Source organism: Leptodactylus fuscus, chromosome 4 (assembly GCF_031893055.1).
Source record: "Leptodactylus fuscus isolate aLepFus1 chromosome 4, aLepFus1.hap2, whole genome shotgun sequence".
Taxonomy (NCBI): Eukaryota; Metazoa; Chordata; class Amphibia; order Anura; family Leptodactylidae; genus Leptodactylus; species Leptodactylus fuscus.
Genome location: NC_134268.1, coordinates 43,451,170 through 43,595,348, shown reverse-complemented (window position 1 = coordinate 43,595,348; position 144,179 = coordinate 43,451,170). Strand labels below are relative to the sequence as shown.

At 42.0% G+C, this 144,179-nt stretch overlaps 1 protein-coding gene across 1 annotated transcript; it reads right to left on the bottom strand.

Moving 5' to 3' along the window:
- Positions 1-47,125: 47,125 nt before the first annotated feature.
- Positions 47,126-121,465, bottom strand: ZNF704 (zinc finger protein 704). Its single transcript, XM_075272120.1, has 8 exons — positions 121,202-121,465; positions 98,500-98,747; positions 73,323-73,426; positions 71,161-71,390; positions 68,082-68,182; positions 66,548-66,812; positions 48,502-48,593; positions 47,126-47,290 (listed from the first exon to the last, which is right to left on the bottom strand). Exons 1-8 carry the CDS (start codon positions 121,463-121,465, stop codon positions 47,179-47,181), a joined length of 1,416 nt encoding a protein of 471 aa, XP_075128221.1. The 3' UTR covers positions 47,126-47,178.
- Between the last annotated feature and the right edge of the window lie 22,714 nt (positions 121,466-144,179).

Below are 144,179 nucleotides of genomic sequence, written 5' to 3'. Positions count from 1 at the left end.
AAACGTATCACATTTTTTCTGCAACAATTTCACAGAAAGTCTGCAAAGTTTTGCGGACTTTCTGCTTCTATTATAGCTACATGGAAAACGCCAATGTTTCTGTTGGTATACCTGATATTCTGTGACTTACAAAAAATGGCAGCTTTTTTGAAATTGCAGTATTTCCGCTATGGATATTTTTCTCCAATGTGTGAATGGGATTAGCCAGAATCTCATCCACTTTGCTGTTACTGTAAAACGCTGTGTTTTTTGCAGAGGTCATTCTGTTGCGGCCAAATTGTAGTGTTTGCACTACGTGGGGTCCTGGCCTTAAAAATACCCCAGGACTTCTCTTGACATCTCTTTTAGTAAATATGTGTATTCTCCATAAAATAACAATTCTGGGACATCATTTCTCATAATTCTGCATTATGCAATTCCTCTGTTATTCCTCCTACAAATTAATGAATAAATTGACAACTGTCAAAGGGGCGTTTCCCTACACTGACTGATATTGTCAGCACATGATGACACAATTAGAGATGAGCGAGTACTGTTTGGATCAGCTGATCCGAATAGCACACTCGAATAGAAATGAATGGAAGCTCCTGGTACTTCCACTTTGACGCCGGCCGGTCGCTTAACCCCCCTCGTGCCGGCTACGTCCATTCATTTCAATGCGTGCGTGCTGTTCGGATCGGCTGATCCGAACAGTACTCGCTCATCTCTAGACACAATGTCAGACTGCATAGGGACACAACTGGTAGCACCCACTGTCAATTTACTCAAAGGAATAACAGAGGAGCACAATGCAGATTTTGTACGAAAAGATGCTCTAGGATTGTTATTCTATGAATTGTATACTGGTTCACTAAAACAGATATGTCAGGAGAAATTGCAGGTCATCTTTAAGGTCAAATCCTCGCTGTGTAATTTGTATTCCGCTGGCTCCCTCTAGTTGTCTCTGCAAGCAACCAGAATTATATAATGTAGTGAGACAGACATGTTATGAAATTACATGGCACAGAATTTCTGACCTAACATGGTAGGCCTTAAATTGAAAGGGGTTATGCCAGTATAGACAACTCGTCTGCTTTCTCCCACAAACAGCGCCACACATGTTCATGGGTTGTGTCAGGTATTACAACTCCATTTACTTCAATTTGCTTTACTCCAAAGTAGCTAAGCTGTGATATAAATACAACCATGAACAGGTGTGGTGCCATTTTTCTTATTTTGGTACAACCCTTATAATAAAGATATGGTACATTTGTCTGGAGTCTCTGTGTAGGGAAGGTGTACTTACTTTTGCTATGGGAGGCTTTAAAGAGGACCTTTCATCAGATTGGGCACAGGCAGTTCTATATACTGCTGGAAAGCTGACAGTGCGCTGAATTCAGCGCACTGTCGGCTTTCCCAATCTGTGCCCCGGGTAAAGCGCTATCGGTCCCGGTACTGTAGCGCTTTACAGTCAGAAGGGCGTTTCTGACACTTAGCCAGGAATGTCCTTCTGCCCAGCAGTGCCTATCGCGCTGTACAGTGTGAGCGGGGAGGAACGCCCCCTCCCCTCCTGATAGTACTCGTCTATGGATGAGCACTGTGAGCAGAGGGAGGGGGCGTTCCTCCCCGCTCACACTGTACAGCACGATAGGCGCTGCTGTGGAGAAGGGCGTCCCTGGCTAAGTGTCAGAAACGCCCTTCTGACTGTAAAGCGCTACAGTACCGGGACCGATAGCTCTTTACCCGGGGCACAGATTGGGAAAGCCGACAGTGCGCTGAATTCAGCGCACTGTCAGCTTTCCAGCAGTATATAGAACTGCCTGTGCCCAATCTGATGAAAGGTCCTCTTTAATTTTTTTATATGTTTCCTATAATAGCTAGTATCAATTGCTGCTATTATATTTAATGGTGGCGTTAAAAAAAAAAAAAAATTACTAGAAAATTTGGGATTCCCTTTTGCAATATACATACCGAAGCTCGGACACAATGCATTCCTGAACAGACTGAGTAGAGGTTAAATACTGCTCTTCTAGCTGATGTACGGCAGCCTGTAGTGACAGGCACTCCGATCTCTTCTCTGACAATTGAGCTTCCACGGCTTCCTGTTGCTTTATTTGTTCCTGAAGCTGACATAACATTATGGAAATGTCAAATACAAGACAAGAAAAACTGGGATGGTTTTGACATATTTAGACCAGGCGGTTTCTATTGTGTTTGAATGACAGCCTAAATATGGAAAATCAAGGGAAAGCCCAAGAGGCCAGACATGACTATATGTTATCTATAGGCTATGTGAGAAGGGGACAGGCAGAGTGCTGGAGTCACAGTATATATCAGCCCCAGGTGTCTGACCTATGTGTGGTCCAGGGCCGGTCTTAAATAAGCCTCAGTCACAGGTGTAGGTCCTAGGCTTATTACCGGGCCATAAGAGGCTGCAGAGCCTGCACGTCAGAACAGATCTTGGAAGTGAGAGGAGGTGCCTGGGTCTGTCCTGACACACTGAGAGTCTATTTTTGTTTATTCATGTGGTTGATGCTAAGCCACTTGTACAGTTAGTGCTATATTGTTTAGTTAGGGCTCAAACGAGCAGGGTTTTGTTGACATTCTTTTGCCTAAAGTTAAAGCTGTATTTTATTTTGCTCTTTTTGTGCCTGAAGTGATGGTTTATTTATTTTTCTGTTTTTTTTTAAATAATCCTGTTTGCTACAGATTTTGTGTCCCTGTCTCTGACTGGTTGGGTGCGTACCTTTGCTGCTACCGAGCTACATTCCCCACAGCTAGTATTCCAAAGCATCATATAGTTATCCAGCTCTAGTGGTAAAACTGCACCCATACTGTGGCTTGTAGATTTGCAGAGTGCTGCGGGAGTCCGGAAGTCTATGTGCTCTGCCTCTCCTGCTGGTGATGAGACGCCGGGTTCCATGTTGCAGAAGCTGCTTTTTTTGTTGCAGATTTTGATGTGTTTTTTTTTTTTTTTTCTTTTATCCAAAGGCAGAAGTGGACTAATCAGAATGTAGAAGTATAAGAGCTTCCTTTTATATTTCACATTTCTTTTGTAGCTACTCCTGGGTTTAGCTCAAAAACCGCAGCAAGATCTGCAACAAAAATAGCAGCTTTTCCGCAATGTGGGGCCTCAGGCTTAGACTGGGTTCACACCAGCGTTGGCTCTCCATATGGGAATTCTATTCCTCTCTCCGAGCCGAAACCATGCAGACGCCATTATAATCTATGGGGTCCGTGGGTTTCCGAGGGTAACCACTTTTTAAAGTGGTTTAGGTTTCCGTTCAGGGGGTCCCCAAGCGGACCCCCTGAACAGAAAGCCAAATGCAGAGGTGAACCTAGCCTTAGGCTAGTTACAGACGACTGTGTGTATTTTACAGTCAGCAAATTAGTAATTAGTGTTCAGTTTTTGCGGACAGAGTGTTTTCAGTGTGTGTTTGGTGCTTCTTCAGCATCAGTGAAGTATGTCTGCAAATATGGGCAGTGTGCCATCAGCGTGTGAATTTGGTTTGTGGATCCACCAACAAAAAACCCGGGAGCCATCTAATAATATAATAATGTAGCTTGTCTGCGAAAACGGACGCACACTGATAACACACTGAGTATGTTTTTAGTCTCTCATCGGCTTCAATGGACGAGTCCGTTCAGCAAACACTGAACAAAATAGGACCTGTTCTATAGTATGCGGCACAGACTTTCAGCCCGCACGCTGATTAGTGGAAATCGCGGTTGTGTGTATGTGCCCATAGAAATGAATGGGTCAGTGTGCTATCTGGGAAAACCAAGGATAGCACACTGATCTTTCCCACGGTCATCTGCAAGGGGCCTTAAGCCGTGAATTAAAAGTATGGGCTGCACACGGGGAACATGGGGATGTCCCTGTGCACGGGCCATGTTTCCGCGGCTCCTTTTATTAAATGAATAGGAGCCACAGAATAGGAATAGGACCTGTCCTATTTGATGCGGCCCGGACAGTCAGCCCACACACAAGACTGTGAAAATCATGGTCGTGTGTATGGGCCCATAGAAAAGAATGGGTCAGTGTGCTATCTGTGAAATACACAGATAGCACACTGACCCACACCACGATCATCTGCAAGAGGCCATAGGCTAAGGCTCCAAGTTGTAGAAAACCTGTTTTGCTGTAGATTTTGCTGTGTTTTTTTTGTAGGAGTGGGTTTAACAGAAAGGAAAAGTATAGTTTCCTATATATTGTATTTCCTACTCTTTTCAAGCCACTCTTGACTTTGTCTCAAAAAACAGCAAAATCTCTCCACAGCATTTTCTACAGACAGTATGCAGAGTTTTCCTCTGTAGACTTTCTGCCTCTATTACACCCATACAGAAGCCACCATAGATATAATTGACATACTGCGATTTTCAAAAAGTGAGCGTTTTTGAAAATGCAGCTTTTCATCGCAGATTATTTTCTGCAAAGTGTGTATAGGATTAGCTAGAATGCCATCCACTTTACAGGTACTGTAAAACGCTGTGGTTTTTGCTGAAGCGTTTCCTTTTTCCTTGAAGCATTTACACTACGTGGTGCCCCAATCTTAAAGAGATCCCACAACTTCTCTTGACGTCTCTTATTGTACATATGTGTGTTCTCTGTAAAATAACTATTCAACTCATATATATATATATATATATATATATATATATATATATATATATATCACATCACCAAAAGGAGAGCAACACTATGTACATATGCACAATGGGTGTAAGCCTTCAGTTAGAGGCAAGATGACCAAAGTAAAGAAGAGGCAGAACTCCGAAACAAATGCCAAAAAATAGACCATATTAGCTTGGTGACGCAACATTTCGGGTTTGGGTTGAAAGACAATTTTTTTTACATTAATTTTGGAGTGCTGCCTCTTTTTTACATTATCAGGAAATGGTGACACCAACATTTCTCAGTAGTGCAGCTTAGACTACAATCACATCTGCCCTGGAGTCTCCAATAGTAATTGAGGTCCACGTGTAACACAAGGCTCCACGTGATAGCTATTTTCGAAGTCCGCCTATCCATTGTTCTGGTCCCCGATGGACCACATAAGTGGAGAGCCCGCACTAGTGTGAACCTAGCGTTAGGCTTTGGGCCAGTAACTACCATTGATCCTATTTCACAGGCAGCATACTTACTGCAGAGACTTCTGCAATGCTAAATCTTTTGCAGTATGAATATCTGCACGATCCGATACGCTAAAAATACAACAGCAGATATGTGTGCAAAAATCTGCAGTATGTGAATATACCCTAAAGGCCATATTTTCATGTTCATATGGAAGTTCCCATCTAATGTAATTCAATAGATGAGCAGCTGGTAAAAGCCTCTGGCGCTACTTAAAAAAAACAACAAAACCCAACCACAGTTAGTGGGACGGGTGAGGATTTGCCGCCTGCAGATAACCAGAGAATCTAAAACTGACCTAAACTAAAATTAGAGTCGTGGCGGTCCACGTCGTATTAAAAATAATGGGTATACATTTCTTGGGGCCTTCCAGCTCCGTCTAAGTGCTGAGAATTGTCCTGCCCTGACCTAGAATAGATCATTGTGCTATTGTAAGGGGGCAGACATTATTACTTGTGTTTGCAGGAGGCGGAGGTCTCGGTCTTTCTCCTTCACACTGTGAATGGCGCTGTGCAGTTGATGAAGAATGCTCTTCTGTTCCTCCTCTTTATGTGCGAGATCTTGTACAGAAACATCTGCCAGCTTCTTTAGTTGGGTCACATCCTCCACCAAGACGCTTTTCTCCCTCATGTTGGCATCTCAAAGAAAAAAGACAAAGCTGAAATGAATTTACCTGACACTTGTAGACCTCGAATATCACAACATGACCCTGTGCATGTTGTAGAACCTTATTGTGGGAGAAGAACACTTTTACCTCAATCCACTTACACAACAGTGCCGACCTGCATGTTCAAGGCCGACCATGTATATCAGTACAAATATCAATATCTTCTAACAAAGCGGTCCCTTATACATAGGCCAAACAGCCATCTGGGATGCAACTAATGGTAGAAGCTTTCATGGACATCTCCGACCACTAAATTGAGGACTTTGCTGACTGACGAATAGAAAACTGTTCGTGATTTATGATTATTTCCTAGAAACAAAGGAGGACGAGAAGGAGAAAAAGATTGGATGGAACATAGAGGGCCTTTGTAATGACCTATAATGTCTCAAACTGCCCTTTGACATTCACAATCATTTCCATTATTTTGTTTTCAATGATAAACGGAGTCCAAATTTGAGATTAGACTCTCTAGAAGACATACAGGGGATAGCTGTTGGCTGACCCCCTCTTTATATACACATGCATGGCCAGACATTCCCTATGAACAAAAGGATCAGGTAGTTCATATACAATTGCCCAATCTTTATCTACTCGCCTAGGAGTTAGCTAACGGTTGTCTTTCCCGAAGGGGCACGGCATCACAAGTTTGCCACATTTTTCTGGGGTAAACTATGCCAACTAATAGGAGGTGTAACAGACTAGACAGTCTAAGAGTATGACATTTATTAAACAACATTAGACAATTTGATAAATCTCACACAGTTTAAGACTTATGCTTGGTTCACATCTGCATTGGTATTCTGTCCGGGGGAGTCCGCATAATGACCCCCTGAACGGAATACCAAACGCAACTGCAAGCAGTGTACCAGTGAAAGCACACGGACCCCATAGACTATAATGGAGTCCGTGTGCTTGCCGCCAGATCTCCGCAGGGATGATGCAGACAGGAAAGTAGTTCACAATCTACTTTCCTGTCTGCATGATTCATGAGGGCAGCACACGGCAAGCACACAAATCCCATCATAGTCTATGGAGTCCGTGTGCTTTCACTGCACAGCGCTTGCAGTTGCATTCGGTATTCCGTTCTGGAGGGTCCCATGTGGACTCTCCCGGACGGAATACCAACGCAGATGTGAACCAAGCATAAGTCTAGTCTAAGTCGGCACAGTTTAACTTTTAGACAGTATTGATAAATCTGCCCCAATGACATTTACTTTTGTCGGTGTAGAGGGACAAGAAAGCCGTTTCCTTGGCTTAGCTTCAACGGAAAGACTGGATTGGGAATTAGATTGAACGTGCCTGATTCTTCTTTCCCAAACATGATCTGTTAGAGTAGTAGTGTTGGGAAGCCACCATATACATAAGGTTTTTGGCTGATCCCCGAAATGATCAGAGTAGGCCATCTTTGCTGTTACATTCATACGTTATGGCTCTATGTTATGTCTAATGCCGCTGGAAGATTAATATTACACACTGGATTTATAGGAAAGCCACACACAGATAAGGTTAGGACATGGGTTTACAGGGTATTCTCCCATAGGGGGAAACTATTTTTGCACACATTTTCCTAGGGAGTCTGACAGTTATATAGGTTAGGGTAACCCCTTGTGAATCACTGGATCTCCACCATTAGAATGAGCCTTATTCATAAAGCATATTGGGGCTAATAGAGATTGGATTATGATTCATGTGGCATTAGAAATAAATGTTTACTTTAATAAAGAGTCCATTGTCTCACATGACTATGAATGAAAAGCTTTTTATGACCTCTTGTATCAAAGCTCCATTATTGGGCAGTATAATAATGTCCCCACTGTCCGGTGTGCGCCCCTCCTTGTTTAGATAATTCTGTCATTTATTATGTGTCTGTTGCCATCAATTCGACAAAAAATTCCTCTTCTACAAATTGAGGTACTAAAAGGAATGTCTATTTATTTATTAAAACCAAATAATGAAATATATAAATTTTTTGTCTAATCTGTTTTTATTTCCAGATTGTAGATTTTTTAAAATTCTGTTCTCTATATATAATTATGGGAGCGGCCATCTTGGCGGAGGTTCTCCCTGCGCTTGCACTACCTTCAGGAATTCCGTTCCCTTCTCGACTTGAAAAACGCGGAGAGAATAGAGTTGCAAGCAGCTATTACAGGTTTTATAAAATAAGGGAGTACCAAAAGGAAAAAACGGGTGAAGTAAGGGTGTATATGCAATACTAGACTATAGGAGCAAATGTAGCAATGCAAGAACATCATCTATGTATAGAAAACTAAAAATCTGTAGTAGTCTGCTCTATACAAATCCATAGTTCTCGCCCGATTTGGGTGAAATTTGGCACGTCCCCTCTCCACCCACAGGAGCAGAATACTGCGCACATTACATCTCACTAGTAGAGATGAGCGAACACTGTTTGGATCAGCCGATCCGAACAGCACGCACCCATAGAAATGAATGGAAGCACCTGTGACGCCGGCCGGCCGCCGGCTAAGTCAGCATCACAGGTGCTTCCATTAATTTCTATGGGTGTGTGCTGTTCGGATCGGCTGATCTGAACAGTGTTCGCTCATCTCTACTCACTAGCATCCCCCCGTCATGAGATTGGGGCCCCCGAAGTTAGGCCCTATACATATAATGGGGAAATGTGAAAGTGAAAGTGCTGAGGGGAAAACAACAGTAGTGACTGACAGGGACGGATAATTGCGATGGCGCCAAAGAGGGGCCGCAGCACCACACACAACACACAAACATTTCACAAACACCATATAAACATCACACAGACAGCACACATACACCAACCCACAAGCACAACACCACACAAATGTCACACCACACAAACACCAGAGCACTCTAGACACACACACAACACAAACACCACCCAGCAAATATCACAACACCACCACATAAATACCACATGCACACCGCGCACACACACGCATGCAAACATACTCAGATGAATGCACACTATGCACACAGACGAACCTAGCACATGTGTACTCACACACAACTACCGCACGCATGGACACTTGCACTGCACACACACAAACACATGGATCACATGCTACATTGTCAGGGTCTGGGGTTGCTAGGTGGGGTGACATAGACACACAAGTCCAGTTTCTTTAGGCCAAAACAAAGGCAGGGTTTATTTTCACTCAAAGTAGTGCAGCAACAAAAGGAAAAAAATACAAAAATAAATACCTGCCCGACTAGGCTCTAACTAAACATAGAATAGGTTACCTCACCTACAATAACAGAAATCCAAAAGCCAGTAGAATCATTCAGGACACAGCTCCAAAAATATAACCTCTCTGCTCTCCAGCCAAGCTCTACCAAAGTCTGCTGCTGGAGCTGGCTTCTTAAGCCTCCTTTACGAGGAGACTCTCAACAGCTGAATCACTGCCGGAACATCCCCAAAGTGTGGACTGGAGGGGGGTGGAATAACAGGTCCCACTACCAACCCACCTGTCATTCCTAAAAATCCAGCCCAGTAACCGGAACTTTGAAATAACCCTCAGCAGACAGAATTATCTGCTGAGAACAAGTCTTTCTGGAGTTTTCTCATCTCACCCACCTTAGTAGTCTGGGTGAGATGTACACTCCCTCCATTACCTGGCCGGCCATCGGCTTACAGCACATACACGCATACATATACACGGACCACACGCACATACATACACATGGATCACACACGTGCGCACACACATACACGCAAGCACTGACAAAACACTTCTGGTATCCTTAGTGGCTGCTTGCATACTACAGTATTTTCCATGGGCCTCCGGTCCATGGATTTGACAGTTCCATAGACTTCTTTGTGCACAAAGCTGTGAATTTTGCAGTCTCCATAGAAGTTTATGGAGCTGTAGAATCCATGGCCTGGAGACCTCTGAAAAATCCTGTAGTGTACAAGCAGCCTTACCGAGCAGTAATATTGGTCAGGTAAAAACTGCCTGATAGTAAGATTGTCATTATTGCTTATTATACAGGGAGCTCTCATCACTGAAACTGCTGAGGTAAAGTGAAAGGGAGTGTTCACACCTGCGCCCGGTCTCCGCTTCAGTCAATCCGGCGGGTTTCCATCTCCTGCCCCGAGAAACTGGACAGGGGACGGAAACCCGGCAGTTTTCAAACCCATTCACTTGAAATTTTTTTTAACCAGACACAAAGTTGGACATGCAGGACTTTTTGTCCGGTTAAAAAAAACCAAAACGGTCCAAAATACCTTCATCCAGGATCCAGGAACTGATTAAAAGCTACAGGAAGCGACTAGAGGCAAAAGGAGGATCTACTAAATATTAATGTCACTTTTCTGTTGAGGTGCCCATACTTTTGCACCGGTCAAATTTTGGTTTAATGCATATTGCACATTTTCTGTTAGTACAATAAACCTCATTTCAATCCTGAAATATTACTGTGTCCATCAGTTATTAGATATATCAGACTGAAATGGCTGTTGCAAATACCAAAATATTTAGAACTAAAAATGACTAAGATTAATAGGGGTGCCCAAAGTTTTTCATAGGACTGTAATCCTATAACTTAGAGATTCAGTGTCTCTCATCGGGCAATATAAAACATATCCGGCAACTCTGGAGAGATCAAAAGTCTCCTAATGATATAGATACTGGCAGGGCCTCAAACGGGTATAGTAATTTGGGCAGAATAGATATTTTGATACCTGAAAGGATATGGATACCCAAGTCAACCACAAAATTTTACATGGTTTCCTATAAATGGAATACAGGCTTTGTCCTTCCATTTGGCCTGTGTCAGCAAGTCATAAAGCTGGTCATAAATATTAGCTATTGGAGGAATGCTCATTCCTCGGACAGCTATCTTGTCTGACTACCCTGTGTAATGAACTGGAAGAGGGGCGAAAACCTCTAACAGACCAAAAGGATGTGCCATCAGGGAAGGGTTGGTAGGCCTCCCATACACATTAGATGGTTGGCCAGTTCTATTGAAATCAGTAGGTTCAGCCAATGTTCATATAATGTACATGGCCAGCGTAACCCATTAACTGCCTATTTTTTTTTTTTTTCAATAATACAGGAACTGCACTATGAAAATGACCTTGTGTGCACAAGGCAATGCATGCATGTGATCAGTTTAGGTTTCCTATCACAGGCGACATCCTGCTGGAGCATGTGCATGTCCTGTTTCTATTCCTCAATAACAGATGGCTTTCATAAGGAGACACTGTCATACTTTGCACTATATACTGCAGAGATTCCTTATCTTGACTGCTAACCCATTAATTGCCATGATCCCCAATTGGGGATTGGATTGGATCCAATCAGGGACAGACTGATATTCTGCTAAATTTACAGGGAGTGGACTGCTGAGGACTGGGGTAAAGTCATTTTCTCTGATGAATCCCCTTTTCGATTGTTTGGGACATATTGGAACATAGCTTATTTGGAGAAGACGAGGTGAGCGCTACCACCAGTCTTGTCTCATGCCAACTGTAAAGCATCCTGAAACCATTCATGTGTGGGGTTGCTTCTCAGCCAAAGGAATCGGCTCTCTCACAGTCTTGCCTAAAAACACAGCCATGAATAAAGAATGGGACCAGAATGTCCTCCAAGATCAACTTCTCCCAACCGTCCAAGAGCAGTTTGGCGATCAACAATGCCTTTTCCAGCATGATGGAGCACCTTGCCATAAAGCAAAGGTGATAACTAAATGGCTCAGCGAACAAAACATAGAGATTTTGGGTCCATGGCCTGGAAACTGTCCAGATCTTAATCCCATTGAGAACTTGTGGTCAATCATCAAGAGACGGGTGGACAAACAAAAACCTACAAATTCTGACAAAATGCAAGCATTGATTGTGTAAGAATGGACTGCTATCAGTCAGGATTTGGTCCAAAAGTTGATTGAGAGCATGGCAGGGAGAATTGCAGAGGTCCTGAAGAAGAAGGGTCAACACTGCAAATATTGACTTGCTGCATTAACTCATTCTAAGGGTGCATTCACACTACGTAACGCCAGCGTGTATCACAGCCGTACACGCCGGCGTTACAGCAGGGCTGCCGAACACTTCCCATTCATTTCTATGGGAGCCGGCATGCGAGCGCTCCCCATAGAAATGAATGGGCTGCTTCTTTCACTGCGAGCAGTCCCATTGAAGTGAATGGGAAGTGCCGGCGTATACGGCAAGCTCTGCTCATGCCGAGCCGTACACGCCGGCACTTCCCATTCACTTCAATGGGACTGCTCGCAGTGAAAGAAGCAGCCCATTCATTTCTATGGGGAGCGCTCGCATGCCGGCTCCCATAGAAATGAATGGAGCTGCTTTATACGCCGCTTATTCTGAACGTGTTTTACGTTCAGAATAAGCTTCAGTATACGTAGTGTGAATGCCCCCTAACTGTCAATATAAGCTTTGGTTACTCATAATATGATTGCAATTATATTTCTGTATGTGATAAAAACATCTGACAGACACACATAAAAACCAGAGGGCAGCAGATCATGTGAAAATATAAGATTTGTGTCATTCTCAAAACTTTTGGCCATGACTGTAGTATTATCTGCTGGGTATTCAAAAGGTTGGGTCCCCAAGTACAAAACCAATGTTAACTGTAGCTCCCTGCTCTCTCCCATAGAGGGGGTTTTAAGCAGAAGACCCCCCTTGATGGAAACCATACAATACTGTGCAAAGGTTTTAGTCAGGTGAGACAAGTAAGAATTAGTGTTAAAATTTTATTTTTGTCAATTAACAAAATGAAGGGAAGAAAAGAGGAAACTAAATCTCATCAATATTTAGTGTAACCTTTGCCCTTTGCCTTTCATCAGCTCTTCTCAGTACTTGCAGACAGTTTTTGAAGGAACTCGGCAGGGAGGTTGTTCCAAATATTTTGGAGAATTAAGCACAGATCTTCTGTGGATGTAGTTTAAAACCCCTTCACTTGAATGGGTTTGTAAAGGTGACCAACCATGTCAGCAAGCAGCCTGTCCACAGGAAACCATTTTTTTTAGCCGGACATAAAGTCGGACACCGCCTGTGTCGGCCTGCAGCCTGTCCGTAGAGAAACCGTTTTTTTTTTTGCCAGACACAAAGTTGGACATGCAGGACTTTGGGGGTTTCCCCACGGACAGGCGGTCACCTTTACAAACCCATTCAATGAATGGGTTAAAAAAACTGACTGCCAGATTTCCATCCCCTGTCCAGTTTCGCCGGGGCTGAAGACGGAAACCTGACGGAATGCACGAAGCGGACACAAGTGTGAATCGCCCCTCTCTCTCCCAACACATCCACTTGGTGCAGGTGTCTTGAATGGAGAGAGAAGGCCGAGTTGCTGCCAGACACCTCTGGTAGCGTCTTATCTAAGAAGATTCAACATTCCCAACCCTTCCCCAAAAAGGGGTCCGAGGCTCCCATACAAGAAAGATGGTTGGCCATTCCAACCTGAAATAAAATGCACTCAGTAGACTTTTACCTCTTGTGTATGGGACCTTTACAGAACTGTCTTAGGGTTTATAGCCGGTGTCTGGTGTGGACAGATCTGGATTCACATTACATCGAAGACCTAGGTCAAGGCTTTGCATGAGACGTAAGCTAAACACACTTCCACTGCTAGTGTATAATCATTTACTGTGTGTTTACACTGCAGTGTGGATTTTCCCAAGAGCTTTTCATGAAGTTCGTTGAAGCTGCTGTTCACATACGTCACTGCTATTACATGGTTCAATAACTCAGCCCTGTAGTGTCACATTACAGTAGCAGCCTCACATATGTCCCTGCAGTGATGTGCCGCCAGCCACCTGTAATGGTAGGCACTGCTCAACGGTGAGGACTGGATTAAAGTGTTAAGTGCTGGTTTGATGTACTTGGGGAATATGTCTTTTTTTTTTAGCCATACCACACCTGTCCTTCTGTATCCATCACGTAACTACTACTTTAAAGAGGTGAAGAGTTTCAAAGATTAAGTCAAAGTCTGTAATGGGGTCCCCAATTAACTTGTGATATACAAAATAATGGTATCTTGTATTGTAGAGAGGGCTTTGGCCCCCTGAGGCTCCAGGGCCTGGTAGCAATTGCTACCTCTGCACATTCTTTAGCTACACCCGGGGTAAGGAGAATCTGTCCTCTCGCCTGACATGTGTTTTCAGTAAATACTTGTATTCCCAACAAAATAATAATTCTGGTGCAACGTTTTTACATTTTCCCCCCGTTCTTCTGTTATTCTTCTTAGCCTCTGAATGACACAGAACATACATGGAGAGGGCTCACGATAACTCATCAGTATATGATTGCTGGAACCCTGCACGGATCAGCTGGTCTTGGCTGTCTCCAAGCGCCAGAAACTACAGATGTAGATTCAAGTAAGTAATAGACACAGAGCTGCAGCACCATCCACAGAATAGTGGTGGAGCCAGGGTACTGCACTTTACTTACTTGAATAGGAGCAGAGCTGCTTTTGGTTGAATTCGTCTCTATAGCTTGAAGTAGCCAGAGCCAACCAGTTCCAGCTGGTGTGGGGTCCATGTGTTGAACCCCCACTGGTCAGATACTGATGACCTATACTGTGGCTACATCACCATGAAAAACTGTGGGAGGCCCAGAAAAAACTTTAAGGATAAGGCCCTATGTTAAAAAAAAGTTTTGAAAGTAAAATGTAGCATGTCAATTTTAGCTGCAGTAACACAAGCAATTTCCCTATAGACTTAAAGGGTTGGGAAAAAATACTGTATTTCCAGGGAAGGTGAAAAAAAAAAAAAAGAAAAAAAAAAAAACCCTACTCAACTGTCCTCATTGCACCAGTTTCTCCCACAGCTGTCCCGCTGCACCCCGGGGCTTTTTCCACAAAGTTCTCACCACATGTGACTGTTGAGGCCTATCAGCAGGCAAAAGAAAGGATGTAGGACACATAAATGTCCTGTGATGTCCCGGGCCTTTTCCTTAGGCCGAAGAAGAAGCCCCAGGGTGCCGCTGAACCGGACAACAGCCTGGCAGAGCCGGGCACAGGTGAGTTTTTATTTTTATTTTTTTACCTTTTTCCAAACTCCAGTAAAAAACTGTATTTCCTGGACAACCTCTTTAATACGAAAAAAAGAAAAAACAGAGCAAAGAACAGCTGCGTTTCACTATGCGAGGCCTTAGCTTAAGGGTGCTAAAAGCATACAGATACCTCTACCAATATGACCAATAATCAAGTATTCTAGTAGTATTCCTTTCATTGATCTATGATGCAACTGGACAATCCCTTTTCAGAGTGCAGCGGGTCCCCAGATAAACTGTGCACCCCACTGTGGTCACTACAGAGGGAATGAATTATTACACAGTCCCCTATCCAATGAGTCCATGCAAGGGCCCAATCACATCTCGTTTTTCGTGTATGTTTAGTGTGTATAACAGAACGGCTCCTGACATAGAAACTAAACATGTCTCAAGCTCTGTCTGTATATGGCAAATAAAAGGTGGTATAGTAAACTACACTTTGCCAAGTCAAGTAAAAAAATGTATACATTAAACATATACGTTTCTTTTACAATGAGGGCCTATGTGTTACAGATGCCACTGTATGGCCTCTGTCAGACTCCTAGGTCCCTGGAAATACTCAGTGATGTAACTGTTCTTATTTGGACAGTATGTCACTGGAGTGGGTAGGTATACAGAGAGGACTGAAGCCCCGTAGCACTGCTGCCCAATATATATATATATATATATATATATATATATATATATATGGGCGTAACTACCATAGAGGCAGCGGAGGCGGCTGACACAAGGCCCGGGCAATTAGAGGGCCCGGTGACAGCCGCTACCGCTGCGTTTTTTTGTTTTTTTTTAAATAGGCCGTTACGGACCCTATTCACTTGCCGAACCTGGCTGGGCCGGGATCGGTAAGTGACACTGCGGGCCCCACAAATACTATCATTATACTCGGGGGTCTTTGCAGACCCCCGAGTATAATGATCGGCCTATCGGGAGAGGTAAGGGAACATAACAAACAGTGTTACTTACCTCTCCACGATCCTGCCAGGCCTCCTTTCTGACGTCACATGAACCCGGCCTGCGTCCCGGGTCATGTGACATCTGACGTCATTTCATAAGGACGCCAGCAGAGAAGACAGCGTAGGAGCCGGGGACAGGTAAGGAACAGTAATTTTTTATGTTTTTATTCCCCCGGGTCTCCGATTATTATAGTGGGTGTCCACTATGGGCTATAATACTGTGTGCAGGGGCCAGTAAGGGACATAATACTGTGTGCAGGGGCCAGTAAGGGACATAATACTGTGTGCAAGGGCCACTATGGGGGATAATACTGTGTGCAGGGGCCAGTAAGGGACATAATACTGTGTGCAAGGGCCACTATGGGACATAATACTGTCTGCAGGGGCCACTATGGGGGATAATAGGATAATACTGTGTGCAGGGGCCACTATGGGGGATAATACTGTGTGCAGGGGCCAGTAAGGGACATAATACTGTGTGCAGGGGCCACTATGGGACATAATACTGTCTGCAGGGGCCACTATGGGGGATAATAGGATAATACTGTGTGCAGGGGCCACTATGGGGGATAATACTGTGTGCAGGGGCCAGTAAGGGACATAATACTGTGTGCAGGGGCCACTAAGGGACATAATACTGCGTACAAGGGCCACTAAGGGACATAATACTGTGTACAAGGGCCACTAAGGGACATAATACTGTGTGGAGTGGCCACTAAGGGACATAATACTGTGTGCAGGGGCCACAATACTGTGTGCAGGGGCCACTATGGGACATAATACTGTGTGCAGGGGCCACAATACTGTGTGCAGGGCTTACTAAGGGACATAGTAGAATGCGGAGGAGGGGTCGGTTGAGGACGTCGGTATCGGTTGGGGGGGGGGCATGTCAAAAGTTCGCCACGGGGCCCCGCCATTCCTAGTTACGCCACTGTATATATATATATATATATATATATATATATATGTATATATATTGTCAGGGGCTGGGGTTGCTAGGTGTGGTGGCATAGACACACGGGTCTAGTTTCTTCAGTCCAAAACAAAAGTAGAGTTTATTTTCACTCAAAAAGGTAGTGCAGCAATAACAGGAAATAGTACAAAAATAAAATAAATACTTGCTTGGCTAGGCTCTAACTAAACATGGAATAGGTTACCTCACCTAGGATAACAGAAATCCAAAAAAGCCAGTAGAATCATTCAGGACACAGCCTCTCTGTCAGCTCTCCAGCCAAACTCTGCCAAAGTGTTGCTGCTGGAGCTGGGACTGGAGGGGCGTGGAATGACAGGTCCCACTACCAATCCTACCTGCCATTCCTAAAAATCCAGCCCAGTACTGAGCATTTACCAAAATGCTCAGCAGACGAAAGTTGTCTGCTGAGAACAAACATTCTTGGAGTTTTCTCATCTCACCCACCTGAGTAGTCTGGGTGCGATGTACACCCCCTCCATTACCTGACCAGCCATCGGCTTACAATATATATATATGGGAGAACATACAAACTCCTTGCAGATGTTGTTCCTGGCGGGATTCAAACCCAGGACTCCAGCGCTGCAAAGGCTGCAGTGCTAACCACTGAGCTACCATGTTGCCCTATATTTTATATATTTTACCAGTTGAGTTGCTGGGGATCCAGACCTAATTCTTGGGTCCAGAACGGAGCACAGACAGTAGGCCATGATGGGGTGACATCCAAGGGGAAGCAGAGCTAGCTTTAAGGCGGTGGTATAAGCCAGGAGCCTTTTAATAGAAGACCCACAATGTATGTATAACATGTGCTCTTCACCTCACCTCCATAATATGTACCTGTAAAGCTATTCCTCCGATATTTGTGGACCTGTTATTTTTTCATAACAATATCTATAGTCAGAATAATATTATATTATATAACATTTTTGATGCATCTTTACCTCCAGATATGTAAGTGGGTTTAGGGCTTTGTGTATCCTGTATAGACAACACAACAAACTGATAAAGCAATATAACTGAGCAAAAACACAAAGTTTCCCTGCAGAGATGTGTCCTTATCACACCACATTGTGCTGAGTCTGGAGAACCACTCACTACCACAGCGGCTGAGACAGGGCAGGTGGCCTGTGGCCCCCAGACATTTGGTGTCTCATTTCCATTATGTTTCGGGCACACCCTCTATTTAAGAAGGAGACAGAGGAGGAGAGACAAAGAAAACCCAATTTACATATTGAGAATACCTGAGACATCCTGCAGGTGCCTTCTCTGAGCCTCCACCTCTCCTTTCAACGCACCTATAGAGGCCTCTTTCATACTCAGCTCCACCTGCATGCTGTTAATATGAGACTGCAAGTCCTAAGGGGAAAATACAGTAAACGGTTATTCAGAAGGGGTGCGGGCACACAATGCATGGCACTTCATGTGAGCGCAAACTGCCAGTGCACTAGGGTGCCTGCAGCTTCCATCTAAACTATGAGTCTCCACCTTCTTATATAGCAGTTTATATCTACGCTATTAGTCTGTAGCTTCTTATATACTAGTTTATATCTAAACTAATAGTCTACAGCATCTTATATGCTTGTTTGCATCTAAAGTATTAGCCAATAGATCTCCAGCTGAGGCAAGACTACAACTTCAAGCAGATGCAGACTATCAGGACACGCTGGGAGTTGTAGTTTTGCACCAATTCGAGAGCCACAGGTTGGATACCACTAATCTCTACAGTATAATATATTCAGACTAGGTACAATATGAGCAAAGATTCAGAATGGAGCGAGTAAACCTTGGAGTTTCTGAAGGAAGTGGGCACTGGGATTTGTCGATGGGTAAACTTGCCATAGACACAAGATTTTCGTCTGCTGACCCCACTGAATTTGATGGAATTTTCTGAGATCTGGCAGATAGTTATCTCAAATCTCAAATCTCTTTAACAGTAGAGCAAGGTTGGATTATGGAAGGACCAGACAATAATCTTATGTGCATAGGGGGTCTCCTAAATCTCTCCAAGAGAGGTTAAGGAAAGTAAAGATTACACCTGATGTAAACCTTTCCTAACCCTGCTTAGTGGCACATAGTATCATAGATAAGACATGCAAATGCAAAAAGAGGGTACCAGACTGCCATGGCAGCATCCAACAGTGCCCGTAGGTAGGTTGTCAGTGTGGGCAAATGTAACAGGTGTCACCAGGAGGCCCTAACCTAAACATTACTGACACTATCATATCATGTCCATGTTTCTGCTTTTATAGGCTGCGTCCCCATCCATTAGTCTGATGAATGTTTTTCCAGCTCTACATTGTGTTTCCCCTCCTGCACAGAAATACATTGCTCTCCACTACTGGCCCTGGTTGTGAATGTGTGCCTTAGGGTCATTACATGAAGGATTACAGGGCTCCGAGCTCTTCAACTGTTTTTCATTAACAAACTACCCCAAAATCTCCTAAATATACAACCTGACAGGCACTACGTATAGATAAGTAATGACTGCATTGTACTGGGTGTATGGCAATATGCAATCTGCCATAAGCTTTTATAGCAATATGGTAAATGTATTCATGTAGAACTATTCCAAAGGAGGGGGATTTATGGGACAATAAGGTAAAAGAAGGGCAACATCACTTTGGGATAAGGACACCATAGGTTTATGGTGCACACAGATGGAGCAATGTATTAGCATTCTCTACTACTCTGGAAACCTTTCGTTACAGAGGAGAGAATGATCCCCCCCCCCATAACCTACAACAAGCCATTTATGGTCACATTGCACTAGTGTAACTCGTGTTTCATTCTGTGGGATATTAGGCCTACACATCTACAAGAAGCGTTCCTAGTTTATATACTGCTGTCTAAGCTCCAGGACAGAATTCGGCACAGTCAGCTCTGTATTCTGTACATTGAGATGTCAAATATTCTACCAGAGACTATTAATCCCCCTATAGTGAACTGTACGTAATGAAACATATAAATATACAATATATGAGGATATCTACTAGATGTGCTAATAACAGTGAACTAGTGGGTACTATTAATAAGTCTAATTATAATATATAAGTTACATATATGCAAACAGTGATCTATAAATGTGCAGATAACAAGGAACCTGAGGACAAACAATCATTCCTCCCTGCATACCTTGCATTGATCTGCATCTGAGTAAAAGTACTGATTGATGCTTACTAAAAAAAAAAAGTCAGAAAAAAATACAAAATAAAATGAATTATTTTTATGTTATACAATTATTAATATGAAGCAGCTTTTTCCTACCACTTCTATATACCCATTGGAAAAAAATTTTGGGGAGGGGAATGCTCTTTTCAGACCCCAGAGTATAATAATCAGAGATAAACGCATCTGCACACAGTTCCACGCACCAGAGCATAAGTTTTGCACGTCTGCACACAGTACCACATGTCGTCGGATTAGATACGCGCGTCTACACACAGTTCCACACTCCAGAGGATTAGATACGCGCATCTGCATACAGTTGTACACGCCATAGGATTAGATACACGTGTCTACACACAGTCCCACACACCAGAGCATAAGATATGCACATCTGCACACAGTACCACATGCCGCAGGATTAGATATGTGTGTCTACACACAGTTCCCCACGCCGTAGGATTAGATACGCGCCTCTTCACACAATACCACACAGGGGAGGATTAGATACGTGTGTCTGCGCACACAGTACCACACTTTGGAGGATTAGATACATGCCTCTGCACACAGTACCACAAGTCAGAGAATTAGATGTGCGTCTCAGCACACAGTACCACACGGGGGAGGATTAGATACGCTCATCTGCACATAGTACCACATGCCAGAGGATTAGATACGCGCATCTGCACACAGTACCACACAGGAGAGGATTAGATACGCACATCTGCACACAGTACCACATGCCAGAGGATTAGATACACACATCTGCACACAGTACCACACGCCAGAGGATTAGATACGCGCGTCTACACACAGTTCCACACGCAATAGGATTAGATACACGCCTCTTCACACAATACCACACAGGGGAGGATTAGATACGTGTGCCTAAATACAGTACCACACTTTGGAGGATTAGATACATGCCTCTGCACACAGTACCACAAGCCAGAGAATTAGATACGCGTCTCAGCACACAGTACCACACAGGGAGGATTAGATACGTGCGTCTGCACACAGTACCCCACGCCAGAAGATTAGATATACGCGTCTGCACACAGTAACACATGCCGTAGGATTAGATACGCGCATCTACACACAGTTCCACATGCCGCAGGATTAGATACGTGCCTCTTAACACAATACCACACAGGTGAGGATCAGATACGCGTGTCTGCACACAGTACCACAAGCCAGAGAATTAGATACGTGTCTAAGCACACAGTACAACACGGGGAGGATTAGAGATGCGCATCTGCACAAAGTACCACATGCCTCAGGATTAGATATGTGCCTCTTCACACAATACCACACAGGGGAGGATTAGATACGTGTGTCTGCACACAGTACCACACTTTGGAGGATTAGATATATGCCTCTGCACACAGTACCACAAGCCAGAGAATTAGATACGTGTCTCAGCACTCAGTACCACACGCCAGAGGATTAGATACGCGCATCTGCACACAGTACCACATGCCGTAGGATTAGATACACGCGTCTACACACAGTTACACACGCCGTAGGGTTAGATACGCGCCTTTTCACACAATACCACACAAGGGAGGATTAGATACGCACATCTGCACACAGTTCCACACACCAGAGGATTAGATAAGCACGTCTGCACACAGTACTACATGCCGTAGGATTACATACACGCATCTGCTTACAGTTTCACATGCCAGACGATGAGATACGCACGTCTTCACACAGTTGTACACGCTATAGGATTAGATACATGCGTCTGCATACAGTACCACATGCTGTAGGATTAGATACGCGTGTCTACACACAGTTCCACACGCCGTAGGATTAGATACGCGCCTCTTCACACAGTACCACACTTTGGAGGATTAGATACATGCCTCTGCACACAGTACCACATGCCAGATAATTAGATACGCGTCTCAGCACACAGTACCACACTGGGGAGGATTAGATACGCGCATCTGCACAAAGTACCTCACGCCAGAGGATTAGATACACCTGTCTGCACATGGTACCACAACGCCAGAAGATTAGATACGCGCATCTGCACATAGTACCACATGCCGTAAGATTAGATATGCACGTCTGCACACAGTTTCACTTACCGGAGGATTAGATACGTGCCTCTTCACACAATGCCACACAGGGGAGGATTAGATACACACATCTGCACACAGTACCACACGGGGAAGGATTAGATACAGCTTTACTCCAGGTATCCATAACAACTGATCATAGGTTTTTCACTGACATCCAAAATGAGATACACACAATCACATGATGCTTCTGGACATACACACAAACCACATACAAAATACACCAGTGCAAAATTGAACAATTCTTATGGGGCCACTACACAAACATAAAATGTAATATACCCGTGCGAAGCCGGGTCCTCCCTCTAGTATATATATACAGTCCTATGAAAAAGTTTGGGCACCCCTATTAATCTTAATCATTTTTAGTTCTAAATATTTTGGTGTTTATAACAGCCATTTCAGTTTGATATATCTAATAACTGATGGACACAGTAATATTTCAGGATTGAAATGAGGTTTATTGCACTAACAGAAAATGTGCAATATGCATTAAACCAAAATTTGACCGGTGCAAAAGTATGGGCACCTCAACAGAAAAGTGACATTAATATTTAGTAGATCCTCCTTTTGCAAAGATAACAGCCTCTAGTCGCTTCCTGTAGCTTTTAATCAGTTCCTGGATCCTGGATAAAGGTATTTTGGACAAACAATTCAAGTTCAGTTAAGTTAGATGGTCGCCGAGCATGGACAGCCCGCTTCAAATCATCCCACAGATGTTCAATGATATTCAGGTCTGGGGACTGGGATGGCCATTCCAGAACATTGTAATTGTTCCTCTGCATGAATGCCTGAGGATTTGGAGCGGTGTTTTGGATCATTGTCTTGCTGAAATATCCATCCCCGGCGTAACTTCAACTTCGTCACTGATTCTTGAACATTATTCTCAAGAATCTGCTGATACTGAGTGGAATCCATGCGACTCTCAACTTTAACAAGATTCCCGGTGCCGGCATTGGCCACACAGCCCCAAAGCATGATGGAACCTCCACCAAATTTTACAGTGGGTAGCATGTGTTTTTCTTGGAATGCTGTTTCTTTTTGGACGCCATGCATAACGCCTTTTTTTATAACCAAACAACTCAATTTTTGTTTCCAAAATGAAGCTGCCTTGTCCAAATGTGCTTTTTCATACCTCAGGCAACTCTATTTGTGGCGTGCGTGCAGAAACGGCTTCTTTCTCATCACTCTCCCATACAGCTTCTATTTGTGCAAAGTGCGCTGTATAGTTGACCGATGCACAGTGACACCATCTGCAGCAAGATGATGCTGCAGCTCTTTGGAGGTGGTCTGTGGATTGTCCTTGACTGTTCTCACCATTCTTCTTCTCTGCCTTTCTGATATTTTTCTTGGCCTGCCACTTCTGGGCTTAACAAGAACTGTCCCTGTGGTCTTCCATTTCCTTACTATGTTCCTCACAGTGGAAACTGACAGGTTAAATCTCTGAGACAACTTTTTGTGTCCTTCCCCTGAATAACTATGTTGAACAATCTTTGTTTTCAGATCATTTGAGAGTTGTTTTGAGTAGCCCATGATGCCACTCTTCAGAGGAGATTCAAATAGGAGATCAACTTGCAATTGGCCACCTTAAATACCTTTTCTTATGATTGGATACATCTGGCTATGAAGTTCAAAGCTCACTGAGGTTACAAAACCAATTTTGTGCTTCAGTAAGTCAGTAAAAAGTAGTTAGGGGAATTCAAATCAATAAAATGATAAGGGTGCCCATATTTTTGCACCGGTCAAATTTTGGTTTAATGCATATTGCACATTTTCTGTTAGTACAATAAACCTCACTTCAATCCTGAAATATTACTGTGTCCATCAGTTATTAGATATATCAAACTGAAATGGCTGTTGCAAACACCAAAATATTTAGAACAAAAAATGATTAAGATTAATAAGGGTGCCCAAACTTTTTCATAGGACTGTATATATATATATATATATATATATTAGTGGTTATACTAGCCTATGATCTATTCTCCCATTTTGTGTATTTTATTTGCTCATCTAAAATCTATTGCAGTTGAACCATTTTTAAGAGCTCTTTCAATAGACGGCTATTCCTCCCAACACCACCATACACATGCACGCTCATTTTGGCTCAGCGAACATGTACTCTCAGTAGGGAAAGCAGAATAGGTTGCTACCAGACACATCTGTAACCAAATGATTGGACATGTTGACATTTAACTGCACAATCCTTCTCTCCCCTGAGAAGGGAAGAATTGGGAGACCGCAATGTGCATTAGATGGTTGGAGCGTGTTGCCAAAATCAGTTGGTTAGACCGGTATTAATGTAATGTATAAGACTTGCCCGAATCAATGTTTTTCTTCTACCAGCTGTTGGTTTGGACAATCCCATCAGAATATCCAGAATCGTAGTCGACAAGAGGATCACCTGGGGGGTGTCACTGCGGGGACCTCCAATAATAGCAACAACACCTGAGCCCAAAGACCAATGTGCAGTACTCGGAGACATCACAAATATAATCTTACTATACGTTATGTATCTATCTGCACCCTGGACCTCTTAGGTGACAAGCCCTCTATGGCTAAGCATGGAATACTATATCACTATATCTGATCTTTCTGTCTCCATCCTAAAAAGTAGGAAGACGTCCATTGGTAAGATCTGCGAGTATTTTGATACGAGGTATAAAAACCATCAGTGACATTATGGGTGAAATGGGACATCCCATGTCCATAGTCGTAGAGAATAAAATGTCAGCCAAGAATCAGTAGGCTGGTCCTTAAGTGCAGGATGTTTGCTCTCCATTTAAGTGACCCCAGAGGATTCCCTCACATGAGAGTGCAGTGTACCAAGAGGCATTAAACCCTCCATTAGACACACTTAGACCCGTCATAGAGCAAAACAGATTAGATTTCAAGCCATGGAGAAATATTCTGGAAATGAGCGCCACACGGAGGACAGTCCTGGTTAGCAAAGAACTCCACTGATTTATGGGTTGGACAAGATACTGTAACCTTAGGGAATAGGTAATGTAAGCGGATGAGTTTTAGCTCTCCCTCACATTGATAAGTTCCGTACACATTGGAAAAGAGTGCAGCTTTTATTTTACATTTTAGGGCAAGTTGGAAAATAAAAATCACAATGATGCTTGGTTCACTCCTGCGTTCAGGTTTCTACTCTCCGTGTCCGCTTGGGGACCCGAAATGCGGAAACCCAATCCACTTAAAAAGCATAGACTATAATGTAGTCCGCCAGGTTTACGCCAGAAAGATGCAGAGCGAAAAGTCTTGTTTGCATTTTCTAAGCGTCTGTTCACATCTGCGTAAGTATTCCGTCCGGACAGAGTCCGCATGGAGACCCCCTGGACAGAATGCAATTGCAAGAGCTGTGCTGTAAAAGCACACGGACCCCATAGACCATAATGGGGTCCTTGTGCTTGCCGCGCATTGCCCGCACAAATGATTTGTGAATGTGAACTGACCCTATGTGGATTCGGGGATGGAATCCCCATATGGAATCTGGGCGCAGGTGTTATCCCAGCCTGATTGAATCGGCCATTTCTTTTACCTTTCTAGCAGTGTAGGACTGTAGTGCCGCAGTAACGCTCTAGCTCGCAGGATGATAAATTATTATGATCCTGTAAATTCAGGAGGAGCCACAGTGGGGCCATGGAATAGGACCAATACAAGGACCATATTCCTCAGCTATGTGAGGGGAAACTTAGGGTACACTCCGATGGTGAATTCTGGCGCTGATTTTGAGGCAGATCCCACCCTGATTCTGCCATCAATTGTGGATCGAAGTAGGAACCTGAAAACAGAAGTATTTTCATCGATCTTGCTGCAGATGATTCATCACAGAGTCTATGGCACAAGACACCTCACTGATTAAGCTCATTAATCTGAGACGAAAGTCCGCATAAAATTCTCCTTTATTTTCATCTGTGTGAACATCCCCCTATAATGCTACACTTGCAGGGTTTTCCTCCCACGTGATGCATTTTTGTTTGATCCCTGTGAAAGGAGTTTGTTTGAGACTTACATATAGATGAGCTATCCTTAGTATAGGTGTCTTAAGATTACTTAAGATACTTAAGATTCCCAGTGATCGTCTGTTTGAAGAGAACTCTTCCCTGTGCCAATAATGTCGTGCTCATTGGTCACATAGTACAGCCGCAGATCAGTCCCGTTCAAGTGAATGGGGCTGAACCGCATTGCCAAGCACAGCCGCTACTATATGAACAGCGCTGTGCTTAGTGTTCCCTCATCAACCAGCTGATCTGTGGGGGTCCCAAGAATCAGATTCCCCACTGATCACATACTTATGATCAGTCCTATCAATATGTAAGTTCCAAAAAAATATATAGAGAAAAAAATCCAAACCTGAATTAGTAAAAACACATGTATAAATTTAGATGGTTTTGCTGATTTGACAATATTACATAATATTTTTTTTATTTATGCAGCAGCAACATATTACCTGCACTTTACAAGTCTTAGGGTATATGTGCAGACAAAATTATACATTACATTAATACATACTGGACCTGCATTCATTTCTTCTGATAATTTCTGCTACAACCTGTCCTCTACATTTGGCATTTTAGCAAGATACGTTTCCGTTGCGTTTTTGTTGCAGATTTTGCTGCAGTTTCTCAAGCCAAAAACAAGGGTGGCTTGAAAAGGAATAAGAACTAGGAAGCACTCATACTTTTATCTTATGTTATATCCACTCCTGGCTTTGGCTCAAAAAAACGCAGCAAAATCTGCAACAAAAAAGTAAATTTTCTGCAACATGTGGTCTTAGCCTAAGCTGGTTATAGACATCAGATAACTGTCAGCAACCATTCAGTCATCTTTCCTAAATGCTGTTGTCAATAGTAAGGCTAGGTTCACAATTGCGTTCGGGTTTCCATTCAGGGGGTCCACTTGGGGACGGAAACCTAATCTGCATAAAATAGTGGTTGCCCACGGAAACACTTGGACCCCATAGATTATAACGGGGTCCAGTGGGTGTCTGCCCGTCTTCCGCTCGAAAAGGGAGAAAAATGCCGAGAGAACAGCGCTTTTCTATCCACATTTTTCAAGGAGAATGGGGAACGGAATCCCCAGGCAAACAGAAGGCGTAGAAGTTAGATTTCTTTGTCACTGTTTGTGAAAAAAAATATCCTGTCATGTTGTGCTTTTTGGTCTGTAGTATGCAGTCTATATTAAGGGTGCATTCACACGGAGGGAAATGGCGCTGAATTTGGTGTGGAATCTGTGTCAGATTCAGCGCTGAAAAAAAGCCTCCCATTTGGGAATCTGATGCGGATTCCACACCAAATTCAGCGCCATTTTCCTCCATGTGACTGCACCCTAACAGTGGATAATTTGCATTTATGTTTTTTCCTACTGAAAAAAATGGACGTTACCATGAAGTTATTTCACCTTGTGAACACTCAGACTATAACAAAAGCCGGACCTCAGTGACCTATGTTTACTGACTGTTGGTAATATGAGGGAGTAATAAAATTAAAATAAATACCTACTTTTACTTCTGCAATCGTCTGCTCGGCTTCTGCCGCAAGTCCCGGCTGGTTGCTTGTGGCTTCTCGTGCCTTATTCCTTGTGAAATTTTGTTAAGTAATTTGGTTTACTGTTTGTCAATACAAACATATTTCTCCACATTAAATTAAGGGCCTATTTACATGACCACTTCTCAACTGTAAGGCAGAAACACAGCTTTTTTGTAGCAGATTTTGTTGCGGCTTTTTGAGCCAAAACCAGGAATTGCTACAAGAGGAATGGGAGATATATATAAAATACTCATACTTCCACCTTTTGCTTAATCCACTCCTGTATTTGGCTCAAAAAAACGAAACAAAAAAAGCTGCGTTTCTGCAATGTGGGCTTCTGACTCGGTTCATGTGTGTGCTGGATTTACCAAACTCAGGATAAGCTCACACAGGGTTTTTTGGTCAGGATTTTGAGGCTGTATCCACCTCAAAATCCTGACCAAAAAGACAGCTCCCATTGAAATCAATGGGAGCCAGTCAGGTGCTCATTCTTCAGGCCGTTTCGCCTCGCGATTCGGCCTGAAGACACTCCCTCCTCCCGACTAGGCCCATTCATTGGACCTAATCCGGAGCAGAGTGCACGGCTGGATGCCGGTGCACTGCACCGGCATTCAGTCGTGGCTACACATTTTTTGGTCTGGGACCTGAGGCGGCCTCCGCCTCAGGTTCCGGACCAAAAAAAAAAAAATAATAATAATAAATTTTATTTATATAGCGCCAACATATTCCACAGCGCTGTACAATTTGTAGGGTTCAAATACAGACAGATACATTCCAAAGAAAGTCATTTCACACAATGGGACTGAGGGCCCTGCTCACAAGAGCTTACAATCTATGAGGTAGAGGGGGTGACACAAGAGGTAGCAGGGGCGGTATTGCTTATGCAGAGGTCAGACACTTATGTAATAGAGGTTACTGTTATTACACAAACATAAGACTTTATGAGCCGTCACCAGTCGTGTCCTTTAACATGTGGATGGAGCTTGGACCTATAAAGTTAGCCTGAAATGGCATCATATCATGTGGGGTAATGTGGGAGCGGGAACAGAAGAGGGTTAAGGGTTTACGTTAGACATTGTGATAGGCTTGTCTGAAAAGATGTGTCTTTAGTTTGCGTTTGAAACTGTAGAAATTGGTAGTTAATCTGATTGTCTGGGATAGAGCATTCCAGAGAAGTGGTGCAGCTCGGGAGAAGTCTTGTATACGAGCGTGGGAGGTTCTGATAATAGAGGATGTAAGTGTTAGGTCATTGAGTGAGCGGAGAGCACGGGTTGGGCGGTAGACAGAGATGAGGGAGGAAATGTATGGAGGTGCGGCATTATGGAGAGCCTTGTGCGTGAACTTACCCTTAGAGTCTGCTGGGAGAACCATAATCTGGCAGGCATGTGAATAAAGTTTAAAGACTAAGACTTGGTTGTGTGAATAAACCCTAAGGTCCCACATAGCTAAGTTCAGCTAAAAAAATGCAGTGGAAAAAGTAATAGTAATAATAGCGTTTTTGCTATTTTTTGGTGTGTTTTATGTTCCCCTATAAGATACACAGGGAAAATGCTCACAATTCTGCAGCTAAAATTAACATGCAACTTTTCCACAGCTCTTTTATCCAGAATGTGTGGATGAGAATAATGAAATCCCTTTCACTTCGCTGGTACTGTAAAACGCAACCTTTCTTCTGCTGCATTTCTGCAAAGTGGGGCCTTATCCTAAGGCCAGGACCCCACATGACGCAAACTCTGTGTTTTACAGTCCCTGCAATACTAGCGAATCTTATCCACACATTGCGGAAAAATATGCACAGTGGACATGAAGCGATTTCCAAAAACCACTGTGGTTTTGAAAATGGCAGCATGTCAATTAGACCTACGCAAACACCACTGGTTTCCCTATAGGTATAATGGAAGCAGAAAGGCAAGAAAGGAAACCTCTGCGGACTTTATATGAAAAGATCTGCAGAAAAAATGTGATGTCTTTCCGTCACTGACTTTTTTGCAGCATTCTTTTGGCTGTGGTTTGCTACGTGGGGCCTTAGTCTAAAGGTGTATTTAGAAGTGAGAGACTTTATGAAATAACAGACATTTGTAATGCGATTTTCTAACACCGGAGACTCAAAGCGCAGGCAGAGTTGCATAGTTGTCTGCTGTACAGGAGCTCATCCCCAACACTCGTACGGGTCATTTGTTTTATGGGAAGCCATTGTACCTATCCATATCTTTTTGGAGTGTGGGAGGAAATGGAAACTCACACAAACATAGGGAGAACATACAAACTCCTAACAGCTAAACAAATCCTCTAAATAATATCCGTGACCTCTGCCCAATTTAGTAAACCTTAAGAAATCCATAAATGACAGCAGCCACCTCGCCTGCCCCAATGTGGTTAGGAACTAGTTTATTTAGCTTTTTATTTTTCTTACATTAGCACAGTGGAGCGATGAAGCTTCAGAGCGGTATCATGGTGACTAGATGACATTTCCTATTTTCGTGCATCCAAAGGGATGTTGTAACTAGGGACATGTCTGCATAATACACACATGGGAATTACAGCTAGTTAGAACAATGTAGTAAATTATTTAAGAAAACAACAATAGCGCCACCTGGTGACAAGATATGGAAATGAGAGAATGCAGTGAATTACACACATTGCACAAGTAAGGGCTCGTTCACATCTGCGCCCGGCACTCCGTTCTGCAGGTTTCCGTTTCCTGCAAAAAAACAGGGCAGGAGACAGAAACCTGCCGGCATGTTTCAAACCCATTCATTACCTCACCTAGAATAACAGAATCCCAAAAAGCCAGTAGAATCATTCAGGACACAGCTCCACAAATATGACCTCTCTCTTTGGCTTTCCAGCCAAGCTCTGCCCTAAGTGTTGCTGCTGGAGCTGGCTTCTTAAGCCTCCTTGACGAGGAGACTCTCTGCAGCTGAGTCGCTGCCGGAACATCCCCAAAGTGTGGACTGGAGGGGGGTGGAATGACAGGTCCCACTACCAACCTACCTGTCATTCCTAAAAATCCAGCCCAATACTGAACATTTACCGCTCAGCAGACAAAAGTTATCTGCTGAGAACAAACATTCCTGGAGTTTTCTCATCTCACCCACCTGAGTAGTCTGGGTGAGATGTACACCCCCTCCAGTACCTGACCAGCCATCGGCTTACAACCTATACAGAAAAAATTTCTGTAGGAATAATTGACATGCTGCTATTTACAAGAATGCAAACTTTTTTTTTTTTAAATCACAGCATTTCTACTGCAGATTTTTTTTCTGCAATTTGTGAATGGGGTTAGTCAGAATGCCATTCACTTTGCAGGTAATGTAAAATGCAGAGTTTTGAGTTTTGGCAATGCAGGGCCCCGGCCTTAGTGGGCTTTAGACACATTACTTCTGGTTTCTTGTTAAATAAAATTCAATACTTGGCAATGTGTATTGAAATCTTCTGTAACTGTGGAACTAGACAGGCAGAAAGGATATAAGAAAGTTGTCTCCAGTTCCAGAAGGTACACTTGTTTCTGAAGATTCTTGATGTACTCGGTCTCGATTAATAAAGATGATTCCAAATCTCTGTTAAAAAATTAGGTAAATATCACAATTTTGACTAATAGAGATTCTTTAGTTTGCACCCAATTACCAATAGAGATTCATGAACCTAATGCATAGTGAAAGTGGAGCAGTTGCCATAGCAACTAATAACATTCATTTCCAAAAGGCCTCTAAGATAAAACGAAAGGAATCTGACCGGTTTCTATGGGCAACTGCTCCACATATCATCTGCATTCGTTTCGGTAAATCTCCTCCGCAGAGTCTATTAGTAAGCGAAACTGGAGCAAAACAGGTAGTAACTCACAATACAAATCCTGGAATCCACATCTGTGTATCCCAGAACTAACCTGGATCTAGAAGTTTCCATAGCAGATTTCGCACTTTTATTAGTAAGGGATTTCCTCAGTGTTTCTGGGGTGAAAAGAGAAATATCAGGCATGAATTAGACGCAATGACATTGATAAGGTCAAAGCCATGTTTATGACTAATTGTCCAATAATCCCGGGTAACTGTCGTTGTCCTAATAGATTAGGCTGAGTGCCAGGCGGTAAAGAAGTCACACCACTCTAGATGTTGGTATTAGTTCCTCTCTCAGCTAAGGAATGTATGCTGACGCACCTTTATTAAAACAACTTGGGGTTACATAGTAGCAGAGAAAGAAAGAGAGATAACAACAACGTAAGTTTTCATATTCATTCCTGATTGGTATGGGACAGCTACTCCCAGTCCTGCGTGGTAACCTTGGGGAGCCGTCTTCTGGCAGCAAGCCAAGCATTTGTTTTTCTTGCACCCATCCTGAATGCAGGCGCCATCTTATCATATAACATTATAGCAGTTTCAAGCATAAGCAACTATATCTAGCATTCAGCTTTTAAGGATAACAATGTTTTTCATACATTACATGATTGTAACCTTCACAACATCACTTCATGGCTGCTATCATGTATCATGTATCTCACTTTTTAGGCAGTTCCCTTTTTCTAGACATTTTTCAAAGATAGGTAAAAAAAAAAAAAGTGTCTCAGATGCACATTAAATTTGGTACTTCGTTTTTTTTTGGCCATTTGACGTCACTGTCAGTGAATGGGGGTTTCACAAGAACGTTATTTTGACGGTCTATTGTCATGGACCGTCAAAATAGAGGTCATGATCTATCTAGCCTTACACTTACAGAGAGGGTCGGCATTCATATAAGTGAACAGACAAACCCAGCAAGTCATATTCTCCATTCACTGCAGCCATGTGACCGGGTTTATGGATCCCCATTCTAGAGATCGATGTGGGTCCCTGAGGTGCAATGCAAATCTCACAAATGTAGTTTATAGATGTGACACAATACACCTCTAGAACCTCGTATCCCTCTACCCATAAAGAACATATGCAGATATGCAGACTTGGCTGAACCAAGTGTGCAAAAAGGGGGGGAGCTGGGAGGAATAGTAGTTGACGAAATATGTTGACCAAGTAATTATGGCTATGTATTGCCACATATATAAGGACTGTGTGTGCTTTAGCCTTAAAGGGGTTGGCCACATGCTAGTACTGCAGTTTAGCTCCCATTGAAGTTAATAGGAGCCTGACTGCAGTACCAGCATTGGCCACTATAAAGGGCATTAAGCTAATTGCTGCTGCAGCGTATAGTATGGGACACAGCTGATCCGTGAGCTGGCCGCCTGTCACCCCCCACTGATTACATACTGTATTTACGTCTATCCTAACGATAGGCCACAAACTAAAAACTATAAAGTAGACTATATACATTAGATACATGGCATATGCCATGAGTAAGGGACAATTTTTGTCTCGAAATGTGTAGGCTTTTTGAACACTGTACCCGTTTGGTTTTGTAACTGTGTTTATTTTAATCTTTGCATGATAAAAATATCAGCACCAGCATGTAAAAATAAAACTTGTAATCGCTATCTTGGAGTTACACAAGTCTCTTGTCCTGGACTTCCTTTCCTGCATCGGCCTTTGCTTCATATGGTTTTCGGTGAGCTGGTTTTTTTTGGATTCAAGTGATATACAGTCCATGGTCATGTGATATATGATCTATGATCATGTGACAGACACAAAGGTGCACAGATCATTATAGTCACAGCACAGTAATCAGACATCTGCCTGGTAACGAGCTGTGCACCTGTGTGTCCATCACATGACCATGGACTGATTTTTATCCACTTGACGTTAGAAGTATATTGGAAAATTCAATAACTTTTCATTATACTAACAATATTAGTCTGAACCCCTTTAATTAGTTCCTCTACTCAAAAATGGCTGACCACAGCGCTATATTAAACATTGAGTGTATTCATGGACATTTATTTCAATGAGGAGGCGATGTACAAGCAAACTCTACATGTGGCAGAAAAACAAAATCAAATTTTTGAATTTGCCCCCAAACCAGAGACTCTCCTAATAATAGCAGTCCAGCTTCAGAAGTGCCTCCATAACTGCTCCATCTATTACTATGCCCCATATGGTCAGGGCTACACAACTCCCATCACATAACAAATGACTTACTAAATAGAATCTACTGGGGAAGATTGGCAAATACTAATAAAAGTAGAGGGGGAGGAGTTACATATTACTTGGCTACCAATCAGGTTGCTGCTTGCATTTGCCATGAGAAATGAGAGCTCCAGTCTGATTGGTCTCCTCCAGTCTCCCCTTACTCCTCTACATCTCCCGCAGTTTCCTGTCAGTCAGTCATGTGCAGGACGTGTGGGGGCGCTCTGCATACACTCACCAGCCATTCCAGCCCTAGTAGCAGCAGCAGCAGCAGCAGGCAGGCACTCAGCTGTCAGTGGAGGCAAAGCTGACCCGGCCGTCACCATAGCAACGTATACAAACGCCTTCATCATAGCTGGAGTCTGCATTACGGGCGGCCATGTTAGATAAGGGCAAACAAAACCCTTAGCGGCTGAGAATAAGACAGTGAGCGGGGTGCTTACTAAAATGATGATAAAGTTACCTCAAGTATTTATACAGGGTTTTCCTATATGTCGGCTTCACATGACAGTAAATTAAAATTCATTTAGTGACGTCATCGATATTACACTACTAGACACCTGTGCGCTTGGAAGCCATTTTGTTGGAGTCCTTTCCAATAGAACTTGCTATTTTTACCCTCAGTCCATTATCCTGAGACAGTGCCAGTATAAAAAGGAGATTGGTTTTTATTTTTTTTCCTACTTCACTTACTTTGGCCACCTGAATCAATTAGATTTATTTTTCTAATAGTCGTATCCTGTGTGTGGACTGAGTTGTACAATTTGTCACCAATTTGGGTACTTATAATCAATTCCAGAAATAACTAGTGTAGATGATGAGAGCATGTGGAGGAGTTCTAGATTTTCTGTGACCAGAAATACCAATATTTGTCTCTAGAGGGCAGCACAGTCATTAATAATATCAGCCAAGTATTGGCCTATCACTACTGCAAACACAAAAGGAAAATAACAGTGTCCCCAGTGATCAATATTGATGGTCTACACTATAAAGAACCCCTGATATTCCCTAACTAGTTGGTTTTCTTCTGTTTTTAGTTTTTTTTTAGTTTTTGCATATTCCATTACTCCATAGCATTGACCGTGTCCTGTATGTGGGTACCAACAGTAAAATAATTACAGTGTGTGGGTCACTACAGATATGTAATGCTTTGTTTCACCTGTGGTGGCGCTGCTGGGAAGCTGACCACTTGTTCTCAGGTTTCCACCAGGTTTATGGTACCCTAAGGGCTCATTGACACGGAGCAAGAGGGAGCGGATTTTGGCGCTGAATCCACGTCAGAATACGCCCCCTCAAAATAGAGGTCTATGTAGACCGCTAGCTTACTCTTTTCTGTGAGTGGCATGTTGCCGCTCACGGAAAAAAGAAGCGAGCCGCCCTTTCTTCAGGCAAATTCCGCAGCTGATTCATCCCCAGCGTCCGCCTTGCGGCAGCTCCCTCCGGTCTAGGCCCATTCATTTGGGCCTACTCTGGAGCGGGAAGCCGCGACTGTCGGAAGCTGTTGGCTTCCTGCGTCAAAATCAGGACCAAAATACGCCTAAGGGCTCGTTCACATCTGCGTTGCCCTCTCCGTTGTGCAGGTTTCCGTTTCCTGCATAAAACAGAGCAGGATAAGGAAACCTGCAGGAGTCTTTCATTTGAAAGGGTGAGAAAGCTGTCCGGCCGTGAGAGTCGGACATGCAGTACTCTGTGTCCGGATTAAAAAATCCGGTTTTGCGGCGGAGAGCATAAAACACTCACCGCCGCTCACGGCCGGACCCGGTCTGTGCTTTGCGTCTTCTGGCATGCAGAAGACGGAAAGCTCAGAACGGAAGGCTGAATGCAGGAGTGAACCTAGCGTAACCGTGCCCCGTGTGAACTAGCCCTATGAGATTTTTGTCTGCGGACCCTTGTAACAAAAACGCAATATGTTTGGAAATTTTACAGAACAAACCGGTGTAATAACAACAGCATAAAGTTTATTAAAAACACAGACACATAAATTACATGTCAACCATTTTTTGCATTAACAATTTTTCCCCAAGAGACCCCCCAAGACGTATCCCTTTATAATGACTAATAACATGGTTTATGAAACGCTACATGAAGAATACTAAAATGAACTGAAAATATAGACAGGTTTATATAATGCCATAGAAATATTTGTAGTATTTTAGAATATCATCATTTTATATTAATACAACACAATCTACATGGAAAGAACATTTTATATTTACTCCGGCCTTCTGTTTTCCAGAATTTCATGGAACAATGAACCTGTTTCTACTCTATCACACCATGGATTCCTGGGAAATAGTCACCTATCTGTCATTCATAATCCCATGGTTTTCTAGGCTCTCAACCTTTTCAAGGTATGGGTGGAATTTACATTTCCCAAAATGCAGGAATTGTGGCCACCACTTGGCTACCTGTTATGCAGGGAAACCCTATAAAGATTGTTTTTACTTAAAGTGTAGGAAAACAGAGGACCGGATATGAGAACCCTACTGGGGAGGCCAGAAACCAGTCCCCAACATGTGAAGGGGCCTGGAGCTTGTTTGCCTCGGTATTTGTGTGGCAGTTACTTAAAGGGGTTGTGAAGGATTTTAAAAACATGGCTACTTTCTTCTCAGGAAGTGACATCACGTTCATTGGTCACATGGCCATGCTGCAGCTTGGTGCCATTTATTTCAATGGCACTGAACTGTAGATTTATCACGTGACCAACCAATGAGATCAGTTCCTTCAACATCTTGCACAACCCCATCGATGCTATCCGTGCAGTCAAAGGAATCAGCTCTGCAAACATGGACGTGGAGCCAACCTTTCCAGTACGAGGCTACATGAACATGCTTGAGTGCTCCAATTCGTTCTCTAAGACCTGCTCTATAAATGTCAGAAAGGAGCAGAGGAACACAAGTTGGACTATCCTCGGGTTTCACACTCGTGTACATGTGGCCTATGGCTGGTTTCATACACCCGTATTATCACCCCATGTTAGCATCTGTATTGCGGTTGCAGCACCCTGAGCTCCTGGTTCTTGTAAACCAAACTTACTACACTAATATGGATGCTAAAATGTGGCCATGTTACCCCTGAATGCTAAAAACAGGCCTACAGCATGGAGGAATGACTGGGTAACAATCTGAGCCAAAGATAAGACCAAAGGCAGATTTAAGACGACCTCATATTGCTTTTCTGGGCTACCTGCACTTGCACATTACATTGCTGCCATTTTACTATCAATTAGAATTTTCAAATGAATTGCTTCATAAAACTGTAAAAATGGAATAGTTACCCATAGCAACCAAATTCCAGTTTTTTATTTTTATAAAAATCCTTTGGAAAGGGAAAACCATTGTTCACTGTGCGCCTACTGTGTAATAAGACCCTTCTACAGACTTGAGAGGACATCTTGAAGACCTTTACTACATACCTGCTACACAACTTAGGATAGGTCATCAATTAAAGATCTGTAGTCTGACACACGGAGTGGCACTTCCACTTCACAGACCATGTAATGTTACTTTCATCAGTCACATGGCCGCATTGCAGCTCAGTCCCATTCAAGTGAATGGAGAGAGCTGCAATAACCAAGGACAGCTGCTGCACAAATGAACAGCCTATATGATGTGGCCTGGACTGTCGGCCTGCACATGGGACTGTGAAAATCACGGTCGTGTGTACAAGCCTATAGAAAAGAAAGGGTCAGTGTGCTATCCATAAAATAAACAGATAGTACACTGACCCACACCATGGTCGTCTGCAAGTGGCCTTAGGCCCCGTTCACATGGTGCGTGTATGGCGGATTTTGGTCCTGATTCTGATGCAGGAAGCCGCGTCAGAATAGGGCCAAAATCCGCCTACCATGACTGTCGCGGCTTCCAACAGTCGCGGCTTCCCGCTCCGAAGTAGGCCCAAATGAATGGGCCTAGTCCGGAGGGTGTTGGCACGAGGAAGACGCCACGGCTCAATGAGTCGCAGAACCCGTCTGAAGAAAGGGCAGCTCGCTTCTTTTTTCAGTGAGTGGCAATATGCCGCTCACGGAAAAAAGTAAGCTAGTGGTCTACATAGGCCACCGTTGTGAGGGGGCGGATTATGACATGGATTACGCGCCAAAATCCGCCTCCTCTTGCCCCATGTGAACGGGGCCTTAAAAACAGAATTTTGATAAATCCCCCACAATGTGTATTCAGACTTCAGTATCAGAGCAGAGAATATAGTAACAGTAGGAACACATAGAAGGATTGTATGCATAGAGGTTATTGACAATAAACCAGATAAACGTTTGATACTGTAATGAACGGCATACATAATAACAGTACAAAAATAAATATACATACACATCTTACTAATGTATAAAATGCCCGTACATTATTTATTTCATCTCTTATGCGATTCCAGTAATAATAATAAGAACAAGAATAATAGGAATAATAATTGCAGGTTATTAAATCATGTTCAAGTGTGAAATAATATGTAATTAATATATGAAATGTTTGGATCTTATTAAAAAGAGCACAATAAATTATTTATGGACAAGTCCGGGTCTCAGGGGTGACACTCTGGTAGATCTAGAGGGTCCCCCGCTCCCGAAGATATTTTAAAATTCAATTAAAAGATTTAATGACAAAAGTCAATTGCGAGCTCCCCCGGAGTCTTCACATTGGAGCCGGTGACTTTGGCAGATGACATTGGAACGTCTGAGTGACTGACCCAAAAGACAGCGTTGTTCCCCCAGCAAAATGGAAGTCATATAAAAAGCAGCACCGGATCCAAAATTTACAAGATAGAAACAAATTCTTCAATATTTAAGAACAATGGTGTAAAATAATGAATATTTTTTTGTTTTTAGATTTTTTTTTTTATGAAAAAAGTTCTGGTTGCAGTAAAAACTCACTTGCATTGCCTTACAAAGAAAATGATCAAATGATAACCAAAAACTTTGTATATGAATAAAATCCATCTACTGAGATTATTGGCCGATCACTTTTCATAGCTACATACGTTATCGTCACTAGGGCTAGGTTCACATCTGTGCTGGAGTCTTCCACCGCTGATTTTCGCCAGCGGTTTTATACTATGGGGTCCGCAGGTGTCGACGCTTAACCCCTCTTTAAGTGGACAGGCTCTCTATCTTTTGAGTCACATTCGGACCCGAACAATGGAGAGAATAACGCTAGTGTGAACCTAACATCAGGCCGTGTTCACTTTTCCATTGTACTGTTCACTTAAGAACAAAACAGAGACAGCGATATCTTGTCGGAAATGGATTCATTATATGATGAACGCAAATGGATTATGATGGACCCCACTGACTATAATGGGGTTTGTCTAGTATTCATCATTTTGCCAGATAAAAAAAAGTTCTGCATTTTTGATAAAATCTGCAATGGAGGCTCCTAATGGAACCGCTGACATAAATGTGAACATAACCTGTCACTAGATTTGGGGCCTCTACATCATGTCCCTATGTTGCTGGGGGATAGGGCCGCAAACCTGGTGACCCCAGTCCCATCCTCTCCCGCTTTAGTCTGCTGGAGCTTAGTCATCATCTCTAGTATCTCCCAGCATATGTTTCCTACACAACTGAAGCAAAGGACAGTATATGTGTCTTTACTACACAGGCTCAACGAATTAAAGTGCACATTCACTGGCATCAATAGTCAGGACTAGAGATGAGCGAACACTGTTCGGATCAGCCGATCCAAACAGCGCGCACCCATAGAAATGAATGGAAGCACCTGTGACGCTGACTTTGCCGGCGTCCGGCGTCACAGGTGCTTCCATTCATTTCTATGGGTGCGTGCTGTTCGGATCGGCTGATCCGAACAGTGTTCGCTCATCTCTAGTCAGGACTCTTCTCCAGCAGACTAAAATTTCTGAAACTTCACAAATGAGTGGCGAATGGGACTGACATCAACAGATTTGGGACCCTGAATCCCAGCAAAATCAGGATGTACTGCTTGCTTCGAGGCCCCAAATCTGGTGATAGGTTCTCTTTAATAAGCCATAAGTAGGTGAAGTTTTTCAACAGCTACAAAGCCACAAGTTGCAACAAAATCATCTGCACCTATTTCTCAGTGGAAAACAAATCACAGTCGTATACAACTTGCAGTGCTGTTGTGCTTGCAATGTCTCATGCCAGTTGTGACCATAAATCCAACAGTGTTGGATTTTTTGTGACAATATTGTTGTGATTGCAGGTCACAACGTACAACATTGTAATCTTCATGTCAAGGAACACTTTTAGTTATGTCGCCCTGTCTGCAATCTGTGGCTCTCCAACTGTGGATAACCAAAAGCTGTAGACCCCTGACTTACATAGTCCTCCAAAAGTTTCCCCCGAAAACTAAATAATGATTATTATACAACTGGACATCTCCTTTCCAAAAGCAAGACATCCCAGCAGAAGTATAAGGCGCCAAGTCAAGCTCTTCACTTTGACTAATAGATTAGGGTGCTGTGCATTCTACCATTAAATGGCATTCTACCATTAAAATCAAATTTTTCTTGTTCAGACGTAGGAATAGCTTTAAGAAAGGCTATTCTTCTCCTACCTGTAGATGCCTTCTCCGCGCCGCCGTCCAGTAGAAATCCCAGTTTTCGTCTGTATGTAAATGAGTTCTCTCGCAGCACTGGGGGTGGGCCCAATGCTGCGAGAGAACTCTCCAGCGCCGCCTCCATCCTCTTCCGGAATTCTTCCGGAGCTGGGTTCAAGCTTCTAGGCCTCAGGCAGAGCAGATTGCGCATGCCCACAGGCTACAAGAAAAATGGCTGCTTACTTACCGTGTAGGTGGCCATTTTTCTTGTGGCCGTGGGCATGTGCATTCGGCTCTGCCCGAGGCCTAGAAGTTTGAACCAGCTCCGGAAGAAGATGGAGGCGTCGCTGAAGAGTTCTCTCGCAGCATTGGGCCCACCCCCAGTGCTGCGAGGGAACTCATTTACATACAGACGAAAACCAGGATTTCTACTGGACGGCGGCGCGGAGAAGGCATCTACAGGTAGAAGAATAGCCTTTCTTAAAGCTATTTCTACGTGTGAACGAGAAAAAATTAGATTTTAATGGTAGAATCCCTTTAAACCAATTCTAGAGTGGCCACTACGTACTGTCAGACTATGGAGGAACTACACAACGTATATGGTAGTATGGCAGTGTTCAAAGGATTTCATATACCTTAGTGCAAATGGAATTATATGTAATATACAATATAAAGGATAATAACATGTAAGCATTTACATTTAAGGTGGATTTATGGGGTGTTTTATAATAAGAATCCACACATAGCATTAATTTCACATACAATATACGACTATAATGTAAAGGGATAGATATAATGTATATATAAGTACTGTGCACTCATTCTAGACCTTCCCAGATCCTCAGTCCTACTCTGGTCTATAAACAGTTATATATTAAATACTGCTAGTAAGGGTCATTTTGGTAAAAAGTTATCAAAATCATCAGATTTGATCCAAAGACTCAAAATTTCCCGCAGTAACTTTACATTCAGTTTGGCCTATTTTGTAGTGATTGTATTGTAGTACTTGGCGCACAAGACAGAGGTAGGTCACAGGTAGAATATTAGAAAATGGAATGTTTCTTGGTTATGGTTTATAAGAAATATATTTTCTGCAAGAAGTAGGAAGACAAAAAAGTTAGAGTCTCTGCATCTAAGTCTGATTTTGGCCTCATGGACATGGCACAGCCATATGTACAGAGCCTGTAGAGGAGCACACAATGTGTTAGCAGAGCTGTAAGCGCTCCCTTTCCTGCTGTTTGCTGCTTCCATTTGGCAGTGTATTCTCTGTAATGCCACATGTGATGGCGCATACGACAATTTTATATTATCACTTATCGGTACACAGAGGTACAGTCATGGCCTGTAAATGTTTAGAGAGGGTTGTATAACGAATCCATACAGCACTGACAGCGATACACTCTCCCATCTCAGATACTGGAAAGTGTACTACAAAGGAATCTATTAGTCTCAGGTTATACTTGCAGGGTGCTTTTATTTTAAGGTAAAATTATGGTGATAAATATATGTGAAACTAAAAAACCAATGACAACTTCAGATAGTTTTCAACTATCAGTGATAGAGAAAAGCACAAAAAATTCCTTAAGTGTTCATACACCTAAAAACCTTCCTGTTGTTTCATGAAAAATGTCATTACAAGCTGTTATGTGTGTCCGCATAAAAGTAACACTATATCTGGTCATTAACTGTGGGTTTTAGCAGTTTTCCCCTTTACACATTGTGTCTGGAGTTTGCAGTTCATTCTGAGCTGGAGTGTGAAAACAGCCAAACACTGCACACAGTGAGTAGAGGAGAACCTGCTCTATAACTGCCTTACTCTCACTTAGAAACAGCACTAGGACCACAGACATCTATAGAAATGACTTACTATACTGATCTGAATTATCTGCTTTAGCTTCTAGAGCCACACTGAGGGTGTGGGCACACATTGTTTTTTGGCGCTGATTTTGACACTGAATCCGCCTCAAAATCAGCCTCCAAAAAAGCCTCCAATAGAGTTCTACTGGGAGGCTTTTTTTGGAGGCTGATTTTTTGGTGGATTCAGCGTTTAAATCAGCGCCAAAAAACTCAGTGTACATTAACCCTAAGGGGGCGTTCATACTTGAGCTGCTGTCCAGCCACTGTGATTCCACCAAAATTGTAGAAAAACAGCTTGCATAAAAGATGTCTCTCTTGTCTTATCTCCCTCGGTTCCTGCTCACTCCTTACCCCTCTCATCTCCATAGACTTGTAAATTGCCGAGTCATCTAACTTATGTGACTTTCAGTTTGTTGTGAGACAGAGCAGTGATTTTCAGAGTGAAAGTCAGTTTAGCAGAGGGAGGGGAGCAGGAAAACAGCATGATAAAAGCTGAAAGAGGAATCTCTCTCTGATAAGATATACTACAAAGTGTCTTATAAGCGCCTGTACTATACATTTATGCAAAGTTTGTTTAAACCTCTGTTTGGCCGAGCATGCATGTGTTCTGAATGGACAAAGAGAAGTAAGTCATTGGCACACTCATGTAACTCCATTTTCCCCTGACATTAAAAGGATTAGATACGTTTAAATTCAACCCCCCAATAATCAAAAATTTTGACCTCCAATAATCTGATGTGTATGGTCTCTTGTATACGGACATATTATGGGCTTGTGCTGTATGGATTCATACTATATAAATGCCATATAAATCTGTAGGATCATACTGAATCTTTTCTATTCTTCTTATTTCATATGGAAGCATATAGAGTTTTTTTCTTACATATTTATACAGAATCTATGAGAAAAAAATCTGGCATATTCCATTATATCGCCTATTAAGAAGGTATCTCCCCTAGAACTTGTGTATGTAAAAATATGCCGTATGTAGAGTTTGCTGCTGTACAGGCCAGGTGTATATAGCTTTGGCATGTGCATGAGACCTAACACTTTAAAGTATACAATTTACAACTTGACAACTGATGTCGATGTGTAAAATATCTCTTTGTAAGCGATGTATATATCATTAAAAACTTTATCGGAGCTCATACGATAAAGATTGGAAACCTTCACCAACAAAACCTGATGAGAATCCAGTTCCATTGTTAGTACCAAACATATGGCTTCTGCAAACCTGACTGCAGCCATAGCGCCCCCTACATGCTGGAGAGGAGGACTCACTTGCTGCCACACTCTCTAACTATCTCTTTAGGGGGAAAAGAGGCTGCATTACCCTTTGGCAACTTTCCTTCAAATTTGTTGATAGAGATGGGCGAACCTCTCAAGATTCATTGGGTCAATAAGTTTGGTACGTACTACACTTTAAGTTGTCTTTATACATAGTGTAGATCACTCCTAGGGCTCTCTATCTATCCAATTTGTAGCTGCCTAGGTTATGTCAAAGTGAAAAGTGACATTATTGGGGTCTCTTCAGACCCCACAGTGTAATAGGTGGAGGTGTAAAAAATAAAAAAAATCATTCATACTCTCCTTCCGTTACGTCTTTGGGTCTTCTCGCGCTGTCCGGCGCTCTTCTGTGACATCATCTGCTGTGACGGGTATGGCCTATGATTGGGCCAGTAACAGTCACATGGGCACATCAACCATCATGAGGTCAATCATAAACCTCAGCACTAATCCTGGACCAATGACGTCACAGAACAGAGTTGAATGTCACCAGGAGAGCACTGGAGCCTAAAAGAGGTAACGGGAGATGAGTATGAATGGGTTTTAATTTTTTCCACCTCCCTTGGGCCTCCACCTATTTTACTCTGAAGTCTGAAGAGACCCCATAGTACATTGTGGCGGCCATTTTAGTTAATCCAAGACAAATTTCCATTTGTTCAGTTTCATATAAAAAAGAACAAGTTGGAATATTTGGGTTGAACCTTTTCGCCCATCTCTATTTGTTGGCTAATGCTGTCTTGTCTGTGAGAGAAGAAGCCTTGCATAAGTTAACACCACCCATGAGGTCCCTTTCTCCTTGGGTCCCATAGCAGCTAGAGGATCTGCTTCTATGCAGTTACTATAATATATATTATACTTGAGATTCAAAGGATATGCAACAGTACAAGAACTAGTACTGAGACAAAGTAAATGGCTATTCTGGTCCTTAATTCTTGCTCACACGTCTTTGCTCTTGTTCTATAACTTCTACTTAAGAAATGTAATCTAATGTATAACCTATAATCACCCACCGATACACTATGAGCAATACATGGAGGTGACGTATGGTGTCGTACTTTAGTTAAAAATGCAGGAATTTCTGTAGTAACATAAATATCAAGTTTTTAAAGATTACAGTAATAGAAGACCCCTGGGAACCTAATAAGTAAAAATTCTCCAATATTCTTAAATTGGTTTATCATGTCACATGTGGGATTAACTAGTCATTTGCATAGTTAAATTAAATGTATTAATCCTTTCATTTAATTAGCATTTTCATTAATTTTTACTTTCAAGGTTACGGCGGTGACGGGGTTAATAGCATGCCGCAAAGAGCACAAACACACAGTTACTCACAGCTACCCGGCAGATGTTCGCTTTGATCAGTGGAGCACATTGATTAATGAATTGATTCATCTCTCATTGCTGTGGGCTACGTGAATTTCCAGGAATTAAAGGAGAGTGTGGAAAGTAAGATTAGAGGCAAAGATCCGCTTGCCCATGAAGCTATATTAAGAAAATAACTGAAAGTAATGAGTTGCTGTAGTATAGAAAGAGTCACAAAGTGCAAAAAACAATACGATATAATATAATGCGCAATACAATAATAAGTGCAGGAAATTGTATAGGCAAAAATTCTAATTCTCTAATGGTTGCCACAGGGAATGGGTCTTATCGAGCCCTGGATGTATCATTAACTATACAAGTGATGGGCTATTAGTATTGGTATGTGCTACCAATAACCCCTAGGAAACATACCATAGTAGCCTTCAAATATGGGTAACTTCTGCTGGACATGTATTATGTTACAGTCTGGGCCTCCCAGAGAATCCTCTAGTACTCCAACACTGGTGCTACCATAACCTCTGGTCCCTGAAAGCAACATGGCCACTATAGGTGCCCTATAGCTCTCCAACACACAAAACGTAACAGGCAAAGCAAAGGTTTGGTCACAATTAGACACTGAACACCAAATCTCCACCTGTACTGCTTATCACTCCGCCATGTTATTGCCCGCCGCATACCCTTTAAATGATACACGTGGGCATATTGAGCACTCAGGCCATATATTTTAAGCAAATCGGCTTAAAATATTGCTTACGGCTCGTTCACATCTGCGCCTGATCTCCGTCTGTCGGGTTTCCGTCTTCTGCAGACAAAAGACAGAAACCCGACAGACAGTCCGGCCGTGAGCGCCGGTGAGCGTTTTATGCTCTCCATGGCAAAACTGATTTTTTATACCTGACACAAAGTCCTGCATGTCCGACTTTGTGTTCGGTTAAAAAAAAAACGGTTTCGCCGCGGAGAACACAAAACACTCACAGGCGCTCACGGCCGGATGCTCTCCAAACCCATTCAAATAAATAGGTTGTAAAAATGCCTGCAGGTTTCCGTCTCCTGTCCAGTTTGGGGCAGGAAACGGAAATCTGCATAACGGAGACCCCGGGCGCAGATGTGAACCCGCCCTATGCAGAAAGTAATTGTTTAGACTTGTGACATATTAAAGATTAGGGGTCATGTATGACTAAAAAACAGATAGAAAGCAAATATCTCCTTACAATAACCCCTGAGTAAATTGAAGTCAACTTCAGAAGCTGCAACTCTAATATCTGATTCATATGAACGGGCTCAGCAGAAAACCCTATTCAGATGTATGGAACGGATTTTCAGTATCAGAAATTTAGATTAATAGTGCGTCTATGTGTGTATCGTATTCTGTGCGTAGATCAGCAAGTGAAGGCGATGAAGACATGAACAATAATTACAATAGTCCACATCAAATACTCATCAAAGGAACAGCTTACGGGATTTACACAGATCCACACACAACACGAATACGCTTTATAGGTACGTTCACCGACAATAAGAAATATTAACATCCACTGACTGGTTTTTAGACTTAATGGCTTCCTATGGAGTCTGTGTTGTATGTGTCGGCTGATACCATTTGGGTTTCCGATTAGAGGATCATTAATAGTTGGGATGAATAAAAGGGGAATGGTACACTATTTATAAAGTATTAGGTATGAAATAGTTAATATCATTTCTCGCAGTACAAAATGAACGTGGACATGTTACATACACATAAAGAAGGAAGATATGGAAGGACAGACCCAATTGAGAGACATGAGGCAGTTTACATGTCATAGATCAGTCTTGGCACTATTAGATATTAGTCTATTGGTTCAGCCATGAAGATCACCACCTTCATTGTGGGTAGGTTATATGTCCACTGTAAAAACCTAAAATTGTAGAAAACGCCACTGTGATACAAAGTGCAGTAGGCCCGGACCACTCATGGGCACAAGGCCTTGTGTATCCGCTTCACTGAAAGTGTCTCTTGTCTAACATGGATAACAGTCCGTACTATCAGCATGACTAGATCATAGAAAACAGTCCATAGGAAGAGAAGAAAAGAGCACTTATGGAAGAATGGTGGTCACTATGTAAGTACATGGGCATGTCAAGTACCATCAGGGTCAACATTTACATGACGAAATGGCACTGCCCAAGGATATGAAAAATACCCACATATCAATGCACTACGTTGTATAGTCTGGACATGCTTCATCGTCTTTAACTAAAGCCAGAGGCCCGAAGGTCTTCAGTCTTTTTGCACAAGACCAGCCATTGTGTTGCATGTCCTCTCATCGTCATATTTATAGATTTTTTTTAATTTTTTTTTTAACATAACTAGTGATTTAGCGGAAAGGAAAGAGTTATGTTGTTTTGTATAAAAAGTCTTCAGTAACTTTTTTGCTAGAAATGTGTGAAGGAATTCATGTATATTTGTAGAAAACGGGAGAAGTGCAGAGCCCATAAATCATCATGCAATCTTAGACTGTGCATCCCCCGTATTATCAATATGTCACCTCTATAAGAGCCCATATCTTCCCTGATGATGCAGGGACTCTGGTTGGGCTTAATCTAGACCATGTACATTACGCCGTGAGCGCAGTTCATTCTGCTGCGGGTGAGATCGGAGCTGCCTTCAGTCAGGAAACCTCTGACAAGCTTTTTTCCAGCGGCAGGCTGTGCACCACTTGTCTCTGTTCTCCATTCCGTAAACTTTGCGGCATTTCTTGCCTTCACCACGTGGCTTTCTGATAAGGAATTTAGAGAACATGTTTTATTTTTAAGTGTGCATCAATGGGCGCACAGAAATTATGAGAACATTGGCCTAAGGTTTTGAGTTTGTATGTTCTCCCCATGTCTGAGTGGGTTTCCTCCCACATGCCAAAAATATGCCAATAGGTAAATTGGTTCCCCTATAAACAACCGCCTTTATAGCAACCACTATCTCCCCTACTCCACAATGCTCCCAGCCAGTGGCGTAACTAGGAATGGAGGGGCCCCGTGGCGAACTTTTGACATGCCCCCCCGACCAATGCGCCCCCCCCTACATTCATGCGCTCACTATTATACCCCATATTGGCCCCTGCACACCACATTATTATGCCCCATTGTGGACACCCATGAACAATTATTATACTCTGGAGTCTTTTTAGACCCCAGAGTATAATCGGAGACTCAGGAGGGATACAAACATAAAAAACACTGTTACTTACCTATCCCCGGCTCCGCTGCACTTCCTGCTGATGGCGGCCATCTTCAATGATGTCCAGGACATCACGTGACCCAGGGGGCCTGTGTTGCACACATAAGGACACAGGTCCCGGTCATGTAATGTAAGGGAGGTCACAGAAGTAAGCCCGAAGGCTGCTTGGAGCCCGTTAGAGGTAAGTAACAATGTTTTTTATGTTCTCTTACCTCTCCCAGGCCTCCAATCATTATACTCGGGGGTCTGAAAAGACCACAGAGTATAATAATAGTGTTGGTAGGGGCCCAAGGCGTCACCTACCCATCCCAGCCCCTGCCAGGATCGGTAAGTAAATAGGGCCTGTTACCAGCTGGAGTAACTCCAGCCAGCCATGGCCTATAAGAAAAAAAATCCTGCAGCGGTAGCGGCTGTTGTCGGGCCCCTAATGCCCCAGGCCCTGTGGCAGCCGCTACCCCTGCTACCCCGGTAGTTACGCCACTGCTCCCAGCACTTAAAAATTACCAGGAGCCACATTGTCCCGGAAAGTCGGAACTTCAGAGATCTAAAATTAGCTGGCCATCAATATTAGAAAGATGGATAACCCCTTCAAACAATGAACATCAGTAGACTGTTGAGGACCAGTAAACTTTGTTTGTTTTTTTCTTAAACTATTTATATTTTTTGTGATTTTATTGTGACCCAATTCAGTTTATTTTTATAGAAAAATATAAACAGTGTAAAAATGTAATAAGTTTTCATGAGCTTATTTCTCACCTTCCTACCATACCAGCTTTAGGAGGTGAAGATCTCACTGTATGAACTGATGGTATGTATTCGTCAGAGTTATTATTGCAAGGAAGACAGACCTGAAAAACATGACAAATGACACCGTCGCATTAATACCATTAGCACATTAGATAAGACTTCAATTATTTTGTAAGAAGGAGGATTGTTATTTTTAACAAGAAAAGTTGGCAGCCGTACGTTCGAGGTGGCAGTATTGAAAGTTGTTGAGATTCACTCATGAAATAGCAAGGCTATCTGGAATAGTAATACAATAATATATAAGCGGTAATGGCACTGCAGTGACTAGTCTACTTCTTGGCCTAACCAACATCCACTTTTTCATTGTGGATTTTGGAGAGATTCTGTGCTGAGATCCACATCAGAAACATCTCTATCAAAGTCCTATTGTTTTCAATGTGATTCGGTGACTAAAGTGTCCTGCCGTATCTTGATTTTCAGTCCAGAAATCACGCTAAAAATCAAATCCTATAGAGCTAAAATCCTGTGCCTAAAAATGTGTAAAAAAAAATTGTGTAATTTTTTGACGTATCTTCCGCACCAGTTTTTATTTGGCCAACAAAAACTCAGTGTGAATACAAAAAAAGAAATGTCAATTTCTTACACATTCATCTGAGAATTCTTATTATCAAATTGATTCCACTTCTTATTTTCTCAAGCAGTCTAAAGTAGGCTATATTCATTAAATATACCGTGTATCGGCTGAACCTGCCAATGGATTAGGCAAGACGTGTATGGGGGGTCGCCCGAGTCTTCCATGATGACAGTGATAAAGGTTGGCTAGTTGGATTTCATCTGCTAGATCCTTTTGTTCTCCGGAAGACAAGTTACCATTGGAAGTGTCCGACAGTGGACAGGGTGTTAGGTCAGGGCAACAAAGTGAGAACGCGGTGCAGAATTTCTACAAGGACATTCTATCACGTGTGCTGCAGAAGGGTTGGGGCCTCACATAATATAACCACTGCGTTTTACACTACCTTGAAAGTCGGATTCCAGCTAATCCCATCTACACGTTGCAGAAAAAAAATTGCAACAGAAATGTTCCGATTTCAAAAACAATTGCATTGTTGCAAATCACAGCACATCAATTATACCTATGGAAACCCTGACGTATTCCATATCGTTATAATAGGGACAGAAAGTCAGAAGATGTAAACTCTGCAGACTTTCTATGAAAAACGCTACGGGGTTGATGCGATCCCGCTTCGTTTTTTTGGCTATGGCTCGCTTACATGGGGCTTTAGCTTTATATAGGGAGATTTTTAGTGGAGCTCACTTGCATGTTTCTCTTGACTGCAAAGATTGAAATCAGCGGGTAAACTCACAGCAATAATTGATATTGATATGCCAGGCGTTTAATAACCGCAGTACAAGTCACTTTGCATTGCGAGTTTTAGTAACAGCATGTGAGTAAGGTTTATTAAATCTCGTTCACAATGCTGCTTTTGTAGATCACCGTGGTTTAGCCACCGGCGAGTATGCATTGGCTAACCCGCTGTGATCACATACTGGGTAGCTCTGTCCAATGTCTTGTAATAAATATTATTTGACAACCTGAAACAATAAAGCGTAAAAAAAAAAATTTGCAAAAAATCAGACGGATACTTTTTCATGGCGAAAATCCTTATTTTGGGGATAGTCTCACAGATCTGCCAGACTGGTATCATTAGATGTTAGGCCATATATCTTTTTTTAATTGGCAAATTCTTTGTTTTAGCTGGCGTACATGGGGCTCAACAGCTGTGAACACTTGTAGATAAACTAAAGGGATTAATGTAGTATAATGAAATGGTAATAATGACAGCCGCATTGTCTTCTCCACAAAGTCACCAATTATATTCATGAAATATCCAAACAATTAACAATTCAGAGACTCAACCAAGTGACTGGTTAATAAGTAGTGTGCTGCGCAGATGTGCGTCTACTGCCACGTCTAATATTATAATGGCCTACAATGGCTTTACAAGACTGTCGACAAAAGGCCTGTACCATTACATTACGACCCAATGAAAGACAGCACAAGACCCTGCACTCAATACTTTATATAAAGCACTTCAATGCCACAGTTAAATGTATTAGTCATGGCTTATTTAAAATACCGTATTTTCCAGACTATAAGGCGCACATAAAATACTTTGATTTCCTCAGAAATCGAAAGTGCGCCTTATAGTCCGGTGCGCCTTATATAAGGCTTGAAGCGGCGGCACGCGAGGAGTTAAGCGGCGGCACGCAAGGAGTCAAGCGGCGGCCGCCGGCAAAGTCTGCATGCCGCTTCCATACATTGCAATGGGAGCGCGCTATTCAAATAGTATTCGTTCATCTCTAACTATTTGAATAGCGCGCTCTCATTGTAATGTATGGAAGCGGCATGCAGACTTTGCCGGCGGCCGCTGCTTAAAGAGATTCTACTAGAGATGAGCGAGTACTGTTCAGATCAGCCGATCCGAACAGTACTCGCTCAACTCTAGATTCTACCATTAAAAGAACCTCTTCCCCCTAACCACGTCGGAATAGCCTTAAAAGACTATTCGTCTCTTACCTTTCCCATAGCCAGCGCCGCCTTCTCCCTGAGCTGTGTTCGCGCCTTCCGTGTCGTCTTCTTTGGGCCTCATGGATGACGCATGTGCAGTCGGCTCTGGCTGCGAGAGCCTGTTAGAGCCGACTGCGCATGCGTCATCCATGAGGCCCAAAGAAGACAGAGACGGAGCTGCGGAAGAAGGCGGCGCTGGCTATGGTAAAAAGGTAAGGAGATTATTCCGACGTGATCAAGAAGGAAGTTCTTTAACTCCTCGTGTGCCGAGCGCTTCCATTCATTTCAATGGAAGCGTACCATTGAAATGAATAGAAGCGGCTGGCACGCGGGGGGTTAAGCGGCCGCCGGCAAAGTTTGCCGGCCGCCGCTTTCAATCATATAAGGCGCACCGGACAGCGCTGCGCCTTGTAGTCCGGTGCGCCTTATATATGGACCTAGGCAGGACTATAAGGCGCTCATGGGTAATGCGCCTTATAGTCCGGTGCGCCTTATAGTCCGCAAAATACGGTATTTTTGCGTTGGATTCTCTGAATAATTTTTTGCTGAAATATCTATTCTGTCCTAAATGTAACAGCCGGACTCACTCAATTTCTAACAAACCATTACACAGATTCACCTCCTTATATCTCTTTCTTCGCCACTGTCTACCGCCATAACCGTCCTCTCCGTTCTGCCAATGACCTTAGACTTTTTTCCTCTCTTAGGCTGAGGCCCCACATTACGGAAACGCAGCTTTTTTTGTTGCAGATTTTGCTGCGTTTTTTTGAGCCAGAGTGGGTTGAACAGAAGAGAGCACTATGAGGGCCCCTTCAAACGGCGTAAGCGCTCGGCTCATTCTGAGCCGTACACGCAAGCGCTTCTAAACACTTCCCATTCACTTCAATGGGAGCGTGCGTAAAGCCGGCTTTACGAGTGCTCCCATTGAAGTGAATGGGAAGTGTTTAGAAGCGCGTGTACTGCTCGGAATGAGCCGAGCATTTACGCCGTGTGAAGGGGCCCTAAGAGCTTTCTATATATTTTGCATTCCTTTTGTAGTCTTTCCTAGGTTTGGCTCAAAAAACTGCAGCAAAACCTGCAACAAAAAAAGCTGCGTTTCTGCTATGTGGGGCCTCAGCCTAAGTTGAACATCCCAGTCCCGTTTCCAAGGCTTATCTGGAGCTGCACCGATACTCTGGCATGCTTTACCCAGACAATCAGATCACGGTTATATGCACAATGACTGAGATACAAAACAGCAAACGGAAAACTTCCATTTTTCACGGCCGTCTTGTCTCTTTGAGGCAACCATTTTTCATAGAGTACTTGTTTATTTTGCTGTATGATGGGATCCATGAAAACGGATGAAAATACGACATGGTCAATTTTTTTTTGACAGTCCAAGAGAACATCAAAATAATGGTAATGAGAATAGCGCCATTCGTTGAGAGTGAAAGTCATGCTGCCGTGCAACGTCTGTTAAAAAACCAAACGTTGCATGGCCAGTTTTCACCGTCATGTTAATGTAGCCTAATACCCAACTACGGCAGCTTCCAAAATACTATAAAATCCCATGTGTTTAGGCTGCTTGTCACATGATCTGATCACAGTGTACTACATCTCCGCACACTACACTAACATTTCTTATCCTAACCTATATTTCGTAGTCTATTCCTCAGATCCTGTTCCCTCCTTCTAGAAGCTACCCTGCACTCCATGCACTTAGTATCTGTATATTCATTGCTCATAAAGCTTCAGTTATATGATGGCTGGACCATTGTACCAAACAAGTCCTCTGACCTCTTGTAAGATTGTAAGCTCCCGCGAGCAGGGCCCTCACTCCTATGTTTAATTCTTTGTCACATTGTAAATACTGTATGTTTATGGACCTTCATGTGTAAAGTGCTGCGGAATATGTTGGCGCTACATAAATATATTTTTTTTATTGAAGTCATATGATGACCATGTTGTAAAATATTACTTTAACTTTTTGCAGTTGTGTTATTTAGGCTGGGGCTACACCGTCACTTTGACACCATGATTTACGGTTGCAATGCCACACTTTTTGAATTGCAACTAATCATAGTGAATGTGATCATGTTGAAATCTATCAGGTTTGAACTTCCACAAATGTGGGGACCTTGTTGCAACGCTACCATATTCACTATCTGTGGTTGACATTTAGCAGTGTGACATTGTGTATGGTATACAGGCGTTTGAATTTAAGAAAGAGAAAATGAGGGTGGGGGAGGGTCACTTCAAACACTTATATCTTGGGCATTATAAAACTTAGAAACTTGTTTCTGGTATTGTATGCAAGAGAAGATTCTCATTCTCATTCACACTATCGCTGGGGTTAGTAGTGTCCATTGCTATTGCCCGTTACAAAATTTAGCAATGGACATAAGCTGAACAGTCACAAATCAGTTAAAATTTCCATTGATTTAATTCCATTCACTATATTTGACACATGTCCATTTTTTTTTGCATACAAAAATTCCGACATACAGGACTTTTGTGACCCTGAAAAAAAACTGCTTCATGGCGGACGTCAAGTGTCCATTATTATTATTTTTTTCTGTGCATGCTCAGAAAGCAGAAACCAAAAAAAGCAAAAAACAGACAGTATAAAAACATCAAATGGATCAGTTAAAAAAAACCGGACACATGAACATCAGTTGGTGTCTGTTAATGTCTGTTATGATAGGTGTCCGCCTTTTTTTTTTATCGGACAGTATCAGAACGGACATCCAACAGTAATGTGAATCCACCCTAATGTACAGTGTTATTTCCAGAGATCATTAGCTGAAAACACAGTAAGGAATGGGATATTTATCAACATCTGCTGAGAATCTTCTTTTCCAGACGACACCAGAGGTAAGGTTCTACTGTATGTTTTATAATACCGGAGATATATCTGTTCAAAGTGACCCTCCCCTACCGTCATTTTCTCCACATTTCACACAAGACTATAAACAGCTATCAATAGAGAAATGAGGAGAAAAAAATGCCTGATTTCAAGGGGGCCAAAGTTTGTAAATAAAGTATATTATAAAATATATTAATGACAGAAATACTGCCAGAAAATCAAATGTTGTTTGAAAGTTTACAAAGTCTTTAAAGAGGACCTTTCACCATCTGGGGCACACGTGGTTTAATACGATGCTAGAAAGCCAACAGTGCACTGAATTCAGCGTACTGTCGGCTTTCATGTTCTGTGCCCTCGGTGAAGAGTTATCGGTGCTGGTACCATAGCTCTTCACTGTCAGAAAGGCGTTTCTGACAGTCAGGAACGTTCTTCCTCACAGAAGCGTCTATAGCGCTGTACTGTGAGAGCGGGGAGGAAAGCCTCCACTTCCCCGATAGTACTCGTCTGTAGACAAGTACTGGGGGGGGGGGGGGGCGTTCCTGAGGTGTCATCGCTGGGCAGTAAGCCATGCCCGCTCTCACAGTACAGCGCTATAGATGCTGCTGTGAGGAAGAACATTCCTGACTGTCAGAAACTCCCTTCTGACAGTGAAGAGCTATGGTACCGGGACCGATAACTCTTCACCTGGGGCACAGATCGGAAAAGCCGACAGTGCACTGAATTCAGCGCACTGTCGGCTTTCTACCAGCATATTAAACGTGCTAAATGTGCCCCAAATGGTGAAAGAGAAGAAGAAAAATACGGCACCGAGCCGACCCTAGTGTAGTAAATTCAGCACAAGTATGAGTAAAGGTAAGCAAATAGAAAGCAGCTCACCTTATGGGGTTGTGTAGGACACAACAACCCCAACAATTAACCCCTTCCCGACATGCGCCGTAATAGTACGGCGCGTGTCGGGTCTGTAACTATGGCGACCGCCCGGGAGCTGGGCGGCCGTCATAGCCGCCGGGTGTCTACTGCTTTAAGCAGTAGACAACCGGCTCTAATGCCTCCGATCGGTCCCCGGACCGATAGGAGGCATTAACCCCTCCGGCGCTGCTGTCAAAGGCGCCGGAGGCGCCATTTTCCCGGCGGCGCATGGGCGCCGCCATTTTGGCAGGGATTGCCGGCTCCTGGAGCATGCTCCAGGGCCGACGTCATGTTGCCATGACAGCCGAGAGCCTTGTTAAAGGCTCCCAGCCGGTCTGCAAATTCTCTCTTTTGCAGGCTGGTGTATACAGCCTGCAAAAGAGATGATGCTTTTTTGCAATGCATTGCAATGCATTAGCATTGTAATGCATTGCATTAGTGATCAGACCCCCTGGGGTTCAACACCCCTAGGGGGTCTAATAAATGCAAAAAAAAAATAAAAAAAAAGTAAAAAAAAAATATATAAAAAAATATAAAAAGTATTAAAAGTTCAAATCACCCCCCTTTCCCTAGAACAAATATAAAAGTAGTTAAAAACTGTGAAACATATACATGTTAGGTATCCCCGCGTCCGAAATCGCCCGCTCTACAAATCTATAAAAATATTTTTCCTGTTCGGTAAACGCCGTAGCAGGAAAAATAGTCAAAAGTGCCAATCCGACGTTTTTTCACTGTTTTAATTCTGATAAAAATTTGAATAAAAAGTGATCAAAGCAAGAACATTTCCCAAAAATGGTAGAACTAAAAAGTACACCCGACCCTGCAAAAAAAGATGCCCTATGCATCCCCGTACACCTATGTATAAAAAAGTTACGGCCGTCGGAATATAGCGACTTTTAGAAAAAAAAATTTTTAACACCGTTTTGGAATTTTTTTTAGGGGTCAAAATGTAAATAAAACCATATAAATTTGGTATCCCTGGAACCGTACCGAAACACAGAATATAGGGGACATGTCATTTTGGCTGCACAGTGAACGCCGTAAAACCAAAGCCCGTAAGAAAGTCGCAGAAATGCATTTTTTCATCAAATCCACCCCATTCTGAATTTTTTTCCTGCTTCCCAGTACATTATATAGAATAATTAATGGTGGCATCATGAAGAAAAAATTGTCCCGCAAAAATTAAGACCTCATATGACTCTGGGAGCGGAGAAATAAAAAAGTTATGGGGTTTAGAAGGAGGGGAGTCAAAAACGAAAATCAAAAAATGCCATCGGCGGGAAGGGGTTAAAAAGATGTTAGAAACCGAGAGGGAAGCAGCTGGAAGAAACGTCACTGGGACGTAGAGGCATCAACAGACTGGGACCAAAATCTTCAGAAGGTTTGGCAAGGAGAAGCGCTCACCCAATTGGATAACGATATGTTTATTAAGGTACGACGCGTTTCAGGCACTTAGGCCCTTTATCAAGTGCAGTAGGCCCTTTATCTATTAAATAGAGCCTGAACTCGGAACCACTAAGACTCCCAGCTGCTCTGGGAAGGTGATTTATTGCACTTGATAAAGGGCCTAAGTGCCTGAAACACGTCGTGCCTTAATAAACATATCGTTATCCAATTGGGTGAGCGCTTCTCCTTGCCAAACCTTGTGAAGATTTTGGTCCCAGTCTGTTGATGCCAAATGGTGAAAGGTCCTCTTTAACATTGACTTTTGAAGATGCCAACTTAATTCTAAATTCATAGGTAATCTGGGTTGTTAAATGGCAAAAATTAATTCCCAAGTGGGTGTTTACACATCAGATTTTCACGCTGAATTTGTCAAGCTGAACATTTCTGCTTCAGGAACTGGACAAAAACCGACTGATTTCAGTGTATATTTTGATGCAGAATTTGGACAGCAGTGCTACTGTATCTTGCCTATTTTGCAGAACCAAATTCATATTCCATGAGTGGAATTTCTTGCGGAATTTGTCAAATTCTGCGTCAAATTCCACATCAAATTTTCTGCCTCCCATTCATATCATTGGGAGTTTTTAGGAGGACTCTGTCTGAAGAACGGGCAGGCAACTGATTTTTTTCTGGCAGCTGAAAAAAATCAGCCACTGCCTCCCAATGAAATTAATGGGAAGCTGATTTTAGGTAATATTTGAGGTGAATTCTGTCTCAAATTCAGCATTAAGTTTGTAGGTGCGAACACCCCCTAAATAGTATTAATATTAGAGATGAGCGAACACTAAAATGTTCGAGGTTCGAAATTCGATTCGAACAGCCACTCACTGTTCGAGTGTTCGAATGGGTTTCGAACCCCATTATAGTCTATGGGGAACATAAACTCGTTAAGGGGGAAACCCAAATTCGTGTCTGGAGGGTCACCAAGTCCACTATGACACCCCAGGAAATGATACCAACACCCTGGAATGACACTGGGACAGCAGGGGAAGCATGTCTGGGGGCATAAAAGTCACTTTATTTCATGGAAATCCCTGTCAGTTTGCAATTTTCGCAAGCTAACTTTTCCCCATAGAAATGCATTGGCCAGTGCTGATTGGCCAGAGTACGGAACTCGACCAATCAGCGCTGGCTCTGCTGGAGGAGGCAGAGTCTAAGATCGCTCCACACCAGTCTCCATTCAGGTCCGACCTTAGACTCCGCCTCCTCCGGCAGAGCCAGCGCTGATTGGCCGAAGGCTGGCCAATGCATTCCTATGCGAATGTAGAGACTTAGCAGTGCTGAGTCAGTTTTGCTCAACTACACATCTGATGCACACTCGGCACTGCTACATCAGATGTAGCAATCTGATGTAGCAGAGCCGAGGGTGCACTAGAACCCCTGTGCAAACTCAGTTCACGCTAATAGAATGCATTGGCCAGCGCTGATTGGCCAATGCATTCTATTAGTCCGATGAAGTAGAGCTGAATGTGTGTGCTAAGCACACACATTCAGCTCTACTTCATCGGGCTAATAGAATGCATTGGCCAGCGCTGATTGGCCAGAGTACGGAACTCGACCAATCAGCGCTGGCTCTGCTGGAGGAGGCGGAGTCTAAGATCGCTCCACACCAGTCTCCATTTAGGTCCGACCTTAGACTCCGCCTCCTCCAGCAGAGCCAGCGCTGATTGGCCGAATTCCGTACTCTGGCCAATCAGTGCTGGCCAATGCATTCTATTGGCGTGATGAAGCAGTGCTGAATGTGTATGTTTAGCTCAACTACACCGGTGGAGTAGTTGAGCTAAGCACACAGATTCAGCTCTGCTTCAATCAGCGCTGGCCAATGCATTCTATTAGCTTGATGAAGCAGAGTGTGCACAAGGGTTCAAGCGCACCCTCGGCTCTGATGTAGCAGAGCCGAGGGTGCACAAGGGTTCAAGCGCACCCTCGGCTCTGATGTAGCAGAGCCGAGGCTGCACAAGGGTTCAAGCGCACCCTCGGCTCTGATGTAGCAGAGCCGAGGGTGCACAAGGGTTCAAGTGCACCCTCGGCTCTGATGTAGCAGAGCCGAGGCTGCACAAGGGTTCAAGCGCACCCTCGGCTCTGATGTAGCAGAGCTGAGGGTGCACAAGGGTTCAAGTGCACCCTCGGCTCTGCTACATCAGAGCCGAGGGTGCGCTTGAACCCTTGTGCACACTCTGCTTCATCAAGCTAATAGAATGCATTGGCCAGCGCTGATTGGCCAATGCATTCTATTAGCCCGATGAAGTAGAGCTGAATGTTTGTGCTAAGCACACACATTCAGCACTGCTTCATCACGCCAATACAATGCATTAGCCAGTGCTGATTGGCCAGAGTACGGAATTCGGCCAATCAGCGCTGGCTCTGCTGGAGGAGGCGGAGTCTAATGTCGGACCTGAATGGAGACTGTTGTGGAGCGATCTTAGACTCCGCCTCCTCCAGCAGAGCCAGCGCTGATTGGTCGAGTTCCGTACTCTGGCCAATCAGCGCTGGCCAATGCATTCTATTAGCCCGATGAAGTAGAGCTGAATGTGTGTGCTTAGCACACACATTCAGCTCTACTTCATCGGACTAATAGAATGCATTGGCCAATCAGCGCTGGCCAATGCATTCTATTAGCGTGAACTGAGTTTGCACAGGGGTTCTAGTGCACCCTCGGCTCTGCTACATCAGATTGCTACATCTGATGTAGCAGTGCCGAGTGTGCATCAGATGTGTAGTTGAGCAGAACTGGCTCAGCACTGCTAAGTCTCTGCATTCGCATAGGAATGCATTGGCCAGCCTTCGGCCAATCAGCGCTGGCTCTGCCGGAGAAGGCGGAGTCTAAGGTCGGACCTGAATGGAGACTGGTGTGGAGCGATCTTAGACTCCGCCTCCTCCAGCAGAGCCAGCGCTGATTGGACAAATTCCGTACTCTGGCCAATCAGCACTGGCTAATGCATTGTATTGGCGTGATGAAGCAGTGCTGAATGTGTGTGCTTAGCACACACATTCAGCTCTACTTCATCGGGCTAATAGAATGCATTGGCCAATCAGCGCTGGCCAATGCATTCTATTAGCTTGATGAAGCAGAGTGTGCACAAGGGTTCAAGCGCACCCTCGGCTCTGATGTAGCAGAGCCGAGGGTGCACAAGGGTTCAAGCGCACCCTCGGCTCTGATGTAGCAGAGCCGAGGGTGCACAAGGGTTCAAGTGCAGCCTCGGCTCTGCTACATCAGAGCCGAGGGTGCGCTTGAACCCTTGTGCACACTCTGCTTCATCAAGCTAATAGAATGCATTGGCCAGCGCTGATTGAAGCAGAGCTGAATCTGTGTGCTTAGCTCAACTACTCCACCGGTGTAGAATGCATTGGCCAGCACTGATTGGCCAGAGTACGGAATTCGGCCAATCAGCGCTGGCCAATGCATCCCTATGGGAAAAAGTTTATCTCACAAAAATCACAATTACACACCCGATAGAGCCCCAAAAAGTTATTTTTAATAACATTCCCCCCTAAATAAAGGTTATCCCTAGCTATCCCTGCCTGTACAGCTATCCCTGTCTCATAGTCACAAAGTTCACATTCTCATATGACCCGGATTTGAAATCCACTATTCGTCTAAAATGGAGGTCACCTGATTTCGGCAGCCAATGACTTTTTCCAATTTTTTTCAATGCCCCTGGTGTCGTAGTTCCTGTCCCACCTCCCCTGCGCTGTTATTGGTGCAAAAAAGGCGCCAGGGAAGGTGGGAGGGGAACCAAATTTTGGCGCACTTTACCACGCGGTGTTCGATTCGATTCGAACATGGCGAACACCCTGATATCCGATCGAACATGTGTTCGATAGAACACTGTTCGCTCATCTCTAATTAATATCAATTTTCACAACAGCTGAAAGGGTTTAAGAATATTTTTACAGGGGTCATTCACATCACATTTTGATCATCAGCTTACACATGTTAAAGGGGCTCTATCAGCAAAATCATGCTGATCGAGCCCCACATATGCGTGAATAGCCTTTAAAAAGGCTATTCAGGCACCGTAAATGTTATATTAAACTACCCCCCAGTTTTAAAATAATAACCTAAAAAAGAATGTTATCTACTTACGGATCGTGCACGCTGGGCGGGCATTCAGGGTGCGCCGCCTTCTTCATCCACGCCTCTTCTTCCTCGGATCCCATCCTCCTCCGGCGCTCGCAAACTGACGCTGATATAAAAAAATGGCCTGTGCGCATGCGCAGTAGCATGTGGCTTCTACTACGGCTACTGCGCAGGCGCCCAGGCCATTTTTTTTATATCAGTGTCCGCTTGCAAGCGCCGGAGGAGGACGGGACCAGAGGACGTCGGAGGAAGAAGAGGCGTAGATGAAGAAGACGGCGCACCCTGAATGCCCGCCCAGCGTGCACGATGCGTAAGTAGATCACATTCTTTTTTAGGGTTTTATTTTAAAATGGGGGGGGGTAGTTTAATATAACATTTACGGTGCCTGAATAGCCTTTTTAAAGGCTATTCACGCATATGTGGGGCTCTATCAGCATGATTTTGCTGATAGAGCCCCTTTAAAAACTAGAAGCGTGTGAGAAGGGTTGGAAACATCTGCTTACATACGTTACATAAAAACATATCTATTACAGACAAACTGAAGCTGATCCTTTTTTTTTAACATTGACTCTATGTAAATGGATGGTCATCCGTTTCCATCCGTTTTCAGCTATTTTTAGCATTACACTTTTTGTATCCAGAAAACTGATCAGTTAAACTAAAGATCAAAATGTGAAAAATGTGAACAACCCCTATATATAAATCAATTTTAGTTTTATTTCTTCAGTAACTTAGTACTTAAAAGGGACCCTTGTAATCTCAACACACAGCAAATAGCCCTTGATCTTCGGCTGGAAATTCTACAAGAATATCTAATGGAATTCCTCAAAATTCTTTGCTTGATCTGGAAAGCCCAGTAATCGATCCACTTCATTACAATGGGATACCAGACTACTGTACGACAGTGGATAATCACATATGTTTCAGCTGTACGCTATATATATTGTGGCTAAGGATGAAAGTATTCTGCTTTACATGAATATTTATATCCCTCATTAAAGGTATCTTGAAACAGCAGACTGGATATATGGAAGTTACTGACACTGAGTCGTCTTGATCCTGACATGATCATGAAATGGATCATATATATTGGGTGGAACCACAGCAGGTCTACCTTCATGCACCATTCTTTCCATTTAAGGACAGTACATAACTGGAATATGGGTCCTTTTATGTGGACAGATTTTTTTGCCCATAATGAGTGACAATCAATAAAATAGGTTAATTGGTGCTCATTGACATGCAGTAATATAATCGATCATCCCCATACAGTTTGCAAAATTCTACCTGTGCTGGAATCATTCAGGTGGCACCTACTGAAGGATGCAGAGTTGGAGATGGTGGTGAAAGGTCCTCTTTAACTCCTTTCCTGCTATGCACCATACTATTACATTATGCTGAACGTCTAGTTAACACTCAGCACCATCATAGTAAGGCGCTTTTATTCCGCAGGCACAGGAGCTGTCATTATACAGTAGAGACCTGGAATTAGCTGCTGGAGTCTGACAATACTCCGTCTTTGGTGGCTTAACCCCACAGATGCCATGAACAAAAGCAATCACGACATCTGGAAAGATCCCCCCTCCATCCCTTGGACCCCCTACAATGACTGTAGTGTTCAAGGGGTTGTCATGACAGGCTGGTGGCAACATAAGGAGTCAATGTGCTTTGTATTGCAGTACATTGTACTGGAGTTTATTTGATCCCAGGTTCAAGTCCACTTGATCTTATAAATAAGGAAATATAGATAATAAAAAGTCCCCCAAAAACTTTTTAAAGCATAACTAAGTTTTTGGATAACTTTTGATTTTCTGGCAGTATTCATGTCATAAATAAATTTTGTAACAATAAACTTTATTAACAAATTGTATCTCCTTTCTGTGAAATCCTGCATTTTTTTCACTCATTCTTTTCTCTCTAAGCTGTTTCTGCCTCTCACTGAATGTTTCTGTCTATGGAGTATGGGGCTGTGTAAGGCCTCGTTCACATCTGCGTTGGTAATCTGTTCAGGGGAGTCCGCATGGGAAGCCCCCCGAACGAAATACCGAACGCATTGGCAAGCGGTGTGCAGTGAAAGCACTTGGACCCCATAGACTATAATGGGGTCCGTGTGCTTTTCGCATGGTCTCCGCACGGAATACGCGGACAGAAAAGTACTTCACGATCTACTTTCCAGCCCGCATGACTCGTGCGGAAAGCACACAGACCCCATTATAATCTATGGGGTCCATGTGCTTTCACTGCACACCACTTGGCAATGACTTCGGTAGTCCATTAGAGGGGTCCCCATGCGATCTCCCCGAACAAATTACCAACGCAGATGTGAAAGAGGCCTAACGTAGAGAAAATGAAGGTGGGGGAGGGTCACTTCACATAGTTATATCTTGGATGTACGAACTTTTGGTGTTATATGAAAGAATAGAAATCTATAATATAAGTATTAATGCATGTGTTTCAGACTCAGGAAAAAATGATGGGGTAAAATGTAACCCAGTATCTATAAATTGTATACCTCTGCTTCCATCCAACACAGCCGTGCTATAGATAAACTTTTATCTAACTTTCTAAAACCATACAAGAGGCAAAAATGAAAAAAAATATTAGCTGAAATTATCATTAGATGACCTTTATTTTCTCTCCTGCTAGTTCCAAAGCTCCTGACCTTCAGACGTGCTTCTTCATGGACTTGTAGTTCTCAATGATCTTCAGCTTCAAAATGAAGAGAGACCATACGGTCCTCCCTAGACCTTGAAGCCCTTTCCTTGTGATGAAGTGATGGGCCCTTTCCTTGAAGTGATGAACTCGCCTGTCCTGAATTTAGTGCAAAGTGGTTAAGAATGTCTCTGAAGACTCAATCATGTTTGGTACATCTTCATACAGGCCAATGCTAAACTGTCTCCATATTGGAAAACTGTTGTAAAACTAAAATGTAAAACCCTACAAGAAACAATAACTGAAGAAATAAATGACATCATAAGTGGCCACACATTTACTATGTTTTACAGTACCAAAATTTGAACACTCCTTTTTCTACTTTGTAGATTTATAGTGAAGAAATGAAAACTATGAGGGAACACAACGAATGAAGTAGAAAACAAAAAATAGTTAAACTAACTAGAATATGTTTTATATTTTAGTTTCTTCAGAGTACCTACCTTTTGCTGTATGATAGCTTTGTGTATTTTGGCATTCTCTCAGTCAGCTTCATGAGGTAGTCACCTGGAATGGCTTTCAGTTAACAGTTATACCTTGTAAGGAGCTTATTGCGAAATTTCTTTTTTGAGACCATAAATTGTCTTGTAAATCCACCTTTAACTTTCAACACTGTCTGAATCCTTCTGAGCGTCGATCATATTAAAACATGTCTCAACTAAAATCTGATCCCAGGTCTCTTCTACATGTTCCCAATGTTGGGGCATACTAGTCGACTCACTTGGGTACAAAAATAGCTGTTTCTTCAACTCTATCCACAACTGTTCGAATAGGTTAAGGCCTGTGGTCTTTTGCCTGTCAGTGTAATATTCCACAGGCAACCTCATTGACTAGCATGGCCACCACAACTTTCTCCAGCATATGCCAATCCATCTGGTTGTGCTTTTTGGGGCCATCATTTGTTTCTCAACAGGACAATGAAACCAAAGTCAACTCCAGGGTATTTAATGGATATTTGACCAATAAAGAGAGTGAAAGTGCTGCTTCAATTGTCATGGCCTTCAAAATCACCCAACCTAAACCCAATTGAGATGGTTTAGGCTGACTTGGACCAAAGAGTGAAAAAGCACCAAACAAGTGTTCAGCACTTCTATAAATTCCGTCTATTGGAAAACTATTCCAGGTGACTGTCTCATGAAGCTGACGTGAAAATCTGTCATCAAAGCAAAAGGGAGATTCTCAGAAAATTCTAAAATATGAAACATATACTGGTTTGTTTATCACTTTTTTTTTTTATTTACAGTGCCTCGCAGAAGTATTCAGCCCCTCTTGAACTTTTCAACCTTTTGTCACATTTCAGGCTTCAAACATGAAGATATCAAATTTTATTTTTTGGGGAAGAATCAACAACAAGTAGGACACAATTGTGAAGTGGAACGAAATTTATTTGTTATTTTAAACTTTTTTAACAAATAAAAAACTGAAAAGTGTGGCGGGAAAAATTATTCGGCCCCTTTACTTTCAGTGCAGCAAACTCACTCGGTTCAGTTCAGTGAGGATCTCTGAATGATCCAATGTTGTCCTAAATGACTGATGATGATAAATAGAATCCGCCTGTGTGTAACCAAGTCTCTGTATAAATGCACCTGCTCTGTGATAGTCTCAGGGTTCTGTTTAAAGCGCAGAGAGCATCATGAAGACCAAGGAACACGCCAGGCAGGTTCGAGATACTGTTGTGGAGAAGTTTAAAGCTGGATTTGGATAGAAAAAGATTTCCAAAGCTTTAAACATCCCAAGGAGCACTGTGCCAGCAATCATATTGAAATGGAACGAGTATCAGACCACTGCAAATCTACCAAGACCCGGCCATCCCTCTAAACTTTCATCTCAAACAAGGAGAAGACTGCTCAAAGATGCAGCCAAGAGGCCCATGATCACTCTGGATGAACTGCAGAGATCTACAGCTGAGGTGAGAGAGTCTGTCCATAGGACAACAATCAGTCATACACTGCACAAATCTGGCCTTTATGGAAGAGTGGCAAGAAGAAAGCCATTTCTCAAAGATATCCATAAAAAGTCTTGTTTAAAGTTTTCCACAAGTCACCTGGGAGACTCCAAACATGTGGAAGAAGGTGCTTTGGCCAGATGAAACCAAAATCAAACTTTTTGGCCACAATGCAAAACGATATGTTTGGCATAAAAGCAAGACAGCTCATCACCCTGAACACACCGTCCCCACTGTCAAACATGGTGGTGGCAGCATCATGGTTTGGGCCTGCTTTTCTTCAGCAGGGACAGGGAAGATGGTTAAAATTGATGGGAAGATGGATGGAGCCAAATACAGGACCATTCTGGAAGAAAACCTGTTGAAGTCTGTAAAAGACCTAAGACTGGGACACAGATTTATTTTCCAACAAGACAATGATCCAAAACATAAAGAAAAATCTACAATGGAATGGTTCACAAATAAACGTATCCAGGTGTTAGAATGGCCAAGTCACAGTCCAGACCTGAATCCAATCGAGAATCTGTGGAAAGAGCTGAAAACTGCTGTTCACAAACGCTCTCCATCCAACCTCACTGAGCTCCAGCTGTTTTGCAAGGAAGAATGGGCAAGAACTTCAGTCTCTCGATGTGCAAAACTAAACCCCAAGCGACATGCAGCTGTAATCGCAGCAACAGGTAGCGCTACAAAGTATTAACGCAAGGGGGCAGAATAATTTTGAACGCCCCACTTTTTAGTTTTTTATTTGTTAAAAAAGTTTAAAATATCCAATAAATTTCGTTTCACTTCACAATTGTGTCCCACTAGTTGTTGATTCTTCCCCCCAAAATGAAAATTTGATATCTTTATGTTTGAAGCCTGAAATGTGGCAAAAGGTTGAAAAGTTCAAGGGGGACCAAATATTTTCACAAGGCACTGTACTACCTAATTTTATGTGTTCCTTTACAGTTTTCATGTCTTCAATATAAGAACAATGTAGAAAAAAATCAAGAAAAATCATGGAATGATAAGGTGCGTTAAAACTTTTGACTGGTATTGTACCTCCAGGATCCCTCTCTTAAAGGTATGCAGCCTTCATAGAAGATGCCAATTATTCCAGAAAATTACAAACTAAATCTTATTCACATATCATGTGGATGGATGAGTGGAGGCTTAGAACTTCTAAAGATGTCTATACACCTTTAATAGCTGTCAACCAAACAAGTATTTGGCTAACAGTTGTTTATTCTGATTACAGTCTGATGTACAATTGACTTGGCCGAGTGTGCGGGTGTTTTCAATGGGGTGAGCAGAGTAAACTGCTACCAGGTACCTCTGGTGGCGGTTTATCTGCCCCGAGAACAAAAGGATCTGATGCTGAAATTCAACATACCCTATCCTTTTTTCAGGAGGTCTCCACACGATAGACAGCCAGTCCTGCTAAAATGGGTAGGTTTGCTCCAATAGTGACTGACAGACTTGTAGCTGTAATAAGGTAACCAGATCATGTAGTACATTACAACTAACCAATTTCTCATTCATATCAATGCTATTCCTGTGGTTTACCTGGTAAGCATGATCAGCCTGCACTAGGTATACGGTATTGGGCGCTGATCTGCTTAGACGGCTATTCAGTTTGGTCTCTGTCTTGTTATATAGAGAGTCACAACTTCCAGTACTTGGAAAAAGGATTGTAGAGGGAGGCGATGCAAAAGATGGAGACACAGATGAGAGGCTGCAGAGTCCTTCAGTACCACAATCATTGTTCAGCCTGACCTCTGTATAGTAAAAGTCTTCTTCTCCATCACAGTCATCCGATTCTCCAGTACGTCTGTGGATAGAAATATGTATACATATATATTTCTCAGAAAGTTTGTTTTCAAGTGTGTAATCGGAGAAGAGCCAACATAGATAGGTTATGAACTGAAAATCCCTTAAAAAAGTACCTGCTCCATATCAGGGGTAGGTTTTTTTTTTAGATGTTTCCCTATATAAAGTTACTTTTTTATTGTGTTAACCCCAAAACTACAATATATTAATGGTAGTTATCTATCACGAATAGGAAATGAAGCACACCTTGTTAACATATTCATTTATGACCAATTCTGCATAAGAAAGACCACTAAAGCTAGTTTCACATGGCCAAGTCCAGGTTGGGAAACTTAGTCCATGTATGGGGCTTTATTTACCGGCTGAACTAGCATGCTGAATTCAGGCCTGGTTCACATCTGCGTTCGGGTTTCAGTTCGGGGAGTCCACTTGGGAACCTCCCGTACGGAAACCTATCCACATAAAAGATGAGCAGCCTTCGGGGCAGTGGCCATTACACATACAGAATTTCCTGGCCAGAACTTGGTCAAATGAAACTGGTCTTAGATTTACCAATAAAATGCTGCATTTCACAGTACCAGCAAACTGAATGAGATTTAATTTAATATCATCAACACACTGTGAAAAAAAAAAAACATTTTTGGAAAAAAAAAATGTTTGTAATTTATTTATTTATTTATTTTAAAAAATGGAGAATATTAATTTTATCTGTGGAATCATAAGCACTTTCCCTATAGATTTAAGAAAAAAAAAAACTGAGAAAAACGCAGCAAAAACTGAATAAAAAAAGGTTTCAGAAAAAATAACGCGTTTTCACTGCAGCAATATTTAGCTGCCTTTCATTATACTTTTACCTAAAAGTGATTTTGGCGGTCAGAAGGCGCAGAGGTGTGCACTAGGTATGTACTAGAAATCAAAGATTGGGTATAGGATGAAGACACTCTTCTTTGCACAAACTAAGTATATTATGAGTAATTAGTATTAGTAATGAGTATTGAGCAAGGATTTCTGTGTGTGTATACCATAAGCATATTATGACTAACAGAAGGTGGTCTGAAGGATGTGATTTTCATAAATCTTAAATACTGGTAAATTGTAGTGGCCTACTCTATAGCTAACAGATCTGCTTTCAGTGCTCTTAGTGGCCCCAGTTTTTATAGAGATCACAGCATATGATTTACAGTAATGACATCTTTGGATTTATCGTTCCTCCACGTGTCACTTTCCTTGTTATAGTTGCCGCAATACAAAGAAAATCTGGGTGAATTACCCAAGATGAATGGTCCTGATGTGCTTCTTGATTCCCGCTGCAGTGCTCAGTATTTTCCCGCATTTCTTCCAAAGACACTTGAACATCACTTTCATTGAGTTCTATAGATACAAAGAGCATCGGGCAATGGATTATCTCAACATTAAACCATACATATATGACATACAGTAAATGGGCTTCCATCTCCAAATAATCAAAAAGAAAATACAAACTATGCCATCTCTTGCTAGCTGCCCCTATTAACAGTTGTTCCCCGGGTGTAAAATTGCTCTTAAAGGCAGACTACATGTAAAAAAAATCCAAGTGGAGCTGGGTTCACACCAGCGTCCGGTCTCCATTCTCAGAAGGCAGAAACTTAACAGACTATGTCCGTCCGTCAGCGCCGGTGAGTGTTTTGTGCTCTCCGCGGCAAAACCGTTTTTTTAAAACCGAACACAAAGTCCTGCATGTCCGACTTTGTGTCCGTTTAAAAAAAAATGGTTTCGCCGCGGAGAGCACAAAACACTCACAGGCACTCACGGCCGGACACTTTTCAAACCCATTCATTCATTTGAATGGGTTTGAAAATTGCCTGCAGGTTTCCGTTTCCTGGCCAATTTCGGGCAGGAAACGGAAACCTGTGTAACGGAGGCCGGGACGCAGATGTGAATGATCCCTAACACTTACCATATGTTTGTAATACATATATAACCCATTCTTACTGGGAGAAGGGACCTTTCTCCACTGGTTTATCCTGTTCCATGAATGGTCCCAGTAAGCGGGTTTAGCAATTTTTAAAACATAGTTCACACACAAGTTTATTATAGATATATCCATGTCCCCTACACATAGCATTACATATAATGGATTGTATTGACTTGACTGGCTATGTGGTGTTGTCATAGGATGCTGCCATTTTTTCTGGTCCACCAAATGTCAGACCGGCTACAGCTTTACCAACCACATATAACGTCTAGGAGCAATATACAGGTAGATAAGCTGTGAGAGTGGGAAAACAATATCATCACAAGAAATATTCACCAAGAGGTTTATGGGCTAAGTACCAAGAACATCTCACCCTCTGAAATCTTCATGTACCATTCCAAACATAACTTGTAGGTGATTGCAGAGACCCAGACAAATAAACTGAAGGGTGTCCTCGATTCCCTATGTATAACCACTTCACACCAACCTCAAATCCCAGTTGACCACAGTTATCCTTCCTAGGGTGATGAGTTTTACTTTACCATGTAATAAGGTAGTGAACAAGTCTAGGATCGGAGGAGAACAGTTTCTGTATGAATACACAATCCTAAAGTTGGCCATAGATTTGGAAACCCAGTTGCCCTAGTTGCAGATTCGGGATATAATGAGGGGTATCCCATACACATTAGATGGTCACCCGCCCTGGTTTTGACTACCATTCATCCCATGTGTATATTCTATTCTATGGATATACCATAAATGTCAGTGATAGATAACCCCTTTAAGCCAAGATCCACAATCTAGTGAAATGGTTCCAAATCCAACGAAGCTTCTATTGTTTTTAGCATTACTAATAATATTGTTACGTCGGTGTTACTGACTTACTATACTTTCCCGACAACCAGTCTTGTTTGTATTCTTCTATGAAGCAATTTTTGCTTTTAGGTCCTTGTTGTCAGGTCTGCTATAGGCCCCCATGTTTCTCTTTCATATTTTTTCCTGTTTATCCGTTTTTTCTGTTCACAAACCCAGCGATGAATTCGCTCACCACTTTTCTATCCTCCCCTGTCTGTATATGACACATGTCTGCCTGTCTTGCGGTGTCATCTCTTCCTTCCTTTATTGTAATATACATTTGAAAACAAATTAAAAATTGATGTTCCTGCATACAAATATGATAATTTAATATAACCAATTCATATGACATGGGTAACATGGGTCCCTTTGTTCCTGAAGATGTTCTTTCCAATTGCTAAAGGCTGAGATCAGCAACAGAGAGCAACATTGAGCTTCATGTTAGTCTAACCAGCTGAGACATCAGACACAACTAAAGATGCCGATCTCCAGCGAGTGACTAACGTAAGATGACATAACACATCCCACAGAACAGATTGTATCCATAAGTCACTTGTCTCAAATCTGGAATAAATAGAAATGTGTTGTAAGCACTGTAGCAGCCTATATCATACAGATGTAGCCTAGACATTGAGGAAAGGGTGGATGGATGAATGGATGGATGGATGGATGGAGGGATAGATAGATGATAGATAGATAGATAGATAGATAGATAGATAGATAGAAAGAAAGATAGATAGCAGATAGATAGATAGAGATATGGATAGATGGATGGATGGATGGATATCAGATAGATAGATAGATGGATAGATAGATATCAGATAGATAGATGGACAGATATATGGATAGATGGATGGATAGATATAAGATAGATAAATAGATATTGTTGACCCTCCAGTTCCTTTCAATCCGAACTTATTCAGATATTGCTGGAAGCAAAATGATCATACTCTAGGGTCTCTTCAGACCCCAAAGCATAAAAGGTGGAGGCCCAGGGAAGGTGGAAAAAAATAAACATTTATATTCACCTTCCCTCACCTCTTCTGGTCCACCTCGCAGATTACAGCGCCTTTTCTTGGTCCTCTTCCAGCCTCCTGAGTGACTTCATGCGTCCATGGTCACTACTTAGGTCTGTGATTGGTCCCCAGCGGTCACATGATGTCATAACGCTCGGTGTGCCCTATATTACTGCAGAGGCCTCTGATTGTGAACCAGGGCACATGATGTCATCCAGGAGGCTGAGAGGGAGCGCCAGCGAGAAGGCCCAGAATAAGTAAAGGATGGGTGAGGCTACTTGTTATTTTTTCCCACCTGCCTTGGGCGTCCACATATTATACTGAACAATATATTAGGATTATAATAATTTCACTTCTGGTTTCGTGGATGGTGAATTCCTAAAGTTTTGTATTCGATATGAACCGGTTTGCTCCTCTCTATCATAGATATGTAAAATACATACAACAAAGACATAAATCCACACAGGTAGTTACAGGTTTCATACAAACTATCACATGCATAAAAAGATGAAATAAACTACTACCTTTCTTTTTCTTGGAACGGGATCTTCAAAAAATAAGTTCCTAGAGTCTGTGTCATCGGCGATGTCATCCGGATGGAGGATGCATCGGAAGTGCTTGAAATTATCTGCAGATAATGGTGGTGATGGAGTTGATGGATTCGAGTAGTCACTTGTTGTATTCCAGCTCCAATAACCACTGCTGCTGGAACTGGAGGGTACATAACCGGCATCTTTCCAAGATTCATTCACGTCTGTCAATTGTAAGTGCAATATAAGTGTGGCATCCTTAGAAGCCAATAACATCGCTAATCTGCTACCCACAGAATAGGAATAAGCACATTAATGATGGGGATTCGATCGCTTCTTCAATCTGACGCCTCCTAGTCCCCAGTGTGAATGGGTCAGTGGTGTGCATATACAACCACCAGTCTGTTATCTCTCTGATGGAGATAGCCATGTACAATGCCCTGCTGGGCACAGTGTTCCTGGATACCCAATCCAAATGGAGCGTAGGTCATGGATGTAACCACTGTTTAGGACAGACCTGGGCAATGTACAGCCCGCGGACCACGTCCGGCCCTCTGACTGCTTCTGTCCGGCCCGCATAGCTTTTGGGAGTTTGTTCAAGGACCTGTGATGACATCATCACAGCCTATCACCAGGATAGGCTATGACTCGCTAGTGGGCGGACCCACACGGGACTATGTGCTTGCTGCAAGCTGCCGGCAGTGGAGGCTGCCGGATAATAAAGAGAGAAGAGACAGCATGTGTGAGCAAGAGGGAGGACTAGAGGCAGATGTAGGGGGCAGTTAAACTGAATGCACATGGAGGGGGGACATTAAACTAGAGGGGCAGATGGAGGGTGACATTAAACTGGGGCAGCTGGAGGAGAATATTAAACCATGGGGGGGGTACCTGGAGGGGGACATGTCTGCCTCTAGTTGCCCCCAGTTTAATGTCCCCCTGCAACTATCCCCACTGTTTAATGTCCCCCTCCAGCTGCCCCAGTTTAATGTCCCCTCTAGTTTCTGCTAGGTTATACTGGGGCACAAGGAGAGGGACTTAATACTGTGGGACATTTGGAGGAGAACATTATAATGTGGGGGTGTATAATGTTAGGGTGACTGTAGGAGGATTATACTTTGTGGAGGCACATGGAAAAATGATTGAGAATGGGCGGAGTCAGCATAGAATTGGGTGGAGCTAAATTTGCAGCGGCACGCATGGCCCTCTAGAACCGTTACAATTTCTCATGTGGCCCCATGGGAAAATTAATTGCCCACCCCTGGTTTAGGATCTCCCCTTGGTAACTTATGCCTGTCCTGATGCTATAATTTCATAACCAAGCCACCTATCAGCTATCTATAGCAAATCACATCCTAAACATAACTATGCAAAAAATGTTTTGAAACGTCTGTACCGTAATACTCATACTATTTGTGTATACAGCTCCAATGCAGGCCTATGTATCTCAGTGGTTACAAATAGAGATGGACAAATTTTCCAATATTCCAAATTGTGATTGGGCTTTAGCGGTGACCTGGGCACGCCAAGTGTCATGATGTCATAATACTCGGTGCGCCCATGCCACTACCGGTGGCCCAGTCTTGTGCCTACTCGGATTCTTTAGTCATGTTTTACTCTCTTTAAGCTTCCTGTGCTTCTTGTAAAACTACAGATAGTAGTTGAGAAGCAGATGAAAGTTGGTATAAGGGTATAAGGGTGGTTAGCACTGTTGCCTTGCAACGCTGGAGTCCTGAGTATGAATCCTGCCAGAGACAACAACTGCAAGGAGTTTGTATGTTCTCCCAGTATTTGTGTGGGTTTCCTCCCACACTCCAAAGACATACTGATAGGGAATGTAGATTGTGAGCCCTACATGGGACAGAATATGATGACGCTATATAATTATGCATAAAAAAATAAACACATGACTGTAGGACCAGACTACACAGAATTTGTAGTCTGTAACCACGGAGACAAATAGCTCTGCATACTATGTTTGCAAAATGGTAAAATACTGTAAATCAAGACAATAGCTTAATTTTTTTTTTTTTTCATTCATTGGCACAAAACATTAGCCACACATCACTCCTAAGTACAAAATATATACTGCCTATATAGAAATGAAATATTCTGACTATATGAAAAGAAATAAATCTTTAAGTAACTGGCCACATTACCAGTAAGTCGAATTGGTGGACTGCGAACCAAAGGACTTGTAGAAAGACTGGTCAGAACCATGGCAGCCGTCACCTTATCCATGTCTAACTCGTCTTCATATTTCCTACAAGACATCAGAACATGTATTATTGCTTTGTGCGTTAGACTGTATTATATATAGTAAAGAAGTAACAAAGAGACATTCTTACACAAAAACATTGACTGCATAATCATTCAGTCCTTCACGTTGTTATTTAGTGAAACGCCAGTGGGGCAGATTTACGAATACTGTCTAATAGACAGTGCAAAGTTAGACTACACAGTCTTGGGGTAAATTCACAAGGAGGAATCTGCCACAGAAAAATTTCAATAGGGGGCAACACGGTGGCTCAGTGGTTAGCATTGCAGCACTGGAGTCCTGGGTTCGAATCTCGCCAGGAACAACATCTGCAAGGAGATTGTATGTTCTCCCTGTGTTTGCGTGGATTTCCTCCCATTCTACAAAGACATACTAATAGCCAAAAACATTGTGATCCCCATAATGGGGCTCACAATTTACATTAAAAAAAAAAAAAAAAAAAAAATCAACAGGAGGTTTGGGCAGAATCCACTTGAAAATTCTCTTTTCCACCGGCTTATTTTTTCGGGAGGCTGAAATTGAAGAATCTGACTCCCACTGAGGCGTATCGGAGACAGACTTTTTGCAGTAGATGCCACCATAAAAATTCTGCCATGTGAATCGGCCCATAAACTATGCCCGATTTATATCAGTGACTATTATTGAATGGTGACTCTGTTACATTTTAAGACTGTCTAGTCTGCGTTTTTACCGTCTAAAAATGACACAGGATTAGTAAATCTGCCCCAGTGTGTTTTGGAGGATGATTTTATTTTATGGTGGTCTCATGAGGCCGAAGATCCTTTTCTATCTGATGTCAGTCTCTCTAATTACAAGCAGATTAGTAATTCCTTGTAGGTCTCTTGGCTGCCTCTCACTTCAATGCTCTCTTTAAATTAAAGCTCTTTATTATTCTTTACATTTTTTTGAAGACTGACTTACCCTATGTTCACACAACTGTTATTAATGTCGATTACTGTCGTAACTCATGGGATGAGAAAAATGCACATTAGTAGAGTAATGGAGCCCCCTCCATCAGTGTCCATTCCCATTGCCACTAACATAAACAACATGGCGGACGTTGTTTGTTTACTTTTGTAATAGAAGAAATGCACCACTTTTTCTTCCATCAGAAAAGTAATAAAACCACTATATTTTTTACATTAGGGTGTAGAAAGACACCCGACAAAGTGGGCTCTGTCTGTACCTGTCATTTAATGTACATTGCTCTTAACCAACACAGGGTAAGAGCAGCGGACTCAATACGGGGGGAGGGGGGGCGTCTTTTGATCGTCTGCCTCAGGCAGCAGAGAGGCTAGGTTCACCACTGCAACAAGTGCATTGGCTTTCACAAGTAATCCTTGCCCAACACCTTCCCCATGGTGTTGATGGTCCCATTGGTGTTGACACAGTGGGGCAGATTTATCAATAATAGTCTGACACTACATTTGCACCATCATTTATAATGCATACCATTTACAACATATTTATGAAATTGGAATTTACACCAATTTACTTTGTGCACCATAAATTCCAAGTGATCGCCAAATTTTTGTCTCCTTGGTAGGCGAGAGATGATTTGTGCCTGCTTATTTTGCACCAAATATCTTTTCTATATGTTTTGCTCCAAATATTTGCTTGATGGTGAAGCTCAACACTTTTCGAGTTACCCTTTATGTAGCGACAACCTTATGGTTGAGCTGGGTGAAAGATCTGTTGGCTGAACGTGCCTTTGACTGATAGCTATCTCTCATATATGAGCAGGTTAAAATGAAATGATATTTTTTTTTTAATAATTCCATCCCTGCATCCCTCATGTGATTGTCTTTCACACCTTCCAAAATGTTATGTTCGCTGCACTTTCATCCCTGCAGTTCAGCATCCAGTCTACTCTGCTCAGACACCATCTTGATTTTTAGATTTCTCTGTGCTCTGCTATCAGTTACAACATTGGTCTCTCAATATTGGTCTGAAAGTGGACAATCCCTTCAACAAATACAAAGTAGAAGCACGTGCATCATCCTCTACCTTTTCCTATAGCCATTGAAGTGTACGCTACTGTAGCTTTACATTTTTTATCATGATTCCTGGCAGCAAAGCGTTTTGATCCGGCAGTGGATGGAACAAACTACAAAGCTGTTTTCTCATCTCTCACATAGTTATTATTCAGTATGCCACCCTTCTCTCCCAGAGACGAGAAGCACAAATATGTATTACAGCGGACAAACAGGTAAGAAGAAAAAATGTCTCACTACAACATAAAATTATCTTGTGTGCTATAAGAAGAGACAGATCCTATTTTAATATTCACACAGGTAAAGGATGGAGCAAAATATTATAAAACCTGATCCTTCCAGCTTCCTTATGTTCATTTTATCTTTTCTCTTTGAAATAACATCCACAATGTAATTTTTAAGAGAAACCGCACCCAACCGATGGCTCACATACACCAGGAGTGTCACGATGCATCCGGGAGTATTGTGTTGCTCAATCCCTTCCTTAAGGAAGCATCTGCTGGGGTCTACCAACTATTGGATAGGAAGAAATGTTATTTTTCTATTCTACCACAGGTGTCCAAATACTTATTGGTAGACAGTGTATATGTTATACAGTATATAGATGTAATCTTGTACAGGCACTTTTCCAATCTAGCTTCTTCTCTAGTGCACTCCTGGTCAGTACGGACATGAAATCACAGAAGTCTTTGTGGAAATGTATAATATAAAAAAAAGACAAAAAACTTGAAAGTATTCAGTAGATACCACCAGTGACATGAAAATTTAGATTTTTTTAAGAGGGAATTTTAAATCCAAGAAGAACAGACGGATTTATGAGTACAAGTGCATGACCTTATTTAACTCTCTGGAGAATGGAATGAACCTTTCACATGGGTTCATGGCATCCTACAGAAATCACTGACCTGAGACAGCCATAAAGACACTCTGAACTGATAAGAACCTGGGAACTGGGGATTTGTTTACTTGTACATACCAATAGCCTCTTTCACTCTTCCTCCCTCCCTCCTAAAATTCTTTCCCTATGTGTCCTGTTGTACATAAATATGCAGCCTTCAGAAATTTTTAGTTATATCTGAAGAAGAAGCCGAGAGCTTCGAAACGTAATAATCTGTCATCATTATGAGTTAGCCATTAAAAAAGGTATCAACTACTGAAGACACTAGTGGGGCCACTATGGGCATAATACTGATGATACTGTGTGCAGGGGCCACTATGGGGATAATACTGTGTGCAGGGGTCACTATGGGGCATAATAGAGCACACAGGAATTGCGGCGGGGGTGTCAGTCGGTTGAAGTCTTCCGTGTCGGTCAGGAAGGGGGGGCCATGTCAAAAGTTCACCACGGAGCCCCGCCATTCCTAGTTACACCACTGCATGCAGTGAGGACTCCACCTGAAGACACCAATGGACTGGTAGGACCGGACGTGCTGGGAGGCACCAGAGCAGCCGGGGAATGTATGATATTTAAAAAAAAATAGTAAATGTCCCCTCCCCTGGCCTTTTTGCCTGGACAACCCCTTTTAAGGATTGCCTGTTTTAGCAATTACATGCTGAAAATATAATGGTGCCATGGGCATGCAGATCTTGGAATAAAGGGGATCACAGGAATTGAATGGAGTCACAGCTACAGTGCAGATGGCTTATCCGCACGGTTGTTCAAGTTTTTTAATTTTTAAATTGTAAGTTGCGAAAACGAAATCAGACAAAATCTTCAGACATGTTGTCATTGACACCTTGGGCCACCAAGGGTTTTAAAATGAAGTTTTGTTATGTATTATTGTAAAAAAAAGGCCAGGAGCGCAGTTATGTGTAGTGTACCATGGTATCCAGCAGCGTAACATTTTTTTTTTCTTTTTTTCAATTTTGATTTTATTGAATTTTTATAATGGTAATGAATAGCAAATATATGCTAATATATAGACAGGCCGTTGCACAAATCTAACACTGATGTAGCAATTTTACATATAGAGCTATACTATTTCCATGATATTTGCACCCACTGGCTCTGATTTGCAGTGTACACTGAAAATACATCCGATTTATCACAGTGACTGATGCTGAATGATAAATCCGGTATATCTTTACACTGTTTAGTCTACATTTATACCACCTTTTTGTTGGCCAGAATTTTTTCGACACTATTTTGGCACATTGTTGCCATATCCTGGTGCATTTGTAACACCCCCTTTTCCGAGAATCCACACTACCAGCTAGTTTAGGAACTTGAAGAGTTGTCTGGTGTGAGTTGGAGCTCGATTCAGCGCATTTTATCGGAGGATTTGGGCATGTCACGGGTCACTGCAAAGTTTGTGCCACGGCTCTTGACTGATCAACAGAAACAGCGTTGCATCGAAATATGCCGTGCCATGAAAGAACATGCCGAAACCGACCCAGAATTTTTTTCTAAAATTATTACGGGAGATGAGTCTTGGTGCTATGCTTACGACCCGAAAACCAAACAACAATCAAACCACTGGAAGACGCCATCCTCGCCCTGCGCCAAAAAGGCTCGTCAACTGAAGACAATGGTCATTTGTTTTTTCGATGCAAAAGGGATTGTGCACTCGGAATTCGTTCCAACAGGTCAGACCGTCAACCAGGTTTTCTACTTGAAGGTTCTCAAGAAGTTGCGCAACAGTGTGCGACAAAAAAGGCCCAAAATGTGGCAGTCTGGTGATTGGTTTTTCCACCACGACTATGCCCCAGGCCACACCGCCATCTCGGTGATCACTTTCATGGCAAGAAACGGCATGGCTATCTTGCCCCACCCACCCTATTCACCCGATATGGCTCCCAGTGACTTTTTTTTATTCCCACGAATGAAGAGGAACCTTAAGGGGAAGCGTTTCGCTGACGGGGAGGAGGTGAAGAAGAAAACGACGGAGGCACTTGCACACATCAAAGTAGGAGTTTAAAAAATGTTTTGAACAATGGCAGACGAGATTTGACAAGTGTATTGCCGCTAAAGAAGAGGACTTTGAAGGAATTTTGTACAAAAAAATAAATACACGTTTCAAAAACAACTTTTCTGGAAACTTTTGGGTACCCCCTCGTACATCACCCCTTTTTAACCTTCACCCTCCTTTTCAAATAAAGAGACGCAATTTCAGTCCATGAACCATTAAAACATTAGCAGTATATTAGGTTTCTGCTATGTATTCAGTTACTAATCATTATCTCCCCCTCCCGCCATATTATATGAAGGCTATCCTTTATACAGATGGAGTACCTCATTGTGTGTTTAGCACAAGTGATTTCTAAGAAATTTATTTACCGCAGAAGAAATAGAAATAGATTTTAGTATTTTATTCACTGGACTATAAATTGGATTTTGCATTGTAATATCCCAGGAGAAGACAATGTGCTTCAGAGTAACTGATAAAAGAGGATGAGTAGAGCTCTCGATGTAATGGGCAGAAGTATGTCACTGAAGATGGAGCGCCTGCTCTTCAGACGTAAGTGGAATTTCGCTGTCATCCATGCTGCTTTTGTTCCCTTGCAAGACGTCAACATTAAAGGCTTTATAACCAGCAAGTATCCTCTGTGTGTAATATAGCCTGCCATACAATGATTCATATATCACATCTGGCATTTAATAGCACTTTACTTACTTCTAGAGGTATTTATCTGGATTGAGCTCCTTATCTACCCCATACCTAGTAGTTGTAATGTAGGATTATCTACAAGATGTCTCATTGAAAGAGGTTTTACTTGCCATTAGCCAGTGCTATACACGGAGCAGAGGGGTCCCATAGCGCTGTTCAGGTAACTTATCATGGAGAACATATGTGCAGGGGGATGGAAACTCTAAATCACAAGACGGAGCTCCGACCACTATGGACATACAGTCACGGACAAAAAATTTTAAACTGACATAAATTTTGTTTTTCACGAAGTTTATTACATCAGTGTTTTTAGATCTTTTAGTAAAATGTTTCCATAGTTATAGTTATAGAATTTTATACATTTTACATTTTTATTGACCAATACATCAAGACTCAACAATGCTGACCCTTATTTTCCAAGAAATTTGCCCTGGCATGTTGGATATCAACTACTGGGCCAAATTCTGACTGATGGCAACTCATTCTTACTAGGGTCAGATTAAAGGTATCATGGGCCCCCGGCTGTGCAGAAAGGGTAGGCCCCTGCAATCCATGCCAAAAGTAACAGTATAAAGTCCTACAATAGGTAGAATTTCGCTCAGGGGGCGTTCACACTTGCGCATCCGTCTGCCGTGTTTCCGTCCTAATCCCTGGAGAAACTGGATAGGGGATGGATTGTGGGTGGTCAGTTTTAAAACCCATTCATTTGAATGGGTTTTTAAAGCAAACCGCCGTTGTCCATATGCAGCCTGTCCGCCTGGAAACAGTTTTGTGGGGTTTTTTTTGCACAGACACAAAGTCGGACATGCAGGAGTTTGTGTCCGTGCAAAAAAAAAAAAAATGGTTTCCAGGCGGACACCGGCAGTTTGCTTTAAAAACCCATTCAACTGAATGGGTTTTAAAACTGATCGCTGGCAAGGTGTCCCCTATGCAGTTTCTCCGGGAATTAGGATGGAAACCCCTGGGCGGACAACAGGTTCTAGTGTGAACAATGTGTCAGTAGTTAATGCAATAGCCAAATGCAGAAGTCTTAAATATAAAGTTCAACAATGTAAGGGTCAATTCACACAGTGGAATCTGATTTTGAGGCGGATTCTGCAAAAAAACGTTTTGCAGGATTCAGCTGCAAAGTCTGTGGCTTAAGACTCCCCTGCTGACTCCTCTACTTCTGCATTCCACTGCGGGGAGCCAGGCAGAGGAAAATGAAGAGGAACCCGAGACGGATGTATGCCCAAAAATTCCTCTTCATTTTCCATAGTATGAATGAGCCCTAAATATTGAGTGTTTGCTTGTATTTGGCAATAAAAGTTGATATACTTATGAAGTGCTAATAATGGTCAATGTATGGGAATCCAAATGCTGTAGAAAACCTGGAACAATAAGCGCTGCCTATCTGAGACTGACAGACAATATCTGCCCACAGAAGTGAAGAGGAATCAGGAGATTACCATACATTTTAACTATGGCAGAACAAGTTCTTATCACATGGTTCTGTCGGCTCTATTCTATAGCTTTAAAGCCTCCTTTTTCATCTTCTGATCACAAACATCAAAACATGTCTGCTGGTTCTAGCCTTCACAGCGTGTCTTCATTTCTTAAGAAGTACTAGTCATTCACATCATCCTGCACATCCAGATCACCAGACAATACTTACTAAGAATACTCTTTCATCCTCTATGATATCATCCTTATCACTTAAGGCCCAGTATAACAAGCAGGCTGTCCCCTCATCCCATTATTATACATATATGCAGAATAGATAACGGTGACGGGTATACATATTACTGAAATCTGTGCTTGGTAATTGTTCCCAGGGCTTAAAGGGATTCAATCATTAAAATGGCATTTTTTCTTTCTAACACGTAGGAATAGCCTTAAGAAAGGCTATTCGTCTCCTACCTTTAGATGTCTTCTCCGTGCATACTTATTTGACCTATGACCTACGAATGGTTATTTTGACTCTGCTGCGTCAGAGCTTGTCATCAGCCCTCATTTCTTCCCTTTCCCCCTCCCATATTGTAAAACTTTTTGAAAAACCTTAATAAACTTTAATGTTGAAGGGGCACACAGAATTTTCTTTATCATTTTCTTTTTGAATTTATTATAAAAAAAAAATTAATCAGATGATTTATTATAGTAGTGCTTGTGGCACCATAGTACAGAACTATAGGAGCTCACTGGGCCTCCAAGCAACCTCCTGTATGCAGCGCTGCTATGCTCATGAGGTCTTAAACCAAGTCCAATACAGCTGTATCGTTGAAATATATTAAATGCAAGAGCAGGCATACCATAGGTGCTATTTCAGCTGCAGGGGGGCCCAGTAGGTAAGGGGCCCACTGTCATTCTAGATCAACTTCCTACTGTCTATTGTATTTCCTATAAATCACTAAGCTATTGAATTTCATGGTTATCCATTACTACATCACTGTTAGAGAAACTTAAGGGTGTTGCTTTATGATAAGATATGGAATAGACATACAATACATTTTGAGGGATTATAATGATGTAACTCTGCACCTTTCAAAAGCTATAACTTTTTTTTACATTCACAGAGCCATAAGGAGACTTTTTTTTGCTAAACATGATGTATTCTCTAATGACATCACTTGATCATGGGAAATAAGTAGTTTTGTGGCCCTCAATCCCCACTCCATCCACCTGCAGTGCCAGACCCACCTCTCCACTTACTTTTAGTTGGTGGTATACCTCCTGCACAGCGACATTGTGGGAGTCATCCGGACCCTATGACAGCCGCCAGTCATAGATATATAACTACTGAATCTTGCCTGTGGCAGACCTCTGCAGCATAAACACCTTACAGTCCCTGTAACATGGATGGGATACAAGCAAAAAAATACTTGCAGTGGAAATGTTACTATTTCTAAAACAATTGCGTTTTTGGAAATTGCAGCATGTCAATTATACCTATGGAAAAGCCGTTAGTTTTCCTATAGGTATCCTATTAATATTATAAATGTGAAAGTTTGTGAGTTTGGATGTTTGTGGGTTTGTGTGTTTGGATGTTTGGATGTTTGTTCCTCAATCACGCAAAACCCGCTCGACCGATTTGGCTCAAATTTTCCACAAACATAGTCACTACACTCGATTGCGCAATAGGCTACTTTTCGTCACAACAGCACACATACGTTTATGCCAGGACCCCCACAAAACCCAAACTCACACCACCATCTCTGCAATCTCACACACTTTGGACCATAGCAAGCCACAAAATTCATATTGCCCTCTACAGCCTCGCCCCTAACCCCACACAATCTCATATACATATACTTTACCACTTTGCCCCTCCCCTTAACGATACTCCAGGAGGCTACCTCTTTAACGCTCCGGAGCAGCCATGTTTGCCAACCCCCATCGCTCTGACAATCCGCGACACCGCCCACCCATGTAAATACCCCTAGGAAGTCTAATAAATGCAAAAAAAAAGTTTAAAAAAAAGTAAAAAAAATATAAAAACAAATAAAAAGGATTAAAAATTCAAATCACCCCCCTTTCCCTAGAACACATATAAAAGTAGTTAAAAACTGTGAAACATATACATGTTAGGTATCCCCGCGTCCGAAATCACCCGCTCTACAAAGCTATACAAATATTTTTCCTGTTCGGTAAACGCCGTAGCGGGAAAAATGGTCAAAAGTGCCAAACCGCCGTTTTTTCACTCTTTTGATTCTGATAAAAATTTGAATAAAAAGTGATCAAAGCAATAACATTTCCCGAAAATGGTAGAACTAAAAAGTACACCCGACCCCGCAAAAAAAGACGCCCTATACATCCCCGTACACGGACGTATAAAAAAGTTACGGCTGTCGGAATATGACGACTTTTCAAAAAAAAAATGTTTTAACACAGTTTTGGATTTTTTTAAGGGGTCAAAATGTAAATAAAACCATATAAATTTGGTATCCCCGGAATCGTAACGAAACACAGAATACAGGGGACATGTCATTTTGGTTGCACAGTGAACGCCGTAAAACCAAAGCCTCTAAGAAAGTCGCAGAAATGCATTTTTTTTGTCAAATCCACCCCATTCTGAATTTTTTACCTGCTTCCCAGTACATTATATAGAATAATTAATGGTGGCATCATGAAGAAAAATTTGTCCCAAGAAAAATTAAGACCTCATATGACTCTGGGAGCGGAGAAATAAAAAAGTTATGGGGTTTAGAAGGAGGGGAGTCAAAAACGAAAAACGAAAATCAAAAAATGCCATCGACGGGAAGGGGTTAACTTCAAATACCTCTGTCCCAAAGTCACTATGTAAAGTTTCTCACAACACCGTATATATAGCAGCTCAAATACAAAGTAACTTCAACACAAAAGTCTCACGTATTCTCTGAATTACAGCAAAAACAAGATACAAAGTTACATTTCATATCCCATACCTTATACACAGTACGAAAACCTTACCCACGCCTGTATATACCCACTTCTTCGAGTATAAGCCGACCCGAATATAAGCCGAGGCCCCTAATTTTACAAAAAAAAAAACTGGGAAAACTTATTGACTCGAGTATAAGCCGAGGGAAATGCAGCAGCTACTGGAAAATTTCAAAAATTAAAATGGTCAGAGTTTTTGGGTGCAGTAGGTGCTGGGTGCTGGGGAAGGGGAGGGGGTGTTTTGGTTGTCTGTCTGCCCCTTCCCTGAGCTTGAGGACTGAGGTTTTTTCCCCCCACTTGGAATTCAGCCTGGCTGAATATAGGGTATATGCAGTGCTCCTATTAACCCCTTCCCGACGGAACAGGAGCACTGTAGATCCCCTAAATTCAGTAGACCAGGCACTTTCAGACACAGGATACCTAATGTGTATGTGTTTCATAGTAATTTTCTACTTTTAGGGAAAGGAGGGATTTACAACTTTTTATAAAAAAAAATGTTTAAAGCTTCTTTTTTTCCCCCACTATTTTATGGGAGATTCTATACATTGATATTGCGGCTGGTCATAGACCCCCCACCCTCCTAAAAAAAAAACAACAAAAAAAAAACTGCTGAAAAATTCGACTTATACTCGAGTATATATGGTAAATGGTACAATTATAAAGTACAATCTGTCCCTTAAAAAATAAGCCCTCATATGGCTCTGCAAAAAAATTATGGCCTTTGGAAGGTGGGGAGCAAAAAATGAATGCAAAATATGAAAAATAGCTGCGTCAGGAAGGGGATAAAATGTATACACTAAGCCTGTATCATAGTCAGGCCCCTGGACAGGAGCAATCCACTCATATATCACTATGGATGCCTAGCATTGTGTTAGGGAGACAATAAGAAGATGTTGGCCGCATTATAGTCGCAATGGCTGATGTTCTCTTCTAGCACTTTTGCCTATTTGCCCTCTTTGACCACCATCAATCCTGTTACTGACAAGGTACAGTCAGCGATATCTTCCATTGAGTTGCTGCTTCACTGCGTTTCACCTATTTAGCAAATGAATGTAAAGTAATGTAGGGCCGATGGGTCAAAGAAAAAAAAAGGTTAAATATAGATCACTTTAGATCGTGAATGTACGGCCATTATACTATAGCTGGACCTTGCGGGTTTATAGTTTTTTCAATAAGCTTTAAACTTTTCTCTGTTTTCATAGGGCTCAAAAAATGAAAACTTTCAAGTTTTATGAACATTGAAATATGCTCTTGTCACCTCTAAAGGATGCAATCTGCTTCATGTATAATTCATCGGGACCATTGTATCTACAAGAGGTTAGCAGAGCTGAATGGATGAGGGATCGACAAGTGAGCGCAGATGATAGATGGGGCGGCTTTACCTCTGTTCTCACTAAGCACTTTCACCGGTATTATTTATTGGCGCTGCCGAATGTCCTGCTGGTAGCCATTTACACCATAATCAATTACTATACCATCTCCATGACAAACATAAGCTATAGATTCAGGATGTATTTAATTATTTTATTTAATTCAGGTTTTTTTTTATATTACTTATATATTATATTTATTTTTATATATTACGAGTATTTATTTATGTATTTATGATGTTTATTCAGCTGATATTAGATCAGATGTTAGGAGCAGCTGCCTGCTTCTGGGTGTCGGGAGGCAGGCAGGAACCTCTGCAGCGTTGTTCAGGGGTTGCCGGTCTCCTCCTGAGCCGGACGGGGGTTAGGCCTAGCAGCGGGTCGGAGCCTATTTAAGGATGGCTCTGGCTCCAGACTGCTGCTGGCTATTCAGTTGTTACCTCGTGTTCCTGATAGTAAGCGTTTTGCCTGTCCTCATTGCCTGTGCTCTGACCCCTTGCCTTGACCTCTGACCTTGCCTCCTGATTTTGTACTGTGCCTGCTCCTGTTCATGACCCTAGCTTGCCACTAGACCTCTGCTTCCTGAACACCAATTTTGTACTGCTCTGCCACTCCTGTTACCGTCTCGGCCTGCCTGACCTTCCTTTTGGATTACCCATTCTACTGCACTGCCCTCTTATTGACAACCTGGACTGTACTGTTAAATATTATATATTTACAATATTCTCTAGCAGACATGGGGTTAACACTCTACTGACATCATAGTCTTATATTCTGGGGACATGGGTGCGGTTAGAGTAGACCATTTTAGAAATCTCCTTACATAGCTACAAGATGGAAGGTAACACCCACTCTCATGAATATAAATGAGTAAGAAATACACATGTCTGGGTCTGTCTTTGGGAAGACCAGGGGAAGACCAGGAGGTCTCTTTGGGAACACCAGGGTGGGTGGTCCAGGCAGATGGACATCCATGGACGTCGTAACCAGCCCAAGTCCACCAACCAGATGACAAGCATGAACCAAGCTGTAACTACAAGATATCCAGATGATTTAACTTCTCTGAAGATGTAAGCTATTGACAATTGACTGATATTTGTGTTATTTGGACATTTTCCCTGTTCCTGTGTTTTCCTTCAAGATATTAATAAACCTCTACACTGATTTATAACAAGCTGACTTCTTCCTATCGTGGATAAGGCCTACAACACGTGACACAAGTCTATCCCACAATTTCAAGGCCAGGTACGGATATTTAACAGTGGACACAAGTCTCACCGGCAAATACAAGATATTTAACATGTATGACTAAACTTTGACTCTCTGCTGCCACCTACTGACCACCTGCCTCAACCTTCTGGATCCTTGGACCTACACCGCTACCCGAAACATCTGCTGGTAAGAGTTGTCAGTGTCTGGTTCTACTGTGATTTGTAGTGCGCTGTGTATTTGACGTTTCCCGACCCGTACCGCTCTGCACAGCAGTGTTGCCAAGTCCAGTCCCACCATCTGGGGCTCTGGTGACTGTAGGGTTGGAGTTGGTGCGGCCTGGGGGGTGTTGAACACGCAGCACCATATTTACCAATCTAATCAGTGTATCTAGTACTGTTCTCACTATTGGCTCAGAACTACATGTGTTATTCTAACATCGGACAACCCAATGCACAAGACAAGATATTTTAGCATCTACCATGTTTTTCAGCCTAAAGCCATCCATACACATTTGATAGATGTCGGTGGAAACAGCAATTTATCTAATATAAGTGGGGTCCTTCACATTCTACACTAATGGCAGATTTTAGACGAGATAAGAATCAGCCAGTTTCATCATTTCCAATTTTTTTCTTACTCTGGGAGTTAAGCTAAGGCCCCACATAGCAGGCTATGGCCAAAAAGCACTGGTGGAGGTGAAAAAATTGAAAAAACATTCTCACCTGTCCCCAGTACTTCGGTGTCTCCCAGCGCAGTCTTGTTTTCTCTGGGTGGAGGTTACCGCCGCACGTGATTGCTGAGGCCAATCATCAGCCTCAACCAAGGATGCGGATAACAAAAAATTTTACTTCTTCCATGTAACATCTAAGGCTTTATGAGTCATTTTGTAATATGGCAGCTATACAGGAGCCTTCTGAAAATCTGACCTTAAAATAACTGTAGTATGCTATATCGGACTCCTATTGTAGGGAAGTGATGCTTACAGAGCCTGAGGTAGCCTTCACACTAAGGGAGCAGTATTTCCACAATTGTGGGGTGAATTACACATATATGGAGCATGGAGAACCTTTACTGCCATGAAATATAAAAATGTATACACTGGACATCCGCACACCAGTGATTCATTTTTATATGAGATATATATATATATGCGAAATAACAACAGAATAAATCTAGCGACACCTTCCCTACAACTATTCCCTCCCTGCCCTTGTTTAGGTCACAAAGTGATAAGGGACGGCAGGCTGCTGTAAAAAAACAACTGGCAAATTAAAATTTAACCACAATCTGAATTGCAAATCACTGTCTGACTATTCTTACAAATAGATAACAAAAACCATATTACGAGACCTGGCTCCGAGCCATACTCCTTTCCGAGAATCTGTCCACACCACTGAGGGAATTCGCTTCCTAATGAAGGTATATTAGATTTAGAAGGCCTAATGTTGTTCTGGCTCCTTCTCTCAAGGAGGTGCTGTAATGAAATATGTACACATTGGTTTAGCATATGGAAAGATGCAGATACGGCAGATTTTGAAAACAAATATTCAGAATGTGAGAGCTAAAATATATATCTTCCTCCATCCATCTGGGACTATTTTTCCTCCTACAATTTGTGTGTTTTTCATAAAAAAAATTGCATAGCTAAAATACCCAAATACCCAGGCCTTGTTTTTTCTTTCTGCTTTGTTTCCTCTAATTCCCAGAACTTCCAAATTTTTTGTGAAATTTTTTGAAAATTAGTCTAGAGATGAGCGAACACTATTCAGAACAGCTGTTCCGAACAGCACACTCACAGCACTCTCCCATAGAAATGAATGGAAGCGGCCGGCACGCGGGGGGTTAAGCGGCTGGCCGCCGGCAAAGTCCGCGTGCCAGGTGCTTCCATTCATTTCTATGGGAGCGTGCTGTTCGGATCGGCTGATCCGAACAGTGTTCGCTCATCTCTAGAAACGACCAGCTTCTCACAAACTGCACCAAGTCCTTTGGTAGTCTGAAAAACACCCACCAGTTGTTGGATGGACCAATTGAGGGGCAGTAGGGTGTGGCTACCAAAACACAGGGTGCCTTGAGAAGAAGGGGTGAAGAAGGGATGTCCATTCCCTAAAGTATGATAGAGGCCTGGTGTATCTTAGGCCTGCAAAGGAGACAATTCTGAAGGCCTGTACTCTACTTACACTAAACACGTGGATGGAGACTTCTAGTTACATCCTAAATTATGCTGTTATCATTGTACTCGCCGGTCATGTCACACATAGTTTTTGCTATGAGAATTGTCCTGAGGTTTTGTGTCTAAGGACTATAGATTGAAAGCAAGTTGGGCCTTGCAACTTTCACATTTCTAATGCCGACCCACTGCGAGTCCAGCACCAAAGGAAACAACAGGCAGCCACACATATATATGTGCATACAATGTATATGGATGTGTATGTATGGAGTAGCACTTAGAGAATAGGATAATTATTCATGGCAATGAACCAGAGGGCAAGAATTGTTTAATCCTTATGAAAATTAAGTTATTAGAACTGTCCTTACTATGTTAGGGTAGGTTCACACTGCTGTCTGTTGCTCTTATCCGTCACTGGATGTTAGAGTAATGGACATTAAATGACAAATTCATACAGAGCGCACTCCATTGACTGAATTCACCCCAATGTAGTATTTAGGAGTGTGTGTGTGAGGTTAGTGTGATGGATTTTCTGAGGCTGATGTGAATGGCTTAACCAGCCATTGGCTTAACCAGCCATTAAAACAATGAAACTCTCAATTTCAAGATTCTGCAAAAGTGAAAAAATTGATGAATTTTATTGTTTTTTTTCAACTGATACACCAACCATGAGACAAACATTATAAACTGACCCTTAGGCTTGTATTAGGTGCATCAGGCCCGAAACACGGACATAAATAAGACATGTCCTGTTTATGAACTGGCGCTATTCAGACGTGTGTATGTACCCATTGACTCCCATTGTTCTAAAAACGGATGTGCAATGGGAGCTAGAAAAAGGTGTTGTGTGCATGGGGCCTCAATGGTGCTGTGACTATAGTACAAATGCAAACAAATATAAAGAGCAGCACCCTATAGATGGTAAGTTATATGCAAATATTTCATATTTTATTTATATCAATAATTATTCATTCTTATGTTGCATTGCTACAATATATACTAGGTCTGCTAAGAACATCTGACTTATACAGTCCTATGAAAAAGTTTGGGCACCCCTATTAATCTTAATCATTTTTAGTTCTAAATATTTTGGTATTTGCTACAGCCATTTCAGTTTGATATATCTAATAACTGATGGACACAGTAATATTTCAGGATTGAAATGAGGTTTATTGTACTAACAAAAAATGTGCAATATGCATTAAACCAAAATTTGACCGGTGCAAAAGTATGGGCACCTCAACAGAAAAGTGACATTAATATTTAGTAGATCCTCCTTTTGCAAAGATAACAGCCTCTAGTCGCTTCCTGTAGCTTTTAATCAGTTCCTGGATCCTGGATAAAGGTATTTTGGACAAACAATTCGCGTTCAGTTCAGTTTGATGGTCGCCGAGCATGGACAGCCCGCTTCAAATCATCCCACAGATGTTCAATGATATTCAGGTCTGGGGACTGGGATGGCCATTCCAGAACATTGTCATTGTTCCTCTGCATGAATGCCTGAGTTGATTTGGAGCAGTGTTTTGGATCATTGTCTTGCTGAAATATCCATCCCCGGCGTAACTTCAACTTCGTCACTGATTCTTGAACATTATTCTCAAGAATCCGCTGATACTGAGTGGAATCCATGCGACCCTCAACTTTACCAAGATTCCCGGTGCCGGCATTGGCTACACAGCCCCAAAGCATGATGGAACCTCCACCAAATTTTACAGTGGGTAGCAAGTGTTTTCCTTGGAATGCTGTTTCTTTTTGGACGCCATGCATAACGCCTTTTTGTATGACCAAACAACTCAATCTTTGTTTCCAAAATGAAGTTGGCTTCTCCAAATGTGCTTTTGCATACCTCAGGCAACTCTATTTGTGGCGTACGTGCAGAAACGGCTTCTTTCTCATCACTCTCCCTGACAGCTTCTCCTTGTGCAAAGTGCGCTGTATTGTTACCGATGCACAGTGACACCATCTGCAGCAAGATGATGCTGCAGCTCTTTGGAGGTGGTCTGTGGATTGTCCTTGACTGTTCTCACCATTCTTCTTCTCTGCCTTTCTGATATTTTTCTTGGCCTGCCACTTCTGGGCTTAACAAGAACTGTCCCTCTGGTCTTCCATTTCCTTACTATGTTCCTCACAGTGGAAACTGACAGGTTAAATCTCTGAGACAACGTTTTGTATCCTTCCCCTGAACAACTATGTTGAACAATCTTTGTTTTCAGATCATTTGAGAGCGGGCTGTCCATGTTCGGCGACCATCTAACTTAACTGAACTTTAATTGTTTTGTAGAAAGAAATGGTCCAAAATACCTTCATCCAGGATCCAGGAACTGATTAAAAGCTACAGGAAGCAACTAGAGGCTGTTATCTTTGCAAAAGGAGGATCTACTAAATATTAATGTCACTTTTCTGTTGAGGTGCCCATATTTTTGCACCGGTCAAATTTTGGTTTAATGCATATTGCGCATTTTCTGTTAGTACAATAAACCTCATTTCAATCCTGAAATATTACTGTGTCCATCAGTTATTAGATATATCAAACTGAAATGGCTGCTGCAAACACCAAAATATTTAGAACTAAAAATGATTAAGATTAATAGGGGTGCCCAAACTTTTTCATAGGACTGTAAGTACTTATAGGAATCCATCATTTGATGATTCAGTGCTAGCGCCCGCACGATGTGTTTGCATCTTTGAGTTTGTTACCTTTTGCATTGCAGTCACATATTAGCACCTGCAGATTTATTTCAGAAGGTGGTTATTGACTTTGGATTTTGCATGGTATGCTTGCAGGCGTTGACAGCTTTCATCATCGCAGTGCGCACCTCCCATCTGTCCAAATCTCTTTTTTTTTAATGAAAAAATAAGGCTTGTATATTTTGGTCAGTATTTTGCATCACTATTTGTAAGTTAAAGGTACCTGAGTTTTCTTGAAAAGTTGAAATATGTGCAGCGTCTTACTGGGCAGCCTGTTCTATGGCTGTATAAACCTTCATACATGATATCAGTATGCTGTTAATAATCAGATTATGGCTGTAACACATTTTACATTTCAGTCTGAGGCTGTGGATAGTAATGAACAGTCTGTCCCCCCCCCCCATCCAAGGCTGATAATGTTCTGCCATTCTACAGGAGTAACTATACAACTGCAAACAAATAGCTGAGAAAAGTCCCAGTGACCATAATATAGGAGATCCAGGAACACTGGACTGTATATACAGGGCAAGCAAGCAGATATAACACAAGAAAAAAACAGGCTATGGGCACAGTCAGAAAAGCTGCTTGCAAGACTTTTCTCTCCACATGTTTTGTGCAGAGACCGATAAGAAACCACACAGACCCCATTATAATCTATGGGGTCCGTGTGGTTTCCCTTAGGTAACCGCTTTTTAATGCATATAGGTTTCCATTCGAGGAGGGGGTCCCCAAATAGACTTCCTGAAGGAAAACCCGAATGCGGATGTAAATAGGGCCTGAGATTTGCAGGATCTTCAGACTTTTTTACACAGCAACAGTTTGCAGAAATGCGTGTGCAGAATGAGATAAGCAAGACGGAATGGAATGTATCTAGGGACAGACTTCCTTAAGATGCAACACTGTACACCAAAAAATGTTGGTGTCTGAAACTAAACAAATAATAAGTAGTGTAAAGTTAGGCTAGACAACTAAAGATATGGCAGATTTATCAAACAGAATTAGACACTTTGAAAAATCTGCTTTAAATTTAAATACGGTCTAGTCTGCTTTCACTGTGTACAACTGGGCAAAAGACAGTATTAGTAAATGTGTCCCAATGTGTGCTAGGAAAAGTATAATAGATATAGGAGTATCTAGGGGCTTCTTTAACCAGGACAAAGTCTAAGTGTGTCATCACTTCCATAAAATGTAACTCAAACTGTAACTTTTTTTTTTTTATTGTGTCTGGGGTGTTTTGGGGACCATTTTTGTAATATACTTTATTCTCCCATCTAAATTCCTTTTTTATTATAAAATAGATTGGAATATTCTCCCTAGCAACCATCTAAAAGAGCTGTTTCTAAGGAAAGTCTGTACACATTTGTGTTGTGAATATTCACAGCTACAGCATTTACCAAAGTGGAAGTGGTCACTTTAAATGGCTGTATCTCTGGTATACCTCCCAACTTTCAAAGGACATGAAGAGGGACAGCACGTGTGGCGCTGCAAATTTATCTCCACCCACTTCTATGTTGACTCTGCCCACTCTGTTCCAGTTTTCTATGTGCCCCCACACAGTATAATGCTCCTACAGTCACCCATTATATGCCCCCACATTATAATGTTCATTTCTAATTACCCCACAGTAAACTGGGGCAAACTAGAGGGAGACATTAAACTGGGGCATCTGGAGTATGATATTAAACTGAGGGCTACTGGAGGGGGACATTAAACTGAGGGCTACTGGAGGGGGACATTAAACTCAGGGCTACTGGAGGGGGACATTAAACTGAAGGCTACTGGAGGGGGGCATTAAACTCGGGAAAACTAGAGTGGGACATTAAACTGGGGGTATCTAGAGGAGGACATTAAAATGGGGCATCTGGAGGGTGACATGAAACAGTGGTGACACCATAAATAATGTACTGAGCAACACACTTCCTGTCACTTGCTAGGATAGTCCGAAGTAGTAGACAGTCTGGGAATTGTAAACAGGAGACAACAGCAGCAGCGAAATCATCCAACACCCCCTCAGGGCGAAGCAAATGGGAATAACGACCGGTGGATGTAAAGGACACTGCGCTACTCCGTACATCCACTGGTCATTATTCCCATAAAACAGTGTGGGTAACTGGATTGTGACATTAAACTGGGGGGCAAAAAGAGACAGACATGTCCCCCTCTAACTACCACCATGGTTTAATGTCCCCCTTCAGCTACCTCCACGGTTTAATGTCCCCTTCCAAATTGCCTCAAGTTTAAGGTCATGTTCTATCTGCCCCCTCTTCATTTGTCCCCAGTTTAATGCCCCCTCCATCTGCCCCAGTTTAATGTTCCCCTTCATCTGCCCCCAGTTTAATGCCCCTTCCATCTTCCCCAAGTTTAATGTCCCCCTTCATCTGTTCCCAGTTTAATGTCCCCCTCTACCTGCCTCCAGTTTAATTTCCCTCTTCATCTACCATTAATTTAATCTCCCCGCTACATCTGCCCCCAGGTTATTGCCCCCCCCCCCTCATCTGACTCCAGTTTAATGTCCCCTTTCATCTGCCCCCATTTCAATGTCCTCTTTCATCTGCTCCCTTTTGATCTGACGTCATTACATCGCATCTATAGCTCCAAGGGCCGATGCATACAGGAGCACAGTGATGAAAAAGAGGCTGTGTGCTCCTGCTTCATCACCCTATTCAACTCATCTGCATCCTCTCCGGATGCAGATGAGTTGAATCCGGGACATACCTCCCGCCGACTGGGACTGTGGGACAGGACCTACAATCTGGGTATGTTTTATACCACCTAGAAAAAGGTGATACCAGAAACATTTTGCTACAGCTAATTGAAGTGACTATCCCTCTTTTGGTAAATGCTTCAGCTCTACATTGAGTATGGGAGTACAGGCAGAGTCTCCCTGGCAACTTTTAGTTATAGGAGGATTTCAGCTTACTTTTTATTAAAAGGAAGTTAGATAGGTTAATAAAGTATATTACAAAAATGTTCAAACACACACACCCTGACACAATACAAAAAAAAAAAAAGGGAAAAAAAAGGGAATTACACTTTTAAAAGTACACATACCACGCATATACATAGCACTGCTATATTATACCCATATATAGTAGTGCTATACAACACACATACAGTATACAATACTGCTATATGATACACACATACATACTTTACACACAATAAACACATACATATACATTAAAAACACACATTACACACACACTACTTACACATAAGCACAATACTTACACACTACACAAAGATGGCGTTACACACACATTACAGATACCTACCTCTCCTGCAGATCATTGTCACATCACAACGGTCAGAGGGAGTTGTGACTCACAGAGAACAGAACCTGCCTATGCCTTAGCTGCTTTCTGCACTCACTTCCTGGCTGTCCACCCCAACAGAGCTGCTACATGGATCAAATCACAACAGCTAGAAAGAACCTCCAGCTGTTGTAACTTACTGCAGTACAAACCGAAGAAGGAGGGGGAAAGGACAACTTCCAGAAACCCACATCCTGCACCTCCATCCAAGTATCCTGACTGCCCATCTTGCTAGGCTTTTGTACATAGGGGATCCTGAAAAAAGAACTCCCAATGACGTCCATGTATACTGATAGGAAAACCGCTTTAACATATTTTAACAATCCAGTTCAGTTCAAAGAAATGTGAGGTCGAATTTGCAAGCAATATGGCACTGCTCATCGTGCAACCTCCATAACTATCTGTAGGCTCTCGCTGGATGTCGCTGGAGAGCAGTTCCCTCTCTCTTTTATCACATACAAGATTATATTTTCTCTGATTAAGTTTTATTTGAAAGTATTGCAGATGAAAGAAATAGTTGGAATAAGTACTTCAGACACATTTATATCACACTCAGCCTTTAATTCTTTCTATAAATTATGAATTCAATAGATTCACAGACAGAAGATTATATTTTAAAGGTTGGAATATGGAAACCCTATTAAAGCTACCCCCAGATAATTCGCCCATGAACAGAGCCCCGGTATATCGGTAAATCACATATACACTTTATAATTAAAGTAAATTACCATTTAAATGACACTTTTGACAAAATGGTTTAGAATTTCTTTTTTATGGTCCTTTCCGTGGCCTCATTTAGCTAAGCTGTTAATCTCAATTGCCAAAGATGCCAGCAAAGGTATTACAAGCGCGAACACTTTCACTTTCTGACAATGATAGGACTCTGTATCTCTGTGAACGGAAACGATGTATAACTTGTTCTGGAGATATTCAGAAAACGGTAATTAAAAAAATACAGCACTCATACAGGGACCCTTAAAGGGGCTCCCGCAAATATACAATAATTGAATATAGTAATATTGAATATTAGTATATGGTTAGTGCTTAAACCTGCCAACATATCATTGTGAAAGTAAGAACATCAACTGTGTTAGAATCATACCCCCTTGTCTGCTCCTTCCTGAGACCACCCACCTGAAAGAGAGCCTCGTGACTAACTGCACTGATTGCTCAGGAATGGAAAGGGCTAGAGAAAAAAATCCAGTTGCATGAGAACCTGTGAAGCATCACCTACTTGGAGCTGGTGAATGTAGTGAAAGGTCCTCTTTAGGCCAGGGCACCATATAGTATATGTGTTGCGATCTGGTGGCGGTGTAAACGCTGTGGCAAAAATTATGGGGTCTTACAGTCCCTGCAAAGTGTATGGCTCTAGCAAATCGCATTCACACATTGCGGAAAAACACGCACAGCGGACACGCTGCAATTTTCTACCCCATCTCAGTTTTGGAAATCGCCGCATGCCAATTATACTTACGGAAGCACCAGCAGTTTCTCTATAGGTATAATGGAAGCAGAAAGTCTGCTATAAATCAGCACGCTATAGCCTCAGGTTGTCCCATTCACTACAATGTTGATATGAGTATTCTATGTGCATAGTGGCAACGATACAATCATTATCCTCACTGAGTGTTTTATATCAGTATAAAAGAAGACATTCAAAGTTATGTTTTAGTTGTTCACTTCAACTATCTAAGTGATATTTGGAATAGGAAAATCATTCCATTCTTGAATCTTTTTGTTTGCTAAGAAAGAGGTTGCCCAGGAATTACACCTTTTTTTTTTTTACAACTTATTCCAGAAGGACAGGGAAGGTGAAAAACAAAAACATACTCAAAGGGGTTTTCCCATCTCCCTGATTCAGCAGTCTGCCTGTTGTCTCTTCTTCTCACTTCCTGTATTTCTTCCTGCTTTCCTCTTGCTGAATGGGCCTGAGAAGTATCACAATACTTATGCAGATTAGATAATATGCACATGCTTGTAGAGAATGGACTCATTGTTATCTGTGTGTTTACTTTTAGAGATAAAAGACTCTTTATCAGCAAACTGCAATTAGGTGAGCTGATTGTCCTGCCGACAACAGCAGTGAGTGAGTGACATCACTTTTCCTATCTCACAGGTCCTTGGTTATAGCAACGCTGTGTAAACAATGGGTTCAATAAGTTCACATAGCAAGCAAACAAAGCAGCATTTCTAAAGCAATATATTTAGGAAAAGTCTTTAATTTATTTAAGCTACCAGTATAGATAGGATCCTTGAGATGAGACAACCTCTTCAACTGTGTCCGGCATTTTGGTCTCCCAGACCGCTGTACGGTCCAGCGGTGCTCCAGGGCTTGCTCTAGCAGAAGTCCTCGTGGCATGTGACCACTGAAGCCAATTAGCAGCCTCAGCTGCCTACAAAAATGACCCACGACATCACTCTCTTCATCTGCAACTCCACCTGATGGGCCTTAGTGCTCACATGTGGCAAGGACTTGCACTGGAAATACCCGAGGTGCCACTGGACCAGACAGCGAGTATGCTTTTTTTTTGGCCTCCTGGAAAAAAACTCACAGCATCATAACTCCCTATGATACAGCTAGTCCCATTCACATGGCAATGATCAGTCTGGGAAATACAGGGCAGCTGTTTAGATGTACATTATAATGTTCAGCAACAGATGGATAATACAGCCTGCAGCTTCTGCAGAGTCTCTTTTTACAATAGGGATGGAATATTTCATGTGAGTCACTCAGTGATTTCTGCAGGAGACTTAGAGCCCCTTCACACGGCGTATACGCTCACTGCTTTGGAGCGTGTAAACGTTCCGTAGCAGCGGCGTCAAAAGCACTTCCCATTGTTTTCTATGGGAGTCGGCAGACGCGCGCTCCCCATAGAAATGAATGGAAAAAGCAGCCCATTCATTTCTATGGCGAGCGCGCGTATGCCGGCTCCCATAGAAATCAATGCGATCTGCTTTTAGACGCCGCTGCTACGGAACGTTTACACGCTCCAAAGCAGTGAGCGTATACGCCGTGTGAAGGGGCCCTTAGATGGGTGTTTTGACGAAAAAAAAAAATCTGATGAAGTGCAGGATCTCCAAAACGGAGATAGGCCATTCTTCCTTTTGGAGGAGTTTCTGATTTGGCTGTTATGAAACAGTTTACTTTCTTATGGAGAAGAAACAATTGACATGCTGTAGGTTCTATGTATTTACCATGATCAAAAATATTTCCCCTTTTTTTTTAGCCCCCGGTGATTCTTGTTTCTTCTCCCTAACTTGGGAAGTGGGTGTGTGATCTCTTGCGCCCACACGACACTGGGCATCATACTTACGTTTTTATTTGTGAGATATGAGATAACATTCATGTGTCCCTTTAATGTCCCGCAGGAAGAGATATGCAGTGCCTGTATAGCGCCCCTTACCTCTTTATATTTGTCAAGTCCTAAGCCTCCGTTTTTTTGCACTGACTGTGGAGTGTAAAGTTTTTGTTTTACTATGTACGAGGGGTGTACTTTCTATTTTTTTATGTAATCCCCCTTGACTTTACCACACTTATTCCATTTCATCCCCAATAAATGGATGCCCTAAGAATAGAAGGAGACTTCTTGCTGCTGCAGGACCCTGTTACAGCCTCTTTCAGTGCATTATCATCAGGAAATCATTTCCGAAACAGAAATTTCATCAAGTTACGAAAGAAAGTAATGACTGGGAGCTACGGTAGGCGCGGACTGTAGGGTGGATGGTTAAGTTCCATAAAGCCGACTTCCTGATTGCAGCTTGTGATTTGTGAGATTTGTGAGTTGGTACATTGTGGCGTTTTTACTCAGGCATCACCATCATGAATGATGATGCCACCATGCCAGTTGCAAAGCCTAATGCATAAGCTATAACATGGACTTTGACCCAATGATGTACCAAAATCATGCCTTCCACTTTATGGCACATCTCCTCTGAAGATGCTTCGATGTGGTCATCTTCAATTGATTCCCTACCCCCCATTTAAACTGCTTGACCCAAACTTTTACTTGGTAGTAGGAAGGTGCATCATCACCATATACAGTATCATCCTTTCTTAGATTTATTTAGGCTTCTTTTCTTCCTTTGTAAGGAATTTATTCACATAACAACGCTCCAAATCCCTTGACTTCTTTGCACGGTACTGCATTGCCATCCTGTTACTTCCAGTGCTTCGATCAGACTGAACTGTTACTGTCTCAGCCTGCACAGACCAGCTCAGCTTTCTAACACTGACACAACATACGGAGGTAAATAACTTATTCAACACCCCTCATAAAATATACTAATATAGATATCGATTTTATTCATACCTGGCTTGTGGGACATCAATGTTAGACGAGACAACCTTCCTTTTCTGCTCCAATAAGGAGATAGATCTTGTGCATTCCTGTTTCAGTTCCTGTTCGGAATCTGCCAGTCTACTTCCATTCCTCAAGACCATGGATGATGTGTTCTTCCACTCTGCAGCATGGTCACTGAAGTCATATATCCGATGATTAGTCTGTCGGATATCACCATGATGCTCTTTAGATTGCCAGTACGCCTTTCCACGTGTTCCCTGTATAAATGACAGTAACACAGTAAGATCACCGATATATAGAAGACAACAAAGACAAGACAAGTTTTTCCAGTCTTGCATATGATTCTGGATTAAAATGTAATGCACTTTATTTAAGAATGTTACAGTTTTTAAACTGAAAAATCTCTGAAGTTCCTGCAACTAGGTGTCTCCCTTGCTAATTTGAAGTTCACTCCCTGTTACTAGGGAAATTCCATCTTTAGAAACCATCAGGCTGAAGAGGAGCTAGTGAGTGGAAGGGAGAGAAACAGGTCTCTCTTTATAGCCTCTACACAGGATCGGACTGGCCCACCGGGGAACCGGTGAATCCCCTGGTGGGACTCGACCCCGACTGTTAATTCTTCATTTAGCCACTGCAGATACATTGGACAGGGGCCCGAACAGGATCCTGAGCAATGCATTTGCCTCAACACACAGGGGCCCCCATTAGCTGATGTAGAAGGTGTACATGGTGTCCTCCAGATATATACAGGAGGACACCATGTGCAGCTTCTGCATCAGGTAATGGCCGCTTATAATTCCTCACTTATCTGCTGTAACGATCACTGCTTTCTTCCCTGTCTGTGCTGCCTGAACTTCTCCCCTTCTCCCTCATAAACTATTGCCTCATCTCTCACATCGGAGCATGTGGGGAAGACAGGGACAGTCTGCTCCGATGCTTCGCTTCTGACAAAGGTGAGTATATTCTTTTGGTAAAATATGTATGTTTAATATGTATATATGTGTGTACATTTGTTTAAAGTATGTGTCTTGTATACTGTGTAAGTATTGTGTGTTTGTATACAGGTATGTGTGAGTATATATAGTATGCTATATTATTGTGTATGGGTGAGTGTATGTATATATGTGAGTATATATATAGTATTCATATACATTCATATAAGTATATATATGACATATATGGTATATGAATGTATATAAATATATATGTGTGAGTATATATGCTATAATAATGTACATGTGAAAGTATATATAGTATACAGTGTTGGCCAAAAGCATTGGCAACCCTGCAATTCTGTCAGATAATACTCATATTCTTCCAGAAAATGATTGCAATCACAAATTCTTTGGTATTATTATCTTCATTTAATTTGTCTTCAGTGGAAAACCACAAAAAGAATGATCAAAAAGCCAAATTGGATATGATTCCACACCAAACATAAAAAAGGGGGTGGACATAAGTACTGGCACTGCTTGAAAAATCATGTGATGCTTCTCAAATTTGTGTAATTAACAGCACCTGTTACTTACCTGAGGCACCTAACAGGTGGTGGCAATAACTAAATCACACTTGCAGAAAGTTGAAATGGATTAAAGTTGACTCAACCTCTGTCCTGTGTCCTTGTGTGTACCACATTGAGCATGGAGAAAAGAAAGAAGACCAAAGAACTGTCTGAGAACTTGAGAAGCAAAATTGTGAGGAAGCATGAGCAATCTCAAGGCTACAAGTCCATCTCCAAAGACCTGAATGTTCCTGTTTCTACCGTGCGCAGTGTCATCAAGAAGTTTAAAGCCCATGGCACTGTGGCTAACCTCCCTAGATGTGAACGCAAAAGAAAAATTGACGAGAGATTTCAACGCAAGATTGTGCGGATGGTGGATAAAGATCCTCGACTAACATACAAACAAGTTCAAGCTGCCCTGCAGTCCGAGGGTACAACAGTGTCAACCCGTACTATCCGTCAGCGTCTGAATGAAAAGGGATTGTATGGTAGGATACCCAGGAAGACCCCACTTCTTACCCAGAGACATAAAAAAGCCAGGCTGGAGTTTGCCAAAACTTACCGGAGAAAGCCAAAAACATTTTGGAAGAATGTTCTCTGGTCAGATGAGACAAAAGTAGGAAAAGGCATCAACATAGAGTTTACAGGGAAAAAAAGAGGCCTTCAAAGAAAAGAACACGGTCCCTACAGTCAGACATGGCGGAGGTTCCCTGATGTTTTGGGGTTGCTTTGCTGCCTCTGGCACTGGACTGCTTGACCGTGTGCATGGCATTATGAAGTCTGAAAACTACCAACACATTTTGCAGCATAATGTAGGGCCCAGTGTGAGAAAGCTGGGTCTCCCTCAGAGGTCATGGGTCTTCCAGCAGGACAATGACCCAAAACACACTTCAAAAAGTACTAGAAAATGGTTTGAGAGAAAGCACTGGAGACTTGTAAAGTGACCAGCAATGAGTCCAGACCTGAATCCCATAGAACACCTGTGGAGAGGTCTCTTGATGGCAGTTTGGAGAAGGCACCCTTCACATCTCAGGGGGGACCTGGAGCAGTTTGCCAAAGAAGAATGGTCTAAAATTCCAGCAGAGCCTTGTAAGAAACTCATTGATGGTTACCGGAAGCGGTTGTTCACAGTTATTTTGCCTAAAGGTTGTGCTACCAAGTATTAGGCTGAGGGTGCCAATACTTTTGCCCTGCCCATTTTTGGAGTTTTGTGTAAAATGATCAATGATTTGATTTTTTTTTCATTCTCTTTTGTGTTTTTTCATTGCGAACAAAATAAATGAAGATATTAATACCAAAGAGATTGTGCTTGCAATCATTTTCTGGAAGAAAACGAGTATTATCTGACAGAATTGCAGGGGTGCCAATACTTTTGGCCAACACTGTAGTCTATGGGGTCCGTGTGCTTTCACTGCACACCGTTTGCTAATGTGTTCGGTAGTCTGTTTAGCGGGGTCCCCATGTAGGTTCCCTGAATGGATTACTGAACGCAGATGTGAACCAGGCCTGAGTGTGTATGTATATAGTGTGTGCAGTCCCATCCACATAGTATTGAAAAAATAGAAAAAACTTGGCACTCACCCTGTGCGTTAAAAAATCCCAACTTTATTGTAGATGTCCAAATAAAAACATATACGGGAGGAGGCACGCTCGGAGAGAAAGAGCGACAGAGCTTGATAAAGTGCTGAACAGCACGAAACAGCTGTCGCTGTTTCTCACTGAGCATGCCTCCTCCCGTATATGTTTTTACTTGGACATCTACTATAAAGTTGGGATTTTTTAACGCACAGGGTGAGTGCCAAGTTTTTTTTTCTATTTTTTCAATACTATTTGGACTTTTTTTTCCCTTTGAGCACCACCCCTATACTACGTTTTTCATCGCCCCTACTCCAGGCTATTGCTCATCTAAATAGTGCCACCTTGCTCCGTATATGCTAGTCCCATCCACACATTGCAGTAAAATACACACAGTGGACACACTGCAATTTCTAAAACTGTTGTGGTTTTGGAAATCGCAGCATTTCACTTATACCTACAGACACACCGGCGGTTTCCCTATAGATATAAAGGAAGCGGAAAGTCCTCAGAGGAAACCTCTCTGGAGTTTCTGCAATAAGCGGTGTGGGAAAAACTGATGTGTTGCCGCCGGGGTTTTTTCCTGCAGCATTTTTTTTTTACTGTGGGATGCTACATGGGGCCTTAGCCTTAGTGTCCATTCACACGGAGGAAATGGCGATGAATTTGGTGTGGAATTTCAGCGCTGAAAAAAGCCTTCCATTAACTTCAATGGATTCTTTTTTCTGCTAACATTGAAATCAATGGGAGGCTTTTTTTTCAGTGCTGAAATTCCACACCAAATTCACCGCCATTTTCCACCATGTGAATGCACCCTTACAGTGTAGTACACAGTATATTGTTAGGCCTTATGGTGTAGTACACAGTATATTGAGATGATCAGGATGAGGCCCAACAGCGAGACTCAGCTAAAAATCCTGTGGGAAAAAAAAGCGGTGAATCATAAAGTATTTTTTCTACAGTGTTTTTCATTGCGCTTTTCATGCATTTTCCCTGTGCTTCCTCCCGAATTCGTAGCTGAAAGTAACAGGCCATGTTTTTTTTGAAGCGCACACATTTTAGAGTTTATGACTGTTCTGGCCGTTCTTTTTTTCTTGCAACGTGTGGATGAGGTAAATTTCATTCACTTTGTTGATTCTGTAAAACACATTTTTTTTTTCTGTAGTAGCCAAAAACGTTGTGTTTCTGCAATGTGGGGTTTCAGGTATTTATGGCTTATACTGAGCATAGGCCATAAAAAAGTTTAACCCTGGACAACCCCTTTAATATGTCCCACACAGTTTAACATCCCCTTCCGCACAGGATGTTACCCCATCGCTGCTCCCACACAATATAATGGCCCCATCACTGTTCCCCATACATTATGGGGGACCAGTGAAGAGACCACTGTATGATGGGGAGCAGTGGCCATACAAGATTTGGCTCAGAAAACCCCTTAAAAGAGGTTGTCTATAAACTGGAGTTATCACTGTAGCAGCCACCAGAGAGGTGTATAAAAAAATTTTTTTTAAAAGTATACTGACCTGTCCCAGCACCCCGTTGCCCCATGCCTGTATCTGTTCAGTCTCATGGCGGCAACTCATCTCTGGAAATCCTGTACCTAATTGGTCTCAGTGATCACAGGACTCCCAGCAAGGAGGCGCCAGCACAAGACTGAACGGACACTGGCGGCAGACAACGGAGACAGGTGAGTATGCTATTTTATTTGTTGTTTATTTTACACCTCCCCCCTGGCTCATGAGTTGCTCCAATTCATGGACAACCACTTTAAAGGATTTATCTTTATTAATCTTTCTAATCTCTTTCTAATATTGATGGCCTGTCCTTAGGATAGACCATCAATATTACATCTGTGATGATACAACAGCCAGGACCTCTGCAGATCAGCTTTTTCCAGGACAGAGCAGCTATAGGTAATGGTAACATTTCTAGGAGCCGCACTGTTCTCTTGCCATACAAGGTGTAGCAGTAGGTTTAGGTAGTGTAGTGGTGCCAATGGTATAGTACATGAGCAGCAAGGCTCCTGACATGTTATTACCTTTAGCCGTCGTGTCTCGGTACCGCTGATCTGCAGGGTCCTGGCGGTGGGCCCCTAGAGACAATTCCACTGGTGGGCCCTAGACACCCCAGTCTGACCCTGCCTCTACAGTACATGTCTACACACAGCTGATTGTGTTATTGCTGATGGAATGTTATATAGACAGCAAGCAGCTTTCCAGATTATGCTCAGATATCTCTGTGTGTAAGAGATCTTATTAGCTGCACCATAACCTGGATTTGGACTTCAGTGTCACTGGATTTCCTATATTATGTCACTTGGGCTGTTTGTTATGTTTCGTATATATTACTAGCAGATAGATACCAATAGTAGTAATAATTGATTGGGGACTGACTGCTCTGTATTGTACAAGACCCATGGCAAAAATGCAAAATATGCTGCAGCCATAAGAAGGCTATTAACAACAGAAAAACTGATAGGACACCATGTATGAAGAGTTATACACCCAGAGAACAAATTGCCCTGAACATCTTTCAACTTATGATAAAAAAATTCAAGTAAATTAAGGTTTAAATTTGTATTTGAGCATTGAAGTAAGCATTGCTCACTGTATAGTTTACTATATGTAGATAAACTTTCATTGTTCATTTCACATCACATATTTTTCAGCAAATCAATTTTGATCCAACAAATTCAATAATAATTAAGATTTTAGAGTAGAATGGAAAAGACGAGTCAGCAAATCTTCTACCGCATGCCTTGCTATGACATGAGCTCCAATTTTTGTTTCAGGATAATATAATTTTTAATAGACGTCTATCACCACTAAAATCACTCCTAAACCACTTATAGGCTGTGGTAGGGGCTGTTAGTGACCTATTGAACATACATTTTTTTCGTATAATTTGCAATCCTGATGCCAAGAAATTCAGCTGTTAGTCCGTATACAAACGAGCTGTTTGGTGCCATGCCTGCCAGAGCACCCATTTTTACCTGTGGTTACCACCCAGCTTCTTCCCTTAAAATAAAGATTGACAAGTCCAATGTACATGATCACAACCAAAAACAGGTGACCTGGTAGGTGCAGTCACAACCTAAGAGCACCAAACAACTTCTGCTTGGGGATTACGACTTGATTTTCTGAAAGTAATACTGTACTGTGACACAAAAAGGTATTTTCGTATGCCAGGAACAGTCCATACAGCTGTATTAAGATTGCTAATCATTATAAGATTTGTGGGAGTCTGACCCCTGGCACCCCCACCGTACAGCCATTTGAAGCCATTTTGTGGCCCATACACAATGTTATGTTCTCTTAGTGACCCCCACATAGTATAATGCTCTCTTAGTGCCCACATAGTACAATTTCCACTTTGTGCCCCCACATAGTATAATGTCCTCCACACAATGTTCTATTCTTGTAGTGAACCCCATATAGTATAATACTCCAACACAATATAATGCTCCTAATCCTTTCGGGCTTTCACTCAGTATAAGTCCTTTTTGTGGCCCCCACATAGTTTAATGGCCCCTTTGTGGCCCATACATAGTATGATGATCCCTTATTTGCCCCACATAGTATAATGCCCCCTTAGTGCTGCACAAACTCTAATAGTATAATATCCCAACACAATATAATGCTCCCTTACTGGCCTCCATTCAGTATAAGATGCCTTAATGGCCACCATACAGTTTAATGAAACTTTTGCGGTCCCACACAGTATAATGTCCCTTTGTAGCCCACACACAATATAATACTCCCTTAGTACACACATAGAATAATGTTCCCTCTGTGCCCTCCACACAGTATCATGCCCCCCACACAACATATATTCTCCCCTAATGGTCCCCAAATAGTATAATACCCCAACAAAATATAATTACCCCTTTTTGCCCCTAAACTCAAGATAACCGTATTGTTTTGCCTGCATCACATCAGTAGAAAGTAACTGCAGTCGCACTGCAATAAATCCATCAAGTTTGACTTTCTTGCAACGATTGTGTCACAGTTGCTTTTATTAGATGTGATGCAGACAGGGCGATACTGCAATCTTTGAATCTGTTACTACGAAAGTCGCCATGTGGCTGTAGGGCTGTCCAGCAGACACCATCTGCACCCACATACCAACAGGCATTGAAAGAGAAACTGACTATTGTAATATTTAAAGTTGCTTTAAACCTAAGTTTAGCTTTCTCATATTAAATGTCCTATTTCAGAACTCACGGTATTTCTTAGTGAACATGACACCTTGGGTGTGATTTTCTGGGAGACTGTAGTGTGATTTTATGTGTTACAATTACACAATTGATTATTTATAATAAAAAAATATGGTTATATAATGGTTATTACTATTGGCTTGCTTTTAACATACAGGTCTAACCAGGGGAAATGTATATGACACGGCATATTTATAGCAACGATTATAGCAAACTTGTTATTATTATATTAATAGTATTAACTTATTATTCTACTGTTCAGTACTCCATCGCACTGTCACCAATGTATTTTTATGATAGACAACAGGGAGCGGAACAAAAATGGACGGACAACACTGCTCGGCAATTCATGTGTATTAAAAAAAAAGAACACATTACTACAGGCCCCGGCAGTATATCACCTCCTTTACTGGCTCCCATACGGTATAGTGCCCATTTTTTTGGCCCCCACACAGTGATGGAATAGGTAGCTAGCTATTCCATCAGGTAGCAGATGATATTTCAGTCACCTATCCCTGCTCCTGTGCTTGCCAACTTCCACTTCTACCTCAAGAGGGCGCTGCATGTTACGCCCTCATGTTAAAGAACACCATGCTGAAGAACAGTCAGGCTGCAACACACATAAGAAGGGGGACTGGTCAGTATAGATGGATGTATGCCTAGCCCGGAGTAAGACATCAAAATCAAAGGGAAATCAGATGAAACTCATGATTGGAATCATGACTATACATCTAATCAATGTGACATACTAGTATACAACAATCGTATCCATTGTAGGATAACTATAATGTACTGTATGTTGTCCATACAACTGCCAGCCTTGTAATCCTTCATGCAAACTTATAAATTACTAGCAGGAGGACCCGGCTTCGCACAGGAATATTTCATTTTTTGTTTGTGTAGTGGCCACATAAGAATTGGCAAGTTTTGAACTGATCTATTTTGTATGTCGTTTGTGTGTGTGTGTGTGTGTGTGTGTGTGTTGAAAAAAACATGCCTTGTCAGATTGGAGATGGGCTTGGGTCTAGTGAGAGTGTTCATCAGCTTGAGCAACAGCCATGCGTTTTGCTGCAGGAGTGTTTCTATGGAAAAAAAAAAAACTGGTGTAATGCTGTGTGTATGTCAAGACTGAAGAACCTGGAAGTTTACATTGGTCCATAAGTGTGATGTGATCATATGTATCTCAGTTTGGATATCAGTGAAAAACCTGCAATCGGTTGTTATAGATAACTAGAGTAAAGCTGTGTGTATGTGACCCTGTTTAACGGTGTCATCCACAGCGCCCTGCACCTTTAAAGCTGACCTACAGCAGTGAAGAAAAATGGCTGGGTTGTTATGGAAACATAAAGTAAAGCTGTGTGCATGTGGAGACTAAGTGCCTGCGAGCTTCTATTGGCTGATTAGTGACATGTGACTGTGTGTATCACAGTTGGAATATGAGTGAAAGACCTGCAGGCTTCTATTGGCTAATGCAGGTCATTTTTTGGGAATACTGTATCTCAGGAACAGTACATCCTAGAGAGCTGAGACCCAGTCTAAAACCTTCCTGGACACCTAATGTACCTGTGTGCCAAATTTGGTGAGGATTGGTCCAGTTATTTGGTCGTGCATAGAGAACAAACAGACAGAAAATCATTTACATAACAGATATTTGGACATAATTATGATTCTCCTATTTTTACAGCTCCAACTTTATCATAGCAGATTTAACCAAAGTCTATTGTTTTCAGAGAAAATTCTGTTGCCTGGCACCATCAATGTATTCCCCAGCAGAAATGACTAACAAGTCAAGAAAAAAAGACATATAATGAAATAGATGTGAAAAGCTCCATCTATGTGCTGTGCATCTGTGATTGTGTCATTGGCTCGGCAGGGGAGAATAACATATGACAGCTCATTTGCTTGCATAATAGTTATCAGTGTCAGGACCCATTATGTGCTCCACACTATAAACATGCAGTGAATTATGGAATTTAGGTTACCAGGTATCTAAATAATAGTCTGCTTATTATTCATCTCCTGGTTTTTAACACTCTCACATGTAAAAGGGAGCTGTGAACATAGGAATACTGCAATGAGCTAGACTAGCCGTCTGGTTGTGGTGACAGTTTTGCTTACAAATTTTAAAGGGTTTTCTGAGAACCTAATACTAATGGCCACCGATAACAGACGGGTGCGACTCTCAGCCGAACGAAGGGGTCACTGTGTGATAATACATCTCTAAATAAAAAGTTATATAGTTAGGGAACAGCACCATTATGCAAGGAACAATGATTATGGCCATGTTGTAAAAAAACGAAAATACCATGGCCAGTATTACCAATAATAATTACCACACTTTTATGCGTAATACTTTATGCAAAAAAATGCTACTTTTTCAAATCTGTGTCACGTTTACCACTTTTCTTGACCCCAGGCAGGTGGCAGCACCGCCTTTTTTTGATTTGCACAGTAAAAGATCTCCTTATAGTGTTCCATATAATAGTATAGTAATACTATATAGTAATAATTCTCTCCATGTACCTCATATAGTAATGATGCTTCCATGTAGTACAAGGTCCCACATAAAAATAATGCCCCAATATAAAAATAATGCCCCCTTTGTACCCAATGTAGTAATAATTATTCTCTCTGTGCCCTGAAATAGTAATAATGATTTACATCTGCTCCCATATAATTATAACGCTTCCATATAGTATAATGCCCATCTATGTACCCCCTTATGGTATAGTGATCCTTTATGTTCTCTCATAGAGTAATAATGTTGCTCTATATGCCCCTACATAGTATAATGGTCCCCATGTGCTCCCATACTGTAATATTTCCCCCACTGTGCTTCATATAATATAATGTTCCTCTAATGCCTCTCTGTGCCTAATATCATATATTGCTCCACTATTTGCCCCATTTAATATAATGCTCCCATATTATTCCCATATAGTATAATGCCCCCTAGTCTCCCCATATAGTATAAAGCACTGTTCCCGTGTATAGTATAATGCTCTTCCATTTCCCATTATACTATAATGCTCCCCATGTAAGACCATACAGTATAATGCCCTCTTATGTGCCATATAATGTAATGCTTCCCTTTGTGCCCCTTTATAGAATAATGACTGCTCTGTGCCACCATGTGCGACCATATAGTATAATGATCCCTTATGTGACCACATATAGTGTTATGCTCCTCTATGTGTTCCAATATAGTATTAGTAAATAGTAGTGCAATGTACCCAATATGTCACCATGCAGTACAATGCTCCTCTATGTTCCCCATATAGTACAGTATAATGCTCTCCTGTTATCCACATACAGTATAATGCCCCCTCTGTCCACATGTATCGTATAATGCTACCTTTTTGCCCCGTATACTATAAAGTTCCCTTGTACTGTCATATTGCTCCATATGATATAAAGCTCCCTATGCCCCCATATAGTATAATGTCCCCTCTGTGCTTCCATGTAGTATAATGCTCCCCTAATGCCCCCATACAGTATAACGCCCCCAGTGTCCCAGTATAGTATAATGCTTCTCAATGTGCACCCATATAACAGTGCACCCATATAACATAACTTTCCTTTTGTTCCATATAGTATAATGCTCTCCAATTGCCACCACATAGTATAATGCTTTCCATCTAAGTTATATTATATAATTCCCCATATACTCTTATGTTCCACTAATTACTCCTGTATAATATATTGCATCCACCTGCCTCATATTATATAATACCCCCGTGCCCCATATAGCATTATGGAGCATAGTGCTATAGCGGGCACGGGGGTATTATATAATATGAGGCAGGTGGATGCAATATACTATATGGGGGTAGTTAGTTGCCCCCATATAGTATAATGCTTTCCATCTGCCCTATATTGCCCTTCGTGCCTCATAGTATTATGCTCCCCTAACTATCCCTTACAATATAATGCTCCATATGTGTGCCAATATAATGCTTTCCATCTGCCCTCAAATAGTATAGTGCTACCGCATGTTCTCCCTAAGCACCCCCTATATTTCCAGCTGTGTCCTCAGACTTAGACTGCTCCCCATTTGTATCAATAAAAATTAAAAGCTTACTTCACTTTATTCCAGGCGGCATCAACAGGCTCCTCTTCCTCCTCTGTGTTCTGAATGACCAAACACTGTAGTGACATCATTTTGTGACAACGCCTGAGCTCTAGCAGGTCACAGGCCCAGAGCAGGCAGGCAGGACAGACAGCTAATATCTCTCTACTCTGTCAGGCAGGTCATGGGACCGCGAGGTAATACCCCTCTGCTCTGACAGCCTATCGTAAAGATAGAACCCTACAACTTGTTGCAATGTTGCCAGTGTCATTTCTATCACAGTTTTTGCTGAATTTTTTATTTTATTCAGTAAAAATGACAAAAAATATCTTTTCCCGTCATTTCAGCTAAAAAAAAAAAAAAAAGACAAATAAAAGACATGCCGGCATGCTAAATTTGTAAATTAATCCATTTACTGACAAATTTACTGAGATGACCAGGAGAATATTTTTGATTTTGTCTTCCCAGGGGGCTTTAGGGAATTTTCTGAGAGCCATTACACTATATAAATAAGTAAGCATTCAATGTATTTACATTTATTTTAGTTAAATTAACCACTTCCGGACCGGCCATAGACTATGAACAAGAGCATAGGATGGATTTATGCTAAGACTAAGGGATTATTAATCCCAAAACGCGTTAGTTGCGTATTTTTTTCAGCTTTTTCTATTTTTCACTTTGTATGTTTTTTCTACTTCTTTTCACATTACAATTTTTAAATTTTATGGATTAAAAGTTAAATTTTAAGAAGCCGGGCTGTGGAGACGTATCTGTTTTTCATTATATATTACCCAGCTCCGTTGAGTCCCGGAGCACAAATCGCACACCCCGAAGACTTCCCAGGTGTATATGGTGAGTGGCAACTGAATTTTCTACTTTGAATATAGACTATGAACGTCCGGGAAGTGGTTGTCTAGTTCTGACAGGACGTGCCGGTACGTCCAGTCAGAACACAGCAGCTGCACAAAATTGTGCAGCTGCTGAAGCTGGGAGTTGGCTGTAACTTCAGGTTTATTCCCTTCCCTGCCTTCTCGATCGCTGTATACAGTACACGGCTATGGGCGCTGCCAAGATGGGGCCTCCCTATGACCCGGCGGTCACGTGATCCACCAGGAGCAGCGTCTTGCAGGAGCTGCTGGGTCCTACAGGACCCAGATCAGCTCTGTATACTGCGTATACAGCGTGCAGGAGGCTGGATTCCTCCTGCAACTGAGGCTAAATGTACCAGCCTCAATTGCAGTGGAAATCAGCCTCCCTAACAAAAAAAAAAAAAAAAAAAAAAAAGTGATCAGATGTCCCCAAAGGTTTCTTATGACCTTATGGGGACACAATCTGAAAAAAAAAAAAAATATATATATATATATATATATATATATATATATATATATAATAAAAAAAGTTTCTTTAAAAAGTAAATAAAATAACTAAAAAAAATAAAAATGTTTGTTTTGGTACCGTGTTAGCCAGTGGTTATAAAATATAAAAAAAAACAAAAAAAACTTTTGCAAGTCTTCAGTAGGTGATACCTTTTTTAATGGCTAACTCATAATGATGACAGAATATGACGTTTCGAAGCTTTCCTCTGAGCTTCTTCTTCAGATATAACTAAAAAACACTTTCTAGAGGCTGCATATTTATGTACAACAGGACACAGGGGTAGGATTACAGGAGGGAGGGGGGAAGAGGCTTATTACTATATACTTATAACAACAAACAATCAATTGCCAGATCCCCCAGTTCTTATCTTAATGGCTGTCTTAATGATGTGTATAAAAAGACATAAACCCACGTGAGATGTTCATCCCATTGTCCAACGTCTGGAATAGGGTCATGGCCTTGTACTCATAAATCAGTCGCTGTTTCCTTGATTTAAAGTTCCCTTTTAAGATCAAGATTTTCATGTCATTGGTGATATTATGATGTTCCTGGCAAAAATGATTTGGCACGGGAAGATCAGTTCTCTGTTGTTTGATTGTATGGCGATGTGAATTAATTCTCATTCTGAGTTTCTGACCAGTCTCTCCAACATACAGATTTTCAGTGGAACATTTGGTGCAAATGATCAAATACACCACATTAGGTGTGTTACAGGTGAACACACCTGGGATTTTATATTCCCTGTTAGAGTTTGGTATCTCTATCCTGTCAGTGGTCAGTATGTGCGGGCAGGTTTTGCACCTCTTCTGTCCACATGGGAATGTTCCTTTGTTAGTTGGAGGTGACAGTGAGCTGCTAATAATCATATTCCTGAGGTTTGGTGGCTGTCTGTAGCATAGGAGAGGGGGGTCAGAAAATATGGATTTTAGACGGTTGTCTTTTTGCAGTAGTGGATGTAATTTGCGTGTGATTCCTCTCAGCGTCTCCAGGTGGGGGTTGTATGTGACAACCAGGGGTACCCGAGTGTTCTCCTGTTTGGTATTGTATTTTAATAACTCCGATCTTGGTATCCTGGTGGCTCTGGTGATTTGGTTATCAACTGTTCTTGGATGGTAACCCTGCCTCAAGAATGTGTTTTTGAGGCCCCCAAGGTGTTCGTCCCTATCTGCAGGGTTTGAACATATGCGACGGTATCTGATGGCCTGGCTGTATACAATGGAGTTCTTTATGTGTTTAGGATGAAAACTATCCCATCTTAGGTACGTAGGGCGGTCAATTGGTTTCCGATACAGCGATGTCTCAATTTTGTTGTCCTGTATCTTGATGACTGCATCCAGGAAGTTTATTTCGGAGAAGGAGTGATTGAGCGTCAGGTTGATGGTGGGATGGAACTGGTTGAACTGTTCATGGAAGGTTTTCAGCTGTTCCTCAGACCCGGTCCAAATGATTAGGATATCATCAATGAAGCGATAGTAGGCCCGAGGCCTAATGGTGCAGGTGGATAGGAAGTCACTCTCAAGCTTGGCCATGAAGAGATTAGCGTACTGTGGCGCCATTTTGCTCCCCATTGCGGTGCCGGTCCGTTGTAAATAGATGCAGTCACCAAAGGAGAAGTAATTGTGAGTGAGGATGAATTTTGTCAGTTTCACCACCGATTCAGCGTTCATACCTCGCTTTTCCATGAAAAACTGGCAGGCATTTATACCGTCCTGGTGTGGGATGTTGGAGTACAGGGATTCTACATCCATGGTGGCCAGGATGGTTCCATCTGGAAGGGGACCTATAGTGGATAGTTTGTTTAATAGGTCTGTAGTATCCTGTAGGTAGCTGGCTGTATCCTTCACTAGGGGTTTCAGAGTGCCCTCCACCCATCCAGAGATTTGTTCAGTGAGAGTCCTAACACATGAGATGATCGGTCTCCCTGGGTTCCCAGGTTTGTGCAGTTTTGGAAGCATATAAAAAGTCCCTGTCCTAGGGCTTGCTGGTATGAGGCTGCTTAGGCTTATTGCTCCATCAGATAGGCCGGAGATAACCTTTTTTAGTTTTTTGGAGTACTCCACTGTGGGGTCTGAATCCAACTTGGAGTAGTAGTGTGTGTCATTCAGCTGTCTGTGTGCCTCCTGTATGTAGTCTGATGTGTTCATCATGACTATAGCGCCACCCTTGTCCGCTGGTTTAATGATGATGTCATTATTTCTCAGAGATTTTATGGCCCTTCTTTCCTGGGCGCTGATGTTAGACGGCAGGGCTTTATTTGTATCCAGTATAGTGGCTTTGACCATGTGTCTGAAACAGTCTATGTAATTATCCAAATCAAAATTTCATCCAGTTGGAGGTGTCCAATCAGATGTCTCCTTTTTTGCTAAGATTGGAATCTCTGAAGGGGTAGGTTGAGTCTCCTCTGTGTCATCTGTGTCATGAAAATATTCCCTCAGGTGCAGTCTCCTGAAAAAATCCTCCATGTTGCTGCACAGTTCAATTTTATCCATGGTTTTAGAAGGACAAAATGAGAGTCCCCTGGAGAGTACCCCAAATTCTGCTTTGGTGGGTTCATAGGTGGAGAGATTGATAACACAGTTCTGTGTTTCCAAATCCACGTGTGAGTGGTCCCGGTTGTTGTTAGATATATGTTTTGCTTTGTGTGTATTCTTGTAGAATCCTGCAGCAAGTCTCAGTCTGTGGAGTTTCTTTCGCTTATTGAGGATCAGAGATTTCTGCAGTTTCTCATAGTATTGTAGTAATGTTATCCTGGAGCTCTCCTCGATATTGTTCCATTTTGTTTTAATCTCCATTTGGATTTGGCCAAATCATTTTTGCCAGGAAGATCATAATATCACCAATGACATGAAAATCTTGATCTTAAAAGGGAACTTTAAATCAAGGAAACAGCGACTGATTTATGAGTACAAGGCCATGACCCTATTCCAGACGTTGGACAATGGGATGAACATCTCACATGGGTTTATGTCTTTTTATACACATCATTAAGACAGCCATTAAGATAAGAACTGGGGGATCTGGCAATTGATTGTTTGTTGTTATAAGTATATAGTAATAAGCCTCTTCCCCCCTCCCTCCTGTAATCCTACCCCTGTGTCCTGTTGTACATAAATATGCAGCCTCTAGAAAGTGTTTTTTAGTTATATCTGAAGAAGAAGCTCAGAGGAAAGCTTCGAAACGTCATATTCTGTCATCATTATGAGTTAGCCATTAAAAAAGGTATCACCTACTGAAGACTTGCAAAAGTTTTTTTTGTTTTTTTTTATATTAAAAAAAATAAGTAAAATAATACGCTAATAAAACGCCGTTATTAAAGGTTATAGCCCCACCCCCTGACTGAACCCTTGGGTATTAATCCCTGACAGCCGCACCGCCATCAAGTGCTAGGATGGTCCATACATGATACTAGGCTTTATCTCTGATTTCAGAGCTCTCTAATTTACTCATCTGCTTCTGGCAGGAACTAGACCAACATTTTCTGCCTCTCCTGATGAAGCCAGAACAAATCACAAACTTTAAGACCTCCTGACACAGGTAAGAGGGCTTAGTGTCTTCCAGTCACAGGCCAGCACAGGATTTGTCAAGGGAGCTGTTTTTATATCTTCCTTCCCAAGACCTCTGTTCCTATCTTCTGCCAGGTTTAGGCTTTCCCGTTTTTTGACTGGTCCCCATTACCTCATTCCAGGACAACCCACCCTATCTTGCAACTTATTTTCTTGCTCCCACGACAACAAAAAACTTCCATGTGGCCAGCCTGACCTAATCTAGACTGGGCAAAGACTAGACTAGATGATCCAGGAAGTCCCTCATATGTAAGAACAATTAAGTAAGGACAATTCATATTCATCTCTCAGGAAGTCTTGGTCCACCTCAATGAGTTTTCAGGTGAGGTTACGTTCCCCGAAGGACCTGACTAAGCAGCTGCTTTCCCCATCTATAGATCCACAAGTGTCTTACATTTTGAATGCCACGCCGTCTGATGTTGTTTACCTCCCCTCACACATAATGCTGGACTGCCTCCCCAAATCCCCCTCCATGGCCACTGATTTCACCCTGTGAGCTGCAAGTAGTACTTTGGAAATGTTACAAGGCGAGTATGTATCTATATGTGTGATGAGCTATTAGGGGATATCTTTATGTGTGATGGACCACAGTAGGAACATGTTAAAGGGATTCTACCATTAAAAACTATTTTTTTGACACGTCGACACGTAAAAATAGCCTTGAGAAAGGTTTATTCTTCTCCTACCTTTAGATGTCTTCTTCGCCCCGCCATTCAGTTAAAATTCCGTTTTCCGTCGGTATGCAAATGAGTTCTCTCGCAGCACTGGGCGCATCCCCAATGCTGCGAGAGAACTCTCCAGTGCCGCCTCAATCTTCTTCTGGAATGTCCTCTTCATGCGTCTTCTTCTGGCGTAGGCGGTGAAACTTGTAGGCCATGGGCAGAGCTGACTGTGCATGCCCACAGGCTACAAGAAAATGGCCGCTTACTGTGTAAGTGGCCATCTTTCTTGTGGCCGCGGGCATGCGTAGTCGGAGAAGAATAGCCTTTCTTAAGTAAGGCTATTCTGACGTGTCAGTGACAAAAAAAAAAGTTTTTAATGGTAGAATCCCTTTAATGTGTGCTGGGCCACTGGAGGAACATCTTAATGTGTGATGGGCCACTGGGGGGGGGGGCATCTTTATGTATGACAGGCCACTGAGAGGTGATCTTAATGTGTGATGGTCTATTGGAGGGGCCATCTTTAGATGTAATGGGACATGAAATGTCATCTTAATGAATAATAGGCCACTAAGAGGTCATCTTAGTATGTGAAGGGCCATAATGTGTTATGAGCCCCAGGGTACATTATAGTAAAGTAGCCACTGCAAGGGTATTTCACTGTGTGATGACTGAGGTGTTTATGTGGTGTGGGTCCATTCAGGGGCATTATTTTTTATGGGGGCACTATGAAGGCATAAAACTTTTCAAGGGCCACTAAGGGGCATTATACTTTGTGGTGGCCACTGAGGGGGTATTATACTGTGTGGAGGCCTTGAAGGGAGCATTACACTTTTTAACACTCTCTAAGGGCCATTATACTTTGTGGGTGCCACTAAGAGGGTATTATTCTGTATGAAGGCCTTGAATGGGGCATAATACTTTGGAAAGACCATGAAATGGTCCTTATACTGTTTGGTGGAGACACCATTACTGTATGCTATACATGGAAGGGTGCTACTACTGTGTTAGGGGACAAAGGGACATGATAGGAGTGGGTTTAGTCAAAGAGGACATGGGCAGGGTTACATGGGAACAGCTTAACACAAAAACTCTGTCTTCGTGTTCTCCGGTGATGGGAGGGGGCAATTATGAAAACTTTACACTGAACCAATCAATGCATTAAAACGGCCGTGTGAACAGCAGCCAATGGCATCACTACTGAGGGGAGATGGGTGACTCTCATCCTGAAAATAATTGTGGGACCCATATCTACCACCCAATCTATCTGCTGTGCTGATGTCCTGTTAATGGGACTGCTGCAGTCAAACACTGCTCAGACCAAAGATTGACTGAAGTGGCCCCGCTGATGGCATGTCATAGCGGTGGAAGTTTTTTATACAAACAGAGTGGTGGAGGTCGTTTTCTAGCCTTCCCCAGCTGTGTGCATTAAAATCTAGAATCCTGGACATCCCCTTTAATGACTCATTATGTGGATATACCATAAATGTCTAAGATTTCTGATAAGGTCACATTGCAGGACGCAGTGTTTTTGGCCGTTGAAAAAATACAAGTGTCAAAAAAAAGCAATATTTTACCGTCTGGTGGATAGTTTGTTTTGTGGGACAAATTTAAATTATCACTGGCACCATTTTGGTGTACACAAGAGTTTTTGATTAGCTGTTATTTAATATTGGGGGGGGGGGGGACATAAAAGCAGCAGTGCTGGCACACTGTCTTACTCTGTTGAGCACTTATTTAAAATAATGTGAAGTCAAGTGTGATCACTGATGTGGCGAAATCAATGATGTTAATTCATTTTTACATTTGTCCTAAAAATGTAGACTTTTTTTAAACTTATTTAAGTCCTATAAAAAGAAAATTTCAACTCATTAAAAAATATCAGGATGACCTCTTTTGTTTTAGGGGTTGTAATGCCCTAGGCACGACTCTCCACACCTGGTTGTCCTGCCCATATGCCTGTCACTTTTGGCTCGCTATCCACAGAATGGTACAATGGCTTTTTGACCAGACGTTCCCATTGTCTGCCCCTATCTCTCTCTTAAACCACAAGCCAACTAGCTTATTTATGCCCAATATAAACTACTTCAATACATTCTGATGGCTGCGCATATCCATGTTTCCTTTAACTGGAAGAGGTCCTAACTCTCCTTGACCGATGTGCGCAGAGATGATTCCATAATGCTGCATGAAAAAATGAATGCCACCATCTCAGATACTTGCCCACTTTTTGCTAAAGTTTGGACACCTTCTATCAATAGGTCCAACATCCCTTAGTCTTAGAACTACGACTATGACACAGTTCGAAATGCGTCAGTCTTGGACAACTATGCTATTTTTTAATTATCCCATTGGAGTGTATGTTTTTATAACATGATGATCTAAATAAAGAAAAGAAAACATTTTTATCCGGAAGAAAGTTTGCTGGATTCTCCTTCTGCGTTTTTGTTGAATATTTCCCTAAGGGTTGTTTCCTGGGTCGGAGGAAACTTTGGAGATCCAGGCAACGTCTTTTTCCAATGGGACCATGAGTGTTTTTTCATGAAATTCATACAATATTGTGCTTGGGCTGTGTTTCCCTTCCCTTTCCCCTTTTTCCTGACTTTTACATATTGATTTCTACATCTTTGTATCTTACTCCATGTTTTAAAAGTCTGCTACTTTTTGACTTGTCGCTATTTCTTTATATTTTGTAGAAATCACTCCGCCTTTACTCATTATTTCTATGACTATCTTTATGTTTGCTTTATGTTCTTTATTGTTGTTGTTTTTTCAATAAATACTTTTGAAACTAAAAAAGCCAAGAAATGGTATAATTTATTTCTTTTTTTAAAATATGGCCAAGTAATTGCTATAGTCAGTCACTGGCCTCAGCTGTCAGTGTAGCGCACAAGTCCCATGACCGCTGTCAGGCATACATCTGTTGTTGTATACACCTCACCTGTCAATGACTGGCTACAGCGTATACCTGACGTCATCAGGCAAAGACTGAAAATGGCGGGAAGAGGGCTGTTACTGCTGGAATAGGGAACATTTACAAAGGGAGTTATTTTTTTAGTCAGTATTTTTTATAATTTAGTCGGATGACCCTTTTTATTGACATCACCTTGGATGGGCTGCTGACAGCTGTCATTATGGACTATAGTTGAGGAACCACTGAAAGACAGTATACAGCAGCTCATATTCTGCTGACAGGACTGTTGGACAACCACTCTGAATCAGAAAGTCCCACACTCACAAGACAAATGGGAACAATTCCAAAAACTTTATAATGGGTTCACAACTGTGCTGGCGTGTCCATTAGAGACTCCGTCACAGATAACGTTCAATATCAGCAGAGAGAAAAGACTTTTGTCTCTGTCACTGTACGGCAGACACCTAACGGTTCCCAATATAGTCAATCAGGTCCACAGGTTTCCATGTGTGACCATTTTAGTGGTCTGGCTCTCCACCATTCAGATTCTCTGACGGACCCAAACAACACAGACCACGACACTAGGGTGAACCTAGAGCAAGTTGGAAGTGTACCCCAGCATTAAAATACAACAGGCAACCAAATAGTTACTTCTTTATATTCCGATCTAACTTCTACAATGAGGAATGGAATTAAAACAAAACTTACAAGACTCTTTATGGCAAATATGACACAGGATAAAATGTGCTAAATGAGGCTGTCCATGCACCTACTATGGGGCCCTTGGAAAGTTCAGCATATTTGGAGAGACTGCACAGAGATCCCCTCTCCACGGGCCCAGAAATCAGAGCTATGGAGTTGGTAGTCCAAACCACCAACTCTGACTTCAACTTCCACAGACATACTTAAACTCTGCTCTAACTCCTTCATAAATGACTGACAGCCATTGTCAGACAGAAGCAGTAAGGCTCCTCTAATGTATTAAAAAGCCAGTGTTAGATTCCTATGAAATAAAATACGTAACAAACTATGTATCTAATAAATTACAGAATATTAATAATTGTATAATATAATAATAAATAATCATTTCATTTCAAATTCGGAGTCAGAAACTTTTTCCCAACTCCAGTCGAAATTGGTTCCGACTCCACAGCCCCGCACACAAGGATGGAGATTCAACCCTCTGATCATAGAAAGAAGATGGAGGAAACAACAAGTCCTATTGTTACAAGTGGTTTAGGGCTCTGATCGAGCCCCTTTCCTTCACTTCATTGCTTTGTCACACACAATTCATATTGTAAATTCAAGTCACATTTCAAAAGCCGCTCAGGTTCCCGACTCTTCACCTCTAACCTGGAGATATTCATTTCTAAAGTACGGTGAAACCTCTCCAAGACAAAACCCTAAAAATTTAATTGGAAAGTCATCTTGTAGGGGGTGATCAGTATTCATAATATATGGTGGGACCGATCATCTGTAAATCTGGTTTAGATAAGGGATGGTCTTTGCAGAGTGGTGGTCTTTTGCAGAGGCTGCAATGCGTCTCTCTCTATTCAGCCATATTAATTATATCTGCATCTGGGAAAGCTAGGTGACAACCAATATGTCTGCAGATATAAGGGTTTGCCATCTAGTTGTTCTAGTGCTTTTCCACAAACAGATTGCACTTGAGAAGTCGACAGAAGAAGAAGACAACTTGAAGATTTCTCTATACAGGTGATTTTATGTGTACGCTGCACGGTATACGTGCTGGGCCTTTTCTTTGTTATCCAGTATGGTCTTTCCACTGACATAACATTAGCACAAGTCCTGAGTACCAGTCACACCCACTTCATGCATTCACTCCACACTTCTATTATGATCGCAGTTCACACTATAAGAAGGTTTTATGGATATTTATTACATTGGGGAGATGACGGAGGATGTTTAGTAGATTAGTCCATTACTACACTGCACCATAAACCTTCCTTACAGTAACATTGTGCCCCAGAGGTGACTCCCGGGGGTGCCACTGTCACACAAAGACCCACACGTTACATGTTACCCATATACCACAATGCGACACATTCTCTATACATTGTACATACATAGAGATCAGCTTGGCACAATGCTGGCATCCTTTCTGATAATCATGACATCAATGACAATGAAACGATCACATACGATCAATCACATCTAGAATATTTCAACACATTTTTTTGCTATTTGTATTCACAGCAGCATTTTATCAACTTGATGGAGCGCGAGTCAATGTGACGGGCATCGATCTTGGTGGATTTTCATCAGATTGGCAGCCTGGCCACTGATTGCTTTGTTTACGGGGCATGGGATGCGATTAGATGCCAATGATAGATACATCAGGTTGTTTATCATCACATCTATAGGCGGCCGGAGCCTTTGTCACCACAGTCCCTGGGCACAGAGGTGACTCCCATGGGTGCTGCTGCCGCTGTCACACACAAAGACAGACTTTAGGAGAGCCTGGCACCCAGCACTGGGTACATTGACAGATAAAGCCATTACCAGGGCACGTGTTTCTCTCTCCTCCAGAAAAGGGGGTGTGTTAGCCCCGGCCAGTGCTGCATGGATCGCAGGAGCCCAGGGCTCACCCCCCAGCTATGCCCCCCATCAGGGCATGTGTTGCTTCCCCTGGCAATGATGAAGGGGCAGCAGCAGCACAAAGCCCCATTAGGAAGATCAGTAAATCTGGAGACATTTCTCTACATGAGCAGAAGTAGTTTCCTTTGTTACAAGCACAGAAACAAGCAGCCTGCTGCAGCACATGGCTACCCCAGCACGCCCACTCCAGTGCATTCCCCTGCCTGCCTGGCACCTACCTGGTACGGACACCTCACACCTCGGGGGTACGAGGGTCTCTGAGCCTCCTCGTCCTGCACCACATCGATCTCCTCTTCCTCGTCGTCCTCCTCCTCCTCGCCACGTCCGTGCCCTGCACATGACCCCGTGCCCAGCGCTGGCAGAGTCTCCTTCATGCCACACTTAGAAGAAAAAGAAGAAGAAGAGGAGGAGGAGGAGGAAGGCTTCCCCGGTCCCAGCTTGTTGCCCAGGACGGAGCGCTTGCTGAGGCGACGAGGCTGCATGTTCTTAGCCGGGACTGTCCTGTCTCCTCCCCCTCAGGTCCTGGAGCTGTCAGTATCAGCACCTCCCCGTGTGCGGTACTCCCACCACTGGCCCGGTAACTCTGCCCATCATGCCCTCAGCACTGGGCCTCCAATACATAAAGACAGTCTGCGGATAAACTCCATTATTGTCCTGTACAGGCTAATGATCAGATCGTACGATGTCACATACACACAGATCTACTAATCCTGAGGAGAGGACTATACAGTACTAATACTCATCTCCCCTCACCCCTGTGCGGCTGCCTGTGACTACCTGTCAGTGACTACTCAGCCCCTCACCTGCCCCTGGTCCTGAGACTAAACTTATCCAAGAAATAGTCCCATAGACTGAGGCGTCTGTCAGGACCAGAATCACAAGTATAGTGCTAGTAATAGTGATAAGTTATTAGTATAGTGCTAGTAATAGTGATAAGTTATTAGTATAGTGCTAGTAATAGTGATAAGTTATTAGTATAGTGCTAGTAATAGTGATAAGTTATTATAGTGCTAGTAATAGTGATGTTATCAGTATAGTGCTAGTAATAGTGATAAGTTATTAGTATAGTAATAGTGATAAGTTATTAGTATAGTGCTAGTAATAGTGATGTTATCAGTATAGTGCTAGTAATAGTGATAAGTTATTAGTATAGTGCTAGTAATAGTGATAAGTTATTAGTATAGTGCTAGTAATAGTGATAAGTTATCTGTAACATCTCTGCCTGTTCGGGTCACTGCGCCGCCCTCTGCTCGCATGCTGCGGCGCCGGAGGCGTGTGCAGTTTGACAATCTGCTTAAGGTTTTTAGTTGCACTGTGTGAACACGTATCTAGTCCTTAATTGGATTTGCACCACACCCGTCTTCTGCCAAGGTTGCCTCTGTTCATTAAGTGGTTAATCTGTCTTGCCTGTGATTGACAGCTTTTCTTCCTGTCAGGTTCTGGGCAGGTTCTTCCTTCCCTATTTAGTCTTGGCTCACAGTCACACTGGTGCCGGTTATTGCCCTTGCTTTCTGGTATCGCTTGCTGTTATTTACTTGTATGCTTATCCTTGACCTCTGGCTTTCCTACTGACTATTCTCTGACTCCGATTTGGCACTGCATCGCTCTTTTGTTACCGAACCCTGGCTACCTGACCTCCCTTTGTTGTTGTACGTCTTGTCTGCGTTTTGTGTTTCACGTATTCAGGGAGGGATTGTCCTCGTGGTTGTCGCCTATTACCTAGGATAGGGTCTGGCAATAGGAAGGGAAAGCGGGGGGCTTCAGTTTAGGGCTCACTGTCCCTTGTGCCCCTCCCTCCAGGGTTCACCAGCAGCTTCTGGGGAATTATCATCTGGCTATTCCCTAACATTATCAGTATAGTGCTAGTAATAGTGATAAGTTATTAGTATAGTGCTAGTAATAGTGATAAGTTATTAGTATAGTGCTAGTTATGGTGATAAGTTATTATAGTGCTAGTAATAGTGATATGTTATTAGTATAGTGCTAGTAATAGTGATAAGTTATTAGTATAGTGCTAGTTATAGTGATAAGTTATTAGTATAGTGCTAGTAATAGTGATATGTTATTAGTATAGTGCTAGTTATAGTGATAAGTTATTATAGTGCTAGTAATAGTGATAAGTTATCAGTATAGTGCTAGTAATAGTGATAAGTTATTATAGTGCTAGTAATAGTGATATGTTATTAGTATAGTGCTAGTAATAGTGATAAGTTATTAGTATAGTGCTAGTAATAGTGATAAGTTATTAGTATAGTGCTAGTTATAGTGATAAGTTATTATAGTGCTAGTAATAGCGATATGTTATTAGTATAGTGCTAGTTATAGTGATAAGTTATTATAGTGCTAGTAATAGCGATATGTTATTAGTATAGTGCTAGTTATAGTGATAAGTTATTATAGTGCTAGTAATAGTGATAAGTTATTAGTATAGTGCTAGTTATAGTAATAAGTTATAGTGCTAGTAATAGTGATAAGTTATTATAGTGCTAGTAATAGTGATAAGTTATTAGTATAGTGCTAGTAATAGTGCTAAGTTATCAGTATAGTGCTAGTAATAGTGATAAGTTATTAGTATAGTGCTAGTAATAGTGATAAGTTATCAGTATAGTGCTAGTAATAGTGATAAGTTATTAGTATAGTGCTAGTAATAGTGATATGTTATTAGTATAGTGCTAGTAATAGTGACAAGTTATTAGTATAGTGCTAGTTATAGTGATAAGTTATTATAGTGCTAGTAATAGCGATATGTTATTAGTATAGTGCTAGTTATAGTGATAAGTTATTATAGTGCTAGTAATAGTGATAAGTTATTAGTATAGTGCTAGTAATAGTGATAAGTTATTAGTATAGTGCTAGTAATAGTGATAAGTTATCAGTATAGTGCTAGTAATAGTGATAAGTTATCAGTATAGTGCTAGTAATAGTGATAAGTTATTACAGTGCTAGTAATAGTGATATGTTATTAGTACAGTGCTAGTAATAGTGATAAGTTATTAGTATAGTGCTAGTTATAGTGATAAGTTATTATAGTGCTAGTAATAGTGATAAGTTATTAGTATAGTGCTAGTAATAGTAATAAGTTATTAGTATAGTGATAGTGATAAGTTATTATAGTGCTAGTAATAGCGATATGTTATTAGTATAGTGCTAGTTATAGTGATAAGTTATTATAGTGCTAGTAATAGTGATAAGTTATTAGTATAGTGCTAGTAATAGTGATAAGTTATCAGTATAGTGCTAGTAATAGTGATAAGTTATTAGTATAGTGCTAGTAATAGTGATAAGTTATCAGTATAGTGCTAGTAATAGTGATAAGTTATTAGTATAGTGCTAGTAATAGTAATAAGTTAGTATAGTGATAGTGATAAGTTATTATAGTGCTAGTAATAGTGATATGTTATTAGTATAGTGCTAGTAATAGTGATAAGTTATTAGTATAGTGCTAGTTATAGTGATAAGCTATTATAGTGCTAGTAATAGTGATAAGTTATTAGTATAGTGCTAGTAATAGTGATATGTTATTATAGTGCTAGTAATAGTGATAAGTTATTAGTATAGTGCTAGTAATAGTAATAGTTATTAGTATAGTGATAGTGATAAGTTATTATAGTGCTAGTAATAGTGATATGTTATTAGTATAGTGCTAGTAATAGTGATAAGTTATCAGTATAGTGCTAGTAATAGTGATAAGTTATTAGTGCTAGTAATAGTGATATGTTATTAGTATAGTGCTAGTAATAGTGATAAGTTATTATAGTGCTAGTAATAGTGATATGTTATCAGTATAGTGCTAGTAATAGTGATATGTTATTAGTATAGTGCTAGTAATAGTGATAAGTTATTAGTATAGTGCTAGTTATAGTGATAAGTTATTATAGTGCTAGTAATGGTGATAAGTTATCAGTATAGTGCTAGTAATAGTGATATGTTATTATAGTGCTAGTAATAGTGATAAGTTATTAGTATAGTGCTAGTAATAGTAATAAGTTATTAGTATAGTGCTAGTGATAGTGATAAGTTATTAGTATAGTGCTAGTAATAGTGATAAGTTATTAGTATAGTGCTAGTAATAGTGATAAGTTATCAGTATAGTGCTAGTAATAGTGATAAGTTATCAGTATAGTGCTAGTAATAGTGATAAGTTATCAGTATAGTGCTAGTAATAGTGATGTTATTATAGTGCTAGTAATAGTGATAAGTTATTAGTATAGTGCTAGTAATAGTAATAAGTTATTAGTATAGTGATAGTGATAAGTTATTAGTATAGTGCTAGTAATAGTGATAAGTTATTAGTATAGTGCTAGTTATAGTGATAAGTTATTAGTATAGTGCTAGTAATAGTGATAAGTTATCAGTATAGTGCTAGTAATAGTGATAAGTTATTATAGTGCTAGTAATAGTGATATGTTATTAGTATAGTGCTAGTAATAGTGATAAGTTATTAGTATAGTGCTAGTAATAGTAGTAAGTTATTAGTATAGTGCTAGTGATAGTGATAAGTTATTATAGTGCTAGTAATAGCGATATGTTATTAGTATAGTGCTAGTTATAGTGATAAGTTATTATAGTGCTAGTAATAGTGATAAGTTATTAGTATAGTGCTAGTAATAGTGATAAGTTATCAGTATAGTGCTAGTAATAGTGATAAGTTATTAGTATAGTGCTAGTAATAGTGATAAGTTATCAGTATAGTGCTAGTAATAGTGATAAGTTATCAGTATAGTGCTAGTAATAGTGATAAGTTATCAGTATAGTGCTAGTAATAGTGATGTTATTATAGTGCTAGTAATAGTGATAAGTTATTAGTATAGTGCTAGTAATAGTAATAAGTTATTAGTATAGTGCTAGTGATAGTGATAAGTTATTATAGTGCTAGTAATAGCGATATGTTATTAGTATAGTGCTAGTTATAGTGATAAGTTATTATAGTGCTAGTAATAGTGATAAGTTATTAGTATAGTGCTAGTAATAGTGATAAGTTATCAGTATAGTGCTAGTAATAGTGATAAGTTATTAGTATAGTGCTAGTAATAGTGATAAGTTATCAGTATAGTGCTAGTAATAGTGATAAGTTATCAGTATAATGCTAGTAATAGTGATAAGTTATTAGTATAGTGCTAGTAATAGTGATATGTTATTAGTATAGTGCTAGTAATAGTGATAAGTTATTAGTATAGTGCTAGTTATAGTGATAAGTTATTATAGTGCTAGTAATAGTGATAAGTTATCAGTATAGTGCTAGTAATAGTGATATGTTATTATAGTGCTAGTAATAGTGATAAGTTATTAGTATAGTGCTAGTAATAGTAATAAGTTATTAGTATAGTGATAGTGATAAGTTATTATAGTGCTAGTAATAGTGATATGTTATTAGTATAGTGCTAGTAATAGTGATAAGTTATTAGTATAGTGCTAGTTATAGTGATAAGTTATTAGTATAGTGCTAGTAATAGTGATATGTTATTAGTATAGTGCTAGTTATAGTGATAAGTTATTATAGTGCTAGTAATAGTGATAAGTTATTAGTATAGTGCTAGTAATAGTGACAAGTTATTAGTATAGTGCTAGTTATAGTGATAAGTTATTATAGTGCTAGTAATAGTGATAAGTTATCAGTATAGTGCTAGTAATAGTGATAAGTTATTAGTATAGTGCTAGTAATAGTGATAAGTTATCAGTATAGTGCTAGTAATAGTGATAAGTTATCAGTATAGTGCTAGTAATAGTGATAAGTTATCAGTATAGTGCTAGTAATAGTGATAAGTTATCAGTATAGTGCTAGTAATAGTGATAAGTTATCAGTATAGTGCTAGTAATAGTGATAAGTTATCAGTATAGTGCTAGTAATAGTGATAAGTTATTAGAATAGTGCTAGTTATAGTGATAAGTTATTATAGTGCTAGTAATAGTGATAAGTTATTAGTATAGTGCTAGTAATAGTGATAGTGATAAGCGGGGCTTAGCGGCGTTCGCAGGCAGAGAGCAGGCACGGAGAGGACCTGCTCTCTGCCTGAGCGTGAGGGGAGGCTGCTGGAGCAGCGCTGCTCCAGTGGCCTCCCCAATCCACCTCTCGGTGCTAAGCCAGTCCAGGACAGTTTGTCCTGGACTGGCTTAGGTAAGCAAAAATGCCACCCTCCCTGGGGCCCAGGCATAGCGCCGCCTGAAGCGGTCGCTTCAGGTCGCCTCATGGGAGGTGCGGTGCTGAGTATAGTACTAGTTATAGGTATAAGAAAAAATGTCTTTGTACCGTGTTAGCCAGTGGATATGAAATGAAAGAAATTTTTTGAGAGAAGTCCTCAGTAGTTGATACCTTTTTTAATGGCTAACTTAAAAATATTTTTGATGACATATCGAGCTTTCGAGACTCTATAGAGGTCTCTTCATCAGGCTGGTATAACACAATTTCTGAAGTTAGACATATATATATGTGGCTGTTTATGTGAAAAGGGCCCACATTGTCGATATGGAGTTCTTGGTATCATTGTAACGGTTATGGTGTAACATTGTCCGAAACAGCAAAAAATTTTTTATTGAAAGCACAATTGACATATTTTTAAATAAAATTTTTGCATAAAACAAAATTGTGATTTTTTTACCCAAATATGTTTTGGACTATTTTCTCTATAATTAGTATCGACGATCTGGGCCCTTTTCACGTAAACAGCCACATATATACACAGAGGAATGGAATGTTAGATGCAAAATAGATGGAAAACAGAACATGTAAATACACAGTTTTAAAAAAAACATATACATCAGTTCACAGGAAAGTTCTCTGGGTTTATGGCTTCTTTTGATCAGTGACGTGTTGTCTAGTGGTTATAAACTAGACATTAGTTATGACATTAGTTATAGGTATAGTGATAATAGCTATTAGTATAGTGCTACTTATAGTCATAGGCCCAGTGCTAGTTATAAGTCTAGTAATAAGTCTAACTACAGGTCCAGTGTTAAAGGTCTAGTATAAGTTGTAGGCCCAGTGGTAGTTATTGGTTTAGTTCTAGATAGAAGCCTAGTTCTGATTAGACATATAGGTTAGTGATTGCTATCAGTTTTTGTCACTAGCTTTTAGTTTTTTCCAGCTAGAGGTTCAGTGATAGTTATAAATCTACTACTAGTCATAGTCTAGGGCTAGTTATAGGTCAAATGTTAGTTGTAAGTTTAGTGCTTGTTATAAGACATGATTTTAGATATAGGTCCAAAACTAGATATAAATCCAGTGCTAATTATAGGTCCAGCACCATTGAACCACTTGTTATAAATCTAGTGTTAGTTACAAGTCCAGTGCTATTCTAGTAATAAGTCAACTACTAGTTATAGAAACAAATAGGATTTTAAAATACCCCAAACAAATTGAGATACTCAACATACACGTACTTTATAAAGAAGGCCTTCTTCCGGTGATACGTGCCGAAATGTACGTTGGGTGGGTCAGACCCATACTGCGGGGTCCTGTGCATCACCTACTATGGGTAAGAGATGTCATTTCCTCCCCTAGATATACTGTTTTTTGGACAGACTTTTAGTTGGAGAATGTTTCTCATATAGTATTTACTCGCATTGAGCAGCATTGTATTGTGTTTATCTCCCTGTTATCATTGCATACATTCTCTAGGACAGGGTATTGTGTTATATGTTATGTGTATTTTTAGACATGTAATGCTTCATTAATAAAAGATATATTGAATTTTTATAAAGTACGTGTATGTTGAGTATCTCAATTTGTTTTTTGTTTTTTTTAATCCTATTTGTTTCTATTTGCTATTTTTTGAATTGAGATATGCCTTTTATGATTGGGCTGATTTATGAGAGTCGGTTACTCTGGATTTGATGATATTTAGACTCCCGTGTGCTATGCTTCTTTTACAACTACTAGTTGTAGTCTAGTTTAGTGCTTGATATTAGTCCAGTGCTAGTTATAGGTCTAGTCCTACTTATTGGTCCAGTACAAGATGTAACTAACACTATACGTTTAATAAGCATTGGACTTATAAGTCAGGGTTAGTTATGTCTAGTTCTAGTTATCAGTCTATTTGCAGTAAGAGGTCTACTGGAAGTTATAGGCCTGGTTCTAGTTATAGGTTTAGTACTAGTTATAAGTTTAGTTTCAGTTGAAGTCCAAAGCTAGTTATAGGGTAATTGTTAGTTATAGGGTAATTGCTAGTTATAAGTCTTGTGCTAGTTATATGTCCAATGCCGGTTATATGTCCAGTGTTAGGTGTAGGTCTAGTACTAGTTATATGTCCAGCTCTAGTTATATTTTGTTCTATTTTTTAGAACAGTTCTAGTTTAGATTATTAGTCCTGTGCTACTTATAACTCTAGTGCCAGATAACACTCCATTTCTACCTCCCAACAACTGAATAAAGGAGAGAGGAACAATTTTTATCCAATAATACCATGCCTTTAACCTTGCCCCCAGAGTTCCCAGGATTTTATAAAACCTACCTCTCTCAGTAAACCTGCAGCTGTCACAGCACATTGGAGGGACTCATCTCAGTGAACCATGGGCATCTTCAAGTTTGGATTCCTTGGAATACTGGCAATAAGTGGTGGTATGATACATAGTTTTAGGGTCCTAAACCCCTGCTGCTTAACAGCATACTGGTGGTTTTAAGGTCCGAAACAGCCTGACAGGTTCGCTTTAAGATTAATAAGCAGAGGAATGTGTGTGACACCATTTTATGCAATCCAAAACCTTTGGATGGTAAGTTGGTCCAATGCTAGTGCAGTGTCCACCAACACTGGACTTTACTCTGGACACTCATGGGTTATTCGGCTAGTTTTACGTTGTTATGCAGGCAGGAGTGGCTCTGCCCTGGGTTTCCAGAAGATGGAAGGAGTTTAGTGGTTGTTAGGAGTCCGAGCCTTCAGCCAGTTACTTTCTGTTATGTTCACATTGTAGCTAGCCATAGAAGAGGGAACTATATTGTGGAAGAGCACCTTCAGTTCTTTAGGCTAACTAGTGGCAGATAGGGTTATATAGGTAGTCCCATGTCACTAGACCCCATGTTCGTAAGATCCAAACTACCATGTACCCAATTTATACCATATAGTTAAAATTGCAGTGGCCACAGAGTCAGTGGGCAGGGGGCCATTGCCCCCACTGTCCTCCCCCCATTAGCTACAGCAATGCATGGGAGACAAGTAGCAGGGAGTGACCCAGGGGAGGGAATCCTTCATTGTCACTTTAGTGCAACCTCTTCATCACTGTGTCACAACCTCTAAGAGGATGTGGTGCCAAAAAAGCCACCATGACCAGTTTAGCTGCCATATTGGGCCCACTTGTAACTGCTGCATTTCCTCCCTATCGAGCCCAAGGATGTTGTACTAGGTACAAAATCTGTTGCTAGTTATAAGTCTTGTTCTAGGTATAATTTCTCTGCTAGCTACAGGTCTATCATGTCATTACATCAGATGTTCTTCTGTGACATTACTAGAGGGCTTCACTTTGGTAACTGATATTACATCACAAGTGTAATGGTTCCCTGCAGGTAAGGTGATGTCACATCACATCACTAGTAAAGGTGAGTTAGGTGCTATCACTGCTGTGACATCACAAGTAAAAGTGAGTCAGTAAAAGTCACATATAGTTACATAGTAGATGAGGTTGGATAAAGACATTAGTCCATCAAGTCCAACCTATAACCCTACAATCCCCTACAGTGTTGATCCAGGGGAAGGCAAAAAAACAGACAAACAAACAATGAGACTCATTAGGTACAATCACTGCTGTGACATCACAAGTAAAGGTTAGTCAGGTACTATCATTACTGTGACATCACTGGTAAAGGTGAGTCAGGCACTATCACTGCTGTGACATTACTAATAATGGTCAGTCAGATACTATCAGTGCTGTGACATAACTAGTAAAGGTGAGTCAGGTAATATCACTGCTGTGACATCACTAATAATGGTCAGTCAGATACTATCAGTGCTGTGACATCACTAGTAAAAGTAAGTCAGGTACTATCACTGATGTGACATCAGATGTAAAGATGAGTCAGGTACTATCACTACTATGACATCACTAGTAAAAGTGAGTCAGGTACTATCAGTGCTGTGACATCACTAGTAATGGTCAGTCAGATACTATCACTGCTGTGACATCACTAGTGAAGGGGAGTCAGGTACTATCAGTGCTGTGACATCACTAGTGAAGGTGAGTCAGATACTATCACTACTGTGACATCACTAATAATGGTCAGTCAGATACTATCACTGCTGTGACATCACTAGTAAAGGTGAGTCAGGTACTATCACTACTATGACATCACTGGTAAAGGTGAGTCAGGTACTAGCACTGCTGTGACATCACAAGTAAAGTTCTGCCAGATACTATCACTGCTATGACATCACAAGTGTGTTTCTTTACCTGAATGAAGTCAGCTGGTGAAGTCACTGTAGTGTACTTTACAGAAATACACTTGTAACCTTACATAACAGACTACTGGTAATGGGCAGGCTGTGGACTGTTAGGGTTTTGTGCAACCAGCCCTGAGGGAAGCCATCTTTAAGAAACTATGAGAACTTTTTGTTTGTGAGACATCAAGCCATTACTGCCCCTTCTGACAGAAATATAAACTCCTGCTGACTACTACATACTGCAACCATGTTTTAATGGAAGTCCAGTAAGTACCTCTTATACACTTCTCATGTCACAGACGCTCACACCAAACTCCCCCAACCATGGCTTTATGGACCTTGCTTTGTGTACTGGGGCACAGCCATGCTGGAGCAAAATTGTCCAAAATGTCTTGACATATTTTCCTTCACTGGAACTTAGGGGCCTAAGCCAAAACCAACGCACTCCACTATCCCTCCTCCACCAGCCTTTCCAGTAGGCACATGCAAGTAACCTTCTCCTGAAAGTGCCCTCAGGGGTATTACGTGTGGGGGCCCATGGGGATACCATAACAGCTCCAAATTGTGTTATATTTTATATCTTAATTGGTATTTCCTCTCATTAATAAAATGGTTCTGATGACTTCCCTTCTTCTCTTTAGTCGGCCATGGTGTGGTAATCCATCAGCAGGCTCTATGTTGTTCTGATATTCTGTCCAGCAGCAGCTTCTGTCAGCTGATTGGTCAGCTGAGTTTTGGCGGGAAGATTTCTGCCAGATATGGATTCCGCCCAGCAACGACTCTAAACAGCTGATTGGACAGCTGGGCCGGCTGGCAGGAAAATCAACAAAAAAAGGAGGCGCTTACCCAGCTGAGGTGTCAGTCATCACCGTGTCAGGACATGGAGTAGCTCACACCTGCCCGCCATCTTTTTTTTTTTTTTTTTTTTAAATCATAGTTTATTGTCGCAATGCTTTATTAGTGGGGTATTTTAGTCTCCCAGCTAATGCCGGGAGGACTGGTTTCTTTGACTTTTTGGTTATTGGTTGTAATTATTTATTCATTATTATTAGATTGATATTATTATTTATTTATTTATTATTGGATTATTTTAATTAATTATATATTTGGGTAACCCCATAATAAACGCCTCGCCGCCTTTTTATCCAAAAGAGATATGTTGTTTGTCTATTATTTATTTATGTATGGGACTTGGCAGCACTGGAAGTGACCATCTGCTTCACCCCAAGTGTGAGAAGGAGCTATTGCAAGTCCTTCCTTCCACCCGCGACCAGGCTGTATAATCTATATCAGACCAAGCGAAGATCACTCTGCACAGAAAACTAATGATTATGACTATGAAGTCTTCCTTCTTTCTTCTTTTGTTCCTTAGCTGCTATGGACTCCTAGTATATCTTCTCCTCTCAGCATATGTGTGTCTACGTCTGTAATATATTACTGTGTATTATCCTGTATCTGTATTACTATGCTGCTGTAACATACTGAAATTTCCCCACTGTGGGACTATTAAAGGATTATCTTATATCACACTGCAGTAGTTTAACCTATTGCAAATGTTTGATTTAACTCTGCTACATCTGTATATACCTATAGTAAACATCAACTTGGTTCAGCAAATATTAACTTGACATTTAAAGGACTTAAATGGTATGTAATGCATGAAATGCTAAGTTAACATTTGCTACATTAGAATGTACAGATGTAGCCATCTTCAACTTGAAAGCAATGGAAGAAGGTTGGGTTAAAGCATTCAGCAACTGTCTACTTAAAGGGAGTCTGTCCCCAGGAGGAAGCATATTACACCAGCAACTCAGTTACATAGGTCAGACTCACCTGAATGTAACACCTTATTCCCCATTAAAATTTGTTTTTCAGTCTCTGAGATATTAATTTATTACACTGGAGCACTTTAACACTTTGCAAAATGCAAGTTAAACTTGGCCTCATCCTTCTCTATATATATATGTATATACAGTACATAAAGTTTACAAACTGTATATAGATAAATGTAATACATACAGATGTAGCAGAGTTAACCTAAACATCTGCAATTGGTTAAACTGCTGTAGTGTGATATCTTACCAAGGAAGGCAACAAAAAAACAATGAAAAATCATTGGAAATTTTTTTTTTCAATGACTTTCAATTGGTTTTGCTGTTTTCTTTAATAAGATATCACATTGCATCAGTTTAACCAATTGCAGACGTTTGTGTTAACTCTTAGTTAGCATGTGTTACATGTGTATATACTTATATATACTACTTACAATATAGTTCACACTTGTGTCGCTGTTTCTGTTCTTCTGGTCCTTGGATAGACAAAAATGGAGCCATGTTATGTCAGACACAAATGTAGATGTGAACGTAGCCTCACAGACATGTCTACACATGCATATAATACTGCAAAGGGACCCTGTGCAAGAAGTTTGTCTGGGTTCCCCTTTAAACAATAACATATTGGACACATGATGCATACGCGGCATTTATACATTAGAAGTATGATGCATACACAGTGCTTACACATAAGACATATCCCACATAGAGGGCACACATATGTTTGACACACGACGCACAAACTGTACTATGGGGGGGTAATATACAAAACAATGCGTATTCCATAAAACTGGCACAGAAATGGTGCACCTTTGGCACACTAAACCTGGCTTGCACCAAAGAGGTGTCACTTTTTCCATTTGTACTCCACTCGCCAAGACAGTTGGTGGAGCAGGGTGAGGATCAAAGCAAGGCAAGACAGGGATATCTCAGAAAAACACATTGCCATTTGCATTGAGGCTGAAATCTATGCCAGACTCTGAATCTTATGTGTAAGAACTCCGGAGATGCACCAGAATTATTAAGAGCCTGAAGTCTCTTAATAACTCTGGCACATCTGCCATGCCTACGGCCATATTCTTGTGGCCGCTTACACGAGCTTACTGCGTAAGCGGCCACAAGAAAATGACCGCAGGCTTGGAAGAGCCGACTGTACATGCGTCCCATTTAAAGCCAGAAGAAGCCATCCAAAGAACACGTTGCGGACAGGGGGTTCCAGAGGAAGAAGAGCCTGTCGCTGCCCCAGTGCTGCAAGAGAACTCATTTGCATACCGGTAAAAACCGGGATATCTACGGAATGGAGGCCTGGAGAAGACATCTAAAGGTAGGAAATGCAGTGTTAATGATAGTATCCCTTTAAGGGCAGGTTCACATCTGCGCCTGTATGCGCTTTAAGCAATCCTGCTGGATTTTCGTCTTCTGCCCCGAGAAACTGGACAGGGGACAGAAGCCCAGCAGTCAGCTTTCAAACCCATTCAACCCATGTCCAGTTTCTCGGGGCAGAAGACGGAAACCCAGCAGGATTGCTTAAATCGCGCACGGGCGCAGATGTGAACCCGCCCTAACCTAGGAGCCCAACGAAGAAGTCAGACTATTGCAAGAAACAAATTCAAGGCCAGAAGTTGTGTGGTATCTGTACAGAGTCAGGCTGGAGTATACAGCTGAGCATCTGCAGCTGAAGCCTGCCTACAAAGAGTTAAGCTCAAATTTAATGACTGCAACTTTTTGCAAACCAGAACCTGTCTGTAGTAGAGAAGAGAAATAGAGTGTTTAGGAAGTGTGAACTGTGCTAAAAGATGAGACTGTTCCTGCTTTTAACTCCCTGTTGTATGTGTGACTGTCTGGACGTAAAATGCACAGTGAGGATTGCATACCTCCCAACTTTTGAAGAACTGAAAGAGGGACAAAATGTGTGGTGTGCGTAGCGCGTCGCGGAAAATTTAGCCCCGCCCACTTTTGTGTTGACTCCGCCCACTCGTTAATTTTTCATGTGCCCGCACACAGTATAATCCTCCTACAGTCACCCGTAAATTATCTGTCCCCCCTCTATCTCTGCCCCCAGTTTCATATACACCCTTCATCTGCCCCCAGTTTCATGTCCCCCTTTCATCTCTGTCCCCAGATTCATGTCCCCTCCATCTCTGCCCCCAGATTCATGTCCCCCATCTCTTCCTCCAGATTCATGTCCCCTCCATCTCTGCCCCCAGATTCATGTCCCCTCCATCTCTGCCCCAGTGTCATGCCGTCCCCTCCTTCATCTGCCCCCAGTGTCATGCCGTCCTCTCCATCTCTGCCCCCAGTGTCATGCCGTCCTCTCCATCTCTGTCCCCAGTGTCATGCCGTCCTCTCCATCTCTGCCCCCAGTGTCATGCCGTCCTCTCCATCTCTGCCCCCAGTGTCATGCCGTCCTCTCCATCTCTGTCCCCAGTGTCATGCCGTCCTCTCCATCTCTGCCCCAGTGTCATGCCGTCCCCTCCTTCATCTGCCCCCAGTGTCATGCCGTCCTCTCCATCTCTGTCCCCAGTGTCATGCCGTCCTCTCCATCTCTGCCCCCAGTGTCATGCCGTCCTCTCCATCTCTGCCCCCAGTGTCATGCCGTCCTCTCCATCTCTGCCCCCAGTGTCATGCCGTCCTCTCCATCTCTGTCCCCAGTGTCATGCCGTCCTCTTCATCTCTGCCCCAGTGTCATGCCGTCCCCTCCTTCATCTGCCCCCAGTGTCATGCCGTCCTCTCCATCTCTGCCCCCAGTGTCATGCCGTCCTCTCCATCTCTGCCCCCAGTGTCATGCCGTCCTCTCCATCTCTGTCCCCAGTGTCATGCCGTCCTCGCCTTCATCTGCCCCAGTTTCACGTTCCACCTCCACATTAAACTTACCTTCTCCTCCGCTCCCTCGCCGCTCTCTGCGCGCTTCTCACGCTGACACATATGCGGCTGAAGCGAGGAGCTGACCTGTGTCAGCTCCTCACTTCGCCGCTGCCGCCGATCTCGCTGACACATATGTCAGTTCCTCGCTTCAGCCGCATATGTGTCAGGGAGAGAGGCGCGCAGCGGCGAAGCGAGGAGCTGACCTGTGTCAGCTCCTTGCTTCAGCCGCATATGTGTTCAACTCAGATCTGCGTCCTCTGGACGCAGATCTGAGTTGAAATCGGGACATACCTCCCTCCAACCGGGACTGCGGGACATGTCACCCAAATCGTGACTGTCCCGCGGAAATCGGGATGGTTGGGAGGTATGGGATTGCCATACCATAGCCTAGCATTGGTGGCCTCTGCCCTATTGTTCCAATATAATATGGTAGCCGCGGATAACTGTAGTCGTTTTAGTTGGATCTGTTGTTTCACAACTACAAGGAATCCATATATATGAAAAATCACAAAGCAAACAAGTATACAGCTTACCAGCAATGTCCAGATCAAAAATCCACGCACGAAACAAGCAAAAGAGAAGCCCGAAAACTGTCAAACCATCTGAAAAACATTGATCAGCAACAAACCAAAAAAGTTATAGTTGGAATAAAATCTAGCTTTAATCTTCACATTAAAAGAAATATATCCATAGGTCTAGTGATCTTAAAAAGTGCCTACGCGTTTTGAAATGCATGTCTCTTAGTCATGGCATGACTAACATGAAGATTAAGAGCTATATTTTATTCTAACTATAACATTTTTTTGGTTTGGTGCTGATCAATGTTATTCGGATGTTTTGATAAGACATAGATGTGCTCCTTCCATTTACGACCATAAAACCTTGAAAAACCCGAATAGAAGTGTAAAAGACTTTTGCAGAAAATTGTGCAAGAAGCCCATATGGAGGCATACTGAGTCCGTGTACTATGGAGCTGTAACCATCCCACATGCTGCCATATTGTGTCTCCTCTGATGGATCAGAACAACGGAAAAGCAACAAAAGTGTAGCCTAAGGCCGTGTTCACACTAGTTTTGTTTTTCTCTGCAAGTTATCTAAACGGATCGGAAACTGGATGACAAACTGATACCATTTTCCTGTTTTCTTAAGGGGACTTGTCAGGTCGATATGGAACAATAAACCACCCACAGGTCCTTAGGGACCAAGTGTTTAATGTCCCAAATATCCCTCTTTCACTGCTATTCGCGCCTGTGAATTTATACTTACGTAACTCCTGTACTCTCAATGGCGACGCATTTCTTCAGTGAAGTTAGAGGAGTACACCTTGGTTTCAGTATGCATGCACCAGACTTCAGGAGACTCCATGGACTGTCCAACTAAGAGGAAGATGAGACTCTACGGACTGTTATACCCCAAACCACCCGCCCCCACCCCACCTCCCCATATAGCGGTCACCAACTAAGAGGAAGATGAGACTCCATGGACTGTTATACCCCAAATCAGCCACCCCCCATACTCTCCTCCTCGACTCCAACTCCCCCCCCCCCCCAACTTTACTAGCTTTGGCAATGCCAAATATCCATTCGGACGTGCCAATAAAGCCTATTTCCTTTGATTTGACATGCACAGTAAACTGGGGTGTACATCCTCAGCCTCACTGAAGAACTGTGCAGGCACCGGGAACACCAGAGGTCAGTCCCATGCAACTGATAGGACTCGCCTCTAGGTGAGTAGAAAGGTTTTTTGTTTTTTTTTTTCCAATACGGTCACAGATGATGTTGCTACCGGTCCATATAGGATACTAAGCCCTCAGCCCATAAGGACCTGTGGGTGGTTTAGTGTCCCATATCAACCTAACTGGTTATCTTTAAGTCTGTTTCATATGGACCTCAAGGAAAAGAAAAAAAGACTGATCTGATAAAGACAATGCAGATTCACTTTGTGTGGGCCAGGCTTCAGTTCCTTGCACATGGAAGCTTCTGGGCCCCCTTCATGTGCTATGTATGATACTGGTGTATTAAGATACTGTAGAGAGGTCTCAGCTTCCAGGTCCCCGTTTCTTCCTCTCCACCCCCTATAACTACAGCTTTGGCTATTCCTTCACATTATTGAGATGGGAAAATTATTTATGATTGTAAATGGCTCATGCACAGAATATGTAAGTTATCTTATAAGTTATGTCAGGTGTCATAGGTATGGCGCTATTGAGCCCTAGATGCCATGATTGTAGTGTAAAATACCTACATATATATATATGGATTCTGTTGGGACACACCAGTTTTTTTGCGCATGGAATTGGAGGGATCCAGAGGTACAGTAGGATCCCGTACACTTGTATTGGTGCTGTATTGCATCTAGAAGGATGTATGGCGCTATAATATGGCTGTGTTCATGAGCCATAAGTGTGAATGAGGCCTAAGGTTGAATTCTATTTGGATTTATGAGATAGGTACTCCATGTGAATGTAGGTGCAGGTGAGCCAGACCTGAACGGATCTTGATCAGAGCTCATTTTTGTAATAACGGGATATTCTTTGCATTGTGTGTATATGATCCTGTGCATTGTATTATTCGCATTAATCAGCAGATCAATATTAACCGGCGAGTATCATCATAATGGCGGTATTCAATGAAGTATAATGGCTTATATCACACGAGCGATTGATCACTCTTTATTCATACGCTATACGCCATGAATATGGAGAGTCGGCATTGTAATACAATATTGTCTTATCTGCCATCTTACACTAATAACACAAATTCTGTTATGATAAACTTAATCTTTACATTGACTTTTTCTTTTGTTTCAGGATCCCGGTACAGAACAATTACCCTGAAGAATTACCATTATTGATCAGTCACATATGACATATACGCCAGTGACATGTACAATTACCGCTCGCTCTATCATTTGCCACAAATTGAAGTCAGTGCCAGCAGTAAGAAGTTGTCCAGGCTGTGTCCATATACACCATTATATACATTATATACATACACCATATACACCATTATATACATACACCATATACACCATTATATACATACACCATATACACCACACCATTCTCCTGACGTGTGCACTGGAAGTGAATAAGCATAGGCAAAATGGGGGGAGTGCTGGTACCAAGGCAAAAAAAAAAGCATGTCCAACTAAAAAAAACAACAAAAAAAACGGTTTCCCCGCGGACAGGCAGAAGACGCTCACGGGCGGTCACCTTTACAAACCCCTTCAAGTGAATGTGTTTGAAACCTGACTGCCGGGTTTCCGTCTCCTGTCCAGCTTCACGGGGCAGAAGACGGAAACTGGTCGGATTGGCTAAATCGGAGACCGGGCGCAGGTGTGGACCGAACCTTAGGCCGGGGCACCACGGGACGTAAACACCGCAATTTGCCCGCAGCGGAGACACTGGGGGAAAAATCGCGGCGTTGTACAGTGCAGGCAAAGTGGATGGGATTCATGTGAATCTCATCTCCACTTTGCGGAAAAGATCGCAGCGCGGACACGCTGCAATTTGCAAAGCTGTTGCGGCTTTGCAAATCGCAGAATGTCAATTATATCTACGGAAACGCTGGCGGCTTTCCCGTAGATATAATGGGAAGAGAAAGTCCACAGAGGAAAACTCAGTGAACTTTCTCTTCAAAGCGCTGCGGAAAGAACCGCAATGCGATCACGCAGCGGTTCTTCCCGCAGCACTTTATCACTGCGTTTACGGCCCATGGGGCCTTAGCCTTAAGTGGTATTTTTCTCTGATTGATAAAATGGTTCTGGTTACTTTGATGACTTCCCTTCTTCTCTTTAGTCAGCCATGCTGTGGTAATCCATCAGCAGGCTCTATGTTGTTCTGATATTCTGTCCAGCAGCAGCTTCTGTCAGCTGATTGGTCAGCTGAGTTTTGGCGGGAAGTTTTCTGCCAGATGTGGATTCCGCCCAGCAACGACTCTAAACAGCTGATTGGACAGTTGAGCCAGCCAGCAGGAAAATCAACGAATAAAAGGAGGCGCTTACCCAGCTGAGGTGTCAGTCATCGCCGTGTCAGGACATGGAGCAGCTTCCACATGACCGCCATCTTGTTTTAAAATCATAGTTTACTGTCGCAATGCTTTATTAGTGGGGAATATTAGTGTTTCAGCTAATGCCGGGAGGACTGGGTTCATTGACTTCTTGGTTGTATTTGTTTATAGATTATTATTAGATTGATATAATAATAATTTATTTATTTACTATTGGATTACTTTAATTATATATTTGGGTAACCCCATAATAAACGCCTCGCCGCCTATTTATCCAAAAGAGATTATTAATTTATAAGTTTATGGTCTAAATATTAATTGGAGCACATTGGGGTGTGTATCACCATGGTAGCGGAAGATCTTTGCACCATGTGTGGCGAGTACTTATGCACCTTGCAGACAACCATGAGCGAGATCATTGTGCTATCCGTGCTTTTTCCGGATAGCACGCTGACCCATTAATTTCTATGGGTCCGATTGCTGGTAATTACTGGAAACTGCATTGCATGCTGGCTCTCTGCAGGCAGCACAAGGTGAGATGCATCATGGGACAAGTTGTTTGTATATAGGGGCCCATTCCCATGCTCTCAATGAGATGGATATTCTTCTGGGGTGGCGTATGGAGGAACGAGAGGCTTGTTGGATAGCTTGCACAGTGGAGGAGATTGAAAGCCGTAGAAACTCCATTCAGTTCTACGAACCACTGCACCCCAAGGGCACTTATTAGCTAGAGGACAGGTTCCATATCGGTGGTCAGAGAATCTTTCAACAATGTAGGCTTGCTGTTCGCTGCTGTGGCCAGGCCTAACATTGTGTCTTCCAGACACAGATGACTACAGTGATACCCACATCCTGTTTAACCAGTCAACCTGGGTAACACAGTGGCTCAGTGGGTAGCACTGCAGCCTTGCAGCGCTGGAGTCCTGAGTTCAAATCCCTCCAGGAACAAAATCTGCAAGGAGTTTGTATGTTCTCCCCGTGTTTGCGTGGATTTCCTCCTATTCTACAAAGACATACTTAAAGGGGCTCTATCAGCAAAATTATGCTAATAGAGCCCCACATATGCGTGAATAGCCTTTAAAAAGGCTATTCAGGAACCGTAAATGTTATATTAACCCCCGGTCCCGTTTTTAAATAAAAGCATAAAAACATATATGCTAATCTTACCGAACGTGCACCGGGGACAGTGATGCCGCGTCATCTTCGGGCACGCCTGCCTCTTCTGTCTTCTTGGAGCGATGCCCTCTGGTCCCATCTCTTCTGCTGGCTTCCTATTGGTCTTCTTCCGGCTTGAGGTCTTCAAATCTTGCGCCTGCGTAGTAGCGCTTCCCTCCGGAGCGCTACTGCGCAGGCTCACTCACCATTTTACTTAATGGCAGTTCGCGAGCGTGCAGTACGCTCGTGTAGTTCTACGGGGACTGGCAAGTGAGCCTGCGCAGTAGTGCTCCGGAGGGAAGCGATACTACCTAGGCGCGGGATTTGAAGACAAGAAGACGGAAGAAGACACGGAACCAGAGGGCATAACTACAATAAGACAGAGGCAGGCGTGACCGAAGCGGACGTCGCACCGTGCATCTCCGCCCATGGTGCACGTGTAATGTCAGGACGTATGGCTGCATTGTTAGAACATGGAGGCTTGCTGCAATCATCCCAATCCAGCAGGGGGAGCCAGTTCTCAGCTAGAGACAATAGAGTGACCTGGGAAAGTAGAAGCTGGGGGCACAGGAAGTGGAGGACTCACAGTGTTTCCAGGGGAAGAAGACTACAGTGCTGGAGAGCAGAAGCAGTGTCTGCCAACAGAAAGCAAGAGTGCTGTCATATAGTGACCAGAGCCAAGCAGAACAGCCCAGTGAAACACAGCAGTGCTGAAGCAAACACTGAAGAAGGAGAGCAACACAGGGCAGTGCAAGTAACTGTAGTGCAGAGCACATGTGATAGAAGTGCAGAAAAGACACAGGAGTGTGCAGCCAGCTTCCCCACTGCAATAAGGAGAAAGGTACTACCTTGGAAAGAGACAGAGCATGAGCCCCAGAGGAATCCAGTGCCCTCCAGCAGGATCAGTAAGCAAAGCCCATTGAGAGACTGTAACAAGTGACACAGTGCCACTAAAGCTGTAGCTATACCCCTCCTTTACATACCCAAGTTCTTATAGAGGCTATGTCCCTCCAGTATATGATTTACCTGTTGCAATAGTTCAAGAGCCTGTTGCTGTGTTCAAGAATCATAACAAGTAAAGCCGTTCCTGTTTTATTCCGTTGTCTGAGTGAGTTTGTTGCCAGTCACCTGCACCTCTTACACGTGGCGTCACGAACAGGATGGAAACAAATATGGTGACAGAAGGGGCAACATCCTCAGTGAGTGGGACACAGCCTATGATTCCAGTGGGGGCGCTACTGAGCCATCTGCCCAAGTTTAATGGATCTAATGTGTTACTAGAGGACTGGAAAGAGAGGCTGGAGGGAGCTTCACGTCTATGTAATATTGCCTCACATCTGAAAGCAGAGCTTGCCTTGAACACATTAGAAGGGGAAGCCAGAAAGACAGTACTGCTGCAGCCGCCGAGGTCAAGACAGACGTTTGAACAGATCTCAAGCATCCTGGAAGATGTATATGGGGATACGACATCTGAAGCTATGCTGAGGAAGAGATTCTTCACCAGATACCAGGGGGAAGATGAAACACTACCCCAATATGCAAATGGCTTGCAAGAGCTTATGGCCAAATTACAAAGAAAAGAAGAACAGGCAGTCACATCCATCACTAATGCAGAAGTGGTCCTGCGAGAGCAGTTTCTCCTTGGCCTGAGGAGCCAGCCATTACGGAGGATCCTACGTGAGAGATTCAAGTCGGAGCCCCACTTAACCTTACACCAGGCGCTAAAGGAAGCCATTGTCTTGGAAAAAGAGGAACTGGGTACTATGAATCCAATAGCCCACCAAGCGGAGGTGACACCATCCAAGGAGAAAGGTATGGAGGCCCGGCTGTCATCATTAGAAGAGGTGATTAGAGAACTGAAACAGGCACTGACTGTGAGAGAGGAGAGAGTGGCACCTCAGACCCATGATAGAGGGCAGTCCTACCCTGTTCCCAAACAGTCCTACAGAGGGGCCCGACCTGCAAGAAGATGCTGGACATGTAACCAAGAGGGACACTTAGCAAGGAACTGCCCCAACCGTGGCCTTAGCTGCAACCAGAGGGATTTAAACTAGTCCCACCTGCGATTGAGGGGCAAATCGCAGGAGGAAGCACAGAATTGCGCCCCTTTCTTGAAGCTATGGACTTAGTGGGAGAGAGCCCAGTCGTTACAGCCAAGTTCAATGGAATAGAACTGTCCTGTCTACTGGACACGGGGTCACAAGTGACAACAATGGCCAGGGAAATCTTTGAGGCTCACTTTTCCTCCTCCCTACACCGGGACAGTGCAGACTGGGTGAATCTGAAAGCTGCCAATAGTCTTCCTATTCCAACAGTTGGAGTCATGCAGGTCGACATTGAGCTTTGGGGCCGGACCATGAAGAAGAAAGGAGTGGTGGTGGTACAGAGAGCAATGGACTCAGAAGTCCCTGTGATACTAGGAATGAATGTATTGCGAGAACTAGATGGACTGATGGCTCGAGAGTTGGGTCCCAAATATTGGAAGAATGTCCCAAACTTGAAACCACCACAAGTGGCCCTACAGAGATCACTCAAACAGTGTCGGATGCAAGCGACCTTATCCAGCTTAGCAGGAAAAGTGGGATGTGTGAGAGTACCCTGTTCAACTACCTTGGAAGTGCCAGCTGGCCATGAGGTGTTGCTGCCCCTGCCAGTGGGCACCAGTCACAGATTGCTTGGGGCTACAGTCATGATAGAGCCTGCGCTACAGAGAGAAGGGATAGCTGTGGGACGAACCTTGTGCACAGTCCAGGATGGCCAAGTACTGATGAGATTAATGAACATTAATAACCACAGTGTTGTTCTGGCACCCAGGGAACTGGTGGCAGATGTGTTTCCCATCCAGGAGGTTCAAGCTCTACAGGAACCTAGCTGGCACATCAAGTCGACTGACATGACCACTACCACTCTCACCTTGTGTCAAGTAATGACTGAATCTGTCGGGACGACAGGAGCACAGCTCCTGAAAGA

Bases quoted from the DNA above. Each gene is read 5' to 3' on its own strand.
- ZNF704 (XM_075272120.1), bottom strand. From the start codon at position 121,465: ATGCAGCCTCGTCGCCTCAGCAAGCGCTCCGTCCTGGGCAACAAGCTG. The intron at 98,748-121,201 runs GTAGGTGCCAGG...TCATTTATACAG, and splicing joins GTGTGAGGTGTCCGTACCAG to GGAACACGTGGAAAGGCGTA. The intron at 47,291-48,501 runs GTGAGAAATAAG...ATTCCTTATCAG, and splicing joins AAAGCTGGTATGGTAGGAAG to AAAGCCACGTGGTGAAGGCA.